Raw genomic sequence first — 142,729 nt, 5'->3', positions numbered from 1 at the left:
CATATAGACAATAGGTGCGGGAGTAGGCCATTCGGCCCTTCGAGCCAGCACGACCAATGTGATCACGGCTGATCACCTCTAATCCTTTCCTATCCATGTACCCATCCATGAAGAAGGGTCTCGACTGAGTTGGATGATTAGACTTGATCATATTGAATGGCGGTGCTGGCTCGAAGGGCCGAATGGCCTACTCCTGCACCTATTTTCTATGTTTCTATGACCTGAAACGTCACCCATTCCTTCTCTCCAGAGATGCTGCCTGTCCCGCTGAGTTACTCCAGTTCCTGTCCTGAATTAAATAGTTATTTATATTTTGAACATGGGTAGGTGACGTTTCGGGACACTCCGCCAGTTAATAAAATAGATATCCACCCATCCCTGCTCTCCAGAGATGTTGCCTGACCATCTTTTTAATATAAAACATGCCAGAGTTTTTTTTTTTAAAGAAACTTTTCTTAAGATCTTTCGAGATCGCGGTGACTTTAAGGAAACTTACCGCTGATGTAAAGCAAGCCGTCGGACTCAGCGGGGAACGAGCCGGTGTGGACGGTGGAGGCCGGGTCACGAACCTCCTCCCCATCATCCTCCTCCTTCACACGGTACGGTGCAACGGCCTTGCTCTCCCCCGACACACCCTCTGCAGCACCTTTGTCATCTTCTGAAACAAGCAAGTTTTTAACGTGTAGGAAGGAACTGCAGATGCTGGTTTAAACCGAAGGTAGACGCTTAAGAAACAGTTAGACAGGTACCGTCCAAGTCACTTTTTCAGTCAGAAGGGACTCGGCCCGTAACGTCACCCATTCCTTCTCTCCAGAGATACTGCCTGTTCCACTGAGTTACTCCAGCATTTTGTGTCTATCTATGGGATAGTTTTTAGTTTTTTTTAAAAGATACTGTGCAGAAACAGGCCCTTCGGCCCACCAAGTCCGCGCCGACCAGCGATTCCCGCACACTAGCCTACACACACCAGGGACAATTTACATTTATACCAAGCCAATTAACCTACAAACCTGTACGCCTTTCAAATGGGGGAGGAAACCGGAGATCTCGGAGAAAACCCACACGGTTAGGGTGAATGAAATAATTAACCAAACAAAACAATTCAATGAAGCTTGAGAATTGTACATTTATCATAGTTTTAGTTTGGAGACACAGCATGGAAACAGGCCCACCGAGTCCATGCCGACCATCGATCACTCGCTCACACTCGCTCCATGTTATCCCACTTTCTCATCCACTCTCCACACACTCGGGGCAATTTAGACGGCAATTAATCTACAAACCCGCACGTCTTTGGGATGTGGGAGGAAACCCACGCGGTCACAGGGAGAGCATGCAAACTCCACACAGACAGCACACGAGGTCAGGATCAAACCTGGATCTCTGGTGCTGTGAGGCGGCAGCAGCAGCTCGACCAGTTGCGCCACTGTGCTGTCCAAGTCACTTTAAAAAAAATCTTTACCAATTTTTATTTTACTCTGGTAATGGAGGAGGCCCAGGACAGAAAGGTCAATATGGGAATGGGAAGAGGAGTTAAAATGGTTAGCGACCGGGAGATCCGGTATGCGTTGGTGTTCCAAGCGCAAGCATTCAACGAAACAATCAGTGAGGTTCCGTTGTAACCCTGTCACTGGTATCCTTGTCCTGAAGTAGCGTTTCCATATCTGTGTGCAATATTCAAGGTGCAGCCTCACCCTGAAGAAGGGTCTCATCCCGAAACATCACCCATTCCTGCTCTCCAGAGATGCTGCCAGCCCTGCTGAGTTACTCCAGCATTTTGTGTCTACCTTCAATATCAACCAGCATCTGCAGTTCCTTCCTACACATGGACCTATACAATACAGCAGGCGACGAGGCAGACATGTTGGTCTCAATGCCGACTTCTCCGTTGTAAAATTGGCGATTATAATTGTAAATAGAAAACTGTTGAAAATGAACAGTCTTGTGTTTAAACAACATGCACCAAACATTTGGGCAGAAGTGCTGGAAATATTCCTGTCCTGAATTAAATAGATACTAGTATTTTGATGTTGCGCTATTTTTTATTACTGCGTACTGATTAGGAAATATATCTCTGTTCCCTCATGACCACTTAGGACTGCCTCCCCACAACACTGTCAGCACCTTCACCTGAAGACTCCAGCCGATCGTGAAGGTGGGTGCAAGTAGGAATGGCTGCTAAATGTTTGATTATCAACTATACTCTTGTTGGATAAATGAGTAATATAAATCAGAGAGTGCTGGAGTAACTCAGTGGGTCAGGCAGCATCTGTGGAGAACATGGATAGGTGACGTTTCACAGAGTGCTGGAGTAACTCAGCGGGTCAGGCAGCATCTGTGGAGAACATGGATAGGTGACGTTTCACAGAGTGCTGGAGTAACTCAGTGGGTCAGGCAGCATCTGTGGAGAACATAGATAGGTGACGTTTCAAATCGAGACCACCTATCCATGATCTCCAGAGATGCTGCCTGACCCGTTGAGTTACTCCAGCACTCTGTCGTTTACTGTGCTAACCAGTATGTGCAGCTTCCTGTTTCCACAAACCACTGTATGGCGGTGCAGTGGTAGAATTGCTGTCTTACAGCACTGTCAAGGCCGGGGACACAGGTTCGATTCTGACTACGGGTGCTGTCTGCACGGTGTCTGTACATTCTCCCCGTGACCGTGTGGGTTTTATGAGATCTTCGGTTTCCTCCTTCAAAGACATACAGGTTAGTAAGCTAGTTGGCTTGGTAAAATGCTATATTGTCCCTACTGTGCAGGATAGTGTTAGTGTGCGGGGATCGCTGGTCGGCGCGGACTCAGTGGGCCAAAGGGCCTGTTCCACACTGTACCTCTAAACAAAGCTAAACCATTAATTAGCGTTTATTCAAAAATGAAACTTTTCAAAAGATCTTTAGAGATCGCGGTGACTTTAAGGAAACGTACCGCTGATGTAAAGCAAGCCGTCGGACTCAGCGGGGAACGAGCCGGTGTGGACGGCGGAGGCCGGGTCACGAACCTCCTCCCCATCATCCTCCTCCTTCACACGGTACGGTGCAACAGCCCTGCTCTCCCCCGACACACCCTCTGCAGCACCTTTGTCATCTTCTGAAACAAGAATGGGACCGGGTGAACGGAATCATCATTAACCTATGTCAATGAAACAATGAAACTCCACTTCCCCCCTCGCTCTCCCCTCACCTCCCCCTCTCTCTCCCCTCACCTCCCCTCCCCTCTATCCCCTCTACCCCCTCTCCCCCCCTTCCCCTCGCACTCTCCTCCCCTCCACCTCCACCCGTCCACCTCTCTCTGGCCCTGGCTTCTACAGGTCAACCTACCGCGGCCAGGGTCCAAGCCATTCACAGCCGGGAAGGACATCTTCCATCACGGGCTCCGCTGCATTGTGAAAATACAAACCCGGAAGGAATCTGAGAACAAAAATCAAAAACAGCGTGTCAGTAGATCAAAGACAAACACAAAATGCTGGAGTAACTCAGCGGGACAGGCAGCATCTCTGGAGAGAAGGAATGGGTGACGTTTTGGGTCGAGACCCTTCTTCAGACTTCTGTCAGGGGAGAGGGAGATACACAGATAAGGAAATGCAAGGTGTGAAAACAGGACAAAGGAAATCTCTCTTCTATATCTATACACACATATATATCTCACCTGACACACACAAACAAGGGTCATAGAGAAGGGAATTATTCAGAGGTACGTGAGCTAAACACGGGCTATTGGGACTATCTGAAATGGGGCAAATTGGGCGAGTTGGGCTGAAGGGCCTGATTCTGTGCTGAGTGACTATGACTCAAGGTGGTGACAGACATTTTGCTAGCAAATGTTCTCTCGTTGTGCCCAGAACCCAAAACCACAGTTGCTGCGGGTGGGATGAATTGTTGGGACAGCAAGTGGCCGACTGACCGAGGGCACAGTCTGGCCTCGCCCACGTGACCCTGACCATGCCTATGTGACCTATGGTGACCCTTGCCCTTGTGACCCATGGTGACCCTTGCCCCTATGACCCTGGACTAAACAGCCCATGGTGCCCATGCCCTGGTCTAAGTGGCCCACGGTGACCCTTGCCCTTGTGATCCACGGTGACCCTTGCTCTTGTGACCCACAGTGACCCTGGTCAACGTGACCCATGCACTGTGACCCATGCACTGTGACCCATGCCCTTGTGACCCATGGTAACAGGCCACGTACCTGCATCCGCCCTTGCAGCCACGGTTCGGCTACCGGGCCTCAGGGCTTCATGGATGCTGCTTCGCTCAGTCCCGCTGGGCAAAGACCTCTGTGCTCCTTCCCCCAGCTCGTCTTTCCTCACCCCAAACAATCCTTGGTATCTGTCTCGAGGCCAGGAGTCTGTTCTTGCTCTTCACCCTGAAACCAAACGGTGGTGAGAATATGGGAAAAACAGGAGCAGAGGCTATTCAGCCCTTCTAGCCGACTCCACCATTCAATATGAGCATGCCTCATCCACCCTAGACCTCATCTCCAGATGTCCCAGTGCCCTCAGCTCACAGATCTTCCAAACATTTATCCACTTGCTCTATAAATCCCATGACTCGGCCTGGGACTCCCGGTATTCTCCCCTGGCATTCCTGACGTCTTGGTGAAGATCATAGCGAGTTTTCTTGTATTCCATGCAGCCCCAACCACCACCTGTCCATTCCCCCCAACACATGATGCCCGACCCGCAGAATTCCTCCAGTACTTGGTGTTTTGCTCCAAATGTTTGCATCTGCAGTTTCTTGTCACTCCAGAATTAGAAGACACAAGACTTACTGGAGGTCTACAAGTTGGAGAAGGTCACACAGATAGGGAGACATTTGTAAAGGAGAATTTTAAAAGGCCAAGACGTCTATAGGGTTATTTCCAGCACAGAAATCGTTTCTCTCTATTCCATCCATGGAATCACATTGGATGCCCGATTCCCATCGGTGACCCTGACATCTTGGCATGGGGGAAATACGACTGGAGACTGCTCGTTTCAAAACGCATTCCTGAGGAATGAGTCTCGTCACTGCCAGAACAGCTTGGAAAAACGTGCAATTGTAATATGGCCCTATTGAAGAGCTGAAAAATCCAACAGGTAAGGCTAGAGGCGGTGGGGTCTGCTTTGCAATCAATACCCCGTGGTAGCTGACTGGGAAGTGCCATCCCTACCACCTGCCGAGGGAATTCAACTCACTATCCAGACAGCAGTCTACACACACACACTCACACAGACGTCAAGCTTGCTCTGAATGAACTCAAACTGTACTGCATCTAGCCTGTCCAATCCTTAAAGAATCTTATGTTTCTAATATATCCTCTCATCCTTCCAAATTCCAGTGAATATGCTCGGGATAGAGGGACAATACAAGGATCCCGACCCAAAACGTTACCCATTCCTTCTCTCTAGAGATGCTGCCTGTCCCGCTGTTACTCCAGCTTTGTGTCTATCTACAGTTTCTGCCCAGATGTCATCAGGCAATTGAATGATCCTAACACAAGCAGAGAGCAGACCCAAACTACTATCGGACTAACTTTGATCAGACTTTACTAGCTTTACCTTGCACAAACCGTTATTACTCTATCTTCTGAAGAAGGGCCTTGACCCAAAACGTCACCCATTCCTTCTCTCCAGAGATGCTGCCTGAGTTACTCCAGCTCTGCTGAGTTACTCCAGCTTTTTGTGTCTATCTTTGGTTTAAACCAGCGTCTGCAGTTCCTTCTTACTGGCTTTACCTTGCACCAAACGTTATTCCATTATCATGTGTCCATACACTGTAAATGACTCGATTGTAATCATGTGTTGTCTTTCCGCTGACTGGATAGCACGCAACAAAAGCTTTTCACTGTACCTCGGTACACGTGACAATAAACTGAACGCAGTTGGCGAGACCCAAGGTAACTTCCACCAATTCCAGACCCGCTGAGTTGCTCCAGCAATGTGCGCCTATCTTCGACCAACCTCTACAAACTGCCTAGCTTGATGCCCCACCAACACATCAGTCCAGTTAGCAAGCATCAGAATCACAGAATTACAGCACAAAGCAGGCCGTCCAGTTTGTAGAATCTGTGTCGGCAAACTAACTGACACAGGAACAATACAGCTAGCCCGTCTCTCTCTCTCTCTCTCCCACCCTCTCTCCATAGTCCTGCAGTTTATTTTTCTTTCACATACTAATCCAGTTCTCCTTTGGGCACTTGGATTAATCCTGCCTCCACCACACTCCCCAACAGCACATTCCTGATCCCAACCACTTGTCATGCAAATATGTTTTACTTTCTCCCATCATTTACGTTCCTTTTGCCAATCACCTGGCTTCTCCCTGGTTCTCCTGCGTCTGTCCCTGCATGGCACAAACTACGTTTAACTGACACCTGAAGTCCACTCAAAAAAAGGGCGGCACGGTGGCGCAGACGTAGAGTTGCTGGCTTACAGCGCCAGAGACCCAGACTACGGGTGCTGTCTGTATGGAGTTTGTACATTCTCCCTGTAACCGCGTGGGTTTTCGCCGAGATCCTCAGTTTCCTCCCACACTCCAAAGACATACAGGTTTGTAGGTTAATTGGCTTGGTGTATGTGTAAATTATCCCTAGTGTGTGTAGGATAGGGTTAATGTGTGGGGGATTGCTGGTCGGTACAGACTCGGTGGGCCGAAGGGCCTGTACTGTATCTCCAAACTAAACTAAACCAAACTACAAGAGATTCACCTGCGATCAGCAGAAGAAACACATCAATTCTCCACCTTCCTTGATTGAGAAAACCAAGGATCTCTGCTGGGAATGCCAAGTGCTCAAAAACATAACACAATGAACTTGTTTGTGTTCAGTTAAACATTGCAGCAAATTATTTATGTACGGAACTCTCACAACCAGCGATGAAAGGGAAATGATTTTATTCTAACCCCAGAGATCAGATTGAAACCAGACCCAAGAGGTTTCATCGCAACGTGTCATTGCATCGTGCTGCCTTCCAAATTTGAAGCTCTCTTGGAGTACATTTTCTTGTAATCAAGTCATATCTTAACTATGTACAATCACCATTTAGTCATTTCCCTGTCATTATGCAGAAACGAAAAGTGATTCAAAGGACAGAAAGACATAATGTGCCGGAGTAAGTCTAAAGAACATACTGCAGATGCTGGTCAATACACAAAAGGACACAAAGAACTGGAGTAACCCAGCAGGACAGACCGCATCTCTGGAGAACATGGATAGATGACGTTACGGGTCAAGACCCTTCTTCAGACTGGTAGACAAAAATGCTGGAGAAACACAACGGGTGAGGCAGCATCTATGGAGCCAAGGAAATAGGCAACGTTTCGGGCTGAAACCCTTCTTCAGACTGTTTGTAGTGGGAGAGAAGAAAGTTGGAAGAGGCAGGACAAAGCATGGCAGGTGAGGGTTGTTATTATAGGCAGATAGGGATGCAAGTCTAACAGGGTTGATCTGTCAGGAGCTAGTGCAGATTAAACTGACATCTTGCATAGGAAGGAACTGCAGGTGCTGTATTACACCGAAGATAGACACAAAAAGCTGGAGTATCTCAGCAGGTCAGACAGCATCTCTGGAGAAAAGGAACCGGTGACGTTACGGGTCGAGACCCTTCTTCAGACAGCCTTAATCTTCCTCTATTGTGATAGATCCATGTCCCAGAGACAGATGGTCACACACACACAAATACAGACACATACACACACACACACACACATACAGACACATCCACACACACACACACACACAAATACAGACACATCCACACACACAACCTGTTTGTGTTGCTGCCACCTCCTTTAAAAGGCAGACCCTTGAAGCCTGGCCTGTCCCCCTTTCTGGTGGAGGGGGGGGGGGGGACCCCAGGCGTCACGTAAACAGGAAATAAACACAAGTCTCCCCTCACCTTCCACCCCTACACTCCCCCTCCACCCTCACTCCGTCCCCTACTCAACTCACTCCTTCACCCTCCCCTCCTCTCTTCTCACTCTCCCCTCTCCTCCAAGCCTTTCTCCCCTCACTCCCTCCTTTACCCTCCCCTCACTCCCTCCTTTACCCTCCCCCCACTCCCCTCCTCACTCCATTCTCCCCTCATTCCCCTCCCCCCCCCCCTCCTCCCTCTCACCTCCAGAGTGGGGCATCATTTAAAGAGAGAGAGGCGCCCACACACGCCGTCAGTCGGAGCTCCCCTCTGTAAGCGGCGGCTGGGCCTGGGGCCTGGGCTGGGCCTGGGGGCTGGGCCTGGGGCTTGGGGCCTGGGCTTGGGGCCTGGGGGCCTGGGGGCCGGGCTGGGCCTGGGCTAGGCGCTGCGTGAGGCGGCGACGCTGCTCTCCATGTCCCGGCCACTCTCCCCGCTGACAACTTCAGGGCGACTCCCGCGCAACCTAACCTGCTGCCTGCCTTGCCCCTCCCCCCTCCTTAGCTCCCGCCTCCCCGCCCCTCCCATTGGTCCGGCTGCCACTCAGCCCCCCCTCCCATTGGCCCCGGCGCCCGTCAATCACCGCCGCGCCAGCAAGCTTGGTTGAGGTGAGGCTGACACAACTTCCGGCGGAAGGCGGCGATATTATGCAGGGCCTTTGGTCTTTTATTTACCACACGGCTGCGGGGAACAGCCGTGTTAGTTGGTGCTGACTGATGTTTGCCCCGCTGTGTTGCGTCACTGGGCGCCATGTTTGTGAGGGGCAAATGTCCAGGACAACAGGGTGGTTGCACGACAGGTCACTGGGGCCTAGATCCCCACCCACGTGACCGCAACATCCAACGCCGGTACATGTCAGTGACGCACGTTCACACCCGCCAAAACGGCCGTTTTTGAGCTGTAAATTACTGTGCCAGTCGGGGTGGCCGTGAGACACAGTTATCTACCTTTACAGTCCAGAAGATAGATAGATAGATAGATAAAACCGAAGGTAAATACAAGAGGGAGCTGAAGGGGCAACAACAGCGGAAGTGGTTAGCGGGCATTCGCCGTGGAGATATAAAGATCGAAAATATAGAATAGAATAGAATCTTTAATTGCCACGCAACCAGGGTTGGTGGTATTTGGGTTCGGTACATGATGGTACACTGCTTTTGTTACATACCACTAATAACACAGATCACCGTAATAAAGTGCATCCAGACCACATCACAAATGACAAATCTCACGAACAATACATAGTGCAAAAGAACAAACAAAGACCATAGACAAGACACTGTATACATCAAAAGTCATATTATTGTCTGATTATTGGACGGAATTGAGAGTTCTTATTGCTGAGGGGAAGAAACTGTTTTTAAAGCGGGTGGTTTTAGTAGCAAGTGACCTGAGGCGCCTCCCCGAAGGGAGAGACTGAAAAAGGTGATTTGCTGGATGGGAGTGGTCCGAGATGATCTTTTTTGCCCGTTTTGAGGTACGTTGGAGATAACTGGAATGGATTGAGGGGAGGGGGGAGTTGATGATCCTGGAGGCCTTGGAGACAATGCGTTGTATTCTGTGTAGTGAGTGACTATCGGTGTTACCGTACCAGACTGTGATTGAGGAGGTGATGATGCTTTCAATGATTGATTGATAGAAACGGACCAGGAGGTGTTTATCGACTCTGAACGTTTTGAGCTGTCTGAGGAAATATAGGCGTTGTTGACCTTTCTTGATGACGTGGTCTGCATTGATGTGCCATTTTAGATTATTGGAGATATAGGTGCCTAGAAACTTAAATGAGTTCGTGGAGGTTATGGCGTGAGAGTTGACATGGACCGGGGGTTTGTGGTTTTGATTGCGTCTGAAATCTATGATTTCTAAGGTTTTTGAAGTATTAAGCTGGAGGTAGTTGTCTGCGCACCATTTGACTGCGCTATCGGGAATTATCGCGTTTGCTCGCTGCATTTCATCAAAAGTAAGGCGTTATTGACGTTTTATCTTTATTCATTTGTTAGATGAAAAGTTTTAAAAGTGAAAAATCCGACAGTAAAATTGCAAAATCGCCCATGCCAGGTTCCCAGGTGGGTTTTAACATGCAAAATGAAAACGCTTCTGAAGCGCCATTTACCATTTAAATAATCATAAACTATCAATGAGTTTTGAAATAAATCTTACTCAGATGCAAGCTAAGGAATGGGATAATTGTCAGCTTTCATTTTGCATGTTAAAACCCACCTGGGAACCACGGGCGATTTTGCAATTTTACTGTCGGATTTTTCACTTTTAAAACTTTTCATATAACAAATGAATAAAGATAAAACGTCAATAATGCCTTACTTTTGATGAAATGCAGCGAGCAAACGCGATAATTCCCGATATTTTCGATCTTTATATCTCCACGGCGAATGTCCGCCAACCACTTCCGCTGTTGTTGCCCCTTCAGCTCCCTCTTGTATTTACCTTCGTTTTTATCTATCTTCTGGACTGTAAAGTTAGATAGCTGTGTCTCACGGTCACCCCGACTGGCACTGTAATTTACAGCTCAAAAACCGGCCGTTTTCGCGGTTTTTCACGGGTGTGAAAGTGCGCGTTTTCAGCATCACTGACATGTACCGGAAGTGACGCTTGTACCCCAGTTGGATTTTGCGGTCACGTGGGTGAGGATCTTTGCTCCAGTGACCTTTCGTGAAATCACCCTATACAGGCCCAGAGTGGCCAAATATGTAACATACAAGGAATTTGCCTTGATGCTTTGCTCGCAACTAACAACACAATATACAGTAGACAATTGAAAATAAAACATTATAAGTTCAACATGTGAAGACAATAGGTGCAGGAGTAGGCCATTCAGCCCTTCGAGCCTGCACCGCCACTCAATGTGCTCATGGCTGATCATCCCCAATCAGTACCCCATTCCTGCCTCCTCCCCATATCCCCTGACTCCACTATCTTTTTTTAAATATTTTTATTTATCAGTACAGTAAATTACAGTGGTACAAGCCAGATATATCTTATTACATTTATTGTACCCCTTCATTTTTTAAGCTTTAAGGAAAGATAGAAATAAAGAAAGTAGAGAAAGTTGTGTTAGTGTAAAAGAGTGATCAATAAAAAAAAAACCATTAGTTAGGGAAAAGAGTTAAGAAATAGACCCTAGAAAAGAAAGAATAAAAAAACAAAAGCTCTATTATGAAAACCGCGCAAAATGGATATACCAACTTCGTATTTTTCCTCCCCCCTTACCAGATCCTGACACCATTCCTTTTTTGAAGTACTGATGCACCTTATTCTTCGACTCCACTATCTTTAAGAGCCCTATCTAGCTCTCTCTTGAAAGTATCCAGAGAACCGGCCTCCACCGCCCTCTGAGGCAGAGAATTCAACAGACTCACAACTCTCTCTGTGAATAAGGAAGAATAAAACAAAATACCAGAGCAAAAGGAGGCTACAGACTTTTGGTTGTTGAGCAGCGCTACTACTCGTGGAAAAAAAGCTGTTTTTATGTCTGGCTGTGGTGGCTTTGACAGTCTGGAGTCGCCTTCCTTGTCATATGTCCCAGATAGGACAATGACATTCTTACTTGCAGCAGTATAACACAATGTAAACATAGCACACTTTAAACAATATAATAAACAAGGGGAAAAAAAAATCAGTGTGCGTATATACACATACAAGTCATCCTGCTAACAAATTATCTTTATCCCCCCTTTCTCATTATGCATCTTTTTCTTCCACCTGAACACAACCCTTCCAGTCCTTTTATCTCTGCCCTCACCTCTATCCACCTATCACTCACCGTGTTTTGTCGTCATGCCACCCTCTCTTCCAGCTTTCCCCCCACCCATCAAAATCAGTCTGGAGGAGGATCCCGATCTGAAACGTCACCTACCCATGTTCTCCAGAAATGCCACCTGACTCAATGAGTTACTCCAGCACTCTGTGAAACGTCACCTACCAATGTTCTCCAGAGATGCTGCCTGACCTCCTGAGTTACTCCAGCACTCTGTGAAATGTCACCTACCCATGTTCACCAGAGATGCTGCCTGACCCGCTGAGTTACTCCAGCACTCTGTGAAACGTCACCCACCCATGTTCTCCAGAGATGCTGCCTGACTCGCTGAGTTACTCCAGCACGTTGTGCATTTATTTGTAAACCAACATCTGCACTTCCTCGCATCTCCATTTGACAATAAATTAAACTTCTTCCTCCAACAGTGGCAGCTGTCTCCAATCAGTCACCGTTTAACCTTATGCTAGTTACTTAATCCATTGAGAAAATAGCAATGGCCCACTTTCTTGACCTGCTACAATCCATGTGCTGAAGCACTCCCAGGGTGTTTAGTTTGGAGATCTCTGCATGGAAACAGGCCCTTCAGCCCACCGAGTCCAGGCTGACCATTGGTCACACTAGTTCTATGTTAACCCATTTACTCATCCACTCCTCACATACTAGTCAATTTACATAAGTCAATCAAACTACAAACCTGCAAGTCTTTGGAATGAGGAAGGAAACTGGAGTACGCAGAAGAAAACCTATGCGATCACAGGGATAACATGCAAATTCGACAGCACCAGAAGTTAGGACTGAACCCCGGACTTTGAGGCAGCGACTGCCAGCTGCGCCACTGGGCCTATGCTGGAAATACTCCGCAGATTAAGAGGGTTAAGACTTCTGCTGTGCCTCATAGTTGGTGGAGCTCCTTCACATTAGGAAGTGAGTCATGTACTGCAGTTTATTCACATGATGCAAGAACTGGCAGCACCTTCAGCAGTTTTGTTTCTCAAGTTGGGTTTATTGTCATATGCATAAGTACAGTGATTTTCACAGGTACAATAAAAACCTTGCTTCCAGCACAAGCAAAGACTCAAGGCAACATTAAAACATAAACACAAAGATATGGAGCAACTCAGCGGGTCAGGCAGCATCGCTGGAGAAAACGAATAGGTGACGTTTTGGGTTGAGACCCTTATTTGGTTGCTGATGAAGGGTCTCAACCCAAAACGTCACATATTCTTTTTCTCCAGAGATGCTGCCTGACCCGCTGATTAATCCAGCACTTTGTGTCTATCTTTGGCGTAAACCAGCATCTGCAGTTCCTTCCTACACACAAAAATATAAAATGGATACAAGACTCCGAGAGCCAACATAAACTTAACGGACCGAATGCGAGAATTAATTTGCCAATCTGTGTGTTGATATTTCACTGTTGCCCTGCTCCTTGGAACGGATGACACGAGGAACTGCACATGCTGCAATCTTGAGTAAAGCAAAGTTCCAGAGGAATGCAGTGGATCAATGCAGCTAGACGTTGCAACAAGAACCATGGTGTCTCCCAAATATGGATCTTACCTGGAATCCAACTCCAGAAATATGAAAAGCAGAAATATATGGGTCTGAAGACAGGTCTCAACTCGAAACGTCACCCATTCCTTTTCTCCAGAGATAAGACAATAGGTGCAGGAGTAGGCCATTCGACCCTTTGAGCCAGCACCACCATTCAATGTGATCATGGCTGATCATCCCCAATAAGTACCCCGTTCCTGCCTTCCCCCCATTTCTCTTGACTCCGCTATTTTTAAGAGCCCTATCTAGCTCTCTTGAAAGTATCCAGAGAACCAGCCTCCACCACCCACTGAGGCAGAGAATTCTAGACTCACAACTCTCTGTGGGAACAAGCGTTTCCTCATCTCCGTTCTAAATGGCTTACCCCATATTCTTAAACTGAGGCCCCTGGCATCTCCGAGGAAAAAGTATGGGTGACGTTTCGGGCCGGGACCCTTCTTAGCGAAACGTCACCCATTATTTTTCACTAGAGTTGCTGTCTGGCCCACTGAGTTACTCCAGGACTTTGTGACTATCTTTTGTATAAACCAGCATCTGCAGTTCTGTTTCTATCCTTTAGAATCATGTTCCCTTCTGGTCGACCCGAACCGTATAATGCAAATGAGACACCAAATTCTTTTAAATAGTTTATTTTTAAAATTACACAGCAAAAGCACACCTAGTAAATGTTAAAATTAATGATTTATCATTACATCTATTAATACATTTGCCGATTAAAGCCTACTGCATGAGGTCACAAATGCTCCAGCTTCCCCAACATCCAAATTGTGCCCATCAAGTAGTTAAATTGATTGAAAAATACAGCACAGAAACAGGCCCTTCTGCACACCGAGCCCACGTCGAACATCATTTACCCATAGAACTGGTTCTATGTTATTCCCACTATCTCATCCACTCCCTACACACTAGAGGCAATTTACAGAAGTCAATTAACCTACAAACTCGCCATCTTTAGGATGTGGGAGGAAACCAGAGCACCTTGAGGAAACCCACACGGTCAGATTGATGCAGTGGGGAATCACAGCAAGACAACTTGGAACTTCACAGCAACATGGTCTTCAGCCCACTCACAACCCCAAGCAGTAAGACGCACCCACTATCCAGCCCACTTCACAGGGCAGTGGCTCTTGATGCAAAAGCAGCGTTTATGATCACCTAGAAAGGAAATGAAGTTGTTACTACAGCCACACATCATTGCATGTAACAGATTAGCTACTTCCTTCATCCCACAGCCACAATGATTCTCCACAGGTTGTGGAGCTACAACTGCACTCAGCAGTGGTCACTAATCCTAAACTGCAGACTCCACCCCAGGACCAGGACTTAATCGATTGAAAGATACAGCATGAACCAGGCCCTTCGGCACATCAAGTTCATGCAGACCATTGATCACCCGTTCACACTATTTCTATGTTATCCCACTTTCTCATCCACTCCCTACACATTAAGGGCTATTTAGAGGGCCAATTAACCTACAACCTCGCACGTCTTTGGGATGTGGGAGGGAAAAATAGATGGCTGAATTGTGCTTCTATTGTTACATGTGCAAAGTGCTAAGAGAGTACTTATTTTCTTACAAACAGTTCAGTTGAGTATTAGCAAGTATTGGGTCCTAATAATTAGCAAGTGTACAGAATAGTCTATTGAGCACATGCATTCCACCATTTGAATGGCCTAATTCTGCTCCTTTGTCTTATGGGCTGAATCAATAGTAAATCAGCTTACCGCCACAGGCCTCTCCGACAAATGCCCAGCACTGGACTACGTCAACCTGGGAAGGAGGCAAAAAAGTTATTGTACTTTAGCAGCAACTATACCATACTTCACTGCCGTACTACATATTAACCTCCCAGTTAACAGACTTATGTCGTGCTCTTTATTCCAATGAGACCACAAACAGAAAACATTCCCATACCAAAAGTCAAAACTGTACACTGGAAGCGAAATTTAAAAAATGCTGCAGTAACACAGTAAATCTGACAGCATCTGCTGGAAGCATTTGAGACCTTGCACCAGAACAGTCCCACATTGATCTACACACATCTGTGAAGATAACTAGAAATAGAACACAGCAGTACAGCACAGGCCATTCGGCCCACATTGTCTGTGCCAAACACAATGCCAAGATCATAACTTTATTTCATTCAACAATAGGTCAAGAGCTCAGTGTTTCATCACTCAGTGTAAAGCAGTTAACCTGCTCACTAATTAAACAACTTGCTTACTAATTAAACTAAAACTCTAGAGAGAGAAAAAAAAATGTAGAAGCTAAATGGCTGTCGCAACCACATGCAGGCATGCCAGCCAGCATTGGGTACTGTGGCCCCCTCACCTCCACCAGCCTGGCTTTGTCCTATCCCAACCTCTTTCTTTCTCACCCATCAGTCTGAAACAAAACGTTATCCATCCGTGACTAGACGCTGCCTAACCCGCTGAGTTACTCTGGCATTTTTTTAAAATAATAGGTCAGGAGTTAAATTAATTTAATTTAAGAGTTCATAGTTTCATCACTAAATACAAAGCAGCTGACTTGCTTAATGATTAAATTATAACCCGACGGTCCCGGGCAGCCTTCACTCAGGCACCCAGCGTGTCAATTCACTGGGCGGCACTTGTATCGCTCATGTACACTCGGAGCCCAGTGCTAGCATCAGTGTGAAGGGCCGAGCTGGCGCCGGGACCAAAAAAACTACCACACATACTCACTCACCCCGCTGTGTGTCCACGTGTAGCGGCCATTCGGCCCATCGCCTCGGTGCCAGCGCGTCGCAAACCCACCCCAGTAACTTTATATCACCCTACACCCCTGGCACTGTCCCCCTCCCTGTCCCACCCTCTCAGCCGCACCCGGGGGGCGAGTTGCTGCCGCTCCCCCCCCCCGCTCCCCGTTGTACTAGCCCAGCACATGGCCCTGTCTTTGTACAACCGCCCCCATCTCTCTATCGCCCTCTCCTTCCTATTTCCGTCTACTTCCCTCTTGCCCCCATCCTGATCTCTCTATCTTCTTTACCACAGGCCCCTGCCCCCCTCCTAGCCAGCACTAGTCCCAGTCCCCACCCAACACTACCTCTTTCCCCTTCCGCCCCCTCCTCCTCCCCCACACACACTAGGCCCTATCCCACCCCTCCTCTCCCCCCCCCCCCCTCCGCACTCCCTCACCTCCCCCCAACACTATAATGCCCCCCCCCCTCCTCCTATGCTGTTGTCCCTTAACCCACCAGCCCCCAACCCCACATCTCTCTCCCCTCAATCACCCCACACCCCTCCCTGCACCCCGGCCTCTCCCTCCCCCGGCCCTACCCAACCCTCCTGCGCCACCACTACCACACTTGCACTACTCCCCTCCTCTCTCCCCGCTGCCCCGGGCCGCGTACCCCCTCACCTGCCGCTAACACCGAGAATGGACGCTCGCCCCGTCCCCTGCCCTCCCCCCCCGGCCCAGCCGCTGCCTCTAGCCGCCCGCACACACACCACCCCCCTCTCCCCACTAGGCCCCACACTACCCCGGGCCGCACACACCCCCCTCTCCCCACTAGGCCCCAGGCCTCACGCTACCCGGGCCGCACACCCCCCTCTCCCCACTAGGCCCCACACTACCCGGGCCGCACACCCCCCTCTCCCCCACTAGGCCCCAGGCCCCCCACTACCCGGGCCGCACACTACCCCCACTAGGCCCCAGGCCCGCCACGCTACCCGGGCCGCACACACCCCCCTCCCCCCACTAGGCCCCGGGCCGCACTACCCCCACTAGGCCCCAGGCCTCACACTACCCGGGCCGCACACTACCCCCACTAGGCCCCACACTACCCGGGCCGCACTACCCCCACTAGGCCCCAGGCCCCACGCTACCCGGGCCGCACTACCCCCACTAGGCCCCAGGCCCCACTACCCGGGCCGCACACACCCCCCTCTCCCCGCCCTCCCGCCGCCGACACTGAGACCGCGCTCTCCGCCCGCCCCGCCTTTTATAGCCGCGCCCCAGGACCCCCCGCCGCCTGCCCGCCGCGAAAGCCCGTCTGCACCGTTGCATTTACCAAGCACAAAGATGAAATGTAACGCGTTCCACTGCTTCAGTTAAGATTTAATTATTTTTTTTTAAAACGGAGCATGATACTCCGGCACTGCAACGGCCTGACCCGCTTGGGCTATTTGTTCGGCGACTACAGGCGACTGGGCTGTCGTCACATGGTCGCCGGGGTGAGGACTGTGTGGTCGCCAGTCGCCCTCAGTCGCCCAAACAGTCCTGACGTCTGAAGAAGGGTCTCCACCTGAAACATCACCCATTCCTTCGCTCCTTAGACCCACTGAGTTCCTCCAGCTTTTTGTCTACCTTCCATTTTTTCCAGCATCTGCAGTTCTTTCTTAAACGTGACGTTTTTCTTGTTGCCGCTGGGTTTTGTATTGTTTAAAACGTTTTGGCGACTGTGGGCTTGATGTAGGATGTCTTCTCCGGCTGTAGATCGCCAGGTGATGTAGGATGTCTACTCCTGCTGTAGATCGCCAGGTGACTTAGGTTGTCTTCTCCTGCTGTAGATCACCAGGTGACTTAGGATGTCTTCTCCTGCTGTGGATCGCCAGGTGATGTAGGATGTCCTCTCCTGCTGTGGATCACCAGGTGATGTAGGATGTCTTCTCCTGCTGTGGATCACCAGGTGATGTAGGATGTCTCCTGCTGTAGATCGCCAGGTGACTTAGGTTGTCTTCTCCTGCTGTAGATCACCAGGTGACTTAGGATGTCTTCTCCTGCTGTGGATCACCAGGTGATGTAGGATGTCTTCTCCTGCTGTAGATCACCAGGTGACTTAGGTTGTCTTCTCCTGCTGTGGATCACCAGGTGATGTAGGATGTCTTCTCCTGCTGTACATCACCAGGTGACATAGGGTGTCTTCTCCTGCTGTGGATCACCAGGTGATGTAGCTTGTCACCGGGTGGTGACCGAATTCCATTGGCGACTCCCTACGTCAACCAGTGAGCGGTACCGACGTCAAGAGAAGTCAAGTGCGACTTTTGAAAACAAGTGCGCAGCTCCACGTGATCGGGAGTATATAGTGCGCAGACATTCACTTTTTTTTTTTTTCGTTGGCAACGGTGAGCATTGCGAAATGGTTCCAAGAAGAAGGCAGGAGCAGCCCCCACTCACCTGGCAGGTTAAGACTGAGGAGATCCAGGAGATTGTGGTCCAGGAGGTTGAGGTCAAGGTGGAGGAGGACTTGGAGGAGACCATGGAGGTGGCCATAGAGGTGGGTCATGTCCACATCACCACCCCACCGTGGACTGGCCGCCCTTTGAAGGCCACAGGTGCTGTTTCTGGCCCAGACTCACACTATGCACAGGTCACTGCTACCTCACGAAGGGTAAAGAAGCCCTGGAAAATCGCTCCACCATATAACTTCAGCAGGGAACAAGAGGAGGAGCTGGTAGATTGGTATCAGGCAAACACTGATTTATACGATAAGAACAGCAATTATTATCGTAGCAAGACGAAAAAGAGCGCACTACTTCACTCCAAGGCGAAGGAGTTCCCTGGCTGCACCTGTAAGCACCCACTTACTTGGTTGTTTGTCTGTACAGAATTCTGTTAATAATAATGGAAATAAACATTCGTTCCACATTGATCTTCATTTATTTTTTGTTTTTACAGATGCCCAACTGTGTCGATGGATCAAGGGGCAGAGAACCAGGTACGGCAAGTTGTCACGGAGTGCCAGCAGGTCTGGGTCTGGTGGCAAAAAAGTTACAGATAGGGAGCAATGGATACTGGACAAATGGGCCTTTATGGAAACTCACATTATACGACTAGAGAGGAGGCGGAGCACCAAGAGGGTACTCATTATAAAATACTTATTGTGACATTGATAATTTCATTGTCATCTTGCTTGCCATGGCCTGATGGTCCTGAAAGTTTGTAATACACATTTATTTTCTTCCAGTTTGAGAAGAAGACACTGCCTAGAATCTCCAGTGAGGATGCTCTTGATGCTCTTGAGTTTGAGTTTGAGAAGAAGACACTGCCTAGTGTCTCCAGTGAGGATGGTCTCGATGCTCTTGAAGTAATCTCTGAACCCACCCCCTCCACCAGCCAGCAGCACAGTGCGAGGAGATGGATCACTGCCAGCCCCACTGTCGGCTCCACTACAACTACAGCTGAGGAAGAGGAGAGACAGGCGACTCAGCGGGAGCTGATCAAAGAGGTAAGGGCCTGTCCCACTTGGGGATGATCAGCCATGATCACATTGAATGGCGGTGCTGGCTTGAAGGGCCAAATGGCCTACTCCTGCATCCGCTGCTCTAGATGTCAGCTGATTTACATCGGTGAGACCAAGCGTAGGTTGGGCGATCATTTCGCCGAACACCTCCGCTCAGTCCGCAATAACCTACCTGAACTCCCGGTGGCTCAGCACTTCATCTCCCCCTCCCATTCCCAATCCGACCTCTCTGTCCTGGGTCTCCTCCATTGCCAGAGTGAGCAACACCAGAAATTGGAGGAACAGCACCTCATATTCCGCCTGGGTTGCTTGCGTCCGGATGGCATGAACGTTGAATTCTCCCAGTTTTGCTAGCCCTTGCTGTCTCCTCCCCTTCCTTAACCCTCGAGCTGTCTCCTCCCATCCCCCCGCCCTCGGGCTCCTCCTCCTCCCTTTTTCCTTCCTTCTCCCCCCCCCCACCCCCCATCAGTCTGAAGAAGGGTTTCGGCCCGAAACGTCGCCTATTTCCTTCGCTCCATAGATGCTGCTGCACCCGCTGAGTTTCTCCGGCATTTTTGTGTACCTTCGATCTTCCAGCATCTGCAGTTCCTTCTTGAATACTCCTGCACCTATTGTCTATTGGGATTTTTTTTAGCGACTGCGGACATCATTGACTGACATATCAGGTCACCGACAAATATGCGGCGTGATGACGAATAGACGCGCGGTGTTTTTTCAAGTGTCGCAACATTTTTTTTGTGGCCGCTGGATTTTGAAATGTTCAAAATCTTTTTTGACACTGATATGATGCCGGCAGAAACGCCAAGTGGGACGGGCCCTTTAAATACTTTTGGTAATTACTTTTGCAGATTTCTCTTCTCATCCATCCATCTTCTTCTCCTTTTTTTCCCAAATTGAATGACCTGTATCACACTCATTTATGCTGCAGCTCGTGCAACAGGCAACAGGAGCCCGGGAAGCCAGGCACTCCATGATACAGCCCCAGACATCACATGAGAGGGCTGTTGACACCTTCTTGGCCTTCTTAAAAACAGAGCTGCTGAAGATTCCCGAAAATGTGTGGAATAACTACACCATCGACGCCTTGTCGAGGGCCCAAAGCTTCTCTCGGCCGGTAAATCTTTCAATCACATTTTGTGGAATTTTGGAAACAATTGACTTTAATATCTGACCTTTGTAGCAGCGCCTGCTGGTGCACGCAGAGATCAAACCCGGCGTTCGGAAGCCGCGGTCACGTGACTCGGGAGGGGCCGCCTGTTTCGCGCGGTTTTTCATTTGCGCGCGCTAGTTCAGCGCTGACCACCATTGTGGGCAGACGTGTCTATAGAACCTGCATACTGGCAATCAAACTTGTGAATAAAGATTTGTTGAAAACTCCAGTAGTCGTTTCTCAGACCACTAAACCTTAAAATTAATGTTTTTGTATGAAATATTCACAATGAATTCATTGGTGTTGCAACTCTGCAGCTGATGACATTCTTGGGTCACCCACAGATGGGACTGATGGTACCACAACATCAGCTGGCTCACCAGCTATCTAATGTTATAATACATTTTGTGAATTGGACTTGAAATTCTTTTGTCACACACTGCTTGTGAAAAGTTTTAATTTATTTGCCTTCCATTTCATATTGATAGGTTTCAGAATCGGGGCAGTATCACATAAGAAAGTGGCCAATGCACGCAATGTAAATGAACTATTTGTTTAAGAAAGAACTGCAGATGCAGGAAAAATCGAAGGTGGACAAAAATGCAGGAGAAATTCAGCGGGTGAGGCAGCATCTAGATGCTGCTTCACCCGCTGAGTTTCTCCAGCATTTTTGTCTACCATGTAAATGAACTAAATCAGCAATATTTACATTGTGGTTTTCACAGCTAAAAATATAATATTAAAACTAGTCAAACATCCTTGACAACTTCTATCAATTTTGCCATCAACAAAGTGGAGAAAAAGAAAACATATTTGAGCATTGTTATCCAATTGTTTTAGTTGTCCAAATCAAAAGGCTTGTTTTGAAGAAACTCTTGATATTTATACTGACAATAATGACATTGCATTTTTTTTGTACGCAGTGCCAACCATCTTTAATGAAAGAGGAAACATAATTGAAATTTGTGGACTACATTCAGTGGCTTGAAGTTTGTAAATTTTTGTATAATATCCTCCGTGCGTGGAATGTACCAATTCATGGAAGGAATGCCTTCTCCACAATCACAGCTGGATTCCCAGAATACACCAGCCTTGATACACCCATACATACACCAAGAGATACAACCTGATCAGAGATCCAGGACTCTCGTGGAGACTTGTCTAAACCTCACAGATTTATCGGACACACATCACCAAGTGTATTGTGTCCATAAATGATGTAAAGCCCATTATTAAGAACAACTAAAATCATGTTATTTGCAATGTAATGTTAAATAAAGAAATTATTTTTTGTTAGTTATGGTTATTCATAGATTTATTATAGATTTCAATTGAAATGTGGTTATTATTTTTCAGTAGGAACTGCAGTTTGCTCCTATTAACCTTGTTTAAGAAATGGTTTGCTTCAATATGATGTTCTTTCTAATTTAATTTTAAATAAAGACATTATTTTAGTTAAAATTATGGTTCTTCATAGATTTATCATAGATAATTTCAATTCGAATGTGATTATTATATTTGTGTATGCACAGCAGTATGCTTCCTGTGTTAAAACAACGGTTGTTTTAATATCAATAAAGGAAATGTTTGACATTTTTATGACAATTGGTGTGTGAAGATCTTATTTTTCAGAATTGTTAATCATGGCATTCATTTCAAATATATACATTTGATATATTTAGATGAATAAAACAAACACCAACATTGTGCTGCATTGAAAAACAAAATCTTTTCATATAATGTGATCAATAAAAGAAGCACAAACACAAACAGTGCACGGCATTGAAAATTAAACTCTTATAGGAGGATTATTATCTGTTGTGGGCTCTCTTGCTGGAGTGGTGGACTTCTGTTTGTGGTGTGGGCTGTTTGCTGCTGGTCTTCAGATCATGCCATTCTGCCATGGTACATTGCCTAGTTGTAGTAAGCGCTGAGATGGTCTCTCTGGTCCTTGGCTGTCTTGTTGCAGGTGTTTCCGGGCAATCTCTCCAGTGCCACCATGGGTGCAGCCTGTCCTCCAGTTCTCCATGAGCTGGAGGACAGGCTCATGGGTCTGAAGAAGGGTTTCGGCCCGAAACGTTGCCTATTTCCTTCGCTCCATAGATGCTGCCGCACCCGCTGATTTTCTCCAGCAATTTTCGATTTTCCAGCATCTGCAGTTCCTTCTTGAACATGAACCTGGTGTGACGTTTCCTGTCTGGTTGTCCACTCGGTCACCCACCCTCCACCATGGCTGCTGCTACTGCACTTGTGGTACTGATCAGGTTGTGGAGGACACATGCTACGTCGACAATGGTCTCCACATTCTTGGGCTGCTGCTCCATCGTAGTCAGCATGCATCTGAATCTGCTGGCGAGGATACCTAAGGCGTTTTCCACGACCCTCCTAGCCCTGGACAGCCTGTGGTTGAAGATCCTCTGCTCCCTTGACACCCGCCTGTGAGGGTATGGCTTCATCATCCAAGGCCTGAGTGGGAAGGCATCATCACCAACCAGTGCGTAGGGGATGTCAGGGTTGTCTTCTCCTGGCTGAGGTTCTGGATCAGGAAAGCCTGGTCTTCCTTCTTCCAGTGCCTGTCCAAGGGAGGTCTCTCTCCAGATCCCACCGTCTTGTTGGGAGTAACTCAGCGGGTCAGGCAGTGGGTAGACTTGTTGGGCCGAATGGCCTAATTCTGCTCCTATTACCTATGAATTAATGACCATTTATGGTGCTGTTTGGCCCCGAAATAAATTAACGACATACCCCATCCATGAGGCATGAGTCTAGATACTGCCTTAATCAACCATTTGAATGTGCCAATGTCTAAATATATTTATTAAACCACGCAGAACAAATTGTTGGAGGAATTTCTTTAATCTGTCGGATAAATTGTGCAATTTTGCACGGTTGCCGGCTGTCTGGATCAATCTGCAACGCCGACACTTTCTCACGATGAACCGAACAGAGACTGCACTCCTCCCCCACACCACAGGGCTGATCCCACAAACATCCAGCGCTCCTCACCCACCGAAGGGCAACAAGCCCAGTGTCAAGTAAAGACACAGAGTGCTGGAGTAACTCAGCGGGGCAGGCAGCATCTCTGGAGAGAAGAAATGGGTGAAGTTTCGGGTCGAGACCCTTCTTCAGTCTCGACCCAAAATGTCACCCATTCCTTCTCCCCAGAGATACTGCCTGTCCTGCTGAGTTAGTCCAGCATTTTGTGTCTATCTTTGGTTAATACCAGCATCTGCAGTTCCTTCCGACATAAAGACACAGAGTGCTGGAGTAACTCAGCGGGTCAGGCAGCATCTGTGGAAAACATGGATAGGTGACGTTTCACAGAGTGCTGGAGTAACTCAGCGGGTCAGGCAGCATCTGTGGAGAACATGGATAGGTGACGTTTCACAGAGTGCTGGGGTAACTCAGCGGGTCAGGCAGCATCTGTGGAGAACATGGATAGGTGACGTTTCACAGAGTGCTGGAGAAACTCAACGGGTCAGGCAGCATCTGTGGAGAAAAGAAGTAGGTGACATTTCTGGTCGAGACCATTTCTTCAGACTGATTCTGAAGAAGGTCCTGACATGAAATGTTGCCTCTCTGACTCTGGACTGTAACCAGAAGCAGCTGCTCTGCCCATCGTGCCTGCGGTGGGATCTAGCTGTGTAGAACAGCCCACTCTGCCTCCTACTTTACTGCTGGGTCGCCTCAGAGCTCAAACTAATTTCGGACTGCACGCACGCAGTTCTCAAGAGTGAGATGCAAGCACAAACCTTCCTTTCTTTCTGGGGAGACCAGAGAGACGGGTCATGTCACGGAGAGAGATGATTGCTGCTTTGTTCTCACAAGCTGAAAATAGTCTTGCTCTGAATGACCAGGCTGTGATAATCCCAGTTATTGAAGGCTGCTACTGATCTCCTGACTAGCTTTCTGCCTTGCTTCTTACGTAAGAGATTCCAAGCTTCGAGTTTGTCCTGAACTCTAGATGAGGCACAGCTTCCGTTCCTAACTGGATGTGAACAAAGTTGTTCTGTTGTGGGAGAGATGTTTCCTCTGGGGGCTGTGGTGTGGAGCTGCTGACGGAAATGGTCCAGCTGTGTTGTCAGAACCGCTGCATAATACATGCAGATGTTTCTGCTGCAATGGGAGTCTCAGGGACAGTGACAAAGACCAGGGTACGAGGGAGGAGGCATGAGGAGTCAACTCTAACCCTAACCCTAAAGTGTGCTGGAGTAACTCAGCGGGTCAGGCAGCATCTGTGGAGAACATGGATAGGTGACGTTTCACAGAGTGCTGGAGTAACTCAGCGGGTCAGGCAGCATCTGTGGAGAACATGGATAGGTGACGTTTCACAGAGTGCTGGAGTAACTCAGCGGGTCAGGCAGCATCTGTGGAGAACATGGATAGGTGACGTTTCACAGAGTGCTGGAGTAACTCAGCGGGTCAGGCAGCATCTGTGGAGAACATGAACAGGTGACGTTTCGGGTCGGGATCCTTTTTCCGACTGATTGCAGTAAGTTCATAAGTGATAGGAGCAGAATTAGGCCATTCGGTCCATTGAGTCTCCGAGATTCATTCCTGGCTGATCTATCTCTCCCTCCTAACCCCATTCTCCTGCCTTCTCCCCATAACCCCTGACACCCGCACTAATCAAGAATCTGTCAAATCTTCACCTTAAATATATCCATTGACTCGGCCTCTACAGCCACAGGGCGGGATGGAGAAAGCTGGAAAAGAGGTGGGGTGGGGCACGACACAAAGTCTGGCGAGTGATAGGTGGATACAGGTATAGGGGGAGGGGTGGACAAAGGCCAGAGTTGAAAGGGAGACAAGGAGGTGTGAGATAAGGAGAGCAGAGGGGAAGATGGAGAAGATGGAGAGGTGATTTTTTGGGTCTCTGGAAGGTCACCACTGAGGTTAAACTCAGTCTTTCCAACATTGTTGATACAACTTCCAATTTTCTTGATTAGTGCGGGTGTCAGGGGTTATGGGGAGAAGGCAGGAGAATGGGGATAGGAGGGAGAGATAGATCAGCCATGATTGAATGGCGGAGTAGACTTGATGGGCTGAATGGCCTAATTCTGCTCCTATCACTTATGACCTGGTGATTACAACTCTCCATGAACCTGGTGAATGTCCTCCATTTCAACGACATCCTTCCCACTATGTAGAGACCAGAGCTGCACACAATCGCTCAGTGCACCAGCCAACGTTTTGTACCACTGCATTCCACAATCATTTGCCCAGACCACTAGATAACTCTCCCTGTAAATATCATATCACACGGACTCATTCCGAACTTCAGCAAGATTGTGATTTTATTACCGGGCTGCCCAGCAGAGGGAGCAACAGATTGCGTGGGAAGGAACTGCAGATGCTGGTTTACACCGAAGCTCGACACCAAAAAGCTGGAGCATAAGAATACAGTGTGGAAATAGGCCCTGCAGCCCAACTTGCCCACACCGGCCAACAATGTCCCAGCTACGCTAGTCCCACTTGCCTGCCCTCAGTCCATATCCCTCCAAACCTGTCCTATCCATGTACCTGTCTGTTTCTTAAAAGATGGGATAGTCCCAGCCTCAACTACCTCCTGTGGCAGCTCGTTCCATGCACCCACCACCCTTTGTGTGAAAAAGTTACCCCTCAGAATCCTATTAAATCTTTTCCCCTTTACCTTGAACCTATGTCCTCTGGTCCTCGATTCCCCTCCTCCGGGAAAGAGACTCTGTGCATCTACCCGATCTATTCCTCTCATGATTTTATACACCTCTATAAGATCCCCCCTCATCCTCCTGCGCTCCATGGAATAGAGACCCAGCCTACTCTCCCTATAGCTCACACCCTCTTGTCCAGGCAACATCCTTTTCTGAACCCGTTCAAGCTCAACAACATCTTTCCTATAACATGGTGCCCAGAACTGAACACAATATTCTAAATGCGGTCTCACCAATGTCTGAGAGAGAGCAACAGGATCTTGCAATAGACTGACTCGGATGTAAAATCAAGACACAAGGAACTGCTGATGTTGGTTTACAAAAAAAGACAGAGTGCTGGAGTAACTCAGCGGGTCAGGCAGCATCTGTGGAGAACATGGATAGGTGACGTTTCACAGAGTGCTGGAGTAACTCAGCGGGTCAGGCAGCATCTGTGGAGAACATGGATAGCTGCCTCACAGCGAATGCAGCGCCTGAGACCCGGGTCATTCAGTAGGCCATTCGGCCCCTTCAAGCCAGCACCGCCATTCACTGTGATCATGGCTGATCATCCAGAATCAGTACCCCGTTCCTGCTTTTCCCCATATCCCTTGATTCCTTTAGCCCTATGAGCTAAATCTAACTCTCTCTTGAAAACATCCAGTGAATTGGCCTCCACTGCCTTCTGTGGCAGGTCACGGGAAGAACGTGCAAACTCCGCACAGACAGTACAGGTAGTCAGGATCAAACCGGGGTCCCTGGGCGCTGTAAGGCAGCAACTGTACCGTGCTGCCCCTTACTCCAGCACTTTGTGTCTTTTTTTGTAAACTAGCATCTGCAGTTCCTTGTGTCTTCAATGTGTGAAATCTGGTGTCTGCAAGGAGGTCTTCCTGTGGCTTCAGTGGAGAAACCGTATAGAATTGTACTTCCTTTAAAATCACAGCACTGAAACACAAGCCTGCAGGACTGTCCCACCCACACACAGACTCCCACACCCCTTACTCCCCTCACACTTCCTCCCCACCCACTTCTACAGCAGCCTGCACATGCTCAGAGAACTGATACCTCTTGGCATTCTCTCTGAGGCATCGAGGAGAGGGAGGGAGGGAGAGAGAGAGTGTGAAAGAAGGAGAGAGAGAAAGAGGGGAGAGTGAAAGGAGAGAGAGGAGAGAGAGAGAGGGAGGGAGGGTGAAAGAAGGAGATAGAGAGAAAGAGAGAGGGAGGGAGAAAGAGGGAGAGAGCTCGACAGGACAGACACAACCACTGGGCTGGCTCTGGTGTCGCTGCGTTGAGAAACCACTCTCCCACCCTCAGCTTGTGGTTTTGTTTATCAGTCTGAAGACCCACTGCTGAAACACTGACGGTTCTGAGGAAGTTGGCAAAAGATTTGGGTAAGTGTTGCTAAAGATTTATGTGTGTGTGTGTATGTGTGTGTGTGTGTGTGTGTGTCTGTGTGTGTGTCTGTGTGTGTGTGTGTGTGTTGTGTGTGTGTGTGTGTGTGTGGGTGTGGGTGTGTGTGTGTGTGTGTATATATGTGTGTTGGGGGTGTGAGTGTGTCTGTGTGGTATATATGTGTGTGTGAATGTGTGTGTGTGTGTTTGTGAGTGTGTATGTGTGTGTGAATATGTGTGTGGGTGTTTGTGAGTGTGTGTGAATGTGTGTGTGTGTGTGGTGTGGGTGTGCATGGTGTGTGTCAGTGTGTGGGGGAGTGTGTGAGTGAGAGTGTGTTTGTGCTTCTGTGTGGGAGAATGTTGGCGTGACAGAGAGTGCGGGGGAAGCTGGCGTGAGTGAGGGAAAATATTGGTGTGTGTGATGTGGGGAAAGTTGGTGTGTGTGTGTGTATTGGGGGAATGTTTTAATGTGTGTGTTAGTGTGCATTTGTGTGTCTGTGGAACATGTGTCTAGTGTGTGTGTGTGTGTAATGTATGAGTGTGTGCCTGAATGTGCGTGAGTGTGTGTGCCTGAGTGCGTGTGTGTCTGTGTGTGTGCATGTGTGTGTGCATGTGTGTGTGCGCGTGTGTGTGTGCGCGTGTGTGTGCGCGTGCATGTGTGCTTGTGTGTGCGTCTGAGTGTGCATGTGTGTGTGTGCCTGAGTGTGTGTGAGTGTGCAAGTGTGTGTGTGTGTGCGCATGTGTGTGAGTGAGTGTACCTGTGTGTGTGTGTGTGTGTGCGCATGTGTGTGTGTGTTGCGTGGGTGTGTGAGTGTGCCTGTGTGTGTGTGTGTGTGTGAGTGTGCATGTGAGTGTGTGTGTGAGTGTGCATGTGTGTGTGTGCCTGAGTGTGTGTGAGTGTGCAAGTGTGTGTGTGTGCGTGAGTGTGCCTGTGTGTGTGTGTGTGTGTGTGTGTGTGTGTGTGTGTGTGTGTGTGTGTGTGTGTGTGTTGCGAGGGTGTGTGTGTGTGAGCGTGCATGTCAGTGTGTGCGTGTGTGAGTGTGCAAGTGTGTGTGTGCTGAGTGTGAGTGTACATATGTGGATTGCTGTTGCCACAGTTATAAATAAAGGCATGAAGTCAGTGCGTGCATGGAGCAGCAGAGACTGGCAATAGCTGAGCACCACTCTGCCCATTCTCTGCAGCTATCATTTTACAGCCTTTTGTCAGCGGTTTAGTCTGGACGCGGGCCAAGCGTGCAGGGAATACTTCGCCCTTTCCCCAGGAATTGTGGAGCGGATGATAAATCATGGAACAGCTCTGGCAGCGAGCGGCTGGGCTACAAATGGAACAGTTCCCCTTCCTGCCTGGAAGAAATGAGTGATTCCTTAACGGGACCATGTGTGTGCGGTGGGTCAGTGTGGAGGGGGCTCGGGAGAGAATGGTGTTGCCCCCCTCCCCCCAACCCAGGCAACTATTTGTGTGTCAGTCACAGGGGCATCCCGTGGAGGCCAAGTCAGTGGATATTTTTAAGGCAGGGATGGACATTCTTGATTAGAACCGGTATCAAGGGTTATGGGGAGAAGGCAGGAAAATGGGATTAGGATGCAGAGATCAGCCATGATTGAATGGCGGGGTAGACTGGATGGGCCGAATGGCCTAATTCTACTATACCTTGTGAAGCAGATCCACAATCACATATTACAATCGCTCTGCACTCTTGAAGCTCTGCTTCTGTATCTGTACATTGTAAACGGCTCGATTGTAATCGCGTAATGTCTTTCCGCTGACTGGTTGGCGCGCAACAAAAGCTTTTCACTGTACCTCGGTACACGTGACAATAAACTAGACTGAACTGAACTGTTCAAACTGTCCACAAACGTTTTGAGTTTTAGTTTGAGATACAAAGTGGAAACAGGCATCTGAGGCCCATCGAGAACATGGATAGGTGACGTTTCACAGAGTGCTGGAGTAACTCAGCGGGTCAGGCAGCATCTGTGGAGAACATGGATAGGTGACGTTTCACAGAGTGCTGGAGTAACTCAGCAGGTCAGGCAGCATCTGTGGAGAACATGGATAGGTGACGTTTCACAGAGTGCTGGAGTAACTCAGCGGGTGCAGCAGCATCTGTGGAGTGAAGGAAATAGGCAACGTTTCGGGCCGAAACCCGGAAGGGTTTCGGCCCGAAACGTTGCCTATTTTCAGAAGAGTTTCGGCCTGATACGATGCTGGTTCATTATGATGATAGACACAAAATGCTGGAGTAACTCAGCGGGTCAGGCAGCATCTGTGGAGGACATGGATGGGTGTTGTTTCGGGTCAGAACCCTGTTCTGACTGGCAAAGGAAAGGTTGGTAGGTTAATGGGCCGACTGAATTGGCCAGTCTGAAGAAGGGTCCCGACCCGAATTGTCACCTATCCATGTTCTCCACAGATGCTGCCTGACCCGCTGAGTTACTCCAGCACTCTGTGAAACGTCACCTATCCATGTTCTCCACAGATGCTGCCTGACCCGCTGAGTTACTCCAGCACTCTGTGAAACGTCACCTATCCATGTTCTCCACAGATGCTGCCTGTCCCGCTGAGTTCCTCAGTCTGCACACTGAATGAAGTCCACTGCACTCAATCCCCTGACTAGCAAAACACAAAGTTGCTGAAGGAACTTTAGTTCGGCACGATGACGCAGCGGGTAGAGCTGCTGCCTCACAGCGCCAGAGACCCGGGTTCGATCCTGACTACGGGTGCTGTCTGTACGGAGTTTGTACGTTCTCCCTGTGACCTGCGTGGGTTTTCCCCGGGTGCTTCGGTTTCCTCCCACACTCCAAAGACGTGCAGGTTTGTAGGTTAATTTGGCTTCGGTAAAAATTGTAATTTGTCCCTAATGTGTGGGACAGTGTTAGTGTACACTGGTTGGCGCGGATTCAATGGGCTGTATTTCTAAAGTCCAAAGTTGAAGTCATTCAGGCCTCGACTCCCGCGCTGTTTAGCTGGGAAATAGTCGGAGGGAGGCACAGCACAGAAACAAGCCCTTCGGCCCATCTTGCCCACACTAGCCAACATGTCCCAGCTACACTAGTCCCACCTGCCCGCGTTTGGCCCATATCCCTCCAAACCATGTACCTGCCTAGCTGTTTCTACCTCCTCTGGCAGCTCGTTCGATACACCCACCACCCACCCTCTGTGTGGAAAAGTTACCCCTCAGATTCCTATTAAATCTTTCACCCTTCACCTTAAGCCCACGTCCTCTGGGATCCTATTTAGGATGACACAGGGTTTCTGGCGTGGTAAGGCAGCAGCTCTACCCGCTGCACCAGCGTGCCGACCCAGGAGAGCAGGAACCAACAGTTAGTGAACCAGACACCGCACGGCTAGGGAGAGCGGATTATCGGAGCCTAGTTGTACAGAGAATGAACTCATCGCTTCCATGGCAATGAACACAACAGATGAAGGTTTCCCTCTCGCCTCAGTTACAGGATCACAGTGTTTACACCTGTTTAGAGGCATCTCCTGTACTTCCTTCACCCCCTGCCACCTGAGACAGGTACAGGCGTCTAAAACTGTAACGTCCAGATTCAGGAGCAGCTTCTTACCAACATCTATCAGGCTGTCTTCCTGGGATGTCAGGACTTTCATATGAAGAAAGACTGGATAGACTTGGCTTATACTCGCTAGAATTTAGAAGATTGAGGGGGGGATCTTATAGAAACGTACAAAATTCTTATGGGGTTGGACAGGCTAGATGCAGGAAGATTGTTCCCGATGTTGGGGAAGTCCAGGACAAGGGGACACAGCTTAAGGATAAGGGGGAAATCCTTTAGGACCGAGATGAGAAGAAACTTTTTCACACAGAGAGTGGTGAATCTCTGGAACTCTCTGCCACAGAGGGTAGTTGAGGCCAGTTCATTGGCTATATTTAAGAGGGAGTTAGATGTGGCCCTTGTGGCTAAAGGGATCAGGGGGTATGGAGAGAAGGCAGGTACGGGATACTGAGTTGGATGATCAGCCATGATCATATTGAATGGCGGTGCAGGATCGAAGGGCCGAATGGCCTACTCCTGCACCTATTGTCTATGTTTCTATGTCTTCTTTCTTTCGTGCCTGTCTTGTTACAAATGTTGACCTCGCTGTGATCGTCCGTCCTGAAAAGTACGCAAGCTTCGGGTGACAATCAGTGGGAGCCGTCGCTTGTTGCAGTAGATGATGGTGGTGGCATAATTAGCTCAGGATACGTCCAGTTCCCAGCCCCCCCGCGATGTAGACACTTCTGCTGTTGGACCGTCAGCTATTAAACACTACGACCTCCAAATAATCTCAAAAGACCCGGGTTCAATCCCGACTACGGGTGCTGTCTGTACGGAGTTTGCACCTTCTCCCCGTGACCCGCGTGGGTTTTCTCCGGGTGCTCCGGTTTCCTCCCACACTCCAAAGACGTGCAGGTTTGTAGGTCAATTGGCTTTGGTGTAGGTGTAACAATCATCCCTAGTGTGTGTGTGTGTGTGTGTGTGTGTGTGTAGGATAGTGTTGGTGTGCGGGGATCGCTGGTCGGAGCGGACCCGGTGGGCCGAAGGGCCTGTTTCCGTGCTGGTAGACAAGAGTGCTGGAGAGACTCAGCGGGTGCGGCAGCATCTATGGAGCGAAGGAAATAGGCAACGTTTCCTTCGCTCCATGCAAAGAGTTGAACAATCACCACTATAGGAAATAGGCAACGTTTCGGGCCGAAACCCTTCCGGGTTTCGGCCCGAAACGTTGCCTATTTCCTTCGCTCCATAGATGCTGCTGCACCCACTGAGTTTCTCCAGCATTTTTGTCTACCTTCTTTAAGTTCAAGTTCAAGTTCAAGTGAGTTTATTGTCATGTGTCCCTGTATAGGACAATGAAATTCTTGCTTTGCTTAAGCACACAGAAAATAGTAGGCATTGACTACAAAACAGATAAATGTGTCCATATACCATGATATAAATATATACACACATGAATAAATAAACTGGTAGTGCAAATAACAGAAAGTGGTTGCTAATAAGTTTCCGTGCTGTAACTCTAAACTAAGCAGAACTAGAGGGGCAGAATGGCCTCCTCCCCCCTCCAGTGCAGGGCTTGACGGTAACACAACCACGCCTGTCCATTGACAAGGGGGGAGGGGGGAGGAAATATTCCATTGGAAATATAAAGAGCCTTCGACTGCCACGATCTACGTTGTCAGTTTTGTTGCCAAGTGAACTCTGTCTGGCTCCTTCCCCGATCTGAGGCGATGGTTCCAGGACAGGATTCAGCCCAACCTCCCCACGCCACATCAAGCCACGTGGGGGGGGGGGAGAATAACCGGGACACAACGTGAAATTAAAGTCGGCAGGGTTTGTTTGAGGCAGCTGGCTTTTAAATATTATGTTTTATTGCAGTCTCCACTTTAGAAACATGTCTCTGCACCAAGACTTCACGCAGAAAACTTCTCCTGGTTGGACACAGAGTGCTGGAGTAACTCAGCGGGTCAGGCAGCATCTGTGGAGAACATGGATAGGTGACGTTTCACAGAGTGCTGGAGTAACTCAGCGGGTCAGGCAGCATCTGTGGAGAACATGGATAGGTGACGTTTCACAGAGTGCTGGAGTAACTCAGCGGGTCATAGAAACATAGACAATAGGTGCATGAGTAGGCCATTCAGCCCTTCGAGCCTGCACCGCCATTCAATATGATCATGGCTGATCATCCAACTCAGTATCCCGTACCTGCCCTCTCTCCATACCCCCTGATCCCTTTAGCCACAGGGGCCACATCTAACTCCCTCTTAAATATAGCCAATGAACTGGCCTCAACTACCTTCTGTGGCAGAGAATTCCACAGATTCACCATCTGTGTGAAAAATGTTTTTCTCATCTCGGTCCTAAAAGATTTCCCCCTTATCCTTAAACTGTGTGACCCCTTGTTCTGGACTTCCCCAACATCGGGAATAATCTTCCTGCATCTAGCCTGTCCAACCCCTTAAGAATTTTGTAAGTTTCTATAAGATCCCCCCTCAATCTTCAGGCAGCATCTGTGGAGAACATGGATAGGTGACGTTTCACAGAGTGCTGGAGTAACTCAGCGGGTCAGGCAGCATCTGTGGAGAGAAGGAATGGCTGAGGTTTCTTCAGAGTCTGAAGAAGGGTCTCGACCCGAAACACCACCCATTCCTTCTCTCCAGAGATGCTGCCCGTCCCGCTGAGTTACTCCAGCATTTTGTGTCTGTCTTCAGTGTAAACCAGCGTTACATCAGTAGTTCTTTTCCCCACTCCTGGTGGTTCCAGTTTCCAGACCAGCAGCCCGGCAGCTGGCAGCAGGAAAACTGACTGGGAGAATCGGCAGACAGCCCAGCCAGTTGTTGTTGGCACGGGACAGGTTGCAGTGGAGCTGATGTGGTGGACGCCTCTTAATGCATGATTACAATTGTGTAGGAAAGAACTGCAAATGCTGGTTTAAACCGAATACAGGCACAAAATTGAGGGGGGATCTTATAGAAACTCACAAAATTCTTAAGGGGTTGGACAGGCTAGATGCAGGAAGATTGTTCCCGATGTTGGGGAAGTCCAGAAGAAGGGGTCACAGTTTAAGGATAAGGTGGAAGTCTTTTAGGACCGAGATGAGAAAAACATTTTTTTTGTCACACACAGAGAGTGGTGAATCTCTGGAACTCTCTGCCACAGAATGTAGTTGAGGCCACAGTTCATTGGCTATATTTAAGAGGGAGTTAGATGTGGCCCTTGTGGCTAAAGGGATCAGGGGGTATGGGGAGAAGGCAGGTACAGGATACTGAGTTGGATGATCAGCCATGATCATATTGAAAGGCGGTGCAGGCTCGAAGGGCCGAATGGCCTCCTCCTGCACCTATTGTCTATGTTTCTATGAAGAAGGGTCTTGACCCGAAACGTCACCCACTTCTTCTCTCCACAGATGCTGCCTGTCCTGCTGAGTTACTCCAGCATTTCATGTCTACCTCCTCTTAGCACCGGGCAGGGTTAGAGGGCAGGGCAGCTTAGACCAAACTCCCACTGAAAGTATGGGTGAAAAACATAAAAATAGATCATCTTTCTGGGTGGAGATTTTAAATGTAGATTGCTGGCAGGAAAATCTCATTGCTGAAGTATCTGAGGACAGTACTTGTTGTATTAAGTGCTATGTAGCTTCAACCGCATATTTCTTTTTTTTTTTAATGTCCTGGAATAAGGAATTCAGCCCGTCGAGTTGATGCTAGCTCCCAGAGCAATGGCATCCCATCATTTATTTCCCTCTAAAAGCCACTCTCTCTCTCACAATTCTCAGGATTCTACCACTTGCCCACAAAGGGCTGTGGAGGCCACAAGTGGGTATTTTTATGGCAGAGATAGATAATAATAATAATAATAATAATATCATTTATTGTCATTGTACGTCAGTGCAACGAGATTTAGTATGCAGCTTCCAACCGATGTCAAAAAAATAAATAAATAAACTGTGCGACATGACCATCTGAGGGAGACAGTCCAGGGGGGGTGGGGGCCACTCAGCAGGGCCGGTTCAGAGCCGCTATAGCTCTGGGAATGAAGCTGTTCCTGAGTCTGGAGGTTCGGGCGTAGAAGGCCTTGTAACGTCTGCCGGAGGGAAGTAGTTCGAACAGTCCGTTACAAGGGTGTGATGAGTCTTTATGGATGCTGACGGCCTTCCTGAGGCACCGTGTGTGGTAGATGCCCTCCAAGGCTGGTAGCTGTGTCCCAATGATCCGCTGCGCTCTGTGGACGACGCGCTGAAGAGCTCTCCTCTCCGCCTCCGTGCAGCTGAGATACCACACAGAGATGCCATACGTTAGTATGCTTTCTGTGGTGCAGCGGTAGAAGGATAGATTCTTGATTAGTGCGGGTGTCAGGGGTTATGGGAGAAGGCAGGAGAATGGGGTTAGGAGGGAGAGATAGATCAGCCGTGATTGAATGGCGGAGTAGACGCGATGGGCCGAATGGCCTAATTCTTCTCCAATCACATATGAATAATTACAGAGGGCCAATTAACCTACAAACCCGCAGTGTTTTATGGTAAATAACATGGAACTTCATGACCAGCGGCGGGGAAACAGGCCCTTCGGCCTATCATGTCCATGCTGGTCATGATGTCCCATGTTATCTATATTACTAAAAGTCTGTTCTTGACCGGTTTTGGCCATCTGTGCTGCGATTTCCGAGAGAACGCCGCCACCTACGGCCGTCATTTTTGGCCACCTCGCTCAGAGCCCCCCTCCGCCGCATGTGTGCCGAGGATCTTTCCTGTCGATGAAAAATGACAGAGATATTAATGTTTTTACAAAATTCCCCATTCTCTCTGCTGCCCCCGCTGGAGGCAGGGGAAGGGACCATAAAACCAGGAAGTGGTGTGCCTCAATTAGTCTGCAAGCTGGAGCTCTGTCAATTAGTCTCTGTCACTCTGAGCTCTGAATGACACTGAACAAATGTCTACAGCACTGTGAGTGAGTACCCTTAATTTGGTTTGAAAATGAAAATATAGTTAGTTTGAAGTAAAAAAGCTCTGCCTGCAAATGGTTGTTTGGGTTGAATTAAAAAGGCACTCTCTCTCTCTCTCTCTCCCCCCTCTCCTCTCTCCCCCCCTCCTCCTCCCTCCCCCTCCTCTCCTCTCTCCCCCTCCTCTCCCTCACCCTCCCTGTTCCCCATCTCTCCCCCTCCCCTCATCTCACCCCCCTCAGCACACCCTCTCTCCCCCTCTCTACTCCCACCCCCCCTCCCATCTCCCCCCTCTCTCTCTCCCCTCCTCCATCCCCTCCCCCACCCTCCCTCCCTCCCCTAAACCCCCTCCCCTCCACACCCCCAACACTCTTCCCTCCCCCTCCCTGCTCCCCACCTTTCCCCCCTCACCCACCCTCCCTCTTATCCTCCTCCATCCCCCTATCCCTCTTGCCCCTCTCTCTGTGTCTCTGTCTCTCTCTCTGTCTCTGCCCCTTCTCTCTCTGCCCTCACTCTCTACCCCCGGGGGGGGGGGGGGGGGGATAGTTAGTGTGTGTGACGCTGCATGTCGCCTCCCCCCCCCACAACCGCACGTTGGGGGAACAGACCCAACGGGTCTGCACTTGGTCTAGTTTAATATAAAACACTGTCAAACATGGTGGATGGCACACGGGTATAGCTGCTGCCTCACAGGGCCAGATACCACAGGCTGTTGTGACTTGTCCTACCAACTCTGAGTAAATTGTCCCTGGTGTGTGTAGGATAATGTTAGTAATAATAATAATAATGGATGGGATTTATATAGCGCCTTTCTAATACTCAAGGCGCTTTACATCGCATTATTCATTCACTCCTCAGTCACACTCGGTGGTGGTGAGCTACTTCTGTAGCCACAGCTGCCCTGGGGCAGACTGACGGAAGCGTGGCTGCCAATCTGCGCCTACGGCCCCTCCGACCACCACCAATCACTCACACACATTCACACACAGGCAAAGGTGGGTGAAGTGTCTTGCCCAAGGACACAACGACAGTATGCACCCCAAGCGGGATTCGAACCGGCTACCTTCCGGTTGCCAGCCGAACACTTAGCCCATTGTGCCATCTGTCGTCCCGAGTGTGCGGGGGTCGCTGGTCGGCACCGACTCGGTGGGCCGAAGGGCCTGTTTCCGCACTGTATCTCTAAACTAAACAAAAGGGAAAATAAATAGATTTTGGCGGGCAATGTCACAGCTGCAGGAAAGTGCAGGTATGCAGCGTCGTATGCGGGGTAGGTCGGAAGATCAGGAGTTAATCGTTAGCTGATGAAAGGTCTGTTCACAGAAGCTGTTCCTGTGTCTGGCGGTACTTGCTCTCCGGATTTGGTATCTTCTGTGAGAGGGGAGAGGAGGGAATGACCGGGGTGTGAGTGGTCTGGGATGATATTGGCTGCTTTCCCGAGGCAGCGTGAGGCGCGGCAGGGAGCAGTGGAGGGAGCAGTGGACATCCCGACAGGAGATGGGGGGGAGAGAGGGGGAGGGGGAGGGGGTGGTGGAGACGTCCAAGCCAAACAGAAGGCAAATGGACAGTATTTATCTTGTTATCTTCTTCAACAACGCTAGCCCAAGGACAGCAGGGATTGGGGCCTTAATGCTGGCCATCAGCTGTAATTTGAAACGTTGCTTTGTCTGGCTCGGAGAGATGTTACTTCGGTCTCCAACATCTGCCTTCAATCTGTGTCACTTTCCTAGTTCAGCTGGAGGCGCGGAGCCTAATTGGAAGCACGTTAGGCAAGGTGGTCCTGGTAGCTCTGTGGTCACAATGGAAGCGAAGGCCGGGCCGGGGAGGGGACGGGAGGGGAGGGGAGAGGGGAGGAGAGAGGAGGCGAGGGGAGAGGGGAGGAGAGGACGGGAGTGATTTTGTAGACTTAATATTGTTACGTGTATTGAGGTAGTGAAAAGCTTTGTTTTACAGTGAAGAAAGCTAGTTGAATGTTGGCCTTCATAACAAGAGGATTTCAGTATAGGAGTAAAGAGGTTCTTCTGCAGTTGTATAGGGTTCTGGTGAGACCACATCTGGAGTATTGTGTACAGTTTTGGTCTCCTAATTTGAGGAAGGACATCCTTGTGATTGAGGCAGTGCAGCGTAGGTTCACGAGATTGATCCCTGGGATGGCGGGACTGTCATATGAGGAAAGATTGAAAAGACTAGGCTTGTATTCACTGGAGTTTAGAAGGATGAGGGGGCATCTTATAGAAACATATAAAATTATAAAAGGACTGGACAAGCTAGATGCAGGAAAAATGTTCCCAATGTTGGGCGAGTCCAGAACCAGGGGCCACAGTCTTAGAATAAAGGGGAGGTCATTTAAGACTGAGGTGAGAAAAAACGTTTTCACCCAGAGAGTTGTGAATTCCCTGCCACAGAGGGCAGTGGAGGCCGATTCACTGGAAGGATTTAAGAGAGAGTTAGATAGAGCTCCAGGGGCTAGTGGAATCAAGGGATATGGGGAGAAGGCAGGCATGTGTTATTGGTTGGGGACGATCAGCCATGATCACAATGAATGGCGGTGCTGGCTCGAAGGGCCAAATGGCCTCCTCCTGCGCCTATTTTCTATGTTTCTAAAGGGGTAGAGGTGAATCGGACAGCACCCTAGCTTATGGAAGGACCGTTCAGAAGCCTGATAACAGAGGGGAAGAAGCTGTGCCTGAGTCTGGTGGTGCGCGCTTTCAAGCTTCTGTACCTTCTGTCGGACGGGAGCGGGGAGAAGAAGGAATGACCGGGGTGGGACAGCAGACACAAAGAGTGAATCTCGGGATACCCACACACCTTTGGGTCGTGGGAGGAAACCGGAGCACCCGGAGGAAACCCACGCAGGTCACAGGGAGAACGTGCAAACTCCACACAGACAGCAGCCGAGGTCGGGATGGTCGGGGCACTTCTTTAGTGTGAGATCCCCACTCGATACCAGGAATGTCGGAAACGCTGGAACTGCAGAGGAGTTGGAGCAGAGTCAGATGAGTCTGAAGAAGGGTATCGACCTGAAACGTCACCTATCCATGTTCTCCACAGATGCTGCCTGACCCGCTGAGTTACTCCAGCACTCTGTGAAACGTCACCTATCCATGTTCTCCACAGATGCTGCCTGACCCGCTGAGTTACTCCAGCACTCTGTGAAACGTCACCTATCCATGTTCTCCACAGATGCTGCCTGACCCGCTGAGTTACTCCAGCATTTTGTGTCTATCATCATAATGAACCAGCATCGTATCGGGCCGAAACTCTTCTGGAAATAGGCAACGTTTCGGGCCGAAACCCTTCCGGGTTTCGGCCCGAAACGTTGCCTATTTCCATCACTCCATAGATGCTGCCTGACCCGCTGAGTTACTCCACGAGGAGTTACAGCAGTCAGCTCTTCACTCTCACGAAATGGCCGCTGTGGTGACTGGCCAGGGCTCTAAGATTGAAGAATGAAACTTGATCCAGCAACTGGCTGGGTCCCCAGTAAAACGGCAGCTCCCGTGGCCAGGGCTAGGACTCAGGCCGTGACATATCCTTCACTCAACAACAGGATATATTTAGTACCCTTCCCTGCAACAGTTCTCTCTCCGTGTTCACTCGCTGCCAATGAGGGCCGTCACTCTCATGTCCAAAGGTTCTAGGAGGGGGTGGGAGATTGCAACCTCCACGTGGTCCGCCCTGTTTCGACGAATGCAATCAACGTGGCGTACACAATCAAGTAAGATCAAATAGAACAAGTTGCCCTACAACTTTAGGCTGTGCACGCCATGCGCAAGAAGAAGAAGGTTCTAGGAACAGACTTAGGCCATTCGGCCCATCAAGTCCACTCCGCCATTCAATCATGGCTGATCTATCTCTCCCTCCTCACCCCATTCTCCTGCCTTCTCCCCGTAACTCCTGACACCCGCAGTAATCAATAATCTATCTATCTCTGCCTTCAATATATCCACTGAGTTCTGTGGCAAAGAATTACACTTTGGACAAGTGAAGGTTTAGATTGATAGGGGCCAAATGTAGGCCAATGGGACAGTGTGGATGGTGGGGCATGTGTGGGTGGGCAGGGACAGGTTGGGCTGAAGGGCCTGTTTCCATGCTGTGGGGGTCTATGCGTTAAGCAGGCAGGGCTAACATCAGCCTGTGGCAGGGATCAGAATAGCGATAGATCTGACGTTCCAGTTGCTGTAAATACTGTTAACATTTGTCCACACTGTCATGAAAAGGGAGGGGCGTTTTAATAGAATTGAACTCGGGGGAGGGAGAATAAAAACACGGAGGTCTGCTGCAGCTGTACACAGTATTAGTGAGACCACATTTGGAATACTGTGTACAGTTCTGGGGTCTTGGAGGCTCACGTTTAGTTTCGTTTAGAGACACAGGCCCTTCGGCCCACTGAGTCCGCACCGACCTAGCTCTAACCTACACACCAGGGACAATTTACAGAAGCCAATTAACCTACAAGCCTGAAGATCGACACAAAATGTGGATTCTCCAGGGAAAGGGCGGAATGATGGCGCAGCGGGTAGAGCTGCTGCCTCACAGCGCCAGAGACCCAGGTTCCATCCTGACTCCGGGTGCTGTCTGTACGGAGTTTGCACGTTCTCCCTGTGACTGTGTGGATTTTCTCCCACACTCCAAAGACGTGCAAGTTTGCAGGTTAATTGGCTTTGGTAAAACTGTAAACTGTCCCTAGTGTGTGTAGGATAGTGCTGGTGTACGGGGCGATCGCTGGTCGGCACGGACTGAAGGGCCGAAGGGCCTGTCTCCACGCTGCATCTCTAAACTAAACTAAATCCCTTCCATGCAATTTAAACACAGCTACTCCCAGCTCTGTAGAACTATCATTAAATATCAAAAGGCATCCCATCTAACCCACTCATTATTTCCACAACCCTCTTATCAAGACTCCACTAAGTCTATGTTGCTTTAGCTTATATTCTCCGCCCAGCTCCCGTCACCAGGGATAGTGGTCGATGTAACTGAACCACATCACAGGGACAATCTCAACCCTCCCTGGCACGGTGGTGCAGCGGGTAGAGCTGCTGCCTCACGGCGCCAGAGACCCGGGTTCCATCCTGACTACGGGTGCTGTCTATACGGAGTTTGCACGTTTTCCCCGTGACCTGCGTGGGTTTTCTCCGGGATCTCCGGTTACCTCCCACACTCCAAAGACGTGCAGGTTTGTAGATTAATTGGCTTTGTACAAATGTAAATTGTCCCTAGTGTGTGTAGGATAGTGTTAGTGGGCGGGGATCGCTGGTCGGCGCGGACTTGATGGGCCGAAGGGCCTGTTTCTGCGCTGTATATCTAAACTAAAATAAACTTTAGAAATGCAGGCACCACCTCACCCTATTGCACATTCATCTTGAAATTGCGGTATTATTCTCACTCAAGCACTGAGGAGATTTAGTTTAGTTTAGAGATACAGTGCGGAAACAGGCCGTTCGGCCCACCGAGTCCGTGCTGACCAGCGATCCCCGCACGCTAACTCTAACCTACACACAAGGGACAATTTACAGAAGCCAATTCACCTACTAACCTGCACGTCTTTGGAGTGTGGGAGGAAACCGGAGCACCCGGAGAAAACCCACGCAGGTCACGGGGAGAACGTACAAACTCCGTACAGACAGCACCCGTGGTCAGGATTGAACCCGGGTCTCCGGCGCTGTGAGGCAGCTGCTCTACCCTCTGCACCACCGTGCCGGCCCACAGTTTACGTACAGGCATCCTCTCCGCACAAGTGAGGCTGAGCCGCTACCTCACCACGCCAGTGACCCCGGTTCGATCCTATCCACCGCTGACGACTGTGTGGAGTTTGCACGTTCTTCTTGGGGCTCTGGGGTCTACCCAGGGTGGGGATGTGAAAGATTAGAGGCCACAGCTTTAAGCTGAGAGGGATAAAGTTTAACGGAGATGTGCGGAGCAAGGTCTTTTACACAGAGGGTGGTGGGTGCCTGGAACGCGCTGCCAGGGGTGGTGGTGGTGGTGGAGGCAGATACGATAGTGGTGGAATTTAGTCTGTGGAATTCTCTGCCTCAGAGGGCGGTGGAGGCAGGTTCTCTGGATGCTTTCAAGAGAGAGCTAGATAGGGCTCTTAAAGATAGCGGAGTCAGGGGATATGGGGAGAAGGCAGGAACGGGGTACTGATTGTGGATGATCAGCCATGATCACATTGAATGGCGGTGCTGGCTCGAAGGGCTGAATGGCCTACTCCTGCACCTGTTGTCTATTGGTGTTTAAGAGGCTTTTAAATAGACAGATGGTTATTGATCTCATGCAGGCAGAGATTAGTATAACTTGGCGTCGTGTACAGCACGGACCTTGTGGGCCGAAGGGCCTGTTGCCTTGCTGGACTGTCCTGTGTTGTGGAGTGTGCTGGCCTTTCTGATGTACAAGGGGACTGGCGTTGGGTTGGTGAGTGCCCAGGCTGCAGGGGAGTGTCGGGAGAGACTGGCTCGCGTCCAAGGGGAATGCAGAGAGGCAACTGCTTCCCAGAGTCGGGAATCCTGTGTCAGGCGCGGCCGCATTGAATTACTCACTCACTCACATTTAGCTCCGGCTGTGGCTGCCAGGAGTGCCTGGTCAGAATGCCACAGCCCCACACACACGCACAGTGACACACACACACACACACACACAGTGCACACACACGCAGTGACACACACACACACACACACACACACAGTGCACACACACGCAGTGACACACACACACACACACACACAGTGACACACACACACACACACACACACACAGTGCACACACACGCAGTGACACACACACACACACAGTGCACACACACGCAGTGACACACAGTGCACACACACAGTGCACACACACGCACAGTCACACACACACAAGCGCACACACACACACACACTAACACACACACAGTGACACACACACACACACACAGTGACACACACACAGTGGCACACACACACAGTGACACAAACACACACAGTGGCACACACACACACAGTGGCATCCACACACACAGTGGCGCACACACACACAGTGGCGCGCACACACACACAGTGACACACACACACAGTGACACACACACACAGTGACACACACAGTGACACACACACAGTGACACACACAGTGACACACACACAGACAATGACACACACACACAGTGACACACACACACACACACAGTGACACACACACACACAGTGACACACACACACACACACAGTGACACACACACACACACACACACAGTGACACACACACACAGTGACACACACACACACAGTGACACACACACACACAGTGACACACATACACACACAGTGACACACACACACAGTGACACACAGTGACACACAGTGACACACACACAGTGACACACACAGTGACACACATACACACAGTGACACACACACACAGTGACACACACACACACACAGTGACACACACACACACACAGTGACACACACACACAGTGACACACACACACACAGTGACACACACACACAGTGACACACACACACAGTGACACACACACACAGTGGCACACACACACACACAGTGACACACACACAGTGACACACACACACACACAGTGGCACACACACACACACAGTGACACACACACACAGTGACACACACAGTGACACACACACACACAGTGCACACACACACAGTGCACACACACACACAGTGACACACACACACAATGACACACACACACAATGACAAACACACAATGACACACACACACACACACACAGTGACACACACACACACAATGACATACACACGCGCACAGTGACACACACACGCACAGTGACACACACACACGCAGTGACACACACACGCAGTGACACACACACACACACACGCAGTGACACACACACACACACACGCAGTGACACACAGTGCACACATACACATACACACAGTGAGTACACATACACGTACACAATACAAACACACAGTGCACACATACACATACATTCACACACACACACTCACATAGTGACACGCACACATAGTGACACACTCACACAGTACACACAATACACGCACAGACATACACATACATGCACGCTTGCAAAAACAGAACACACAGTGACACACAAACAGACACACGCACGCGTGCAAACACACACACGGCGCTCACACCTGCTTTTTCAAATCTGCACTGTTTGCAAAACAAAGTCTCCAACTGCACCCGGCCCATGTGACAATAAAGTATCAGTCAGTCGGGGCGTGTGTGTGTGTGTGGCAGTGTGAATGTGTGTGTCTCTCTGTATATCTGTGTGTATGTATGTGTCTCTGTGTGTGTCAGTGTGTATATGTGTGTGTGTGTGTGTCCCGCATTTAGCGAGCACCAGCAACCAGGGGCTCGGAGCCAGAGTCTGAAGGTTCCAGGACAACTAAGTTGCTTTTTTTCTGTGGAATAAACGGCGGTGACTTCGGAGACAGCGAGCGAGTGAGTGAGTGAGTTACTGATTCACAGCAGCTGCAGAAACACTGGTCAGTTCACTGGGTAAATCTGCAGAGTTTAGTGCGGGGAAGGAACTGCAGATGTTGCAGGTGGTCGTGGACCCAGTGTCCGGCCAGTCCGTGTGGCCGTGGTCAACCGGGGGCCGGACAGTGACCGGGGTAAAGCCGTGTACACCCTCCCCCCTCTCCTCCTTCTGACCTTTCACCCCCCCCCCCCTCCATATTCCTCCCCACTTTCTCACCCCCCCCGGCCGCAGAGAGACCCCCCCCCCCCCCCGCAACTCTGCCCCGTGGGGGTGGGGGGAGGGATGGGGTGACCAGTGGCTCCTGAATTGGACTCCATTGCATGAGAACAAACTCGGGACTTGCCCACTGACCAGGGCCCATGGCCACTGGATATGTGACCACTGGGTAAATGGACACTGGGTAAATGGCCACTGGGTCAGTGACCACTGGATCTTTGACCACTGGATCTTTGACCACTGGATCTTTGACCACTGGATCTTTGACCACTGGATTTGTGACCACAGGGTCAGTGACCACTAGGTGAGTGGACAGTGGGTGAATGGTCACTGGGTCTGTGCCCACTGGGCCAGTGACCACTAGGTGAGTGGACACTGGGTGAATGGCCACTGGATCTATGACCACTGGGCCAGTGACCACTAGGTGAGTGGACACTGGGTGAATGGTCACTGGGTCTGTGCCCACTGGGCCAGTGACCACTAGGTGAGTGGACACTGGGTGAATGGTCACTGGGTCTGTGCCCACTGGGCCAGTGACCGCCAGCATCTCACGCTGCCATTCCCTTCCAGGCCCGGGCGGACGGGAGAGTTGATGCCAGACGGGCAGAGCGCCGGGGAGCAAGGGAAGGCCATTGAACGAGCCGCCATGTCTCTGAAGTACTGCAATGTCCCGAGCCCTGAAGCGACCAGCAACAGCTTCTGGATGGTAGGTATAACACGGCCTATGGTCACCTCCACCAAGGGTCAGGGTTCAGCACCAAGGGTCAGGGTTCACCACCAAGGGTCATGGTTCAGCACCTAGGGTCAGGGTTCACCACCAAGGGTCAGGATTCACCACTAGGGTCTTTAGTTGCTACACGATCTCCCGGTTGACAAACATATTAACTCCCATTCCCATATTGACCTTTCTGTACTGGGCCTCCTCATAGCACAAATTGGAGGAACAGCATCTCATATTTCGCTTGGGCAGCTTACAACCCAGCGTGTATATTGATTTCTCTAACTTCAAGTAACCCTTGCTTTCCCTCTCTCTCCGTCCCTCCCCCACTTGTTACACTGTCGTCCTGATGAGTCTCGTTGTCAGTAACTGGTTTTCACCTAGCTCATGGCTAACGATGTTTCCTTGAATATCGGTACTTTTTTGCATATTTTTAATTCATTAGTTCTATATCTCTCAACATCACAGTGTATATCTTGTCTCCCTCTCCCCCGAATCTCAGTGTGAAGGGTCTCGACCCGAAACATCACCATTCCTTCTCTCCATAGATGCTGCCTGACCCGCTGAGTTACTCCAGCACTCTGTGAAACGTCACCTATCCATGTTCTCCATAGATGCTGCCTGACCCGCTGAGTTACTCCAGCACTCTGTGAAACGTCACCTATCCATGTTCTCCACAGATGCTGCCTGACCCGCTGAGTTACTCCAGCATTTTGTGTCTATATTTAGTCTCTTGACCACAGGAAATCTTGGACCAGGGGTGAATTACATTGTAATCATAGAAACATAGAAAATAGGTGCAGGAGTAGACCATTCGGCCCTTCGAGCCTGCACCGCCATTCAATATGATCATAGCTGATCATCCAACTCAGTATCCTGTACCTGCCTTCTCTCCATACCCCCTGATCCCTTTAGCCACAAGGGCCACATCTAACTCCCTCTTAAATATAGCCAATGAACTGTGGCATCAACTACCTTCTGTGGCAGAGAAATCCACAGATTCACCACTCTCTGTGTGAAAAATGTTTTTCTCATCTTGGTCCTAAAGGACTTCCCCTTGTGTTGTCTTTCCGCTGACTGGTTAGCACGCAACAAAAGCTTCTCACTGTACCTCGGTACACGTGATAATGAACTGAACTGGACTTTAACCCAGCTTTGGTCTCCTGCTTGCAGCCGGACAAGTATAAAAGCACGGCCAAGCGAGTGGACGATGGCTACAAGATCTGCAACGACATCATGCTGTGTTTCCAAGAGAGGGCCAAGATCGAGAAACAGTACTCGCTGCAGATGGCGGCTTGGTCACGCAAGTGGAAGCCCTTGGTCGAAGCAAGTGAGTAGTACTTGGCTCAGGGACACTCCATGGACCCTGACCCAACACAGGCCCTTCGGCCCACTGAGTCCGTGCTGGCCATTCCAAACCTCCAAGATGGCGTACGACCCAAGCGACTATTTGTTCGCTAGCCACAGAAGCAGATCTTAAACCTCTCGCCTCCCACAGCAGCGTTAGTCACTCTAACTAAGGCACCTTGCACTAAACGTTATTCCCTTATCGTGAATCTATACGTTGTATACGGCTCGATTGTAATCTGCCTCAACTACCTCCTCTGGCAGCTTGGACACCACTTGTCTGAAAAAGTTACCCCTCAGGCTCCTATTAAATCTTCCCCCTTTCACCTTAAACCCTTGACCTCTGGCTCTTGGGGGGTGAAATGTAAAGGCGGAAGGAGATTGGGAGAGGGGAAGGAGATGTTAGGGGGGGGGGATGTTGTGTGATGCGGGGGGGAGGGGGGTGGGGAGGGGGAGCAGACAGGGTGAGTGGTGATCGTGGGAGGGAAGTTTATATTAATTTAGCTTAGCGATACAGCGCGGAAACAGGCCCTTCGGCCCACCGAGTCCATGCTGACCAGCGATCCCCGCACACTAACACTGTCCCACACACACTAGGGACAATTTACACTTACCCCAAGCCAATTAACCTACAAACCTGCACATCTTTGGAGTGCGGGAGGAAACCGGATCACCCGGAGAAAACCCACGCGGGTCACGGGGAGAACGTACAAACTCCGTACAGACAGCACCCACAGTCAGGATGGAACCCGGGTCTCTGGCGCTGTGAGGCAGCAGCTCTACCCGCTGCACCACCGTGCAAGCCCAGGGTGGGAGGGGCAGGGTGGGGGGGGGGGGGGGGGGGGGGGCTTGGTGGGAGAATGAGGCAATGCAGGTGGGGAGGCTGGGTCAGCATCTAACTACATTGCCAGCCTGTGTGTGCATGGTGATCACCAGGTCCCATGTACGGCACCCTGTTGAAGGCATGGCACGCCTTCCTCACGTCCGCTGACCGCCTCAGTGAGCTGCACTCGGACATCCACACCTCCCTGGTGGCCGAGGACACGGGCCGGATCCGCAAGTGGCAGAAGGAGATGTACCACAAAAAGTTCTTTGGGGGATTCAAGGAAACACACGAGGTGGCGCACGGATTCAAGAAAGCGCAGAAGCCCTGGACAAAGAAACTGCAAAAGGTACGTCACCTGTAAACACCTCTCACCGCCCAGATCCACCCTGTAATAGACAGTCTCGCTCACAATAAAACAATACGTGCAGGAGTAGGCCATTCGGCCCTTCGAGCCAGCACCGCCATCCAATGTGATTGTGGCTGATCATCCCCAATCAGTACCCCGTTCCTGCCTTCTCCCCATATCCCCTGACTCCGCTATCTTTAAGAGCCCTATCTAGCTCTCTCTCTAAAGTATCCAGAGAACCTGCCTCCACCGCTCTCTGAAGCAGAGAATTCCACAGACTCACCACTCTCTGTGAGAAAAAGTGTTTCCTCGTCTCCGTTCTAAATGGCTTACCCCTTATTCTTAAACTGTGGCCTCGGTTCTGGACTCCCCCAACATCGGGAACATGTTTCCTGCCTCTCGCGTGTCCAAACCCTTAATAATCTTATATGTTTCAATAAGATGCCCTCTCATCCTTCTAAAATTCCAGTGTACACAAGCCCAGCCGCTCCATTCTCTCAGCATATGACAGTCCCGCCATCCTGGAAAACTGGCCTGTTCAGTATTTTACTGGTGTCATTTGTACCGAGGTACAGTGAAAAGCTTTGGCAAGCTGTCCAATCAAATCAGATAATAGGGTGTAGACAAAAAATGCTGGAGAAACTCAGCGGGTGAGGCAGCATCTATGGAGAGAAGGAATTGGCGACATTTAGGGTCAACCCGAAACGTCACCTATTCCTTCGCTCCATAGATGCTGCCTCACCCGCTGAGTTTCTCCAGCATTTTTTGTCTACCTTCGATTTTTCCAGCATCTGCGGTTCTTTCTTAAACAGATAATACGGGGTGTCGGGGTATCCCAGCTAACATTACGGGGGTCTCCCCTGCTAACAACAATCTATTTCCTTGATCTCCATTCCCTTTGCCCTGTTTTCACACCTTCACTTACCTGTCTCCCTCCCCCCTGACATCCGTCTGAAGAAAGGTCTCGACCCGAGACATCACCCATTCCTTCTCTCCAGAAATGCTGCCTGTCCCGCTGAGTTACCCCGGCATTTTGTGAGATGCACCACAAAAGTTATTTTGGGGGATTCAAGGAAACACACGGGGTGGCGCATGGATTCAGGAAAGCGCAGAACCCCTGGACAAAAGGTTAATGATTGTTGTCTGATCGGCGTAGACCGTTCCACTTGTCCTGTATCGGTGCGGTGCCCGTTCACCCACAGAGTTCCTCACCCCCACCGCCCGTGTCTGCCCTCTCCACAGGCAGGGAAGTTGAGGAAACTCTACCACGCCAAGCGGAAAAAGGAGCGCGTGGCCATTCTGCGGGAGAACGGGTGCCGTGCCAACGCTGCCTCCTCCTGGAAGCAGCAGAAACAGCTGCGGCAGAGGGAGCAGCGCAGCCAGGAGGCGGAGAAGGTGAGCCGGGAATTCCGGGATCGCGGGACAACAGAGGCACGGACACCGTGACCCGCATGACCCCAGTGTTGGCCGTGGTGCCGTTAGGGTCCACGGTCTGGAGCGGCACGGTGGTGCAGCGGGTAGAGCTGCTGCCTCACAGCCCCATAATCCCTGACACCCGCACTAATCAAGAATTAGTCCCTCTCAACCTATCCTATCCATGTACCTGTTTTTTAAACGTGGTGACTACCTACAGGATGTGCTTTCGTGTTTCCCTCCGGCTTTGTCCACTCATCCTCTCCCCTCTCCCCTCTCCCCGCCAAGGTGAAGCAACGTTATACAAAGACCATCGAGGATCTAAACAAGTACAACCCCAAGTACATGGAGGAGATGGAGATGGTCTTTGATCAGAGTCAACAGTTGGAGCAGAAACGCACCGTCTTCCTCAAACAGATCTTCCTGTCCATACATCGGCACCTGGATGTGACCAACAATGAGAGGTGAGGCAACGTTCACACTCACCTGTAGCCAGGTACATTTATACTTCACTCACCTGTAGCCAGGTACAGTGACACTTCACTCACCTGTAGCCAGTTATAGTGACACTTCACTCACCTGTAGCCAGGTACATTTATACTTCACTCACCTGTAGCCAGTTAGTGACACTTCACTCACCTGTAGCCAGTTACAGTGACACTTCACTCACCTGTAGCCAGTTACAGTGACACTTCACTCACCTGTAGCCAGGTACATTGATGCTTCACTCACCTGTAGCCAGTTACAGTGACACTTCACTCACCTGTAGCCAGTTACAGTGACACTTCACTCACCTGTAGCCAGGTACATTGATGCTTCAGTCACCTGTAGCCAGGTACAGTGACACTTCACTCACCTATAGTCAGGTACATTGATGCTTCACTCACCGGTAGCCAGGTACCTACAAACCCGCACGTCTTTGGAATGTGGGAGGAAACCTGAGCATCCGGCGGAAACCCACGCGGTCACTGGGAGATCGTGCGAACTCCACACACACACACACACACACACACACACACACACACACACACACACACAGCGCCTGAGGTCAGGATTGAACCTGTGTCTGTGGCGCTGTGAGGCAGCGGCTCCACCCACTGCTCCTCTGTATTTTGCTGAAGGATCTATAACCATATAACAATTACAGCACGGAAACAGGCCATCTCGACCCTTCTAGTCCGTGCCGAACACGTATTCTCCCCTAGTCCCATATACCTGCACTCAGACCATAACCCTCCATTCCCTTCTCATCCATATGCCTATCCAATTTATTTTTAAATGATACCAACAAACCTGCCTCCACCACTTCCACTGGAAGTTCATTCCACACCGCTACCACTCTCTGAGTAAAGAAGTACCCCTAAACTTCTGTCCCTTAATTCTGAAGTCATGTCCTCTTGTTTGAATCTTCCCTTTTCTCAAAGGGAAAAGCTGATCCACATCAACTCTGTCTATCCCTCTCATCATTTTAAAGACCTCTATCAAGTCCCCCCTTAACCTTCTGCGCTCCAGAGAATAAAGACCTAACTTATTCAACCTTTCTCTGTAACTTAGTTGCTGAAACCCAGGCAACATTCTAGTAAATCTCCTCTGTACTCTCTCTATTTTGTTAACATCCTTCCTATAATTGGGCGACCAAAATTGTACACCATACTCCAGATTTGGTCTCACCAATGCCTTGTACAATTTTAACATTACATCCCAACTTCTATACTCAATGCTCTGATTTATAAAGGCTAGCATACCAAAAGCTTTCTTTACCACCCTATCTATATGAGATTCCACCTTCAAGGAACTATGCACGGTTATTCCCAGATCCCTCTGTTCAACTGTATTCTTCAATTTCCTACCATTTACCATGTACGTCCTATTTTGATTTGTCCTGCCAAGGTGTAGCACCTCACATTTATCAGCATTAAACTCCATCTGCCATCTTTCAGCCCATTCTTCCAAATGGCCTAAATCACTCTGTAGACTTTGGAAATCCTCTTCATTATCCACAACACCCCCTATCTTGGTATCATCTGCATACTTACTAATCCAATTTACCACACCTTCATCCAGATCATTGATGTACATGACAAACAACAAAGGACCCAACACCGATCCCTGAGGCACCCCACTAGTCACGTGCCTCCAACCCGACAAACAACCATCCACCATTACCCTCTGGCTTCTCCCATTCAGCCACTGTTGAATCCATCTTGCTACTCCTGCATTTATACCCAACAGTTGAACCTTCTTAACCAACCTTCCATGAGGAACCTTGTCAAAGGCCTTACTAAAGTCCATATAGACAACATCCACTGCTTTACCCTCGTCAATTTCCCTAGTAACCTCTTCAAAAAATTCAAGAAGATTAGTCAAACATGACCTTCCAGGCACAAATCCATGTTGACTGTTCCTAATCAGACCCTGTTTATCCAGATGCTTATATATATTATCTCTAAGTATCTTTTCCATTAATTTGCCCACCACTGAAGTCAAACTAACAGGCCTATAATTGCTAGGTTTACTCTTAGAACCCTTTTTAAACAATGGAACAACATGCGCAGTACGCCAATCCTCGGGGACTATTCCCGTTTCTAATGACATTTGAAATATTTCTGTCATAGCCCCGGCTATTTCTACACTAACTTCCCTCAATGTCCTAGGGAATATCCTGTCAGGACCTGGAGACTTATCCACTTTTATATTTTTCAAAAGTGTCAGTACTTCTTTTACTTTGAAACTCATAGTATCCATAGCTACTCTACTAGTTTCCCTTACCTCACATAATTCAATATCCTTTTCCTTGGTGAATACCGAAGAAAAGAAATTGTTCAATATCTCCCCCATCTCTTTTGGCTCTGCAGATAGCTGTCCACTCTGTCTCTCCAATGGACCAATTTTATCCCTCGTTATCCTTTTGCTATTAATATAGCTGTAGAAACCCTTTGGATTTACGTTCCCCTTACTTGCCAAAGCAACCTCATGTCTTCTTTTAGCTTTTCTAATTTCTTTCTTAAGATTCTTTTTACATTCCTTATACTCCTCAAGCACCTCATTTACTTCATGCTGCCTATAATTATTGTAGATCTCCCTCTTTTTCCAAACCAAGTGTCCAATTTCCCTTGAAAACCAGGGCTCTTTCCACTTTTTACTGTGTTGTCGAGGCTTCCAGTTGGTTCAGGACGGCTCAGTGTGTCTGTCTGCCAGTGGCTGGGACACACCATGCTGGCGATCCACACCCCTCCCTCAGCAAGAGCCACGTCTCGAGTCAGGATGCTTCTCCTGAATGAAGCCCCTTCTATTGATCACCTCCACCAATTGCTGCCAATTCTCTCCCCGTAGTTTCCGCTCGATATTTAAGGATCTTCACCAGACGGTGCTATCGATAAACGACCAGAACGATTTAAAATGGTGGCGCAACACGTATGGGCCGGGAATGCCGACAAACTGGCCGCACTTTGAGGTGAGTGGTCCCACCCGCCATCACAATCCAACGCCAACCCAACCCAACCCTTGCTCTCCCTCAAAGATAGACACATGAGGCTGGGAGACAAAGATGCTGGAGAAACTCAGCAGGTGAGAAGGAATTCCTCCACTCCAGAGATGCTGCCTGACCCGCTGAGTTACTCCAGCACTATTTGTCTTTTTGTGTAAACCAGCATCTGCAGTTCCTTGCTTCCCCGCCCCTACCTTTATCGTTGTTTGCCACTCGTTTGAGCAAGATGGTGACATTCCGTGTAGTGTTGTAGGAATAGTTTAGAGATACAGCGCGGAAACAGGCCCTTCGGCCCATCGAGTCCGTGCTGACCAGCGATCCCCGCACACTAACACTATCCTACACACACTGGGGATAATTTACAATTACACCACGTATACAAACCTGTACGTCTTTGGAGTGCGGGAGGAGACCGGAGCATCCGGAGAAAAGTTACGCAGGGCATGGGGAGAACGTGCAAACTCCATATAGACAGCACCTGTAGTCAGGATGGAACCCGGGTCACTGGCGCTGTGAGGCAGCAGCTCTACCCGCTGCTCCACTGTGCACTGGCCATTCCACACGTGGGACTGGCCACCGCGACACAGCGGACTTGCACGAGGCGACTGTCGTCAGCTGAGACGTGAAGTGCGTGCTTCACTGGGGACTAATGCCAAACCTTGCTCCTTGCAGGAATGGAGCCCAGGGCCAGAGAAGATCACAGACAAGAAGGGAAAAGGACAGAAGGAAGCAGAGAAGGTGGTTCTTCAAAGCTTAAGGTGAACATTGAGGACCTGGTGGGTTCACTCCTGAAGTCAAGGGTTTGCTCCACAATCTCCCTCCTTCCCTCCCACAAACGGCAGAGTCACAGAGTCACTCCGCTCCCTCTACATCCCACCGTGCGGTGGTGGACTCTGGACCACACCTGGACAGGTGCAGTCTGGACAACGATGTCCAGGTCCCGTATCCCCTCCCCAATAACCAGCATGTACCACATGGTGCTGAAGCTGCCAGGATAAGTGGGTGATGGTGAGAACGGACTCTTCCTCAATGTGTACAGGCCCACCGCTGGATATCTGGCAACTGGTGGTCCAGCCCCCTCCTGTAATCTGGACAAACCTCCCCCCCCCCCCGACAGTGTGTGTTGCCCAGGTCGGGCGAGACGGCTGATCTCAATCTCATCGAGATTTCCGCGCCGATCGGCGGGTGGAATTTGGCCATAGCCGACTTCCACAGCCGGTATCTCTGCCCCCCCCCCCCCCCCCCTCCCAAGGCTAGGCTCTGGAAGCAAAGGGGCTGGATAGTCGTGGGTCGACCCACACTGTGGCTTTCTCAGGCAATGGTGATCATTAACCACACCGGGAGATCTTGCTCAGCCACGGTTTGCTGCACAATCGGTGATTACATTTCACCACGGTCTCCATTGTCCACAAAATGTGCAGGAAGGAACTGCAGGTGCTGGTTTACACCGAAGATAGACACAAAACGCTGGAGTAACTCAGTGGGCCAGGCAGCATCTCTGGAGCAAAGGAATGGGTGACGTTTCGGGTCGAGACCTTTCTCCGAGACTGAGGAAGAGTCTCAACCCAAAACGTCACCCATTCCTTCTCTCCAGAGATGCTGCCTGTCCCGCAGTTACTCCAGCATTTTGTGTCTAACATCCATTGTCCATGACAGGGACTGGTTACAAACGCCCTGGTGAATGCGGTTACTGCCGTTAACACGACCCTGACCGTGATCGAAGCTACATCCCTGCCCAGCGTCCAAAGAGGCTGCGTTCCCTGTGATCTGGGCAATCTGAAAATGACCAGAGTCTATAGACCCATTACACATGCTCATGGACATACAAGCAGAGACTGAGAACACAAAACACTCTTCCAAAACGTTCACAAAAATACCTGGAATGCAGGGAATGTGGGAGCACCTGGTCAGTATTTATTGCTTAGTCCAGGTTGACCAGCGTTGACCAGCTTTGACCAGCGGTTGACCAGCGGTTGAGCAGCAGTGACCAGCGTTGACCAGCGGTTGAGCAGCAGTGACAAGCGGTTGACCAGCATTGACCAGCGGTTGAGCAGCAGTGACCAATGTGAACTATAGTACATCCTCAAAAATCTGCTAATTATCAGGTCAAGTATTTTTGTCCGTCTCGCCTGCAGATACAGAGGTCAGGATATACGTCGGAGTTTAGACATACAACGCGGAAACAGGCCCTTCGGCCCACCGAGTCCGCACCGACCAGCGATCCCCGCACACTAACACTATCCTACACACACTAGGGATAATTTACACATACACCAGGCCAATTGACCTACAAACCTGCACGTCTTTGGAGTGTGGGAGGAAACTGAAGATCTTGGAGAAAACCCACGCAGGTCGCGGGGAGAACGTACAAACTCCGTGCAGACAACACCGGTAGTCGGGATTGAACCCGGGTCTCTGGCGCTGTGAGGCAGCAACTCTACCCGCTGCTCCACCGTGCTGCAAGGCACTATGTAATCACTCTTAATACCAATCTCCATTCACCAGCATAGATTGTCGGTTCCAGATTCAACGTTAAAACACTTTATGGTCAAACAATGTACGTCAAGACTATGAGGTCAAAGCAGATAATAATCGGTTTAAGTAGCAGATCGGGCAGCAACTGTGGGGGGAGTGAAACAGCGATGACGACTGATCGATTGACGATGGTCGGCCATAAACTTGAAACATCAACAGCTTCTTCCTCCGCAGATACTGCCTGACCTGCTAAACATTTTCCGTTACTAGAAACATAGAAAAATAGGTGTAGGAGTAGGCCAGTCGGCCCTTCGAGCCAACACCGCCATTCAATATGATCATGGCTGATCATCCAAAATCATTATCCCGTTCCTGCTATTTCCCCATATCCCTTGATTCTTTTAGCCCCACGGGTTAAATCAAACTCACTCTTTGGATTTCCTGAATATGTAATTATTTATATTCTCCTCATTGATGAAATCGGCGTACTTCAATTTAGCAGAGGAAGCAAAACGCAACAAATAAAAACTGCGGGTTTAGTGTTTGAATCCAATCCCTTGGAAGTGCCAACGTCTTGTCCGAGTTGGGTAAAAGCAGAGACACAGAGGCTGTGGACAGGAGGCTCTCCACGCACCAGATCACTGCACTTCCATCGTACACTGGTCCACGACCAACGCTCTTCCTAAACGCCACTCCGCTTTTGTTTTGGTTTCACAGTTTAAATAAAGGTTATTCCTTGGGGGAGGATGGCAGGAACATCCCAGGCGTGAGAATCCGCGCCCTCTATGATTACTCCAGCCAGGAATCAGACGAGCTGAGTTTCAAGGCGGGTAAGCACTGGACCAACCTCAGCTATCTCCCCCCCTCTCCGTCGCACGCGGACCCTGCGCGCAGTGGACGCTCGAGGCTGGATCTCTTCTGTTTGTAGACGTCCTACTTCAGATCTTCAGTCAACATAGAAAATAGGTGCAGGAGTAGGCCATTCGGCCCTTCGAGCTTGCACCGCCATTCGATATGATCATGGCTGATCATCCAACTCAGTATCCCATCCCTGCCTTCTCTCCATGCCCCCTGATCCCTTTAGCCACAAGGGCCACATCTAACTCCCTCTTAAATATAGCCAATGAACTGTGGCCTCAACTACCTTCTGTGGCAGAGAATTCCACAGATTCACCACTCTCTGTGTAAAAAATGATTTTCTCATCTTGGTCCTAAAAGACTTCCCTCTTATCCTTAAACTGTGACCCCTAGTTCTGGTCTTCCCCAACATCGGGAATAATCTTCCTGCATCTAGCCTGTTCAACCCCTTAAGAATTTTGTAAGTTTCTATAAGATCCCCCCTCAATCTTCTGAATTCTAGCGAGTACAAGCCGAGTCTGTCCAGTCTTTCTTCATGTGAAAGTCCTGACATCCCAGTCAATGACTCCCTCACCGAGTATCTGTAGCTTGAGACTTCTAGCTTCACTGTGGAAGACCTTCTCTCAGTCTTCCAGGCCTCTGCGCACAGAGACAGACAATTTGGCCCCTCATAAGTTCAAGAAGCAGAATTAGGCCATCCGGCCCATCAAGTCTACTCCACCATTCAATCACGGCTGATCTATCTCTCCCTCTCAACCCCATTCTCCTGCCTTCTCCCTGTAACCTCTGACACCCGTACTAATCAAGAATCTGCCTATCTCTGTGTTAAAAAATACCCATTGACTTGGCCTCCACAGCCGTCTGTGGCAATGAATTCCACTGAATCTCCGTGAATGCACCAAGGTCACCCCAAGGTGCCGTCAACATCAGTGACTCCAGGGTCTTGCACCATCTGCTGCGTCCAAGTACAACCCCTGCTCCCATCTTGGGTCAATGACTACCTCGCCTGCTCACAGACAGGCTGTAGCCTGGAACTTCCAGCATTTGCTTCACTCACTCCAGAAATCTTCATTCCGGTCTATATTGTGCGTACTCTGCCACCTCTGTTCATCCACCAACTACCTGGGCTATTTTGAGGTACTGTACATTTATTACACTGAAGATGTCTGACTAAAGGGCTTGTCCCACTTAGAGATTTTTTCGGCGACTGCCAGCATCGTTGACTGACGTATCAGGTCACCGAAAGAGTCAGGGCGTGATGACGTATTGAAGCGCGGTGTCTCCTCACGTATCGCAACATTTTTTTTGTTGTCGCTGGAGTTTGAAACGTTCAAAATCTTTCAGTGACCTGATAAGTCAGTCAATGACGCCTCGCCAAGTGGGACAGGCCCTTAATGCAAGCCATAATTATCTAGACATTCTTTCTAATGAACATAGTTCAAGATGCGGAGTTGAAACTAGGAGCCAGGACCACTGGGAGATGAATTGGTTAGACGGTGGTTGTGCATGTCACCCTGTATTAAGGGACTGAAACAGAAGAGGGAGGTATAATCTGGTGATAAGGGCAATCCACACTGACTTGGAGTTTGGATATGACTCACAGGGCGGTTCAGTGGTGCAGCGGGTAGAGCTGCTGCCTCACAGTGCCAGAGACACAGGTTCAACCCTGACTACGGATGCTGTCTGTACAGTTTGTCGTTCTCCCTGTGACCTGCGTGGGTTTTCTCCGAGATCTTCATTTTCCTCCCACACTCCAAAAATGTACATTTATAGGTTAATTGGCTTTGATAAATTATGTAAATTGTCCCAAGTATGTGTAGGATAGTGCTAGTGTATGGGGTGATCGCTGGTCGGCTTGGACTCAGTGGGTCAAAGGGCCTGTTTCCATACTGTATTTCTGCAGTCTCAGCCGTCCACAAAGTCCCAGGTCCTTTATATCATGAGAGGCCGCAGTCTCTCTTAGTGTCACTGCCGTCTGAAGAAGGGTCCCGACCAGAAACGTCACCTATCCATGTTCTCCACAGATGCTGCCTGACCCGCTGAGTTACTCCAGCACTCTGTGAAACGTCACCTATCCATGTTCTCCACAGATGCTGCCTGACCTGCTGAGTTACTCCAGCACTCTGTGAAACGTCACCTATCCATGTTCTCCACAGATGCTGCCTGACCCGCTGAGTTACTCCAGCACTCTGTGAAACGTCACCTATCCATGTTCTCCACAGATGCTGCCTGACCCGCTGAGTTACTCCAGCACTCTGTCTTTTTTCTCTCCTCAATATTACTTGGGGAGAGGCTGACATCTAGTGGCCGAGGCAGTAAAAATAAATGAGGTTATTTCAGAAATAAAGAGTTTGGTGTGAAAGTAAACCCTGGACTCCATGTGAGTTTTCCCCGTCTACATAGGCTTGTGGGGTGGTGGGCTAATCTGCTACTAAATTATCTCTAGTGCGGTGTAAGTGGTAGGATTTGGTAAACGTTGTTGGGGGAGAGTGGGATTAGAATGTAGATGGTCATGTAATGGCCAAGGAGGCTCTTTCCATGTGTAGGAAGGAACTGCAGATGCTGGTTTACACCAAAGACAGACACAGAGTGCTGGAGTAACTCAGCGGGTCGGGCTGCATATATGGAGAGAAGGAATTGGCGACTTTTTGGAAGAAGGGTCTCGACCCGAAACGTCACTAATTCCTTCTCTCCATAGATGCTGCCTGACCCGCTGAGTTACTCCAGCATTTTGTGTCTACCTTTGAGTTTCGTCTCACTCTGACAGTGGGTATTTCAATTTCCAATGGCGGAGTAGTGGAGATTTTCATGTTCTACGACGAGACACGCCCGTTGTGATGTTTGTGTGTGTGTGTGTTTGTTTTTCCCAGGTCAGGAACTGACTAAAATCGAGGATGAGGATGAACAGGGCTGGTGTAAAGGTTACCTGGATGGAGGCCGGATTGGACTGTACCCTGCAAACTATGTGGAGCTCGTACAGTAGAAACTACGCACACAAACACGGGGACATTCGAACACAAGGACAGCAAGCAGCAACAGCAACCGTCTGGGAGACACTGCTCGCAAAAACATTTGTACATTTGTTATTCTCCTTTGCATTAACTTACCCTGTGAGTCCCAGTGACAATATTACTCGAGTGGACTATCCATGTCAAATTGTACAGGGGTGTGACGTTACTATTTGAGGTATTCTTGCTGTGTCTAGAGAGTTGAGTACGTTACACTGTGGGCCAACCTGAGGGAGGCAAGAATCTTGCAGCACGGAAACAGGCCCTTCGGCCCCACTTGTCCATGCTAACCAAGCTGCCTTCCACTGCTGGTCCCGTTTGGCCCGTACCCCTCCAAACCTTTCTTATCCACCTACCTGTCTTTCAAAGGTGAATTTACGCACCTTCCCACCACCCATCCACCTGCTGGGTGGAAACGTTTAAATCAGTCCCCTCTCACCTTCAACCTCTGTCCCTCTTATCTGGGTCCCATCACTTGCCAGGCCTTGCCCAACCTCATCGAAGATAGACACAAAATGCTGGAGTAACTCAGCGCGTCTCAACCCAAAACGTCATCCATTCCATCTCTCCAGAGTTGCTGCCTGTCCCGCTGAGTTACTCCAGCATTTTGGGTTTAAACCAGCATCTGCAGTTCCTTCCTACCCCTTCCTCTCTCCTGGCAAGTTCTGCCTTTGTTAAGGTGCTAGATCATAACTAACATGACAGGCCATCAACCCACGAGTCCCTAGACTTGGTGCTAACCCCTGGGATGCACGATGGAAGCTTTCCCTCTCTCTCCATCCCCTCCCCCTTCCCAGTTCTCCCACCAGTCTCACTGTCTCCGACTACATTCTATCTCTGCCCCACCCACTCCCCTGACATCGGTCTGAAGTAAGGGACTCGACCCATTCCTTCTCTCCAGAGACGCTGCCTGTCCCGCTGAGTTACTCCAGCATGTTGTGTCTATCTGGAGTTAATGAATTTGCTTTGTCTTGGGATGAACAACATGGCCAGCCAGCCCCACACAGGTCAACATGGCCAGCCAACCCCACACAGCTCCCGACAACACATGACAGAAATGTTTCCATGGATAATATCCCTGATGCTGGATAGCCTTCACCTCTTTGATAAAGGCCAGTTATCTTCAAAGTTTATTTTACAGAGTTTTCAAACAAAGACCATGCTTTACATACTGGAGTGATTGCATGATATACTTGCCAAAATGGAGAGATCGAGAACATCATTTAGAATTATACAGCGCAGAAACAGGCCCTTCAGCCCAACTTGCCCATGCCCACCAACATGCCCCATCAACACTAGTCCCACCTGCCTGCATTTGGCCCACATCCCTCTAAACCCGTCCTATCCATGTACCCGTCTAAATAGACAATAGGTGCAGGAGTAGGCCATTCGGCCCTTCGAGCCATCACCGCCATTCAATGTGATCTTGGCTGATCATCCCCAATCAGAACCCCGTTCCTGCCTTCTCCCCATATCCCCTGACTCCGCTATCTTTAAGAGCCCTATCTAGCTCTCTCTTGAAAGCATCCAGAGAACCGGCCTCCACTGCCCTCTGAGGCAGAGAATCCCACAGACTCACCACTCTTTGTGAGAAAAAGTGTTTCCTCGTCTCCGTTCTAAATGGCTTACCCCATATTCTTAAACTGTGGCCCCTGGTTCTGGATGTCTTTTAAATGTTGTTCTAGTAGTCCAATTGCAGACTTAATGATACAATACTGTAACGTTTTCTGGCAAACACTGCAATCTTGTCAGACTCTTTAATATGTGAAATAGCAACCAGTGATGTAAGCTCCCCACGGATTGCAACACGCACTGTATTGTACAACTAGTCCCAGCTACACTCACACCTGCAGCACGCAACGTACCCTGCGTAACAAATCCCCAGCTAACAAACTGGTTCCATTTTAACACGACCTTTAGCTGGAAAACATATATTAATATCTCGATACAGTAACCATACCTCCACAGTACCACAGTGAATGCCAACAATCAGTCTGAAGAAGGGTCTCGACCCGAAACGTCACCCATTCCTTCTCTCCAGAGATGCTGCCTGTCCTGCTGAGCTACTCCAGCACTCTGTGTCTACCTTGTGTTCACTAACAAGTATGAGAGAAGGGGTTCTGCTGTTGGCTCCTGGTCTACTCGGAGTAGAACTCCACACATGACTAACCTCAACTACCATCTCAATTGGAAGCCAGGTTGGCATGGACAATTATCGCCAACATCACTGATGATGTCCCCAAACCTGATACTTGACACAAGCATCTTCCCCCAACATCACACCCACTCACTGCCCCACCACTCACACCCCCTCCAACATCTTCGGTTGAAACCAGCATCTGCAGTTCCTTCTTACACAGACACATGTACAACAGGCCGTGCAAAGAGAAAAATACCAAAGTGCAGAATATAGTGTTACAGTTCCAAAGAAAAAGTGCAACTTCTACAATGAGGTAGGTTGGAGGAACGGGACTAAAACCTAGCGTATGGGACCGCTGTTCTTGATGCTGATAACAGCGGGGAAGAAGCTGTTTCTTAATCTGGAGGTACGCACATTCAAGCTTTGTATCTTCTGCCCATAAGGAGAGGGGAGAAGAGGGCAAGGCAGGTGTGTAACTGCTCCTTGATCACGACACCTGCATTCCTGAGACAAGGGTCAGTACTTTCAGGAAAGGACAGATGGAGAATGAAGTGAGGGACATTGTGTTCCTGGTGACGCACTGCGATGATTCACAATCACACAGATTTATATTTTTTGAGTTTTGGATAAATTCATTAGAACCACCAGCCCAGACCCCTGGCCATGACTTACAGACACATTCACTATTCATCGTGGCTGGCCAACAGTTACGCTAACAAACTGACTGTTACAAAAGCATCCTCCATTACCTGATCAATCGAAGATGTAGCTAAAGAAGAACATTTTGTTTTATAGCTTAATCTTCATGACCTTGTCTCTATGACAAAAACGTTGAAGGATTGTTTCATGGGTCAATATAAAATATATATATATGACAGGAAGCTACATTTGCAAATCTTTGTATATGGACACGGCAAAATGCTTTGGATTTAATTTTGTAGCAATAAATTACCTTGTCTGAAACGCTGAAGAATCTTCTGTTGGTTTTTATATCCTCGCGACAGACTCCATCTCCTTTACCAACGTCTAAAGCTGGGGTCCCCAAACCTTAACGTCCCGTTTACCCCCGGCAACTTTAATGGCACATAACAACGTTACTTCACTTATTGATGAACGACTAATGATGAACAGATACCGGTATACCAGAACCAAACACAGTCAGTCAGTGAGGAACAATATGTACAAATCCAGAATCAACAAATTTACCCCCTGGTTTGGCAAACGTTACCCCCTGGGGGCAAATTTACCCCAGGTTGGGAACCCTTGATCTACAGACTAGGGAGACAGGAATTCATTATCAAGCAAAAGCAAGTGGTGGAGGGATTCAGAGGGTCAGGCAGCATCTGTGGAATGAATGGGCAGTCGACGTTTCAGGTCCAGGCCCTTCTTCCGTCTTGCTTAAGATTCCAGTGTCACTGCGACGCAGCGGGTAGAGCTGCTGCCTCACAGCTCCAGAGGCCCCGGCTCGATCCGGACCTTGGATGCTGTCTGTGTGGAGTTTGCACATTCTCCCCGTGACTGCGTGGGTTTCCTCTGGGTGCTCATGTTTCCTCCCACAGCCCAAACACTCTTGATCGCCCGTTATCCTACTTTCTCATCCACTCCCTGAACACGAGGGGGCAACTCAGAGAGTTGGTAGCTGAGTTCTTTACTCAGAGAGTGGTAGCTGTGTGGAATGAGCTTCCAGTGGAAGTGGTGGAGGCAGGTTCGATTTTATCATTTAAAAATAAATTGGATAGGCATATGGGCGGGAAAGGAATGGAGGGTTATGGTCTGAGTGCAGGTAGATGGGACTAGGGGAGAATACGTGTTCGGCACGGACTAGAAGGGCCGAGATGGCCTGATTCCGTGCTGTAATTGTTATATGGTTATAACTTACAGAAACCAATGAACCTACAAACCTGCACGTATTTGGGATGTGGGAGGAAACCGGAGCACCCGGAGTAAACCCATGAATGACTCTGACTTGCAAACTCAGCACTGGAAAGGAGTTTTGTCAAATAAATAGATTTCAGATCTGAATAAACTCTGATGAGACGTTATTTCCTTGGAGGCCTTGGTACAACTACAAGTTGGTACTGTGTACAAGTGCAAATGCAAATGGTTTCAGTATTTATACAATCTTTGAAAGAAACATAAAAACACCTTGTAAAGGTAAAAATAAATGGCATTGCATTTATTAAAAATCCAACTCATTGCAAATATGGACAGATCTGTGGGAAACCATTTAACTCCTAGGTAGACAAAAATGCTGGAGAAACTCAGCGGGTGCGGCAGCATCTATGGAGCAAAGGAAATAGGCAACGTTTCCTTCGCTCCATGCAAAGAGTTGAACAATCACCACTATAGGAAATAGGCAACATTTCGGGCCGAAACCCTTCCGGGTTTCGGCCCGAAACGTTGCCTATTTCCTTCGCTCCATAGATGCTGCTGCACCCGCTGAGTTTCTCCAGCATTTTTGTCTACCTTCGATTCTCCAGCATCTGCAGTTCCTTCTTGAACTATTTAACTCCTAGTCTGTACACAATCAATGGTAACAAGATGTCACATTAAAATATGCTGCTCCCACAGCCGAGACCACTTCAGTTCCTCCACGTTCTAATAAATGCAATAATTTGATTAAGTAAAGAACCAAATTCATGTTTACTATCCATGTTTATTACAGTTTACCTCGTGAAGCATTCATCAAATCAACAGAGATGCATGTCGTCTTCAAACTTTTCTACGGACATAACTTAAATGTTAGGAATCACTAACTCCTCTAAAAGTGCACTGCAAAATAAGAATATAAACCGATAAATCCTGTCCTCCAATTCATCGGCAGTTTGGGAGGTTCAGGGAGAGAATTGACGAAGGTTTGACGAACTGGTTGTGACAGGAGAGGAGCGGTGGAATATTGAAGGAGCAGGTAAGGAGCAGCCCTGTTCAATTTAACTTAGAAATACAGCGCGGATACAGGCCGATCCGCCCACCGGGTCCAAGCCGACCAGCGATCTCCCGTTCACACTAGATCAGTTTAGAGAAACAGGCCCATCGGCCCACCGAGTCGACACCGACCAGCGATCACCCCCTTCACACTAGATCAGTTTAGAGAAACAGGCCCATCGGCCCACCGAGTCGACACCGACCAGCGATCACCCCTTCACACTAGATCAGTTTAGAGAAACAGGCCCATCGGCCCACCGAGTCCACACCGCACACTAATACTATCCTAAACACGAGGGACAATTTACAATTTTACCAAAACCAATTAACCTACAAACCTGCACGTCTTTGGAGTGTGGGAGAAAACCGGAGCAGGCGGAGAAAACCCACGCAGGTCACGGGGAGAATGTACAAATTCCATACAGACAACACCTGTAGTCAGGATCGAACCTGGGTCTCTGGCGCTGTGAGGCAGCAGCTCTACCCGCTGCGCCACTATCTCAATGTAGGAGCTGTATGTCTGGGACAGCCTGCTTTGGCTCCTCAGATCTCTCCATCAGGTCCTGAACCATCAACCCTGTCTCTGGAGGCAGGAGCACGACACACCGAGACACTGTGGCATGATCCATTATGTGGAGGCAAGGGAAAATCAAAAACTACACTTAATTTGAAGAAACAAAAATTAATGTTTGAAATAACAACTGTCCTTGGAAATAGCAGCTTATTAAAAAAAACATCGAGCCGCGAGACTCCGAACAAATGATGCATCGAGTGTCTCCAATTCTTTCTCCAAAGTCTTGACCATAAACTGACTGCCCATCCTTCCCCAGTGTGTTTCTCAGTCTGAACCTCAGCTACAACACTTCAACCTCTCCATGATGCAGGGGAAAACTTCTCAACTGAAAGCAGGAGATTGACATCATTTTACAAAGACACCAAGTGCTGGAGTAACTCAGCGGGTCAGGCAGCATCTGTGGAAAACATGGATAGGTGACGTTTCACAGAGTGCTGGAGTAACTCAGCGGGTCAGGCAGCATCTGTGGAGAACATGGATAGGTGACGTTTCACAGAGTGCTGGAGTAACTCAGCGGGTCAGGCAGCATCTGTGGAGAACATGGATAGGCGAGGAGATCGTTTCAGAGCGGGACTTCTTCTGACTCAAAACGCCTCAAGACTCAAATCTTTTTCAGACTTCTAATCCAGCATCTGCAGTTCCGGAGTCGACATTGACATAATTTTCTGTTTTAACTGCAGCTTTTATTTAATATTTACAAGTGTTGTTGTGGGTGGGCAGTGGGACTGGGCGCTGGATGGCCACTGGCCATTATTGTTGTGGGTGGGCTGTGGGACTGGGCGCTGGATGACCACTGGCCATTATTGTTGTGGGTGGGCAGTGGGGACTGGGCGCGGGATGGCCACTGGCCATTATTGTTGTGGGTGGGCAGTGAGGACTGGGCGCGGGATGGCCACTGGCCATTATTGTTGTGGGTGGGCAGTGGGACTGGGCGCGGGATGGCCACTGGCCATTATTGTTGTGGGTGGGCAGTGGGACTGGGCGCGGGATGGCCACTGGCCATTATTGTTGTGGGTGGGCAGTGGGACTGGGCGCGGGATGGCCACTGGCCATTATTGTTGTGGGTGGGCAGTGGGACTGGGCGCGGGATGGCCACTGGCCATTATTGTTGTGCTTCTGAATGGCGTGACCCATGAGAGCAGTTACATGATGCATCTCTTCACACTCGCTGATTCAGTGACAACGGTAAACCTTGTTGGCTGCTTTGCAGAGAAAACCCAAACACCTTAAATAAAACTGCAGCCGTCGGCTCCACGCAGATCGAGGAAAAAAAGATATAATCAGAACCAAAAAAATGACAGGTGAGATATGGGTCTACACGTCCTTTCAAATGGACTGGCTCGACCAATCTATTCGATTCCCTTCAATTTACTGAGAAGTACTTTTTAAAAAAAGTCAGAGACACAGACTCAGCCAGTTCCCAAACACTGTCCGCTGGTTGGTGGAAGCCAAGTCGAAGGAGAATGCGCTTTGGGGGCACCCCATGGTCCTACTGTACACAAGGCCTTGCGAGCCTCACACAACCGCCCCTGGTGAGACGAGAGGTCAGTCTCTGGGAGGGAGGGAGGGAGGGAGATCTCAGATGAGGTCCATGAGGATTTCTTCCTCCAACAAGCTGGTCCCTTGCTGCATCCCAGCCGGAGGTACAGGTCCGCGTGGGCCTGCGCTCATCATCATTTGGCCTGCAGATTTAAAGTTACAATGTAAGATTTATATATCGCAGCCCTCAGTCCATTTACAGTCTTGTATCCACAATCACCAGATAAAAGCTATCCCGGGTCTGACCTCCCCAGAGGAGCGTGGGTGAAACTCAACAGACTCTGTACTGGAGTTGGGCGTTCTGTATTTTTCTTAGGTATAAACCGGCATCTGCAGTTCTTTTCCACACAAAGGGTTCACAAAGCTCGTCGCACTCTTCATAAGATCATGTCCAGTCTCCCACCCCATCCCTATGCCCCATGTCAGTGACCACAAGTATCTACCCGTTCCTTCTCTCCAGATATACTGCCTGTTACTCCAACATGTTGTGTCTATCTACAATCCACAGCAGATGTGGATGCCCTACCTTGTAGCGGTGGTCGCTGTGCCATCTGGTTGCCCCAGGGCTGCCCACCTTGGTGCATTAGCTGTTGCCCTGGCATCTGCAGCTGCTGCCCTTGGGGGTGGTGTGGCATGGGCTGCCCCATGGACTGGTGAGGCATCATCTGGGAGGCTTGTTGCTGGATGTGATGCATGGGCTGCCCAGGCTGTGGTCCTCCACTCTGTGACTGCCAGAGAAACAAGAGTCAGTGCACATCGTACCCAACGTGGAAACATTCACAGAGGAACAAGGACCCGCACAGGCTGGTTGTCAACAAAGGACACAGAGTGCTGGAGTAACTCAGCGGGTCAGGCAGCATCTGTGGAGAACATGGATAGGCGAGGAGATCGTTTTAGGGCGGGATCTTCTTCTGACTCAAAACGCCTCAAGACTCAAATCTTTTTCAGACTTCCGAAACGTCACCTATCCATGTTCTCCAGAGATGCTGCCTGACCCGCTGAGTTACTGGATAGGTGATGCTTTAAGTCAGGACCAAAAGTATTCAGACAGCAAGGGAAATCGAGTAACCTAACAAGGTTGGTGATTTTGGCTGCAATTTGTGTATGTGCGTGCGTGTGTGTACGCGAGTGTGTGTGTTTACGTGAGTGTGTGTGTACGTGCGTGTGTGGACGCGAGTGTGTGTATGTGCGTGTGCGTATGTGAGTGTGTGTACGTGTGTGTGTGTGTGTGTACGTGCGTGTGTGTACGTGAGTGTGTGTACGTGCGTGTGTGTATGTGAGTGTGTGTGTACGTGTGTGTGTGTACATGAGTGTGTGTGTACGTGAGTGTGTGTGTACGTGCGTGTGTGTTGCTGGCGGTACTCACTGTCTGCTGACTCAGCAGCAGGCTGCGTAGCTGTGGGTTTGCGCCGGGGTTGGGCGGGCGCAGCAGGGTGCCGGCCTGTTGCGTTGCTGCGGGCTGGTTGGGAGGAGGACCGCTGGACTGCTGCTGCGTGGCTGCCTGCTGCTGCTGCTGCTGCTGCTGCTGCTGCACTCTCAGCTGCATCTGCTGCTGCTGTTTGTGCAGGGCAGAGGAAAGTCAACGTCAGTGAAACACAAACACACGAGCGACTGACTGCACGCACACTGTAGATTAGTACAGCACAGGAACAGGCCCTTCGGCCCACAGTGGAACAGGATGCCACATTCCAGGAGACGATGTCCCAGATGACACACGCAACGTACAAAGAAAGTCAGGGTTCGGGTGCTCACCAGATTCTGCTGCCGTTGCTGATCGTCCAACGTGGTGACCGTGTGAACCTGTGGAATGGACGTTGCCACTGACTGACCCGGCATCTGAATGGTGTAGGGAGGGAGGGAGGGAGGGAGGGAGGTGGGGAAGAGAGTCACACAGCGCAGAAATAAAACATATGTAACAGCAAATGTTACAGAGTGCAAAGGGGAAAGGTATTTTCAGAGTTATATGATGAACACATTCATGTAATTAATGGGCATAATCAAGCACCTTATTTATTATTAATGCTTGATGTTTTATGTGTCATTCCCAACTGTCACTCTATGTCATGTTGTCACTTGCGGGCGGAGCACCAAGGCAAATTCCTTGTATGTGAATACTTGGCCAATAAACCTATTCATTCATTCTTATTAAGGAAAGAGGACAACACGCAGTGGGGCAGTGTAGGTGCTCACTAGACTCGTGGCTGGGGCGGGCAAGTGCGGAGAAAGGGGAAAGGTTTTATCAGCTGACGTTCAGCAAGGCGAGAGGGTGCTTGGTGCCCCGTGTGGATGTGGAGACAGAGAGCTCAGCCCAACTCATCCCTGCCCACCAATATGCCTCATTTAAGCTTTTACAATTTAATATTATAAACATATCAAATTATAATAGGACTGAACAAGCTAATTCAGCGGGTCAGGCAGCATCACTGGAGACAAATAGGTGACGTTTCGGGTTGGGATCCTTCAGACCTCGAAACATCTTCTATTCCTTTTCTCTAGAGCACTCTGTGTGTGTCACTGAGTTACTCCACTACACCTGTGTGTGTCTGTGTGTGTCACTGAGTTACTCCAACACTCTGTGTGTGTCACTGAGTTACTCCACTACACCTGTGTGTGTATGTGTGTGTCACTGAGTTACTCCACTACACCTGTGTGTGTCACTGAGTTACTCCAACACTCTGTGTGTGTCACTGAGTTACTCCACTACACCTGTGTGTGTCTGTGTGTGTCACTGAGTTACTCCAACACTCTGTGTGTGTCACTGAGTTACTCCACGACACCTGTGTGTGTCTGTGTGTGTCACTGAGTTACTCCAACACTCTGTGTGTGTCACTGAGTTACTCCACTACACCTGTGTGTGTCTGTGTGTGTCACTGAGTTACTCCACTACACCTGTGTGTGTCTGTGTGTGTCACTGAGTTACTCCAACACTCTGTGTGTGTCACTGAGTTACTCCACTACACCTGTGTGTGTCTGTGTGTGTCACTGAGTTACTCCAACACTCTGTGTGTGTCACTGAGTTACTCCACCACACCTGTGTGTGTCACTGAGTTACTCCAACACTCTGTGTGTGTCACTGAGTTACTCCACTACACCTGTGTGTGTCTGTGTGTGTCACTGAGTTACTCCACCACACCTGTGTGTGTCACTGAGTTACTCCAACACTCTGTGTGTGTCACTGAGTTACTCCACTACACCTGTGTGTGTCTGTGTGTGTCACTGAGTTACTCCAACACTCTGTGTGTGTCACTGAGTTACTCCACTACACCTGTGTGTGTCTGTGTGTGTCACTGAGTTACTCCACTACACCTGTGTGTGTCTGTGTGTGTCACTGAGTTACTCCACTACACCTGTGTGTGTCTGTGTGTGTCACTGAGTTACTCCAACACTCTGTGTGTGTCACTGAGTTACTCCACTACACCTGTGTGTGTCTGTGTGTGTCACTGAGTTACTCCACTACACCTGTGTGTGTCTGTATCTGTCAGTCCAGCACTCTATGCCTGTCATTGGTGTTGTAGTTCTGTGCCACGCATCATACCTGCTGCTGCTGCTGCACAGGCATGGCTCCAGGGGGCTTCTGCATGAACCCTACATTGGGGATGGGCCCGGCTGCCATCGGCTGCGATCCTCCCAGCTGCTGCAAATACAAAGGAGCACGGTGATACAGACACCAGTCACCAAGGGTGTAGTGGACCCACGGTATCCGGGGCACAAGTTCCCTTCCGTCCTTAACCAACATGGTGCTTCAAAGTGTTTAAGAAGGAACTGCAGATGCTGGAAAATCGAAGGTAGACAAAAATGCTGGAGAAACTCAGCGGGTGCAGCAGCATCTATGGAGCGAAGGATAGATCCATAGATGCTGCTGCACCCGCTGAGTTTCTACAGCACTATTGTTTACCAGAGGTGCTTCAAGTCCCTCCCTCCCTGCCCTTCTCTGCCCCAATGCCAGGGTGTCACACACACAGTGGAAGATGCTGTAGTCACCAGTGATTTCTAGCGGGAAGACTCACGCTTCTCTGCTGCTCAATTTTCTGCTGTTGGGCTTTCTTGTGGTTGGTGATGACCAGACGGATGCCGTTCACAAAACCGCTCTGGTCATTGGGAATCAGGCCCATGAAGATTTTCTTCTTGGAGGAGTAGAGCAGCATGAGGACCCGGACCTCGCACGGTGCGCTGTGCGGGAAGTGAACGCAGCCTGCCTGCAGAGTACAGGGACCGAGCATTACATCTGACAAACTGCAACCGAACTATTCGCAAACATTCCCCACTTAAGCCTCTCAGGATTCTTGTCTGCAATGGGTACAGAGTCGGTCATACAGCATGGGATCAGGCCCTTCGGCCCAGCTTGCTCATGCTGACCAAGGTGCCCCGTCTACACCAGTCCCACCTGCCTGAGTTTGGCCCATATCCCTCTAAACCTTTACTATCTATGAAAAAGTCACATCTAAAATAGACAGGGCCTACTACATGCATCATTCACAATTCTTTGAACATAAAAATTTGAATCTAAAATATTATAGGCAATTGGACTATAATTTACCCTTTAGAGATACATGCTAGAGATTATATGCTGGAAATGCTCATCAGATCAGGACAGGAAAAGAAACAGAATTAATGATTCATGTGTCACTCCAGCGCCTCAGAGCGAGGGATTCAGGTGTGAGTGATTCAGGTGTGAGTGATTCAGGTGCGAGTGATTCAGGTGCGAGGGATTCAGGTGTGAATGGTGCAGGTGCGAGGGATTCAGGTGCGAGTGATTCAGGTGCGAGTGATTCAGGTGCGAGTGATTCAGGTGCGAGTGATTCAGGTGCGAGTGATTCAGGTGCGAGTGATTCAGGTGCGAGTGATTCAGGTGCGAGTGATTCAGGTGCGAGTGATTCAGGTGCGAGGGATTCAGGTGCGAGGGATTCAGGTGCGAGTGATTCAGGTGCGAGTGATTCAGGTGCGGGGATTCAGGTACTCACAAATCCATTGGCCATGATTCGGTAAAGCCCCTTCAACGATTCCAAATCCTTGTTGGTGAACTGGAACTGGACCATTCGAGAATTGCGGAACAGATGTCCGAGAGTTGTCTGGACATTGGTGGAGAAGAACAGCAAGAAGAATGAATAACATCTGTGCTCTGTCCCTGCCCCCCTGTAAATGCTGTCCACAACTAAACCATCAGAGTTTCTTTACAACACAATGTGGAGTGAGGTGCATTGACAAGTCCTAATGAGCCACTGACAAGGGAATAAACTATCTGGTTTTCGGGGTGGATTCAAAGATTGATGGACAATCTCAAGGGTACAGCAGCATAAGTGGATTGCAAGATTAATTTAAAGATACAGCATAGATAGGCCCATTGGCTCATCAATCACCTGTTCACACTAGTAGGTTATCCCACTCTCATTACTTTATCCAAGTGAAGAAGGGTCTCGACCCGAAACATCACCTCTTCCTTTCCTCCAGAGATGCAGCCTGACCTGCTGAGTTACTCCAGCACTGTGAGTCCACTCCGCCACTCAATCATGGCTAATCACTGCCTCCTAATCCTATTTTCCTGCCTTCTCCCCATAACTCTTGACACCCATTCCAATCAAGAATTTGTCTCCGCCTTAAAAATATCCACTGACTTGGCCTCCACAGCCCTCTGTGGCAATGAGTTCCACAGATTCAGCACCCTCTGACTAAAGAAGTTCCTCCTCACCTCCTTTCTAAAAGAGCACCCTTTAGTTCTGAAGCTGTGACCTCTGGTCCTAGATTCTCCCACCAGTGGAAACATCCTCTCCACATCCACTCTATCCAGGCCTTTCATTATTCTGTAACTTTCAATGAGGTCCCCCCTCAACCTTCTAAACTCCAGCGAGTAACGGCCCAGTGCAGTCAAACACTCATCATATGCTAACCCACTCATTCTGGAATCATTTTTGTCAACCTCCTCTGGAGCCTCTCCAGAGCCAGCACATATTAGCTACATGTGGGAGTCTGAAAGAGACAGGTTGAGAACTGACCCAGAGTGCGATACATCGGGCCAGAGGAATAACATCAATAAGCCTCTCCTTCAACTCCTGTTCATTAACTGCCCGCTCCACACTACATAAACACAGCACTCCAAGTCAGATCCTTACAATAAACAGCCAATTCAAATACAAATAAATAAAACTCTTGACTTACCAGCAGCTGCTGTGGGATAAGCTGCATGATGAGTTTCTGAGGCCATTGGTCTGTCTTCCTGTGAAACAGTTCAGATGGAACAGTTTGAGAGTTTAGTTGTCGTATCGTATACACCAGGAAGGGAACAATGACATTCATTGCTGATGCTTTCACGGTGATTCAGGATTGTTGTTTGATCAAAGATGTGGACCAAAACGTGTGCCAATGTGTGTACCGTGGGTGGGCACGGCGGGGCAGTGGGTAGAGCTGCTGCCTCACAGCGCCAAAGACCCGGGTTCCATCCCGACTACGGGTGCTGTCTGTACGGAGTTTGTACGTTCTCCCCGTGACCCGCGTGGGTTTCCTCTGTGATCTTCAGTTTCCTCCCACATTCCAAAGACGTACAGGTTTGTAAGTTAATTGGCTTGGTAAATATTAAAAATTAAGATATTAAATATTAAAATTATATTAATATTAAAAATTAAATTTTAATATTGAAAAATAAAATATTAACATTTGTCCCTAGTGTGTGTAGGATAGTGTTAGCGTACGGGGATCGCTGGTCGGCACAGACCCGGGGTGACGCCTGCATGGTCGTGAGTAGTCGCCCAGAGTTGTACCTTTTTCTGGTCGCCGTTAGATTTTAACACGTTGAAAATTTTCGGCGACCTGCTGCGACCATGGCGGGTGCCGGCAGTCGCCAAAAAATATCGCGCAAGTGGGACAGGCCCTTAAATAACAACACAGCAACAGTTTCTGTCAACTGGCACACTTACAGGTTCTCTCCTGGATTCACATACACCTGGCACGGGAGTGAACGAGTGAGTTTCGCATTCATGTCTGCCGGTGAAGGCTTGGGTTTCTGAGTCAAAAAGAAAGTCAGTCAGTGTGGGCAACCCAGAAGGCCACAAAGCCCAACAACCACGTATCATAACACACACGCCACAAGACCTTACAGAATAATGAAAGGCATAGAGTGGATGTGGAAAGGATGTTTCTACTGGTGGGAGAGTTACAGGACACTCTTTTAGAAAGGCGGTCATAAGGTCATAAGGAATAGGAACAGATTCACCACCCTCTGACTAAACATGTTTCTCCTCATCTCCTTCCTAAAATAACGCCCTAAAAGAGATGAGGAGGAACTTCTTTAGTCAGAGGGTAGTTAATCTGTGGAACATCGCCACAGAGGGCTGTGGAGGCCAAGTCAGTAGATATTTTTAAGGCAGAGATAGACAAGTTCTTGATTAGAACGGGTGTCAAGGGTTATGGGGAGAAGGCAGGAAAATAGGATTAGGAGGCAGAGATCAGCCATGATTGAATGGCGGAGTGGACTCGATGGGCCGAATGGCCTAATTCTACTCCTATAACTTGTGAGCCGAGATATTTTTAAGGAATAGCATAAATAACTTCCCCAAAACACAACATGGTTGTGCAGGCGTATATGACTGGAACATTATATATATTTTTCTTTTTGAAATCCTTTGATGGGGTGGTTCAGGGTCAGATTAATGTCGATGCATTTGGATCGCCACACACTACACAACACGCCATAACCCATTATAGGAACAAGCAGTTTAAGAAAGAACTGCAGATGCTGGAAAAATCAAAGGTAGACAAAAATGCTGGAGAAACTCAGCGGGTGAGGCAGCATCTATGGAGTGAAGGAATAGGTGATGTTTTGGGTCTCAACCCGAAACATAGATGTTGCCTCTCCCGCTAAGTTTCTCCAGCATTTTTGTCTACCTTAGAAACAAGCAGAAACTGCAGATGCTGGTTTACAAAAAAAAACAAAGACACAGAGTGCTGGAGTAACTCAGCAGGTCAGGCAGCATCTCTGGAGAGCGTGGATACTGATGTTTCGGATCGAGACCCTTCTTCAGAAGGAGTTCTTACTGGAAACATTACCTATTCATGTTCTCCAGAGATGCTGCCTGACCCGCTGAATTACTCCAGCACTGTGCCTTATCTTCTTTTCCTAAGGCAATACAGTTAGGTGTAAAAGCAGACAGACTTTCTCGTTTAATTTTGCACCACAGATCAGCCACGATAGAATGGCGGAGCAGAGTTGATGGGCCAAATGGCCAAATTCAGCTCCTGTGTCTTAAGGTCACATCAGTAGCACAAGACGTCATCATCTTACCTCCTGCCACTCCAGGACCCCATTCCAAGCCAGGATTTTGTTGGCCACTGAGCCAGGGGGGGGAGTGGGAGCAACAGTTACTCCACACACATTGCCAGAGCTTGTTCCAACACCCACAGTCTGTTCCAAGAAAAAAAATATATAGGATCAATTATTTAGCCACTGGCACCAAATTCCTCTGATTTGCCCTTACTCATGTCGACTCGAAACGTCACCCATTCCTTCTCTCCAGAGATGCTGCCTGTCCCGCTGAGTTACTCCAGCTATGTGTGTCTGTCTTGTATGTATACCTTGACCCTAATGTAGACAAATATCCTTCATGGATGAGCTAGTACACAGATGTGATACAGTTTCTCCCATCTCATCCCAAAGTTACAGTGGACGGCACAGTGGTGCAGTCTAGGGCCCTCTGTAGCAGCCTCTCAAACACTTAGTGAGTGCTGCAGGAAGCACGAGGGCCAATGATACACTGCAACACAACATATCGTTTTGATGGTACAGTGTATTTCAGTTTAGTTTAGAGATACAGCGCGGAAATAGGCCCTTCGACCCACACAGTCTGCGCCGACCAGCGATCACCCCATATTCTCAGGACAATTTACATGTTTTACCGAAGCCAATTAATCTAAAAAGAGTAAGAATTTCACTGTTTTGTCTGGAACGTATGACAATAGAATAGGACTGAGATGAGGAAAAACTTTTTCACCCAGTTGTGAATCTGTGGGATTCTCTGCCACAGAAGGCAGTGGAGGCTGATTCACTGGATGTTTTCAAGAGAGAGTTAGATTTAGTTCTTAGGGCTAACAGAATCAAGGGATATGGGGAGAAGGCGGGAACGGGGTACTGATTCTAGATGATCAGCCATAATCACATTGAATGGCGGTGCTGGCTGGAAGGGCCGAATGGCCTACTCCTGCACCTAGTTTAAATGTTTCTAAAATACTCGACTCTCTCTTGAGCCTCCACGACTGTGGAGTATGGGAGGAAACTGGAGAAAACCCACACGCTGGTCACGGGGAGAACGTGCACACTCTACACAGACAGCACCCGTAGCCAGGATGGAACCCGGGTCTCTGGCGCTGTGAGGCAGCAACTCTAGGAAGAGGAACTGCATCTGCTGGATATATTTCTACTGAGAAAAGCAACATTTGAGTTGTGAAGGCGGCAGAATTGTCGGGTTTTCGTGCTACCCACCAGGGACTGCGGTGGGGCCTGCGGCGTGGTCTGTGGGATGCCGGTGGTTACCGTGGAGACCAGGCCGGACTGGGCCACCGCTGCCGCCGCCGTCATCAAGGACGTGTTGGATGGGATGACTTTGGCCAAACTGGCCACGGGGCTGGGCGCTAGTGTCTGCGAGCTCGCCTGGCTGATCATGGCCCCAGCGCCGGATGCCGGAGCGATCTGGTTGACAGCAGGAACTGTGGGAAAATGTACAGGTTAGCAGTGTCTTGCCGGCTGTTATCAGGCAACTGAACCATCCCACCACAACTAGAGAGCAGTGCTGAACTACTATCTACCTCACTGGACACTCGCCGACTATCTTGATCACCATGCACTAAACGTTATTCCCTTATTGTGTACCTTACGCTGTGAATGGCTCGATTGTAATAGAAACATAGAAAATAGGTGCAGGAGGAGGCCATTCGGCCCTTCGAGCCTGCACCGCCATTCAATATGATCATGGCTGATCATCCAACTCAGTATCCTGTACCTGCCTTCTCTCCATACCCCCTGATCCCTTTAGCCACAAGGGCCACATCTAACTCCCTCTTAAATATAGCCAATGAACTGGCCTCAACTACCTTCTGTGGCAGAGAATTCCAGAGATTCACCACTCTCTGTGTGAAAAATGTTTTTTCATCCCGGTCCTAAAAGACTTCCCTCTTATCCTTAAAGTGTGGCCCCTTGTTCTGGACTTCGCCAACATCGGGAACAATCTTCCTGCATCTAGCCTGTCCAACCCCTTAAGGATTTTGTAAGTTTCTATAAGATCCCCCCTCAATCTTCTAAATCACGTATTGTCTTTCCGCTGACTGGCTATCACGCAACAGAAGCGCTTCACTGTACCTCGCTACACGTGACAATAAACTGAAAGTCAATCATGGCTGATCTATCTCTCATATAGGTTCTCATACATGAGGTTATCCTAACCCCATTCTCCTGCCTTCCCCCCATAGCCTCTGACACCCGTAACTAATCACCAATCTGCCAATATCTACAGTTTCTGCTGCTGACCACAGGAGGTCAGAGCTTCGATCTTACATCGATTAGTTGCTGGGACGACGGCAGCCTTTGCCTGGTTGGTTGCCGTTTCCAGGGCGATCTGAGCGGCAGCCTGCGCCCCGGCTAGCGAGCCCGTGGCCACCGGTCCCTGCAGGCAAGGGCACAAGTTATAGCAGTAGATTGGGCCATTCGGCCCATCCAGTCCACGCTGCCATTCAATCATAGCTGATCTCCCAATCCCATTTTCCTGCCTTCTCCCCATAACCCTTGACACCCGTTCTAATAGGCCCGACTATGGGTGGACATGGGGATGTGGACTGGATTTGTGCCTTCTCTCATAATGGCAAACATTGTGGGGGGGATGTTTTTATGTTTACATTTCCTTATTTCTGTTATGTTGTATTCTTTTTTATGTGCTGCAATGGCAATCTGCATTTCACTACCACCAATTGGTGTACGTGACTAATAAAGAACCTTTCAATCAAGAACTTGTCTTCCTCTGCCGTTCCAGCCCCCAGCTCGCACCGGCCCCCGGCCCCCCGGCCCACCCACACCTCGCCAGCTGCGCCAACAAGCCCCCCCCCCCCTCCACCCACCACATGGTCCGGTTAACACGACTGTTGTTGCGGTTCACGTTGTAGCGCCACTGACAGCACGCACTGGGTCACCATGGGGCTCCCTCCCCTCGCATCTGCCGCTGCTTTTTGCTTTGGGCGGTGGCGTTGTCCGTTCCCCACTCCACCGTCACCACCACCTCCTCCTCCCTCTCCCATCGCTCTGCCCACCCCCCACCCTTCTTCCCCCGAGGCACTGACATACTCGACATTAGCAACAGCAGGGGCGAGGGGAGGGAGCCCCATGGTGACCAGGCCCGTTATGTCGATGGCAGCGGGCTGAAGAGACGCAGCCCCCAGTGGTTACAAGGCGAGCCGCTACAGCAGCCACGTGTCGCAGTGAGGAGAGGTTCGGTTCCATCATAAACCCCCAGTTGGGCAGAGGGAGTGGGCGGGCGGCTACTGCAGGCCGATCATGTCTCAGCCTGACAGCGGCTGGTCGCTCCGGGTGCTATGTGGGGTAAGGTGGGGAAGAAGCAGCAGACCCCATCTACCTGGTATGGCTGTGAGATGGAAGGCATTGCCTGGGGCTGTGACGGAGGCTGAGACTGCGATTGTTGTGAAGCCTGCGACTGGCTGGACAACAGGCTCGGTTGCGGCTGCATCGGCGGTTGTGGAGGGATGGGCTTCTGAGGCACAGTGTTGGCCGCTACTGTGCCCCCACCTGCAAGGACCAAAGCAGGGCAATGAGTACTGAACCATCGACCACAACTACAGAGCTGTCCTGAACTACCATCAACCTCATCGAACACCCTCAGGCTATCTTTGATCGGACTTTATTGGCTTGAATGTTTAATGTTTTATGCGTCATTCCTAACTGTCACTGTATGTCATGTTGTCACTTGCGGGCGGAGCACCAAGGCAAATTCCTTGTATGTGAATACTTGGCCAATATACTTATTCATTCATTCATTTACCTTGCACTAAACATTATTCCCTTTATCCTGTATCTCTACACTTTGGACGACACAAGTGTAATCATGTGTTGTCTTTCCGCTGACTGGTTAGCACGCAACAAAAGCTTTTCACTGTACCTCGGTACACGTGACAATAAACTAAACTCAACTTGTTTAGTTGAAGAAAGTGGTTTCATTCTTAAAATAACCGCATTGTGCAGTCTTTCAGTGAAGCAGAGCAGATCTGCAATGATTCATTACACTAGTAAGTAAGTAAGTTTATTGGCCAAGTATTCACATACAAGGAATTTGCCTTGGTGCTCCGCCCACAAGTAACAACATGACATACAGTGCATATATTACATATATTACATATGACATACATATAGTTTTTTCTCAATAGTAAAATATTTCTCCCAGCAAATACGGAACGGTGGCCAAGCGATAGAGTTGCTGCCTTACAGCGCCAGAGACCTGGATTTAATCCTGACTAGTACAGACTGGAGCAGCCGGAGAAAAGCCACGTAGGCCACAGGGTGATGGTTCTTACCTGGGAGCACGATCCCCCGAATCATGATCATATGGCGAGGGTCCTGGCTGTAATCCTTCAGCTGTGTCTCGATAACGCCGCCCAAAGCTGCCTTCTCAAATAACACCCGCAGGGCGGGCAGCTTACGTGGGGACACAACTGAGAAATGGATCCCTCTCTGCAGAAGCACACAAGGCAACGTGTTAGTAATCCTCACCTCAAGTCAAGTCAAGTTTATTGGTCACATTCACATACGAGATGTGCAGTGAAATGAAAAGTGGCAATGCTCGCGGACATTTGTGCAAAAAAACAAATAAACAACAAACTACAAACTACAAACAGAATGGAACATAATCACATATTCTTTTACATATTACATATTGTGGGCGGAAGGAAGAAGGGGAAAAAAACCCAGCAATTTAAAATAAAACAAAAAAAACTGAGGAGGGGGGAGGTTGAGAGGCAGGCGGTTGGACAAAGGCCGGAGATGAAAAGAAGTGTGAGATAAGGATAGAAGAGGAGAGAATGGTGAAGCCAGAGGAAGGAATATTGGTGGAAGGGGGATGGGAAAGGGGAGAGATGGGTGTGAGTACCGGTGGGGCACAGAGAGGAGAGTGGGAACATGAGATGAAGGATCTGATCTCACCAAACCAATGCACTGAGTCACAACATTTTGGGGAACAAGGAGGGGAAGATCAGGGCTCCCCCCTTTTTATAATCAAGGAGGAAACGCAAGACGGGTACAATGAGTTCTGAGATCACGCTTCACGGTTCACATTACACCCAAATATTAAAGCCAGCTCTTATCAGGTCACGTGCTAGGAGCAGAATTAGGCCATTCGGCCCATCAAGTCCACTCCACCATTCAATCATGGCTAATCTATCTCTCCCTCCTAACCCCATTCTCCTGCCTTCTCTGCATAAACCCCATGACACCTGTTATGGCAACAGTTTGTTTAAGAAAGAACTGCAGATGCTGGAACAATCGAATGTAGACAAAAATGCTGGAGTAACTCAGCGGGTGAGGCAACATCTATGGAGCGAAGGAATGGGTGACGTTTCAGGTCTACCTTCTTTAGACTGTTATGGCGACAGTTTTGTTGCTGTTCAGTTGGGTTTCTGCTCCAGTGATGCTTTATCTGCCACATAAACTATAATGATTTATTCTTAATGTATTAATGTTTTATGTTATATTCTCAATTGTTACTGTATGTCGTGTTGTTACTTACGGGCGGAGCACCAAGGCAAATTCCTTGTACATCATTCACAGATGTATCTCATAGTGGAATTATTTTTGTATATATTACATATGGATTTAAGAGAGAGTTAATGGATTTAAGAGAGAGTTAATGGCTTTAAGAGAGAGTTAGATAGAGCTCTAGGGGCTAGTGGAGTCGAGGGATATGGGGAGAAGGCAGGCACGGGTTACTGATAGGGGACGATCAGCCATGATCACAATGAATGGAGGTGCTGGCTCGAAGGGCCGAATGGCCTCCTCCTGCACCTATTTTCTATGTTTCTATATGAGGGAGCCGCTATGTTTTGGTGCCATTTCCAAAGTGCGGTCAGCCCGTGCGCTCGACGTACTGAAGCAGTTCCCGCGTACTAACGTCCCTCTCCTCTCCTGGCCCAGCCATCTTTGTGCCTCATGCAGCCCACCCTGAAGGCACTGGAGACGTGACCCTGGTTCACCCGCCAACATCTCCAGTGGCTCCCTCCTGGTCCTGCCGAGCCTTTGGGGGGGGGGGGTGGTTCCATATTGGGGTGCTCGTCAATGCTAACACCGTTAGATGTCAAGGGACAAGCGCTTGGAGTCTCCCTTGTGTGTTCACACAGGCTTATCAATGTGAGGACGAAGTCTGCTCCCACCTGCTGGTCACAACTGGTAATGTCAGCATTGCCAGCATCTCCCTTCATTTCATCCAAAATCTGGATGATTTCCTGCTTTTTGTTCTTTTTAAACTAGGGGCGACACGGTGGGGCAGCGGTAGAGCTGCTGCCTCACAGCGCAAAAGACCCAGGTTCGATCCTGACTACGGGTGCTGTCTGTACGAGCTTGCACGTTTTCCCCGTGACCTGCGTGGGTTTTCTCCGGGTTCTCCGGTTTCCTCCCACACTCCAAAGGCGTGCGGGTTTGTAGATTAATTGGCTTGGTATAATTGTAAATTGTCCGTAGTGTGTGTGGGATAGTGCTAGTGTGCGGGGATGGCTGGTCTGCGTGGACTGGGTGGGCCGAAGGGCCTGTTTCCGTGCTGTGTCTCTGAACTAAACCACTGAGCATGTACAAATATAGAAGAAAGGTTTCCAGGAAAAGCCTCAGGCTGCAGAATCTGTGATCAGTGGGTCAGGTCTGCCCAAGAGTGGCCAACTGCAGTGCTTCTTCACACCAGCTGCATTAACATCAAACACGGCTCAGAGTCTTCAACTTGGGCATGAACCAAGAGCAACAAGGAACACATGTCGTAAACAAAAACCTATTCACCGCAACCGTTTAAAGGTCGCCTTCCTAATTTAGATCAGACACACCAACCCGCGGGCGGCAGCGATCACCCGCCGGACAACACCACTCACAACGTGAACAACACACACCAGGAATAAAGGGGAGGCCATTTAGGACTGAGATGAGGAAAAACTTCTCCACCGAGAGAGTTGTGAATCTGTGGAATTCTCTGCCACAGAAGGCAGTGGAGGCCGATTCACTGGATGTTTTCAAGAGAGAGTTAGATTTAGGCTCTTAGGGTTAACGGAATCAAGGGACATGGGGAAAAAGCAGGAACGGGGTACTGATTGTGGATGATCAGCCATGATCATATTGCATGGTGGTGCTGGTCTCGAAGGGCTGAATGGCCGACTCGTGCACCTATTTTCTATGTTTTCTAACACTCACATCCCCGATCATCTGCACCAGTCTGTCGGTGGTCAGGCCAGAGTACGTGGTGCTCTCCACAGCCGACAGGAGGTAAGGAGGAGAGTTACAGATCAAAACACAGATCTTGCGAGTCTGCCCTCTGCAACAGAAGAGACATTTTTAAATCACTGCCCTTTAAGATATTCGCAGGGGCCGCAGTCAAGTGTTCAATACAGTACAGCACGGTGGCGCAGCGGGTCGAACTGCTGCCTCACAGCGCCGGAGACCCGGGTTCAATCCCGACCTCAGCTGCTGAATGTACGCTCTCACACATGACGGGACCAGAATTAGGCCATTCGGCCCATCAAGTCTACTCCGCCATTCAATCATGGCTGATCTATCTCTCCCTCCTAACCCCATTCTCCTGCCTTCTCCCCTTAATAATAATAATAATAATAATATATCTTTTATTGTCATTGCACGTCAGTGCAACGAGATTTAGTGTGCAGCTCCACTGATGTCCAGGAAAGGTAAATAAATACAATACATAACCCCTGACACCCGTACTAATCAAGAATCTATCTATCTCTGCCTTAAAAATATCCATTGACTTGGCCTCCACAGCCGTCTGTGACAATGAATTCCACAGATTCACCACCCTCTGACTAAAGAAATTTCTTCTCTTTTCCTTTCAAAAGGTACATCCTTTTATTCTGTGCCCTCTGGTCCAAGACTCTCCCACTAGTGGGAACATCCTCTCCACATCCACTCTATCCAGGCCTTTCACTATTCAGTAACGTTTCAATGCGGTTCCCCCCCTGCTGCTGCTGCTGCTGCTGCTGCTGCTGCTCCAAGAACGAGAGAACTTAGTCTTTCAAACAGAAATGATGAAACTAAACAAAATAAATTCCTCTTACATTTGTTCCCGCATTTTCTTGAAGTCATCAAACAGCTGCAGTGCTGTGCTGAGCCCCTCCGCAATCAGACTGCAGCTCTCACCTCCGCCACCCATGAACCTGTGAATGCAAGACAGATAGCATTAGCCACTGTAGCAGGTAGACACAAAATGCTGGAGCAACTCAGCGGGTGAGGCAGCATCGATGGAGAGAAGGAATTGGTGACGTTTCGGGTCGAGACCCATCTTCTGACTGCTGTAAAGTACACTGCCTATGTAATCAAATATTCACCCTGCATTCAGGTAGCTGTAACGGCAGTCGTAGAAACATAGAAAAAAAATAGGTGTAGGCCATTCTGCCCTTTGAGCCATCATCGCCATTCAATATGATCATGGCTGATCATTTAAAATCAGTACCCCGTCCCTGCTTGTTCCCCATATCCCTTGATTCCTTTAGCCCTCAGAGCTAAATCTAACTATCTCTTGTCCATGGCATTGTGTCTTTCTTCAAGCAATGGGACAGGAAATTGCTTAACTGCCGATCCATTCATTCCGGCTCGTGACTGTACACAATATAGTTGCTACATTCACCAGCAACAAGGATTGCAATTGAATGCCACTCACTGGATACAAAACTCAAAGAGCCTCGCAGCGTTATAGAAGCCATCTGTACTCTCGTACTGCTTTGAAACGCAAACAATTAGTCGCACTCCCCTCCTCCTCCTTTCCCCAATACCCAGCCTTTCCCATTCATGCACAAAACCAGTTCCCTCCAGTTACGCAAAGCTGCTCTCACTGCCAGCTCTACCAGCGCAATGTAGCCCGTACTGCTTCATGTACTGCCTCCCCTTCTTTAGACACTGGTCTGAAACCCTGCTGCCTTGAATGGTTACCAATACCAGTGGAAACGCTTTCACCCCCATGGGATCTATCAAACTTCCTCACATCCCTGAAATTGCCTCTTGGCCATCTCTGCTCTTCCACACAATATGGGAGGCACGATGGCGAAACGGTAGAGCTACTACCTTACAGCGCCAGAGGCCCGGGTTCAATCCTGACTACGGGCGCTCTCTGTTCATTCTCCCTGTGACCTGCACGGTTTTCCTCCGAGATCCTCTGTTTCCTCCCATACACCAAAGACGTGCAGGTTTGGAGGTTAATTGGCTTCTGTAGATTGTAAATTGTCCCTAGTGTGTGTAGGATTGTGTTAATGTACGGGGGCCACTGGTTGGTGCGGACTCGGTGAGCCAAGCTGTATCTCTAAACTAAACTAAAATGCCACAGTCCAGCGACCAATGTCCACGGTGAAGGTGAAGCTCCGGCAGCCAGCACTGCAGGTTTGGTGATTACTTACTGAATACTGTCGAGCCAGGTGACAAATTCGTAGGCGCTGCTGGTGGGAGCGTGACACTGCACGTACGACTCTGGAGCGCAATCCACCGTGTTGAATACAACTAAACTGTACTGTGTGCCTCCGTACTGTGGAGACAGAGAGCCCAGTTAGTAGTGACACCGCACTTCATCCACAGAGTCAAGCTCACAAGTCATAGCAGTAGAGTTAGACCATTCGGCCCATCAAGTCTACTACGCCATTCAATCATGGCTGATCTATCTCTCCCTCCTAACCTCATTCTCCTGCCTTCTCCCCATAACCCCTGACCCCATCTACTAATCAAGAATCTATCTATCTCTGCCTTAAAAATATCCGACTTGACCTCCACAGCCTCCTGTGGCAAAGAATTCCACAGATTCACCGCCCATGGGCTAAAGACATTTCTCCTCATCTCTTTCCTGAATGGCTGAACTATCTCTCCCTCCAAACCCCATTCTCCTGCCGTCTCTCCATAACCCCTGACACCCGCACTAATCAAGGAGTGTTGTCAGGTCACTCCAACAGCAGGACTTGGACTAAATCAATAAAAGCTGCTGAAGACAAGAGATTGTCAGGCAGCACATGCAGAGAGTAAAGTGTTAACGTTTCAGGTCAGACGCTGCACCAGAACCACCAGCACCAGACGCTGCACCAGAACCACCAGCACCAGACGCTGCACCAGAACCACCAGCACCAGACGCTGCACCAGAACCACCAGCACCAGACGCTGCACCAGAACCACCAGCACCAGACGCTGCACCAGAACCACCAGCACCAGACGCTGCACCAGAACCACCAGCACCAGACGCTGCACCAGAACCACTTCCCACCTGCCGAGCAATTTTAGCACTATCTGTGTTTCTTTCAGAATTCCTGCATGGATCTACAATCAAGGAAAAATCACAAAGACAAACATAAAATTCTAGAGTAACTCAGCGGGTCAGGCAGCATCTCTGGAGAACATGGATAGGTGACGTTTCAGAGTGCTGGAGTAACTCAGTGGGTCAGGCAGCATCTGTGGAGAACATGGATAGGTGACGTTTCACAGAGTGCTGGAGTAACTCAGTGGGTCAGGCAGCATCTCTGGAGAACATGGATAGGTGACGTTTCAGAGTGCTGGAGTAACTCAGCGGGTCAGGCAGCATCTGTGGAGAACATGGATAGGTGACGTTTCACAGAGTGCTGGAGTAACTCAGCGGGTCAGGTAGTATCTAGTAGATAGAATGGGTGATGTTTCGGGTCGAGACACTTCTTCAGACTGAAGAAGAGTCTCAACTCAAACGTCACCCATTCCTTCTATCCAGAGATGCTGCCTGTCCCGCTGAGTTATTCCAGCATTTTGTGTCTGTACTGTTCTATGTTCTTTAATGAGTAGAGCACAGGGACAGGCCCTTCGGCCCACAATGTCCGTGCCGAACATGATGCCAGGTTAAACTAACCTCTTCTACCTGCATGTTGTATACCGTTCGTTAATCTACAGGATGGATGATAATCGTGAGAGAGGCTTGCTCTCACACCTATATTAGGACCACCTTTTTAATTTTTAAAAAGCACACTGTAAGCTAGAAAGAGTATTCTCAAACATAAAGAGAGTTTGTAAGATTACATACATCGCCTCCAAAATCAGTTTCTGCCGGGGGACCGTCATTAAAATACCTGCAAAAGATAAAAGAGAAAGTTTAATCGAGCAGTTCCCATTCATATTCTCTTCAGTCTATCTTGAAAGGGCTGGGGGCAGGTTGTGGAAACTGTAGACCTAGAGAGGAACGAACGGCAGAGGGAGTGGAGCTATGAAACAGCTCTTTGTCAACGCTGCCACAGGGATAAAGCAGCTCCTTTTATTCTGCATGACTCCACTCTCTGTGATCTTTCATTAGTGATCACAGAGGGAAAGAAAACAGGTTCCCTTTGTCTGGGCCTTGCTGTGAAGCACTAAGCTGCAGATGAGAGGTCACTTCCTGCTCAGCTGCTACCCCACAACCCGTTCCCACACTGACCTGTCTGTCCTGGGCCTCCTCCACTGCCAGAGTGAGGCCACACGCAAACTGGAGGAACGGCACCTCGTATTCCGCTTGGGCAGCTTACACCCAGTGGTATGAGCATTGAATACTTACACTCCCCTCCCCCTCCCCCCAGCCCAGTTGCTTTACCAGTCCCACAGTTCTCCACCATGTTTCCCTCTAGAGACCACACCATCCCCAGACAACAGTGGGCCCACCAGGCACTGCCCTGCCACAGGTCATTTGTGGCTGACCCCTCAGGATTGCTCCTGGACTTTTCTGCAGGTGCTCCAGTTTCCTCCCACAGGCCACAGAATTCAATCAATCAACCAATCAATCAATCAATACATCAGATTTATTCATCACATACACAGTATAGTGCAGTGACATGACCTTTGCCAGCAACGGTACAATCAAAAATGAACACACAATACACAATAAAAATTTAACACAAACATCCACCACAGCATTCTTCACTGTGGTAGAAGGCACAAAGTATATTCATTGGAGGTTATTTGGCCTCTAAATTGCCCCTAGTGTGTAGGGAGTGGACGCGAAAGTGGGATAGGATAGAACTAGTGTGAACGGGTGATCGATGGTCAGCGTTCTCTCAGTGGGCAGAAGGGCCTGTTTCCACCTAAAGTAAACGGTTTAGGTGGCCGACGATGAGCCCGTGGAGAAGCTGCGGCCGGAGCCACACGTCCGGAGAGGAGCCGGCGGCGATAGCGGAGAGGTCGGTGTGGCGGTCAATGATGGCGCTGACCGACCGACGGACGAGGCCGGACACGTGGAAGTGAGGACGCCGCTGCCGGGGGAAGGAACAAAGGTGGAGCCGGCGTGGGAAGAATAATGGGGGCCTGGCGCGGGATACTGTGTAACCTTATACGCACCCTCTATGTGGCCACTATTCGCATACCATGGGACTGCAAGCAAACAGTTTCACTGCGACTTGTCACTGTGACAATAAAGTATTCATTCACAATTGACCTGGGTTGACGGTTTATGGGGGAATCCATACTCACTCAATTGCGGGGAGAATGTAATGATTCCGCAGAGACTCAAAGTACGGCCCTAGGTTTGCTGTTCCCTCGATGACAAACACCACGTCTGACACCATGCTGGAAGGGGACGGGGTGTCGTTCAGGGGGACAACCATTGCTGGTCCGCGGGTCACTGCCAAACCTCTCCTTCCATTCCCAGGCAGGGGGCTCAAGCAAACGTACGCGTGTCAAACAGCGCTAAATCCTCAGCCAGGTCAATCTGCAACACAACATGACACAACGTTAGATAAAAACAACAAACGCTGGAAACTGTGAACATTCCGGGCCTCCGCCTTTTCAGCAAAACTGAGAGAATAATCTCTGAAAAGGGGGGCAAGGGGAGGGAAGAACAAAAAGGAAATTAAAAACTATACAGAAGCTGGAAACATAAACAGAAAAACGATGGGAACACTCAGCAGATCAGGCAGCACCTGCGGGAAGTGGAGGGCCTTGGTTTCCTTTCCACAGAGCCCAACTTGCAGGGTGTTTTTTATTTGAGAATACACAAAGATTGATAATACAGCAAAAGGCAGGAAAAATTAATGGGCAAAAAGGGGACTGATCCACAGGGTGGTGCAGCAGGTAGAGTTGCTGCCACAGAGTGCCAGAGACCCGGGTTCGATCCTGACCTCAGGTGTTGTCTGCATGGAGTCTGTACGTTCTCCCTGTGACCGCATGGGTTTTCTCTGGGTGCTCTCAAGTTTGTAGGTTAATTGCCTTCGGTAAAAATAGTAAATTGTCCCTAGTGTGTGTAGGATAGTGTTAGTGTACGGGATGGTCGCTGGTCAGCACTGTATCTCTAAAGTCTAAAGTCAAGTCTAAAGTGAACAAAAGTCTACACAAGGATTAAATGCAGGTAAATTGATCAATGAAAGCAATGTAATAAAATGGCAAAAATGCGCAGGTCTGCCACCGAGTCCCGCACCGACCAGCGATCCCCGCACATTAACACTACCCTACACACACTAGGGACAATTTATACATACAACAAGCCAATTAACCTACATACCTGTACTTTTTTGGAGTGTGGGAGGAAACCGAAGATTTCTGAGAAAACCCACGCAGTCATGGGGAGAACGTGCAAACTCTGTACAGACAGCACCTGTAGTCGGGATCGAACCCGGGCCTCTGGCGCTGCAAGCACTGTAAGGCACTAACTACCGCTGCGCCACCGTGACTGCCTTTAGGATGAAACCCGTCTTTCAACTCAAATAGATGCAAAAATGCATCACCATGAATCACTACTAGGCTGATACTATGGGTGTTACTGTCTCTTTCTTTATTTATTTGGGGACAGAGCCTTCTCCAGGGCAGCTCCCAGGCTCTGGAACTCCCTCCCCCAACTGATCCGCAATTCCGTGTCCCTCACCATCTTCCAGTCTCGCCTCAAGACCCATCTCTTCACCTCTGCCTATCCTTAGCCCCACGTCCCCGTCCCTTTTCATCTGTGCATTAATTGCCTCATACTGTGTTTTGTATTGAATTCTGTCTTTACTTTGTGTACTAGTCATGTCTCTACTATTTATTTCATCCCCCTTACATGTTTTTCCTCTACATGCTCAATTTTTGTACGGTGTCCTTGAGACTCTTGAAAGGCGCCCATAAATAAAATTTATTATTATTATTATTATTATTATGTGCTCTTTCTTTATTCAAGTATATATTGTATATAATTATATCAAGTATTCTTTCTTTATGTGCTGCATTGGCAAGAAGCATGTCACTACACCTAGATGTATGTGACCAATAAAATAACCTTTGAACCTCAAATTGGCTGTCATGAATGGCGCTTACATCACAACAGTGGGGACATTGCAACATTTCATTAGGTGAAATAGTTTGGGCTATTTCCATCCACACATTTCGTACTCAATCTGCTTGCAGAAAATGAATTTCACTGTTCAGTTCAGTTTATTGTCACGTGTACCGAGGTACAGTGAAAAACTTTTGTTGCGTGCTAACCAGTCAGCGGAAAGACAATACATGATTTCAATCGAGCCATTCATAGTGTACAGATACAGGGTAAGGGAATAACGTTTAGTGCAAGGTAAAGCCAGTAAAGTCTGGTCGAGGATAGTCCGAGGGTCACCAATGAGGTAGATAGTAGTTCAGGACTGCTCTCTAGTTGTGGTAGGATGGTTCAGTTGCCTGATAACAGCCGGGGAGAAACTGTATGGCAGTGCATGTGATAATGAAGAACCATTGAAATATTCTGTGGTCATGGGAGGTGCACCAGACATGAACGTCTCTTTACAAGAGACACAGCGTGAAAAGGGTGGTTTCATAGACAAAATAGTGAAAAGGTGGTTTTTGACTTTATTTCCCCGTCTAACTGGTGAACAGTGAGAGAGAACACCAGGTCACACACACAGGCAAGGAGTAACTCAGCTGGACAGGCAGCATCTCCGGATAGAAGGAATGGGTGACGTTTCGGGTCAGACACGAAGAAGGGTCTCGACCCGAAACGTCACCCATTCCTTCTCTCCAGAGATGCTGCCTGACCCGCTGAGTTGTTCCAGCATTTTGTGTCTATCTTCGGTTTAAACCAGCTTCTGCAGTTCCTTCCTACATAGACAGGCAAGGGACAGGTTTAAATCGCTGCTTCTTTCAAGCTGTCAAAACAACCAGTTTCCTTGAATGCAACAGCATAGAAACAGGCCCTTCAGCCCATCAAGTCCATGCTGACCACTGATCACCCATACACTAGTTCTACGCTGTCCCACACAATAGCAGGGGCAATTCCCCGAGTTTCGTTTAGTGATCCAGTGTGGAAACAGGCCTTTCAGCCCACTGAGTCTGCACCGACCAGTGATCCCCGCACACTAACACTATCTTACACACTAGGAACAATTTGCAGTCCAGCAATTAAAACTACAAACCGTCTTTGGATGTGGGAGGAACCCGGAGCAGCCGGAGAAAACCCACGCGGGTCATGGGGGGAAGAAGAGTTTAGAAGGATGGGGGAAAAAAAGGAAAAAAAAGGTCAAAAACTTTATTTGCCATTTGTGCTTACACACATAGGAACTCTTGTGCGGTTGTTCAGCGAGTCAAGTCAAGTCAAATTAAAAATTAAAAAGACACACAGAAGACACATACTCTATAAAAACATATACTACTCTAGAAATAAAAAAAGAAAGTGCCTAAAATCCTATATAAAGGGGAAAGTGGGAGCATTGTAACTTGCACAAACCCTATATCAGGACATCAGTTCATTGAAACTTACAGAATAGTGAAAGTCCTGGATAGAGTGGATGTGGAGAGGATGTTTCCACTAGTGGGAGAGTCTAGGACCAGAGGGCACAGCCTCAGAATTAAAGGACGTTCCTTTAGGAAGGAAATTAGGGATTTCTTTAGCCAGAGGGTGGTGAATCTGTGGAATTGTTTGCCACAGACGGCCACAAGTCAGTGGATATATTTAAAGCAGAGATAGTTAGATTCTTGATTAGTGCGGGTGTATGAGGTTATGGGGAGAAGGCAGGAGAATGGGGTTAGGAGGGAGAGATAGATCAGCCATGATTGAATGGCGGTGTAGACTTGATGGGCCGAATGGCCTGATTCTGGTGGTGTCACGTGTGAGAGCGGCCGAGGTGGGGATCGAACCCGGGTCTCCGGGTCCGTGAGGCAGCATCTCGACCCGGGGGGGGGGGGGGGGGGTCTGTGACCCGCGGCGGGGGTGTAAACACCAGGGGGGGGGCAGCACAGGACCACCCAACCCCCCACCCCGGGCGCCCCCCCCCCCCGCTCCGTCACTCCCCGGCCCCACTTCCCCCGAGCGGGCAGCAACTCCTTACCACAGCCCGAGGCTCCCGCCGCCCGCGCCACTAGGCCCACGCACGCACGACGTCATGACGCTCTCCCGTGGCCCCGCCCCTCAACGGCGCAGACGTCACGTGACCCGCCAGAGCCAAGAGATAGAGCCCTTTCCCGTGACGTCACACAGACGCGCCTCCACCGCCGCCATTGCTGCCGGACATTTACAGCATCTGGAGTCTGAAGCAGGGTCTCGACCCGCAACGTCACCCATTCCTTCTCTCCACAGATGCTGCCTGTCCCGCTGAGTTACTCCAGCCTTTAGTGTCTCTCCACCAGCAACTGCAAGTGTTAGAAATGTGCAGGAAGGAACTGCAGCTGCTGGTTTATACCGAAGATAAGACACAACATGCTGGAGTGACTCAGCGGGTCAGTTCAACATCTCTGGAGAGAATGTGGATCGGCGACGTTTCGGGTCGAGCGAGACCTTTATTAACCCTAATGCAAGTGTTGGTGTCTGAAGAAGGGTCTCGACCCGCAACGTCACCCACCCCTTCTCTCCACAGATGCTGCCTGTCCCGCTGAGTTACTCCAGCATTTTGTTTCCTTCTGCAAGTGTTGGAAAACTGGATTAAAAACAACAGATGCTGTAAGCACTCGGCAGGGCAGGCAGTGTCAAGAGAAATAGTGAACTTCCCCACAGGAATAGCTACTTCCCCACAGCCATCAGGCTATTAAACCTGGCTCGGACAAAACTCTGATTATTAATAACCACTTTCTGCTATTTGCACTTTATCAGTTTATTTATTCATGTGTGTATATATTTATATCATGGTATATGGACACGTTTATCTGTTTTGTAGTAAATGCCTACTATTTTCTGTGTGCTTAAGCAAAGCAAGAATTTCATTGTCGTATACAGGGACACATGACAATAAACTCACTTGAACTTGAACGTTTTCATTTCAGTCGTTTAGCCACGATACGTTCCTCCCCTTTTCTCTTTCCAGGTGTGAGTTGAACCGTTGGCTCCGAGTGTTTCCAGTTTTCTGTTTCTATTTCAGATTTCATTGATTTTCAAAAAAAATGCTGGATTAGAAATTCCGTTGGCTTTTAATGCAAAACATATCTTAGTGAGACGCCATCGGGAGCTTTGTGTCCAGATTTAGCCTACTTGTTTGAACAAGAAAGGTCATGCAGGGAGTGAAATGAAGGTTTAGTGTGGTCTGCTTTCTGGGATGGTACAACGGTTACATGTGAAGCAACTGGGTAGGTTTAGCCTTACATTCGCTATTAGAACAGAACGGGTAGCACAGTGGAGCTGGAGCTGGAGCTGGCCGTGTTGTTTCAAGCTCCCATTTTGAACTTGGATGCTCCTGTCCTGTTTGCTTCCCCCGGGTAATAATAATAATAATACATTTTATTTATGGGCGCCTTTCAAGAGTCTCAAGGACACCTTACAAAAATTGAGCATGTATAGGAAAAACATGTAAGGGGAATGAAATAAATAGTAGAGACATGACTAGTACACAAAGTAAAGACAGAATTCAATACAAAACACAGCATGAGGCAATTAATGCACAGATGAAAAGGGACGGGGACGTGGGGCTAAGGATAGGCAGAGGTGAAGAGATGGGTCTTGAGGCGGGACTGGAAGATGGGGAGGGACACGGAATTGCGGATCAGTTGGGGGAGGGAGTTCCAGAGCCTGGGAGCTGCCCTGGAGAAGGCTCTGTCCCCAAAACTGCGGAGGTTGGACTTGTGGATGGAGAGGAGACCGGCTGATGTGGATCTGAGGGACCGTGAGGGTTGGTAGGGGGAGAGGAGGTCAATGAGATATGTGGGGGCCAGATGGTGGAGGGCTTTGTAGGTGAGGACCAGGATTTTGTAGGTGATCCGGTGGGAGACGGGAAGCCAGTGAAGTTTTTTGAGGACTGGAGTGATGTGATGCCAGGATTTGGTGTGGGTGATGAGTCGGGCGGCTGCGTTCTGGACCAGTTGGAGTCGGTTGATGTAGGTGGAGCTGATGCCAAGGAGAAGTGAGTTGCAATAGTCCAGTCGGGAGGAGATGAAGGCATGGATGAGTCTTTCAGCAGCAGGCGGTGTGAGAGAGGGTCTGAGTTTGGCGATGTTGCGGAGATGAAAGAAGGAGGTTTTAATGACATGGCGGATGTGAGGCTCAAGGGAGAGGGTGGAATCAAAGATCACGCCAAGGTTGCGGGCCTGGGGAGATGGGGAGACAGTGGTGCCGTCGATGGTGAGAGTGGGGTTATTGATTTTGCTAAGTGTGGCTTTGGAGCCTATGAGGAGAAATTCTGTCTTATCGCTGTTGAGTTTGAGGAAATTATGTTGCATCCAGGTTTTTATTGCTGACAAACAGGAGTTGATATGGGAGAGGGGGGGGTTGTGGGGGGATTTGGTGCCAAGGTAAATCTGGGTGTCATCAGCGTAACAGTGGAAGTCCAGATTGAAGTGGCGGAGTATCTGACCAAGGGGGAGGATGTAGATGATGAAGAGGAGGGGGCCGAGTACGGAGCCTTGGGGAACGCCTTGAGTGACTGCGGCTGTAGCAGAGGTGTGGTTGTGGAGAGAGATGAAGTGGGATCTGTTGGAAAGGTAGGAACGGAGCCAGCTGAGTGCAGAGCCTTCAATGCCGAGGTCCTTGAGTCTGGTGAGCAGGATGTTATGGTTCACTGTATCGAAGGCTGCGCTCAGGTCGAGGAGGATGAGGATGTTCAGGGAACCAGTGTCAGCAGAGGTGAGGAGGTCGTTGAGGACTTTGAGGAGAGCAGTTTCTGTGCTATGGAGGGGGCGAAAGCCAGATTGGAGGGGTTCAAGTAGGTTATACGCAAGGAGGTGGGAATGAAGTTGTGACGCAACGATACGCTCCAGGGTTTTTGAAAGGAAGGGGAGGTTTGAGATTGGGCGGTAGTTAATGAGAGAGGAGGGATCAAGACCAGGTTTCTTTAAGATTGGTGTAACGGCAGCAGTTTTGAAAGCGGAGGGGACAATTCCTTGGGACAATGAGGAGTTGAAGAGATTAGTGAGGTAGGGGCAGAGTACGGGGAGGCAGGACTTCAACAGGGGAGTGGGGAGAGGGTCGAGGGAGCAGGTGGTGGGTTTGGAAGAGCTGATGAGTTTGGAGATTTCAATAGGGGTGACCAGGTCAAACTGGGAGAGGAAGCAGTGTGGAGGAGGGGTAAGGAGGGGTACTGCACTATCTTCCTACATCTGCAAAAGGTCCTGATTCCTGGGTTAATTCATGACTATAACTTATCCAGCGTTCATGCAGCTGCAAGAATGGATAGGGTGGATTACTGGGCAATAGATAGTAGATGGCAGGGAAATCAATGGGATAGATGACATTTCTCCAACAGCCAGCATTGATCAATTAACTGACTGGCTCCCTTCTCTGACATCATCTGTGTCATTCACTCCACAGTTTAACACGTACAGCACAGTGGTGGACAACGATCCTATTGCTGTGGCCTCACTGCCATTGCCGGCCACGGTTACCTGCTGTTCTTTCCGCTTGTCCACCAGCTTGCAAATAAATAACCGGTCATGTTTTACGCTGGAGTCCAGTGTCTGCAGTTCCTTGTATCTCCAGGTTTCGATGTATATTGGAGTGCGATGGGAATCCTCCAGCTTCACACGTGTGTGGATAGTGCAGTGCTCATTTGGTCATAGCTGCCTGCAATATGTAGACCCAGCGTGGTTGGTTATCTTGTATCGTGGTTGCACCTTGCAACCAGTCAACTTGCAAGGGCGTTCAAAAGGGAACTGCAGATGCTGGAATATCGAAGGTACACAAAATTGCTGGGGAAACTCAGCGGGTGCAGCAGCATCTATGGAGCGAAGGAAATAGGAGACGTTTCGGGCCGAAACCCTTCTTCAGACTTGCAAGGGCGTTCGTTGCACAGTGCAGGAAGGAACTGCAGATGCTGGTTTACACCGAAGATTGACACAAAATGCTGGAGTAACTGAGCGGGACATCTCTGGAGAGAAGGAATGGGTGACTTTTTGGGTCGAAACCCGTCTTCAGACTCTGTCCAGTGTCACCACTGATGTTCACAGTGGGGGCATGAGCTTGTTTGCCGGGGCAGACTGCAGCTCCGACTACGGAACCACAAAGCACTGGGGGACACACAATCCAAGGTTGTGCTGAAACTTAGACAATAGGTGCCAGGATTAGGCCATTCAGCCCTTCGAGCCGGCACTGCCATTCAATATGATCATGGCTGATCATCTAAAATCAGTACCCCGTTCCTGCCTTCTCTCCATATCCCTTGATTCATTTAGCCCCAAGAGCTAAATCTAACTCTCTCTTGAAAACATCCAGTGAATTGGCCTCCACTGCCTTCTGTGACAGAGAATTCCAGATTCACAACTGGGTGAAAAAGTCTATCCTCATCCGAGTCCTGCTGCGGGAGGTGCCGTCTATTTATGAGGTGTCCCCCGCCCCCCCCCCCTCAGAAGAGCATCGCTGATCAACTCCACATTCAAATCTCCCCGTACTAAAGTAAATAACCATCCCTCCTTATCAAGAATACAGCCACCTCATTGAGTGATTCGCTTTCCCAAAGACAGTGGGAGACAGAGCTCTAAAGACTCAGGACCACCAGAGGGGAGGCGATGTTAGGACACGACCCTAACCCAATTCTAAATCCTTCCTGCAAGAGGAGGCCTCCTGTCCACATCCACCTTCCTGAGCCACTGTGGCCTGTGCGGGCTCCAGCCTGGTGTGATGGCCGTTCCTCTGGTTTATGGATGCCAACAAGATCATGAAGGACCCCTACCACCCCAGCAACAGACTGTTCCAGCAGCTACGGTCAGGCAAGCGCCTCCGCTGTCACGCTGTGAAAACAGAGAGGACGAGACGGTGTTTATTCCCACATGCCGTCAGGACTGTAAACACTTATCTCACCAGGGAGTAACTACTGTTGTGTCTTTTAAAAAAATGTAAATACTGGTTCTGTTCTGTAATTTTTGCATGATCCCGCAGGCATTGTCACTTTCATTTCACTGTACATCTTGTATGTGTATGTAACAAATAAAGTTGACTTGACTTGACTTGGATTGGGGTTGACCAAGCTGGCCCTTCCAGCATCATGGTTGCACTGTAAACACTTGGTTGAAGATTTCCAACCAGACAGGTCGTGTTGCTGAATACATTCTGTATCCAGCAACACATCCAGTCCACTTGTGTCCTCAACCAAGTCTCCTCTCAGTCTTCTAAATTCCAACCTGTCCTCATTTCCAGATAAGAGTTTAATAAATCCCTGTCTTCCAATATCTGTCCTTACTTGCCCAAGGACATTGATACTGCACAGTACACCCAATGTGATCTCACCCACACCCAGTCTAATTGAAGTATTCAATCCCCCTCATAATGTATCATAACATCTCGTTAGCTTTCCTAATTATGTGTTGCATCTGCAGACTAGTCTTTTGTAACTCAAGCAGGGCAACCCAGATCAGCCTTCGGCAATCTCCCATGATTTAAATATACAAGGGCGGCATGGTGGCATAGCGGTTAGCGTTGCTGCCTCACAGCGCCAGAGACCTGGGCTCCATCCCGACCACTGGTGCTGTCTGTACGGAGTTTGCATGTTCTCGGGTTTTCTCCAAGATCTTCAGTTTCCTCCCACACTCTAAAGGCGTACAGGTTTGTAGGTTAATTGGCTTGGTTTAATTGTAAAAGAATTGTCCCTAGTGTGTGTAGGGTGGCGTTAATGTGCGGGGATCGCTGGTTGGTGCGACTCGGTGGGCCGAAGGGCCTGTTTCCATGCAGTATTTCACAACTAAACTAAAGGTTCATGAACTGGTGCACACAACCATAATCCTAGCTCAACTATGGAACACCAAATTGCCACTAGTGTGTGTAGTGTTAGTGTGTGTGTGTGTGTGTGAGTGATTGGTGGTCGGCATGGACCCAGTGGGCCGAAGGACCTCTTTCTGTGCTGTATCTTTCAGTTAAACTGCTCGACCTCCTTGCAGACTGCTGTGTCCAACCAGGTGAGTGTGAAACCGGTGGATTCCCATCGCACTCCAGGCATTGCACTGCAGCCTAAAGGAAGGTCCTTACATCCCCTCCACAGATGCTGCCTGACCCGCTGAGTTACTCCAGCACTTTGCATTTTGCTCAAGATTCCAATGTCTGCAGTTCTTTATGTTTCCTTCTAAATTGGACGTTGAGAGGATGCAGAAGAAATTAACCAGGATATCGCCTGGATTAGAGGCAATTAGCTGTAAGGAGAGTCTGAGATGCTGGAATAACTCAGCGGGTCAGGCAGCATCTGTGGAGAACATAGATAGGTGACGTTTCACAGAGTGCTGGAGTAACTCAGCGGGTCAGGCAGCATCTGTGGAGAACATGGATAGGTGACGTTTCACAGAGTGCTGGAGTAACTCAGCGGGTCAGGCAGCATCTGTGGAGAACATAGATAGGTGACATTTCACAGAGTGCTGGAGTAACTCAGCGGGTCAGGCAGCATCTGTGGAGAACATGGATAGGTGACGTTTCACAGAGTGCTGGAGTAACTCAGCGGGTCAGGCAGCATCTGTAGAGAACATGGATAGGTGACATTTCACAGAGTGCTGGAGTAACTCAGCGGGTCAGGCAGCATCTGTGGAGAACATGGATAGGTAACGTTTCACAGAGTGCTGGAGTAACTCAGCGGGTCAGGCAGCATCTGTGGAGAACGTGGATAGGTGACGTTTCACAGAGTGCTGGAGTAACTCAGCGGGTCAGGCAGCATCTGTGGAGAACATGGATAGGTGACGTTTCACAGAGTGCTGGAGTAACTCAGCGGGTCAGGCAGCATCTGTGGAGAACATGGATAGGTGACGTTTCGGGTCGAGACCCTTCTTCAGGAGAGACTTGGACTGTTTTCTCTGATACGTTGTGGGTTGACTGGGAAGACCTGATTGAATTATACAAAATAACGGGAGCCGTATATAGGATAGACAGTTGGATCCAGAAATGTCAAAGACTAGAGGGCAGAAGTTTAAAGGATATTAGTTTTACATTAGTTCAGAGATACAGCGCGGAAACAGGCCCTTCGGCCCAACGAGTCCGTGCCGACCTGCGATCCTCACACACTAGCACTATCCTGCACACACTAGGGACAATTTACAATTTACAGAAGCCAAATAACCTATAAACCTGGAGTGTGGAAGGAAACCGGAGCACCCGGAGAAAACCCACACGGGTCAGGGGGAGAACCTCTGTACAGGATGGAACCCGGGTCTGTGGCACTGTGAGGCAGCAGCCCTACCCGCTGCGCCATGGGTGGTGTCCCCAGACCCTGACGCAGAGCTTGTGATGGAGTCCTACCTGTATCAGTGTGGATAGGAACACTACCTGCCCACCAGGGGGCACCACAGAGAGAGACACACACACACACCGACACACCAACAAAAAAAATGATCAACAAAATATACGATAGGCAGCACAGCAATTATTCGGCATTTAAAACACGAAAGAGGTCAAACTATTTTTTTTAGAAAAGAACAAAATACAGAGGAAGAATGTGTTTGCCTTTCATTCTGTGGACACAGTATACAATGCAAGTTGTACATTTTGCGAGGGGGGGGTGGGTTCGGTGGGCGGGGGGGGGGGAGGGGGGGAAAAATAGGAAAAGAAAAATATTTGCAGGACATTGTTAAACAATTAAAAATATATAATATATGTAACATCAATACAAGAACACAAATCAAAAACGGTAACGATACCTTTCAGGCCATAACATTGTACAGTTAGAACACATCATTAAAAAAGGTCGATAATAAGTATTACATAAAGAGAGTGAGAGATGAAGCCATTGCATCTCTGCAGGCAGATTACGACTGATGCCCAATGTCCATCCCCAAACCACAAAGGCCCAGGCCTACAAAATGGCTGCTCACACCATCCTGTCTCCATGACATGAGTCTCATCCTCCTCCCTCCCCTCCCCTGCCCTGTCATCCCCTCCCCTCTGCTCTCCTCTCCTCCCCTCCCCTTCCCCTCTCTTCCCCTCCTCTCCCCCACTCTCCGCCCACCCCGCTTGGAGTTAAAAAGTCTTTAAAAACCTGATCAACTTCACACTCACACACACACACAGACACACACACACACATAGATAGACAGACAGACAGACACACACATATAGACAGACACATAGACACACACATAGACACAGACAGACACACACATATAGACACACAGACAGACACCACAGACACACACACACACACTTGACACACACAACACACACTCCACACACACACAACACCCACACCAGACACACTCCCCGTCACTCCCCCCCACACACACAACGCTCGACACACATACATACACTCCACACACATGACACTACACACACTCAACACATGCACACACAGACCACCCTCAACATGCATGCACACACAAAAAAATAGACAGCCCTTGACACACACACACACAACACTCGATACTACAGGCAGTTTGACCAGGAGGAGCAAGTATTATTGTTATAACCGGCGTGGATGGTGGTGGGGAATCCCCCCTGTGTAGGTGATGAAGTGAGGAGGTGGATAAGGAAGGGGGGGGGGGGAATCAGAGAGTGACCACTACATAACTACCCCACACCGCCACCCTCCCCCCCTCCCCCACCCCCCGGAGACGCATCGCACCATTTTTGTCGTAACCTGCCTCTATTTTTTTTTTGGAATAAAATAGGACACTTGACAATTCTCAGAACATATTATATAAACCAAGTACTAATAAAGTCCAGTCAGACTGAACAGCACAACTAAGCAACCTTCTGTGTGTTTTTTTTTTCTCTGTTAAGTATTTGTTAGCTCTCTCAAATACAATATAGTACATGGACTTTTTGCTCTATACAATATATACAAGGGAGATGTAGCAAGTTGCCAATTGCTTTTAAAAACCGTCACAACAGCTCAGCATCTGATAAAGGACAGATCCTAATTTATTTATTTTTTTGTGTAAAACTTACATTTTACTGGAAGGATGACACGGAAATCTGCAAGATATTTTTAAATAACATAAAACGATTAAATTATATTCTGCCCACGTTAGGTTGGTGGTGGGGTTGTGTGTGTGTGTGTGCGTTTTTTTTTTGCGTTTTTAAAATAGTTAATTATTTTTGTTAAAAGGACAAAGAGGGTGGGAGTGGAAATATTTGATTAAAATCTGAGAAAAATTATCGGTCTGTAATATGTTGCAGTTGCTCAATCAGACCCTCAGAGAATTGGTTTTAAAAAGCTCAGAGCCTCTCCCACAAGAGTTCTTTTCCTAGGGGTAGGGTGGGGGGGGTAGGGGTTTAATCTCCCTCCCATCTCCCAGCCATCTCCATCCCGTCCCCGACATATATCACATCGGTCAAACCTCGCGACCAGAACACCCAGTTCTTCTCTCTTGAAGCAAGCGCTAGGTTTTAGCGGCTCCATTTAGTGTTCCTCCTGTTTTTTCGAAAGGTTCTTTTTTTTTGGGTGGGAGGGGGGTGTGTGGTGTGGATGAGGGAACACAAATGTACAGCAGCCACTATCGGTGGAAGGGACAAGACTGGCGTCTTTAAATTCTGGGTCCATTTCCAACGAAAAGTGGTCTTCAAGGCGAGGCCATTGCGTTTGTCGGCCATTCCTCGACCATTTGCAAAGCGTCCCGTCACACCGCTGTAGACCAGCGACCAACTTCACCTTTCCAATCGCCTCTCGCTACCAGGAGTCCACAACCATTTTGAAGTCACATATTTTCCAACATCGGCCATTTGCAGTGTCCACTCACTCTTCTGTCCCGATTCGGTGGCCATTTGCAGCGTCCAGTCACGTCATACTGAACGGCGGCCATTTGCAGTGTCCAGTCACATGTCATACTGATCGGCGGCCATTTACAGTGTCCAGTCACCTGCCCGCTTTGGCCGCCATATGCAGTGTACCTCCAACCCCCCCCCCCCATCCCAACTCAAGGCCTAGATCTGTGTTGTGGGCCCATTCTAACCTTATCTTCAATGTTTTGTAAACATTTTCTCATAGACGAAACACCGGAGGGTTTCAACCATCAGAGGCTGAGAATTGGACTTCCCCATTTCAGCCGTGCAGGCAAATATCCCCAAACACCAGGGCCATCTCTTCACCCCGGCCATTATGGACCCCGCTAGATGTATGGCGTGCTAATTGCTCCTCTCTCCTCTCCACCCGAATGAGCGGTTGTAGGTCCCAAATAAGGAAAGCACCAGGGGCCCTTGGGGAGACTGGATGGGGGGTAGTTTGTTCCGCTGGTCTTTCCCCGAATGCACCAGGTCTGGGCTGTCTTGTGTGCCAGAGCTCCGTCAGGGAAGGGGGTGGGAAGGACAGCGCGCCTCATCACGACAACCCCTCCTTCACTGCCCTCTCTGGGGGAAGGTGGGGGGGGAGGGGCAGAGGGAGACAGTCATGGTCACACAGATGTACAGAGAGTGTAACTTCAAAGACCCATCTGACAGGGTAGAGAGACAGCAATGGTGGCCATCTCTGTGGACCCCCCCCCCCCACACCCCTCTCCAATCACTGCCAGGAATACCTGACAGTTTCAGCTGAAGTTTATTTAGTTTAGTTCAGGGATACAGCAGAGAAACAGGCCCTTTGGCCCACCGAGTCCTCCATCACCTGTTCACACTAGTCTCGTGATATCCCACTCCCTACACACACTAGGGGGCTGATTGTCCCACAAACCCGCACGTCTTTGGGGATACTCAATTCCGTACAGGCAGCAGCCGGAGTCAGGAGCGAACCCGGATCAAACCCCTGCCCCAGGTTTCGTGGGCGAGGCGAGAGCGGTGACTGGAGCAGGGGAGGGGGGGTTTAGGTGGGGTGGGGGTCAATTAGGGTGGGGGAAGAGAAGGCACGGCGGGGAAGACTTGAGAAGAGTGACTGGGGGGTGGGGGTGACATGAGACAACTGGGTTGGGCAGGGGGGCGGGGGATTGGAGGTGAAGTGGGAGGGTGGGGAGTGAGAGGAGGAGACGGGTCTGAGTCACTGCGCTGCGATCCCACCCTGGGCCTCGGGCACCCAGGGGTGCTGCTGGGGACTGCATGGCCAAGCCGGGAGCTTTGTTAAAACTGGGACAAACACTGAACACAGCGCCCACACACGCACGGCGAGAATGAGGGGGACGGGGGCACGAGGGGGGGGGGGGGGGGGGGGGCAATCACCGCAGACAGTCACCTACCTACCCCCCTCCTCCCCTCCCCCCCCCCCACCACCCTGGGGGCCGGGACGGTGGCTACTCTGGCTGCGGAAGAGACAGACAGAAGGGGCAAAGACAGGAGTTGGGTGGGGGTTGAGGGGAAGGAACCACAGAGAGTGAGAGGGTGTGGGTGGGAGGGGGGGCAGGGCAGTGAGCCCGGGGTCACGCGCATTGCTGTTGCACCTGTGTGAGGAGATCGCAGAAGGAGTCGAAGAGTTTCTCGAGCCATGCGGCGTTCCGCATGCACTGTTGCACGATCTCCTCCTGCCCCAGATCCTCGTTCACCTCCGTCAGTGTGTCCGTCTGTGTGGGGGGGGAAGAAAGGCCAGCCTGTTACCAACACGTGTACCCCGAGACTTTGCGCGCCGTCCATAGCGGATCACAAACACCCGCGTGGAAACACAATCGGGTCAAACCCAAGCATAATAGGCAGAGAAAGACACAAAGATGCTGCCTGACGTTTCACAGAGTGCTGGAGTAACTCAGCGGGTCAGGCAGCATCTGTGGAGAACATGGATAGATGACGTTTCACAGAGTGCTGGAGTAACTCAGTGGGTCAGGCAGCATCTGTGGAGAACATGGATAGGTGACGTTTCACAGAGTGCTGGAGTAACTCAGCATCTGTGGAGAACATGGATAGGTGACGTTTCACAGAGTGCTGGAGTAACTCAGCGGGTCAGGCAGCATCTGTGGAGAACATGGATAGGTGACGGGACAGGCAGCATCTCTACAGACAAGGAAGGAGTGACGTTTCAATAGAAGAAATGGGTCGTGACCCTTCTTCAAACTGAGAGGGTCTCGATCCGAAATGTCACCCATTCCCTTTCTCCAGAGACGCTGCCTGGCCCACTGAGTTACTCCAGCACTTTGTGTCTATCTTCTGCGTAAGGCAGCACCTGCAGTTCGTGCCGCTGGAGGAGGCCACTCACCTGTCCTTTACAGTGCAGTAACGTGTGGTATTTGTAGTGATGCAGAGAGTGAAACAAGGTGTAAAACTGCAGTTTGTCCGCCTCCACTTGGAAGTCCTATAAAATAAAATAACATCGACCTTACTGTGGCAGAAAGAAAATCTAATCACTTGCATTTGTGACAGAGAAGATTGACGAGGATGTTGCCAGGACTCGAGTGGCCGGAGCTACAGGGAGAGGGGGCTGAGGGGTGATCTTATAGAGGTACATGCGGCGTGGGTAAGTTGGGCCGAAGGGCTCGTTTCCACGCTGTATGTTTGACTCCATGAGGGGGATAGATAAGGGGAATGTCAGGGTTGGGGCATCCAGAACCAGAGTGAGAGGGGCATATGCTGAGAGAATGGAGCGGCTGGGCTTGTATACTCTGGAGTTGCGAAGGATGAGAGGGCATCTTATTGAAACATATAAGATTATTAAGAGTTTGGACACGCTAGAGGCAGGAAACATGTTCCCGATGTTGGGGGAGTCCAGAACCAGGGGCCACAGTTTAAGAATAAGGGGTCGGCCATTTAGAACGGAGACGAGGAAACACTTTTTCTCACAGAGAGTGGTGAGTCTGTGGAATTCTCTGCCTCAGAGGGTGGTGGAGGCAGGTTCTCTAGATGCTTTCAAGAGAGAGCTAGATAGGGCTCTTAAAGATAGCGGAGTCAGGGGATATGGGGAGAAGGCAGGAACGGGGTACTGATTGGGGATGATCAGCCATGATCACATTGAATGGCGGTGCTGGCTCGAAGGGCCGAATGGCCTACTCCTGAACCTATTGTCTATTGAAAGAATTAATAGGAACCTGAGGGGCAGGTTTATCCACACAGAGGGTGCTGGGTACACTTGGACAAGTGGATAAATAGGACAGGTTTGGAGGGATACGGGCCAAACGCAGGTAGGTGGGACAAGTGTCGATGGGGCACCTTGGTCAGCATGGATGTGTTGGGCCAAAGAGCCTGTATCTGTGCCGTTTGACTCTATGAGGTTATGATCTATAAACCCATTCGGTCTAAAGGAGATCACGCAAACTCCACGGGGACAGCACTGGAGGTGGGCATTGTGGGCGGGGAGGAGGGGGCTGTACCACTGAGACCCCGGGTGCTCTCCTCCTCACCACCCCCACCCCCCTGGCTGGAGTACCAGGGGAACATCCAAATAGTGAAAGGCCTGGATAGAGCGGATGTGGAGAGGATGTTCCCACTAGTGGGAGAGTCTAGGACCAGAGGGCACAGCCTCAGAATTAAAGGACATTCTTTTAGGGAGATGAGGAGGAGTTTCTTTAGTCAGAGGGTGGTGAATCTGTGGAATTCATTGCCACACAGAAGGCTGTGGGGGCCACAAGTTAGTGGATATTTTTAAGGCAGAGATTGAAAGATTCTTGATTAGTGCGGGTGTCAGAGGTTATGGGGAGAAGGCAGGAGAATGGGGTTAGGAGGGAGAGATAGATCAGTCATGATTGAATGGCGGAGTAGACTTGATGGGCCGAATGGCCTAATTCTGCTCCTGTCACAAGGCCTTGCCCCTCCCCCCTCACCTGTGGCCGCTGTACATTCTTCTTGAGCTGGTTGAGGGTCTTCCTGTTGTAGGGGGTGCCGGCCACTTTTAGCTTGACCGAGCTGCTGGGGTTGTCCTTGTGGTCAGCGTCGCTGTCCCCCACCACCAGCTGTGGGAAGGTCTGTAGCCCCTCCTGCAACAGAGAGACGGCCAGGGTTAGAGTGATGCTTTCTCCCCCCCCAAACATAGAGACGCCCAGGGTTAGAGTGATGCTCTCCCCCCCCCCCCCCCTCCCCTCCTGCAACAGAGAGATGGCCAGGGTTAGACCCAGGCTCTCCCACGCCCCCCCAGAGCGGCACCACGGGATATCTGTGGGCGGGGTGGGGTGGGGTCGGGTCGGGACTCATCGTGGGAGGGGGCCAAGAAGGTGATGGGTACTTTTTGTAACTTTGGTGCGTGAAGAAGAGTCTCGACCAGAAACGTCACCCATCCATGTTCTCCTGACCTGCTGGGCCCGGCCCACATTTCTTCTGTACATCTGAGATTCTTAAACACTCTCGACTCTTGAGGTTGGAGTAGGAATATTCTTCCTAAACAGTGCAGAGTGTTTGAGGCGGGTGGATTTAGTTTAGTTTAGAGATACAGCGCGGAAGCAGGCCCTTCGGCCCACTGAGTCCGTGCTGACCAGCGATCCCCGCACATTAACACTAGGGACCATTTACACTTATCCCAAGTATACAAACCCAAGCCAATTAACCTACAAACCTGTACGTCTTTGAAGTGTGGGAGGAAAACCGAAGATCTCAGAGAAAACCCACACAGGTCACGGGGAGAACGTACAAACCTCGTACAGGTCTGTGACGCTGCAAGGCAGCAACTCTACCGCTGCCAGCTCCACCATTGCACATCTGGGGACTGACATGCCACTACACGTCAGACTAGAGGTACCTAGACAAGCCGCATGTAGACCCGGCACTGGTGCAGCAGGCAGCGATTACACTCTCCACGGATCCAAACTTGCCCATTCACTGTAAGTATCCGTTTAACAATACTACATGTGTAAACCAGAATCCCAACACTGAACAATGAACTAACCAGAACATCTTTAACTTCTCATTCCTCAAAGGGAGTTAGATGTGGCCCTTGTGGCTAAGGGGATCAGAGGGTATGGAGAGAAGGCAGGTACGGGATACTGAGTTGGATGATCAGCCATGATCATATTGAATGGCGGTGCAGGCTCGAAGGGCCGAATGGCCTACTCCTGCACCTAATTTCTATGTTTCTATGTTTCAACATCCTCATTGGAGATTTTAAAACTCAGTAACTACCTGCAAAAGACTGCTTTTCCAAATGATTTTGTTGATAAAGTTGGCGTTATATTAATTTGGACTGTCTGTTTGTAAACTGCCAACATCGGCAGTCTTTGATTGTGTTAATTAATACTCTGTTTGTTTATTTATATTTTTTGAATAAAAGTGTTTGTATAATTAAATAAAAGCCTTTATTTTTCTGCAGGTGAATTAACATTTCATTCACCTGCTCATTCACCTCTTTACATTTTAGAGATACAGCGTGGTAACAGGCCCTTCGGCCCATCAAGTCTGCGCTGACCAGTGATCCCCGTACACTAACACTATGCAACACACACTAGGGACAATTTGCAATCTTACAGAAGCCTAACAAACCCGCACGTCGTTGGAGTGTGGGAGGAAACCGGAGCACTCGGAGAAAACCCACGCGATCACAGGGAGAACGTACAAACTCCGTACAGACAGCACCCATGGTCGGGATGGAACCTGGGTCTGTGGCTCTGTGAGGCAGCAGCTCTACCTGCTGTGCCACCGTGCTGAGTTACTGCAATGTGTCCAGTTGCTGTTATCAGGCAAATGAACCATCCCACGGCAACCAGGGAGCAGTCCTGAACTACCATCCACCTCCTCGCGGACCCTCCGACTATCTTTGATCAGACTTTACTGGCTTTGTAAAGCAGGAAGGAACTGCTCCCTGCAGATGCTGGTTTAAACCAAAGATAGACACAAAAAGCTGGAGTAACTCAGTGGGACAGGCAGCATCTCTGGAGAGAAGGAATGGGTGACATTTCGGGTCGAGACCATTCTGGCTTTACCTTGCACTAAACGTTATTCCCTTATCCTGTATCTGTACACTGTGGACGGCTCGATTGTAATCATGTGTTGTCTTTCCGCTGACTGGTTAGCACGCAACAAAATATTTTCACTGTACCTCGGTACACGAGACTATAAACTAGACTGAAGTGAATTGAGGTGAACAGTTTGAGGTGAACTTTAGCCTCACATCACATAAGCCGTCACAGCCGGTACTGAGCGTCAGGTACCTGTAATGAGGAGCTGAGAGACACTCGCTTCGTCACGCGCTTCTTGTGTTCTGTTAAGATGCTGTCGATCTTCTTCATAGTGGGTAAGTACAGTTCATCTGCGGCAAGTGTAAACACACGAGTCAGTCGCCAACTCTCCGCACCGGAGCTTTCAGTCTCTTTCACACATTCACTGAGTTAGACATTCAAGAGTGGCACAGGCCCTTCGGCCCACCATGTCCGTGCTGGACAAGTTGGCAAACTGGCCTGGTGCCTTTTGCCTGCACAGACTCTATTCCTTGGAGCGCAGGTGGATGAGGGGCGATCTTATAGAGGTGTACAAAAATCAGGAGGGGAATAGATCGGGTAGACGCACAAAGACTCTTGCCCAGAGTAGGGGAATCGAGGACCAGAGGACATAGGTTTATGGTGAAGGGGAAAGATTCGATAGGAAGCCGAGGGGTAACTTTTTCCACACATAGGGTGGTGGGTGTATGGAACAAGCTGCCAGAGGAGGTAGTTGAGGCTGGGACTATCCCAACGTTTAAGAGACACTTGGATAGGGCAGGTTTGGAGGGATCAGTTTAAATGAGGCATTATTGGTTGGCCTGGGCCAGTCGGGCCGAAGGGCCTGTTTCCGAGCTGTGTGACTCAATGAATATTTATTTCTAGATAGTGGACTTGCAGCACCTGCAGCATTTTATTTTGTCGAGGTGGGATACAGCACGGAAACAGGCCCTTCGGCCCATCGAGTCCGCGGCAACCACTGGTCTCCCGTTCTCACTAGATCGGTGTTATCCCACTTTCTCCGTACATTAGGTACGTTTTATTTTTACGGATGGGCCAATGAACCTAAAAACCCGCACGTCTTTGGGAAGTGGGAGGAAACCGGAGCACCCGGAGGAAACCCACGCGGTCAGAGAGGGAGATCTTGCACACTCCACATAGACAGACAGAGCCCGGGGTTGGGAACGAATCATTGGTGGGGGGGGGGGGGGGTTCCTCTGGCGCTGTGAGGCAGCGGTCCAACCCGCCGCGCCGACCCCCATCTCCCAGCATTCCTACCGTTGTTGGCCTCGATGGTCTCGATCATGGCGGGGTCAAGGGCAGCGCTGACCAACAGCTCGATGTAGCTCTTGTACATCTCCTTCATCGCCCGTGTGTTCAGCACACGGCCAGTGGGGACGCGCTCTGTAACACAGACGCAACATCGTCAGCCCCTCTGGCTTTGTATCACCTCATCAGCTCACACGGGACAGGAGCAGAATTAGGCCATTCGGCCCATCAAGTCTACCCCCCCCCCCCCCCGACTCGGTTACAGCGGACAATCGGCAATAACGGGTACTGATGGGGGAGGGGGTTCGTGAGGGGGTGCGGCGGTGGGGTCATAGGGAGGGGTTTCAGGGTGGGAGGGGGTTCAGGGTGGGAGGGGGTTCAGGGTGGGAGGGGGTTCAGGGGGGGGTGGGGGGTGGGGTTCAGGGTGGGGGGGTCCAGTGGGGGGGGGGGGGGCGGTGGGGTCGTGGGTTCAGGGTGGGAGGGGGTTCAGTGGGGGCGGGAGGTTCGTGGGGTCGTGGGTTCAGTGGGGGTGGGAAGGTGGGAGGGGTGGTTGTAGAGGGGGGTTCAGTGGGGGGGGCGGTGGGGTCGTAGGGGGGGGTTCAGGGTGGGGGGGGTTCAGGGTGGGGGGGGTTCAGGGTGGGAGGGGGTTCAGAGGGGAGGGGGTTCAGGGGGGGGGGTTCAGGGGGGGTTCAGGGTGGGAGGGGGTTCAGGGTGGGAGGGGGTTCAGGGTGGGAGGGGGTTCAGCGTGGGAGGGGGTCCGGGGGGGTTCAGGGTGGGAGGGGGTTCAGGGTGGGAGGGGGTTCAGCGTGGGAGGGGGTCCGGGGGGGGTTCAGGGGTTCAGGGTGGGAGGGGGTTCAGCGTGGGAGGGGGTCCGGGGGGGTGCGCCGGTTGTGGGGGTCTCACCCTCCTCGCTCTGCGGCTGTCCGGGGGAGTCGGACTCTGACGACGAGACCACCTCCTTCAGCCACTTTTTCCTCTTCTTGGGGGGGGGCTCGGCCTTGGTCTTTGCCGGCCGCTGCTTGGTTTTGGGGGCCGGCTTTACCACGGGCTCCGGCTTCGCCACCACCACCGGCAGTCGGGTGGGCGCGCTCTTGCCCTGGTTCTGCCGCCTGGTGGAGCAACGCGGGATTACCGTCAACACCAACGCCCACGCACGGCAAAGTCCCGGCACAATTTACCGCGCCCACTCTGTCCCCAATCCACCGCGCCCCCCCCCCTCCGACTCTACCCTCCTTCACCCCTCATCCCCCCCCCCCCCCGCCTTCACCCCTCACCAATCCCTGCCTCTCACCCCCGTCCCTCACCACCCCCCCACTCTTCCCCGACTCCCCCCCCCCCCACCCAATTCTGGCATTCATTTACCCCCCTCTCCCGACCACCCACTCCTGGCCAACTAAAAAGGTGGGGGTGAGTGGGTGGGTGTGGGGGGGGGGTGAGTGGGGGTGGGGGTGAGTGGGGGGGTGTGGGTGGGTCTGTGGTGGGGGGGTGAGTGGGGGGGTGTGGGTGGGTCTGTGGTGGGGGGGTGTGGGTGGGTGGCGGGGGGGGGGGGGTGGGGGGTGGGTGGGGGGGGGGGTGGTGGGGGGGGGGGGGATGGGGGGGGGGAGGGGGGGGGGGGGGGGGGGGTGGGTGGGGGGGGTGGGGGGGGGGGGGGGGGGGGGGGGTGGGGGTGGCGGGTGTGCGGTGTGGGAGGGGGGGTGGGGGGTTGGCTGGGGTGGTGGGGGGTGGTGGGGGGGGGGGGGGTGGGTGGGGGGGGGGGTGGGGGGGGGGGGGGGGGGTGGTGGGTGTGGGGGTGGGGGGGGGGGGGGTGGGGGGGGGGGGGGGTGGGGGGGGGGGGGGGAGGGGGTGGGGGGGGGGTGGGGGGGGTGGTGTGGTGGGGGGGGGGGGTGGGGGGGGGTGGGGGTTGGGGGGGGGGGGGTTGGGTGGGGGGGGGGGGTGGTTGGGGGGGGGGGTGTGGGTGGGGGGGGGGGGGGGTGGGTGTGGGGTGGGGTTGGGGGTGGGGGGGGGGGGTGGTGGGTGGGTGTGGGGGGGGGGTGGGTGGGGCTGAGTTGGTACCGCAGTGACTGCTGTGGTCGGTGCCAGGGCTTCTTGGAGCAGACCCGCACATAGTCCTTCTTGTTGACGTTCTCCAGGAACTTCACGTAGAGGCGCTGGTACTCATTCTTGGCATGGCCAAAGTAGCCCAGGTACTGGAAGAGAGGAACAGACACAGAGTAACAACGCTGGAGTAACTCAGCGGGTCAGGCAGCATCTGTGGAGAACATGGATAGGTGGCATTTCCGGTCGAGACCCTCAGCATCAGAGCCGCGCGTCTCCCGCTGGTCAATGAACAGTCATTAGATGTTCACAGTCGCCAACAACTACCCAACCCCTCCCTATTGCTCCCTTCCCCCTCTCCGCACCCTCACTCCCCTGTCCCCCTCCCCATTCTCTCAATGCCACTACGCACCCCCCCCCTCACTCTTTGCACCCTCTCCCTCTCCCACCCCTCACCCACTCCCCCCCCCCCCCCCCCCCCCTCACCTTGCTGGTGGCACAGAACTGCCGTTGACCATCGCGTATCTCTGGGGTGAATTTCTGCAGCAGGGCTTTCTGGACCCTCCACACAGGGGGGGGCTCTCTGCCCGCCTGCATGGCCAGCTGGGGGTTTAACCAAACATAAACGACATCAATAAACAGCGGGTAGCCCCACTGCAACATCACCAGGACGTGGACGTAACCTCTGGACCCGTGACTCACGCGGATGGCAAACTTGGCCAGGCCCAGGAGTAACCCAACCTGGACATCTTCAGCCCCACCCTCTCTCCCCTACGCACAGGGTGTCCAGAGATGAGGGTGGTGGGTGAGAGGGGGGGGGGGCAACGTCACCTCAATGTCCGGGCCCACTGACCAAGCATCAATGGACATCCCCCAAGGGCAATGGTCCCACCTCCAGCCGCTTGTAGATATATCCCTAAGGGAAAACCTCTTCACCCAGAGAGTTGTGAATCTGTGGAATTCTCTGCCACAGAAGGCAGTGGAGGCCAATTCACTGGATGTTTTCAAGAGAGAGTTAGATATAGCTCTAAGGGCTAATGGAATTAAGGGATATGGGGAGAAAGCAGGAACGGGGTACTGATTCTGGATGATCAGCCATGATATTGAATGGCGGTGCTGGCCCGAGGGGCCGAATGGCCTACTCCTGTACCTATTGGCAGGTGCGTCACGGTGCCCACACTTGTGGCCAGGTGTGCCATGGAGCCCACACCTGTGGCCAGGTGTGCCAAAGTGAATACATGTGCCCAGGTGTGTCGAGGTGCCCACACCTGTGGCGAGGTGTGCCTGGGTGCCACACTTGTTGGCAGGTGTCGAGGTGCCCACACCTGTGCCCAGGTGCAACAGGTGCCCACTCACCTTGAGGGCCTTGATGTCGTCGATCTTGACCACGAACTCGTCGCGCTCGCGGAAGACGCCCTCGCCGCCGCTCTCCTCCTCGTCCTCGTCGGTCTCGCCGGCGATGGCCGCCGTGTCTTGCCGCTTGGCCAGGTGCAGCGGCCGGTGCCAGGGCTTCTTGGAGCAGACACGCACGTAGTCACGCTTCTCCACGTTCTCCAGGAACTTCACGTACAGGCGCTGGTACTCGCTCTTCACCTCCTCTGGGTACTCCACGTACTGGTGGCGAGGGGGTGGGGGGGGGAGAGAGAGAGGGGGAGATAAAGGGGGGGGGAGTAAGACGTACGTCACAGGGAAGTGTAGATTGTAGAGGGGGGGCAAGATGTAGTGGCCTTGGGGGGGGGGGGGGGAAGCAGGGTTCTGTGCAGTAGTGGGGAGTTTCTGGGTATCAGTGGGGTACAGCGGGCAGAAGGGGTTCGGGGTTCAGGGTTCGTTGACGTTGCTGGGGAGGTTAATTCCCGGGATGGCAGGACTATCATATGCTGAGAGAATGGAGCGGCTGGGCTTGTACACTCAGGGGTTTAGAAGGATGAGAGGGAATCTTATTGAAACATATAAGATTGTTAAGGGTTTGGACACGCTGGAGGCAGGAAACATATTCCCGATGTTGGGGGAGTCCAGAACCAAGGGCCACACACAGTTTAAGAATAAGGGGTAAGGCATTTAGAACGGAGATGAGGAAACACTTTTTCACAGAGAGTGGTGAGTCTGTGGAATTCTCTGCCTCAGAGGGCGGTGGAGGCAGGTTCTCTGGATGCTTTCAGGAGAGAGTTGATTTAGCATTGGGACGAATGGAGTCAAGGGATATGGGGAGAAGGCAGGAACGGGGTACTGATTGTGGATGATCAGCCATGGTCATAGTGAATGGCGGTGCTGGCTGGAAGGGCTGAATGGCCTACTCCTGCACTTGTTGTGTATGGGGAGCGGTGGTTTGGGAGTTCGACACTCACCTGGGTGCTGGAGGTTTGGGAGTTCGACACTCACCTGGGTGCTGGAGCAGGGGGTGGGGTGTGAGCGTGGTGTAGGGGGCAGGGGGATGTTTGGGGGTTCGACACTCACCTGTGTGGAGGAGGCATAGTGGCGTTGGCCATCCCGTACCAGGGGCAGGAACTGTTGCAGCGAAGCTTTCTGTACCCGCCAGATAGTGGGGGGCTCGGAGCCCATCTGCATGGCCAGCTGTGTGGGGGGGGGGGGGTAGAGGGAGTCAGTCACCAGTCAACCTCACCCCCACCCGCCAGTCGACCCACCCACACACTGTTACCCCTCTGGCACTTTGGCCCATCCTGACCCTGACAGACTGCCGAGCGTGGATACTATCCACCCAGAGGGTTGTGAATCTGTGGCCATTTAGGACTGAGACGAGGAAAAACTTTTCCACCCAGAGAGTTGTGAATCTGTGGAATTCTCTACCACAGAAGGCAGTGGAGGCCAATCCACTGGATGTTTTCAAGAGAGAGTTAGATTTAGCTCTTAGGGCTAACGGAGTCAAGGGATATGGGGAGAAGGCAGGAACGGGGTACTGATTGTGGATGATCAGCCATGATCACATTGAATGGCAGTGCTGGGGGGGAGGGCGAGAGGGCCCCCCACCCTGTTATTGGGGCAGTGAAGGCCCCTGGACATTACCGGACCGGACTACAGCCCCCCAATCGTCCCATCAGTTTAGTTTAGTTTCGATATACAGCGCGGAAACAGGCCCTTCGGCCCACCGAGTCCGCACCGACAAGTGATCCCTGCACACTGACACTATCCTACACACACTTGGGGGCAATTTACACTTACACCAAGCCAATTAGCTAACAAACGAAGATCTCGGAGAAAACCCACGCAGGTCACGGGGAGAATGTGCTAACTCCGTACAGACAGCACCCGTAGACGGGATCGAACCTGAGTTACCTTGAAGTAGTCGATGGTAGTCGAGACCACCATGTACATGTGTAGTACAGAGACCACCATGTACGTGTGTAGTAGAGACCACCATGTACATGTGTAGTACAGAGACCACCATGTACATGTGTAGTACAGAGACCACCATGTACGTGTGTAGTACAGAGACCACCATGTACGTGTGTAGTACAGAGACCACCATGTACATGTGTGTGTACAGAGACCACCATGTACGTGTGTGTGTACAGAGACCACCATGTACATGTGTGTGTACAGAGACCACCATGTACGTGTGTAGTACAGAGACCACCATGTACATGTGTGTAGTACAGAGACCACCATGTACATGTGTGTAGTACAGAGACCACCATGTACATGTGTGTGTACAGAGACCACCATGTACGTGTGTAGTACAGAGACCACCATGTACGTGTGTAGTACAGAGACCACCATGTACGTGTGTAGTACAGAGACCACCATGTACGTGTGTGTGTACAGAGACCACCATGTACATGTGTGTGTACAGAGACCACCATGTACGTGTGGAGTACAGACTACTATGTACATGTGTAGTACAGAGACCACCTCTGTACGTGTGTGTGTAGAGACCACCATGTACATGTGTAGTACAGAGACTACTATGTACGTGTGTAGTACAGAGACCACCATGTACGTGTGTAGAGACCACCATGTACGTGTGGAGTGGGGGACGGGGGGGGGGACACACACACGTTACCTTCAGCTCCTTGATGTCGTCCATTTTGATGACAAACTCGTCCCATTTGCGTATCGCCCCCTCGCCACCGCTCTCGTCGTCCTCCTCGTCCGTCTCGCCGCAGATGGCCACCGAGTCCTGGGCTTTGGCCAGCTTGACCGGCGACGGAGGATCCTGTTCCTCTGGCAGTGGGGGCGGGGGTGGTGGCGGTGGTGGCGGGGGGGACGGTGGGGGCGGGGGTGAAGGTGGGGACTCGGGGGCTGGGGACGGCTCCTCCTCTGGCAGCGGTTCCTTGGGAAAGTCTGGAGACAGAGGAGCGACCTGCTCCGGCTGTGAAACCTCCGAGGGGCAGCTGCTCACCTCCTTGTCCTCCACCGCCATGTTCTCTGGAAAAACAAGGAAACAGTCACAGCCCAGGATTCCCATCCCCAACAGCCTGCTCTACCTGCATGCCTACTTACAATGACTGATGTACAAGCACATCCAGGTCTCGTTGCATACCTTCCCCCCCCCCCCCCCCCCCCCCGCCCCCCCCCCCCCCCCCCCTTCTCCTCATCTGACACCATTCAGAAAATAATCTGCCTTCCCGTTCTTGCCACTAAAGTGGACAACCTCACATTTATCCACATTATACTGCATCTGCCCACTCACCCAACCTGTCCAAGTCACCCTGCAGCCTCATAGCATCCTCATCGCAGCTCACACAGCCACCCAGCTTTGTGTCATCCGCAAACTTGGAGATGTCACATTTAATTCCCTCGTCTAAATCGTTAATATATGTTGTAAATAACTGGGGTCCCAGCACCGAGCCGTGCGGTACCCCACTAGTCACTGCCTGCCATTCTGAAAAGGACCCGTTAATTCCTACTCTTTGCTTCCTGTCTGCCAACCAGTTCTCTATCCATGTCAGCACTCTACCCCCAATACCATGTGCTCTAATTTTGCAAACTAATCTCTTGTGTGGGACCTTATCAAAGGCTTTTTGAAAGCCCAGACACACCACATCCACTGACTCTCCCTTATCCATTCTACTTGTTACATCCTCAAAAAATTCCAGAAGATTAGTCAAGCATGATTTCCCCTTTGTAATTCCATGCTGACTTTGACCGATCCTGTCACTGCTTTCCAAATGCGCTGCTATAACATCTTTAACAATCGACTCAAGCATCTTCCCCACTGCTGATGTACGGCTAACTGGTCTATAATTCCCCATTTTCTCTCTCCCTCCTTTATTAAAAAGTGGGGCTTACACTGGTCACCCTCAAGTCCACAGGAACTGATCTACAGTCAAGAGATCAATAAACCTATTCATTCATTCATCCATTCCTCTACATATCGGCTTGGAAAACCACTCCAGGACATCTTCCTCCTGGTTAGCCCCATCTACATGTAGATACTCCAGCACTCTGTGTTCAGGCCTGGCATAAACCAGCACTCTGTGTTCAGGCCTGGCATACTCCAGCACTCTGTGTTCAGGCCTGGCATACTCCAGCACTCTGTGTTCAGGCCTGGCATACTCCAGCACTCTGTGTTCAGGCCTGGCATACTCCAGCACTCTGTGTTCAGGCCTGGCATATTCCAGCACTCTGTGTTCTGGCCTGGCATATTCCAGCACTCTGTGTTCTGGCCTGGCATATTCCAGCACTCTGTGTTCAGGCCTGGCATACTCCAGCACTCTGTGTTCAGGCCTGGCATACTCCAGCACTCTGTGTTCAGGCCTGGCATACTCCAGCACTCTGTGTTCAGGCCTGGCATACTCCAGCACTCTGTGTTCAGGCCTGGCATACTCCAGCACTCTGTGTTCAGGCCTGGCATACTCCAGCACTCTGTGTTCAGGCCTGGCATACTCCAGCACTCTGTGTTCAGGCCTGGCATACTCCAACACTCTGTGTTCAGGCCTGGCATAAACCAGCACCTGCAGTTCATCGTCACCACAATGTTACGGCCACTGGCCGGTTACCTGGGTTGTCAGTCTCCTTGCGGTCCACGGGGTCATAGAGAGCGGAGATGGCGGAGGTGATGCTCTTCTGGAGGTCCTGGTTCTTGCTGACCGAGTCCTCCTCGTCGGACGAGAAGGAGGGGAGAGTCTCCAGGTTCTTCTTCAGGTCTTCGTCGAAGCGTTTGCAGGGGCTGGTGCAGCTCATCAGGCTGTCGCTCTCGGACGCGTCCAGCGGCCCGGACAGCATGGACTGAGCCAGGCCGAAGCTGGCCGCAGACGCCTGGTTGATGACGGACGACAGGCGGCCCTTCTGCGAGCCGGAGGTGGTCGCCGGCAGCTGCTGCCGTTTGCCCGACTTCAGGAAGTCCAGGAACGACGCCATGAAGCCAGACTTCATCTCCGGCTGCTGCTCCTCCACCTCCTTTATCTTCTTCTTGATCTTCTCCTGGGTCTGGCTGTTCTCCAGAACGCCGTCCAGCGGCAGAGCTTCCGTCACCTCCACCGGTAAAAGGTCACTGGCTTTAGACCCTTGAAACTTGCCCTTGTAAAAGGAAGCGAGACACAATGAAGGCAGGGTCAAGAAGTGAAAACGCACTGACTGGTTGCATCGCGGCCTGGCAACTCAAACTCCCAAAGGAGGCTGCAGAGAATGGACACTGACCACTCCATCATGGGTACTGCCCCCCCCCCACACACTGACCACTCCATCATGGGTACTGCCCCCCCCCCCCCCACACACTGACCACTCCATCACGGGTACTGCCCCCCCCCTCCACACACTGACCACTCCATCATGGGTACTGCCCCCCCCCACACACACTGACCACTCCATCATGGGTACTGCCCCCCCCCCCCACACACTGACCACTCCATCACGGGTACTGACCACCCCCCCCACACACACTGACCACTCCATCATGGGTACTGCCCCCCCCCACACACACTGACCACTCCATCACGGGTACTGCCCCCCCCTCCACACACACACACACACACACACTGCCCGCTTCATTCTTTGCCACAGACGGCCAAGTCAGTGGATGTATTTAAGGCAGAGGTAGATAGATTCTTGATCATTGCTGAACCTTAGACTGATGGACACAAAGTGCTGGAGTAACTCAGCGGAACAGGCAGCATCTCTGGAGAAACAGAACAGGTGACGTTTCGGGTTGAGACCCTTCTTCAGACTGATGGAATGCTGTTTGCTAACAGGACACAGGGATACGGGGCAAATGTGTTTCTCTGAAAACTTTACTGGCTTCATTGCTCTCTCTGGCAAATAATGGAAAGGCACTGCTCAACACACCATGATTGTTTGACAACACTGGGCCTGTGCTCGCTGGAGTTTAGAAGGATGAGGGGGGGACCTCATTGAAACTTTCCGAATAGTGAAAGGCCTGGATAGAGTGGATGTGGAGGATGTTTCCACTCGTGGGAGAGTCTAGGACCAGAGGTCACAGCCTCAGAATAAAAGGACGTTCTTTTAGGAAGATGAGGAGGAATTTCTTTAGTCAGAGGGCGGTGAATCTGTGGAATTCTTTGCCACAGACGGCTGTGGAGCCCAAGTCAATTGATATGTTTAACACAGAGAAAGATGGATTCTTGATTGGTGCGGGTGTCAGAGGTTATGGGGAGAAGGCAGGAGAATGGGGTTAGGAGGGAGAGATAGATCAGCCATGATTGAATGGCGGAGTAGACTTGATGGGCCGAATGGCCTAATTCTGCTCCAATCACATGATAATTCAGACCTCTGAACTGCAAAAGACTATATTATTATTGCACTATATGTGTTATTTATGAAACTTGTTTTTTTTCTCTTCCCCCGTTATGTATTATGTTGACATATTCACATATTCTGTTGTGCTGCAGCAAGTAAGAATTTCATTGTCCCGTGTAGGTCATATGACAATAAAACTGTCTTGTCTCTCTCAACATTTGAGAAGGAACTGCAGATGCTGGAATAATCGAAGGTAGACAAAATTGCTGGAGAAACTCAGCGGGTGCATAGATGCTGCCTCACCCGCTGAGTTTCTCCAGCATTTTTGTCTACCTTTGGGGTGGAAGATTGCAGCCTTCACGTGGTCCGCCCTGTTTCGACTAATGCAATCAACTCGACGTGCACAAACGGAAGATCAAATAGAACAAGTTGTCCAACAACTTTAGGCTGAAAAAAGAAGAAGTCTACCTTTAACTCTCTAAACCAGTGATTCCCAACCTGGGGCCACAGAACATGGCAAATTTCACGGGGGCCACAGAATAAAATTTGGGATTTAGGCGGCCACGGGCTCAATGAAGGGGGCCACAGAGCTACCACCCTGTTGCCTCCTAAATTTCAGTTCTAATAAATTTAAATCTATGTAGTTGAAATATATTTTTAATGTATGATTATAAATGGTTGTTTTATTGAACCCACAAAATATTTTTGATGTTTGTGGAATAGAATAAAAGAGAATATATGTGCAGTTAATAGACACTGATATTTTTATGGAAGTATTATAATATTAAGGGACAGAAGTTTAGGGGTAACATGAGGGGGAACTTCTTTACTCAGAGAGTGGTAGCGGTGTGGAATGAGCTTCCAGTGGAAGTGGTGGCGGCAGGTTCGTTGGTATCATTTAAAAATAAATTGGATAGGCATATGGATGAGAAGGGAATGGAGGGTTATGGTATGAGTGCAGGCAGGTGGGACTAAGGGAAAAAAGTTGTTCGGCACGGACTTGTAGGGCCAAGATGGCCTGTTTCCGTGCTGTAATTGTTATATGGTTATATGGTTAATATTGAAGTACTTTTTTCCCGCTAATAATGTCAGGGGGGGGGGGGCCACAGAAAAATTAAAAGATCCCAAGGGGGCCGTGAGCTAAAAAAGGTTGGGAACCACTGGTCCAAACAATCGTTCGTGCGTTTGGTTGGGATAAGGTTGCCTCTCACACACACACACACACACAGAGGAAGAGCTTTACCATGCCGCACTTGGCTTGCTTCTCCACCTTGAAGCCCTCGTTGTCACCCTCTGCCGTTTTCTTGCCCCTGCCCCTGCCCCTCCCTCGCTTCTTGGGCGCGTCCTGCACCGGACCTTGGGGCTGCTCCAGGGGCCGTATCCGTGGCCGTCCTCGGGGCCGGGGGGGACCTTTCTCCTTGGGTTTGGACGCCCTCTTGGGCCTCTTCTTGCCGCCGTTGAGGTTGCCGGAGCAGAAGTCGATGTCGACCACGGGGCTGATGCTGGTGCGGGCCCGGCAGCTGGAGATCAGGTCCGGCAGCAGATCCGGCAAGCGTCGGTTATTCAGCCTGATGTCAGCCGGCACGTCTTCCTTCTCCTCGTCCTCAAACTCGTACTCCTGGGCGTAGGTCTTCTTGGGCATCTGCGGTGGCGAGTCCTTCTTCTTCAGCAAGTGCAGCGAGGATGTCTTGAGGAACTTCTTGTTCTTCATGCTGCAGAAACTGGCGGTGGTGAGGGGAGACTTGATGTCGGGAGGGACGTTGGTCTGCTGGCTGTGGGGGGGGCCCAGGCCCTGGGGCTCCGTCTGGAGAGAGGGCTCCAGCTCAGACTTCATGGACACCGAGTCCAGGTCGAGGTGCACGGCCTGACCGTTGCCCGTGTCCGAGGGGCAGTAGCTGGAGTAACTCTGGTTGGAGTGGATCATGTCGTAGCTGGTCTTCATGCCCTCGCTCCTGTCCATCGACTGACCGCTGTCCTCTGCCGCGTGCTTGCTGTACTCCTCGCCCCCGCAGGGTGCGGAGCAGAACATGTCCTCCATGCCGGGGAAGAAGTTCCTCTCTTCATCCTGCAGCAGGGAGTCGGGGAAACAGATGGAGGTGAGGGGGACAAAGCGAGACTTTGTGCTCTGGGGGCTGGCCGCACTATACTGGTCCTTGCCTTCCACCTGCTGTTGGTCCTCAGGTAAGGACTCGTTGGATTCGGGCATCAGGTGCTGCTGGGCACTTACCTGCCCGCCCTGAGACAGGTGGCTCTCCAGGTGTAGGTCGGGCTCCAGGTACTCCTGCATGTCCTGCGACTGCATGGATTCCGACTGCGACATGCCCTCGGGCTGCATGCGGTCGCCGGACATACGGGGGGAGCGGGGCTCGCCGGAGATGAGGGAGGGGTGAGAGCGGACGTGGCCCTGCATCTGCTGGTTCTGCAGGTGGACCTCCAGCATCTGCATCTGCGGTGAAGCAGCCTCCGAGTGCAGGCGCTGCGACTCGAGCAGACGTACGTCGAGGGCTGGCTGCACCTTGCGTTGTTGCTGCTGTTGCTGCTGTGCCTGTAGCTGGCTCTGCGTGTGGGTCAGTACAGACTGCAGCAGCTGGGAGGACTGGCTGGACGCAGGGTGGTTTAGGGGCAGCTGCATCTCTGGCGATGCGTCCAGCATCATCTGCTGACCCTGCTGCCCCTGCAACATGCCGTGCTGCTCCATCTGCGAGCCGTCGGGCACCAGGCGGTGTGGCCGCGATGACTGGTCACCCCCCTTCTGCAGGAACCCGTGGCTCTGTCCCAGCTCCTTGGCGTGGGCCTCCAGGTGCGAGGTCTGGAGGTGATCCACCGACTTCTTGATGTCTTGGGCCAGGCTGTCGATGCTGTTGGCCTGGTGGCTGTAGTGGACCACGGTAGTGGCCAAACCTTCGGACGATGACCGCACGTACTCCTTGGACCGCTCGCCCTTCTTCTTCTCCTTTAGACCCTGTAGGGACATCTCCAGCACCTGGTTGTCCAGGCTGGAGCTGGTACGGATCACACTCTGTAGGTGGTAGCGTTCCTCAGACTTGGACATCTGGTAGACCATGCCCTTGGGCGCTCGGTCCTCACACTCCCCCAGGCTCTGGCTGGACACGCGGGGCGGGCTCTCCGAGTCCAGCAGGTGCTGGATCAGGAAGTCCTCGTCGTCCGTCCGCTCCGAGCTCAGCAGGTCCGAGTCGGACTTGTTCTTGCCGTAGGAAGGGGTGCGTTCCAGAGGGGGCTGGGGGGACTGGAAGCCCTGGGAGTGAGAGGGCTGGATGTAGGAGGGGGGAGAGGACAGAGGAGAGGTACTTCTGAGGTTGTCCCGGTGAGGAGACACTCTGGGAACGGCTGCCCCCGGGGGACTGAAGGGGTCGGATGATCTGGGAGGGGCTGGTGTCGGGCATGGACTGCACGTGGCTGGCTGAAGAGTATACGATGGAGGGGCCGTGGGTGGACAGGGCCGGAGAGTGACCGGTGGCGTAGCTGAGGGAGGGGCTGGCTGTGGGCATGCCCTGCGAGTGGGCCGGAACGTAGCTCTGGCCCGCGGTTGAATGGGGCTCCGACTGAACGCTGTAACTCTGGATGGGGGCAACAGAGGCCAGGCCTGGGAGCTGGGCCGGGGAGTAACTCCGAGACTTGTTGCCCGAGCTCATCTCCTGCGACTGGCTGGAGGCAAAGCCCTGAGACTGGGTAACGGCAGACATGTTCTGGGCCTGGGTGACATTGTAACTCTGGGGCTGGCTAATGGTGAGCAGGCTCTGGGACGGGCCTGGTGAGTAGGCCTGAGGCTGGCTGGAGATGACGGAGCTCACCTTGGGAGTGGCGGAGGAGTAGTGGTGGGACTGGCCGGTGGAGGAGATACTTTGGCACTTGGGGGTACTAGTGGAACGAGGGACCTGCCTGGAGGCCGAGTAGCTCTTGGACTTGGAGGAGGTGGAAGTGGAGGAGTAGCCGGGAGATTGGATGATGGGCCGGTAACTCTGAGAGTGCTCGGGCCGAGACTGCGAACTCTTCTGACTGCCCTCGCTGCCCACCGGAGACTGGTCACCCAGCGGGCTGCAGGACAGGGTGGGGTGGCGGGGCATCTGCTGGAAGCCATGGCTCCCCCCACAGCTCAGGTAGTGTTGGAGGGAGTGGTGGGAGGCTGGCAGCTGGGCCTGGGCGCTGGAGGGTCGCTGGTAGTGCTTGATCACGCTGTCCTGGCGAGGAATGGCCCGCTCGATGCCGGCCGTGGGCGCGCTGGAGAAGACAGAGGTGTTGTACAACTGCGAGGCCTGGTCGCTGGGGCCCAGCGGCGAGGAGAGCAGGTTGAACTGGGACTGGAGGTGGCGGGAGGCTGTCTCCTGGGCCGTGCGGTAGGCCGAGCTCTGGGTGGGCAGTCCGGTGCCCAGGACAGAGCTGCCCAGCCGGTCGAAGGCCAAAGACGACGGCACGCTGGACTGCGAGGACTTGATGTGAAGCAGCGGGTCGTGGGGAGACAGCAGCCCGTTGGAGCTGGGGCTGAAGGTGGCGTCCTGTAGGGACAGCGAGGAGGTGACTGGGAAGCTGCGGCCACTGAACGAGGCCGGGTGCTGGTAGGCCGAGAGGGCCGAGGATGAAGGGAACGTGCCCGATCCTGGGATCGCCCCGGAGATGAACAGCTCTGCCGGTCCTGGTGTGTGCATGGCTGTCGGGGGAAGGTAGTGGTCAGTGCTCACACCCACATGGCCCATACACTCACCCCACCCTCCTCACCCCCCCCCCCTCCACCCTCCTCACCCCCCCACACACCCTCCTCACCCACGTATACCACCCACCCCCCCCACACACTCACCCCACCCTCCTCACCCTCATAGTCCACCCACTCACCCCCCCCCCCTCCTCACCCCATAGTCCACCACCCCCACACCTCCTCACCCACATGGTCCACGCACTCAGGAAGGAACTGCAGATGCTGGTTTACACCGAAGATAGACACAAAGTGCTGGAGTAACTCAGTGGGACGGGCAGCATCTCTGGACAGAAGGAATGGGCGACGTTTCGGGTCGGGACCCTTTCTTCCGACTCAGTCTTGACCCGAAACGTCGCCCATTCCTACTCCCCAGAGATGCTGCCCGTCCCACTGAGTTACTCCAGCACTTTGTGTTTATCTTCGGTGTAAACCAGCATCTGCAGTTCCTTGTTCTTATCTCTGGTGGGGTTTTGACCAGTGCATTCAGTGATGCTGGTCTCCCAGTGGAGGTCCCAGCCCCATCTTGGAGCACCATGCAGTGACCACCGGTGTGTACTGTGGGACTGCCAGGCACCAACAGCTGGCAGGTGTGGGAGCAGGTGGTGCGGAGTGCGGAGGTGTGACCTACCTGTCTGCCATGACGGCGTCCGGAACTGCGAGAGGAGGGAGGATGCGGACGGGCCCGGCTGGGGGCCCCGAGACTCCAGCGCCGAGATCAGGTTCATGACGGAGGCATCCGGCGTGGTGCTGCCCGCGTGGTGTAGGCCCGTCTCAAACAGGCCCGAGAGGCCTAGGACACAGTGACCGGGGGCAGTGGTCAGCACACGGTGACGTGGACAATGGTCAGACACGGGGGAACCGGGACAAAGGGTCGGACAATGAGCAGGACAAGGGTCAGGGACAACAGTGAGGACACACAGGAAGGTGGACAATGCTCAGCACAGTGACCGAGGCAGGGGTCAAACATGGGGTCATAGGTCAGACACACGGGGTCCGGGGTTAGACACGGGGACAAGTGTCAAACATGTGGTCAAAGGTCGTACTCGGTGTCCGGGGTTGGACACAGGGACAGGGGTGAGACAGTGAGGGGTGAGACTGTGAGGGGTGACACTGTGAGGGGGGAGGGGGTGAGGGGTGAGGGGTGAGGGGGGAGGGGGGTGAGGGGTGAACGGTGAGGGGTGACACTGTGAGGGGGAGGGGTGAGGGGTGACACTGTGAGGGGGGAGGGGCGAGGGGTGACACTGTGAGGGGGGAGGGGTGAGGGTGACACAGTGAGGGGTGAGGGGTGACACAGTGAGGGGGGAGGGGTGACACAGTGAGGGGTGACACAGTGAGGGGTGACACAGTGAGGGGTGACACTGTGAGGGGTGACACTGTGAGGGGTGAGGGGTGAAACAGTGCGGGGGGAGGGGTGAGGGGTGACACTGTGAGGGGGGAGGGGTGAGGGGTGAGGGGTGACACAGTGTGGGGGTGAGGGGTGAGGGGGTGAGGGGTGACACAGTGAGGGGTGACACAGTGAGGGGTGAGGGGTGACACAGTGATGGGGGAGGGATGACACACAGTAGGGGTGATGGTGCTGCAGGTTGGGTGTTGTGGCTGTGATCGCCCCCTACCTGCGGGGTGGTGGTTGGCAGCGTACCCCTGGAGAGGGTGTGGGGTGGCGTATGCCTGTCGATGCAGGATGTCCGTGTCGGGGTGCGAGCTGCGGGACCCCCCGTAGACCAGGCTGTGGAGGAAGGAAACACACGGCATCAGCACCGCCTCGAACTCTGCAACATCTGGAGCTGGAACACAGCAACATCTGGAGCCGGAACACAGCAACATCTGGAGCCGGAACACAGCAACATCTGGAGCAGGAACACAGCAACATCTGGAGCCGGAACACCACAACATCTGGAGCTGGAACACCACAACATCTGGAGCTGGAACACAGCAACATCTGGGGCCAGAGCACAGCAACATCTGGAGCTGGAATACAGTAACAGCTGGAGCCGGAACACAGCAACATCTGGAGCTGGAACCCAGCAACATCTGGATCCAGAACACAGCAACAGCTGGAGCTGGAACACAGCAACATCTGGAGCTGGAACTCCAAAACATCTGGAGCTGGAACACAGCAACATCTGGAGCCAAAACACCGGGAACACAACATCTGGAGCCACAACATCTGGTGTATGCAAGCCGGTCTTGGAGCAGTCCTCACCCACCTCTGCCCCGCTCCCTCCTCCTTCCCCACCCCTCAAGCCTATCGCCTCCCTTCCCGCACAAAGCCTCCAATTGCACGGCTCGTTAGCAAACAAACTAATCCTTCCTTCTTCTCTGTTTCAGTATCTTTACAACCAACAAACCGGAAAGTGTTCAAAGTTCCTCCACAGATGCTGCCTGACCCGCTGTGTCACACCAGCACTCTGTGTCTTTATTTAGTAAACCAGGAAAGCTGTGGTGGGCAGGACCGGGGAGATGGCATGGGTGGCATTTGGACAGCACGGTGGTGCCACGGGTAGAGCTGCTGCCTCACAGCGCCAGTATCCCGGGTTCAATCCTGACTACGGGTGCTGTCTGTACGGAGTTTGCACGTTCTTATAGAAACTTACCAAATTCTTAAGGGGTTGGACAGGCTAGATGCAGGAAGTTTGTTTCCGATGTTGGGGAAGTCCAGAACAAGGGGTAACACAGTTTAAGGATAAGGGGGAAATCTTTTAGGACCGAGATGAGGAAAACATTTTTCACACAGAGTGGTGAATCTGTGAAATTCTCTACCACAGAATGTAGTTGAGGCCACAGTTCATTGGCTATATTTAAGAGGGAGTTAGATGTGGCCCTTGTGGCTAAAGGGATCAGGGGGTATGGAGAGAAGGCAGGTACAGGATACTGAGTTGGATGATCAGCCATGATCATATTGAATGGCGGTGCAGGCTCGAAGTGCCGAATGGCCTACTCCTGCACCTATTGTCTATGTTTCTATGTTCTCCTCGTGACCCGCGTGGGTTTTCCCCGGGTGCTCCGGTTTCCTCCCACACTCAAAAGACGTGCAGGTTTGTAGGTTAATTGGCTTGGTGTAAGTGCAAATTGTCGCTAGTGTGCGTGTGATAGTGTGGAGTTTGTACGTGGGGATCGCTGGTCGGCGCGGGCTCGGTGGGCCGAATGGCCTGTTTCCGCGCTGCGTCTCTGAAAACTAAAAAATTCTAAAGAAGAAAGCTGGAAGAGGGGAGAGACAGGTGATGGGCAGATGTTGGAACAAAGGCCAGAGATAAGAGCAGAAGGTATGCGATAGGTTTGAAGAGTGGGGGGGGGGGGCAGGTGGAGAGCCTCTCCCCCCCCTCGTGCTTTCTCCCCCTGCCTGTGTTAGTATCTCTCTCTGCAGTCTCCCCATGCCTCAGCCTGTCCAACCGGCTATTTTTAGCCTCCTGACCAATGTAATCCCATGGGAATTTTTATTTGTTTATCACAGACACGATGTGAAGTCTCGACACGCTCTCTGTCCCTCCACGACACGGCATTCTCACCGGCACCGTACACGGCAGGTATCACCACACACACTACACATATACACACACACACTATATCCCATACACACACGCGCACACACACACCACACACACACACCACACACACACACACACACACACACACACACATCCATACACACACATCCATACACACACTGCGCACACACACACACACTATATCCCATACACACGCGCGCGCACACACCACACACACACTATATCCCATACACACGCGCGCACACACACACACATCCATACACACACACCACACACACTATATCCCATACACACGCGCGCACACACACACACATCCATACACACACCACACACACACTACACATATACACACACACACACTATATCCCATACACACACACACACACACACACACACACACACACACACACACACACACATCCATACACACACTGCGCACACACACACACACACACACACAAAATCCACTGACTTGGCCTCCACAACCGTCTGTGAAAAGAATTCCACAGATTCACCACCCTCTGACTAAAGAAATTCCTCCTCAGCCTGTATCCCCCACAGCCTCTGACTCACAGGGAACCCGCTGAGATGAGCCAACAATCTGCCCACCACAGGGTTATTGAATGATCGAATAGATACAGCATGGAAACAGGCCCTTCAGCCCCACGAGTCCAAACCAGTTCACATGCTATCCCACTTTCTCATCCACTCCCTACGCACCAGGGGGTAGTTTACAATTAACCTACAAACCCGCATGTTTTTGGGATGTGGGAGGAAACCAGAGCACCTGGAGAAAACCCATGTGATCACAGGGAGAATGTACAAACTCCACACAGACAGCACCTGAGGTCAGGATTGAACTGGGGTCTCTGGCGTTGTGAGGCAGTGGTTCTACCCGCTGGGCCACTGTGCTGCCCCTGTCATTGATTAAAATGTTCTGGTTTTAACCACTAAATACCACTGGGATATAAACTCGGACAGTTGCCAAGATGTGAAGTGTTGTTTCATTCACAAATAAACCATGCCAACAGAAAATCTTAAGCCTGCAGTATGTTACTCCAGCATCTACCTGCTCATCTGGTGTAACAAAGCAACATTAGACCTGCAGGAAATCCTATACAGACCACTGGACCAACCTCAATCTTGCCTCATAACAACCACAATATCCACCCAGGAAGCAACTGCACACGCTGGTTTAAACCGAAGATAGACACAAAGTGCTGGAGTAACTCAGCGGGCCAGGCAGCATCTCTGGAGAGAAGGAATGGGCGACGTTTCGGGTCAAGACGCTTCTTCAGATTTTTAGGAAGTTGCTCTTTAATGGCCTTTCTTCAGGTTCCCAGGCCGTGAATTTCACCGATCAATAACTGACTGTGATCTCACTCCCCATCTCTGCTTCCCAGCCTCAGTTGGAAGCACCGAGGATGTACAAGATAGTGGAGGAGGAGGGGGATAAGATGGGTAGAGGTATTTCAGGAATTCTGACCATTATTAACACGTCCATCTCTGGAGAACATGGATAGGTGACGTTTCACAGAGTGCTGGAGTAACTCAGCGGGTCAGGCAGCATCTGTGGTGAACATGGATAGGTGACGTTTCACAGAGTGCTGGAGTAACTCAGCGGGTCAGGCAGCATCTGTGGAGAACATGGATAGGTGACGTTTCACAGTGTGCTGGAGTAACTCAGCGGGTCAGGCAGCATCTGTGGTGAACATGGATAGGTGCCGTTTCGGGTCGGGAACCTTCAACAGACTGATACAACAGGTTATGAGTAAGGACTCCAGAAGAAATTAAAATATTTATAGATTTTTTTAATCTTCCCTTGTAAATAACTGCACCCAGTTTTCTAACAAACTCCCTCTGTAAACCTCACACTGCAATTAAACAAGCACATGCACTGTCCAGTCAAACATCTTCTCCCCTCCCCAACCCATGAGCAGTTTCAGTTTTAGTGTATTGTCACGTGTACCGAGGTACAGTGAAAAGCTTTTGTTGCGTGCTAACCAGTCAGCGGAAAGACAATACACAATTACACTTGTGTAGGAAGGAACTGCAAATGTTGGTTTAAACCGAATAAATTGAATACAAAAAAAAACAATATAGGCACAAAACGCTGGAGTAACTCAGCGGGACAGGCAGCATCTCTGGAGAGAAGGAATGGGTTCTTCTGAAGAAGGGTTTTGACCCGAAACGTCACCCATTCCCTCTCTCCAGAGATGCTGCCTGACCCACTGAGTTACTCCAGCACTTTGTATCTTTTTAGGTAGAAGAGCATCGGCAGTTCCTTGTTTCTACATTTTGTCCGGCAGAGTTTAGTTTAGAGACACAGCATGTGAACAGGCCCTTCGGCCCATCTAGTCCACGCCGACCATCGATCACCCGTTCACACTAGTTCTATGTTATCCCACTTTCTTATCAACTCCCTACACACTAGGGGGCAATTTACAGAGGGGCCGATTAATCTACAAACCCGCACGTCTTTGGGGTGTGGGAGGAAACCGGAGCACCCAGAGGAAACCCACGCAGTCATAGGGAGAACATGCAAACTCCTTACAGACAGCACCCGCAGTCAGGATTGAACCCGGCCAGGTCTCTGGCGCTGTGAGGCAGCAGCTCTACCCGCTGCACCACCATGAAAAAGGCAGATGAAATTTCCAGAATTACCAGGCAAAATCCCCCAAAGGATTTTTGAGACAAGCTTCACCCTAGTGTTGAACCTGCAACCCAAGTACTGAGTGGATGCACTAAACTACACCCGACGGCTCGTCCCGCTGTGCCACCGTGCTGCCCTATAGTGATATTATTCTTCAATGACAGGGACATTAATCTCCCAGCTTTGTCGGCCTCTCATGATATCCCAGCCTCAGCCGCCAACACATGCAAACCAAACTCACTACATGGCCTGTCGCTGTGAGCATTGCCACTTTCATTTCACTGCACATCTCGTATGTGTATGTGACAAATAAACTTGACTTGATCAGTCCCCCCAACACTCAGTCTGAAGAAGGGTCTCGACCCAAAACGTCACCCATTCCTTCCCTCTCCAGAGGTACCGCCTGTCCCGCTGAGTTACCACAGCATTTTGTGTCTATCTTCAGTGTAAACCAGCATCTGCAGTTCCTTCCCACACAATGAAATTCTTACTTGCAGCTTTACAGACTCACTAACGCCACAACACACAAATATATATTAATAAATAAAACAGTAAATTAATAGTAGTGTTATTAGGTAACTATAATAGTGCAAACTGAAGTCCGTAATGCAACCAAAGACAAGGTGGTGCAGCGGGTAGAGCTGCTGCCTCACAGCGCCAGAGACCCGGGTTCAATCCTGACTACCGGTGCTGTCTGTGTGGAGTTTGCACATTCTCCCCGTGACCTGCGTGGGTTTTCTCCGGGTGCTCCGGTTTCCTCCCACACTCCAAAGACGTGCAGGTTTGTAGATTAATTGGCTTGGTATAAGTGTAAATTGTCCCCAGTGTGTGTGGGATAGAAACATAGGCAATAGGTGCACGAGTAGGCCATTCGCCACTTTGAGCCAGCACCGTCATTCAATGTGATCATGGCTGATCATCCAGAATCAGTACCCCGTTCCTGCATTCTCCCCGTATCCCTTGATTCCATTAGCCCCAAGAACTCCCTTGAAAACATCCAGTGACCTGGCCTCCCCTGCCTTCTGTGGCAGCGAATTCCACAGATTCACAACTTTCTGGGTGAAAACTCAATGGTGACAGTGTCAGTGTGCGGGGATCGCTGGTCGGCGCGGACCTGATGGGGTCGAATGGCCTGTTTCCGCGCTGCATCTCTCAACGAGACTACACAGGCTGAGGTTAGTGTTGTGCAGTGTTCAAGAGCCTGCCGGTTGCCGGGCAGCAGGGAGAGGCAAGTGATGGGGATGGAATTCCCCGAGTTTAGGACGTGGGAATCGGGGGGGGGGGGGGAGTGAGAATACTTTTCCAAACACAACACAAACTCTGCTGGGAAAATATATAATTATACTGCAGTGTTGTGCTCAGACTGAACTGTCTCACACACCCACTGGGTATCTTTACTGAACACTTAGCAGCAACACGGACTAATGTGACAGAAACGCCTCCTGGTTCACATCCCACAGCATTCGAAAGGTTCTTAATTTCAGTAGATGGTTTTCGCCTGTTAGTGATGGGGCCCAGCTAATGCGTCACTCAGCCGAACACAGAAGTAGGTCACAGACTCACTGCTTCCACTCAGGCCAGATGTTGAGACCTGATTATCAGCGTCACATCTGGGCAGTGGGGAACGTAAGGGGTGGGTGGGGGGGGGGGAGGATTGGGGTATTTTTAATTTTGAGATACAGCGTGGAAACAGGAAATTCAGCCCACGGAGTCCGCGCCGACCAGCGATCACCGCGCACACTAGCGCGATCCTACACACACTGGGGACAATTTACAATTTTACCGAAGCCAATTAACCTACAAACCCGCACGTCTTTGGAGTGTGGGAGGAAACCGGAGCACCCGGAGAAAACCCACGCAGCTCTGGAGGCCAGAGACGGCACTGACCGTGCCTAGGGGGTAGGGAGCGATCCTTGTGGTGGTGACAACTTTTCTGGAGTCGGCAAAGGCTTCAGTAAGTTCACTGTCCACTGCCCCAGTGCCCACTGCACGGGGGGAGGTGGAGGGTGGGGTTGTTGGTCAGGGGCTGCAGAGGCAAGCAGCAGAAACCAATATCCTCAGTGGCTGGTGGCCAAATGCACCATTCATATACAGGCTCAGGCCCAGATAGAGGCCCAGACAGACACACAGACACAGAAACACAGGCCCATACACACAGACACAGACCCAGACACACAAACATGGGCCCATACACACAGACACAGACCCAGGGCCAGACAGACACACAGACACAGACACAGACACAGTGCCACACAGACATAGGCCCAGATACACAAACACGGGGCCCATACACACAGACACAGACCCAGACACACAAACACGGGCCCATACACACAGACACAGACCCAGACAGACACACAGACACAGACCCAGACACAGTGCCACACAGACATAGGCCCAGATACACAAACACGGGGCCCATACACACAGACACAGACCCAGACACAGTGCCAGACAGGCACAGGGCCAGACAGACACAGACCCAGACACAGTGCCACACAGACATAGGCCCAGATACACCAACACGGGCCCATACACACAGACACACAGACAGACCTACAGTCCAGATCCTTGCACCCAGAGCCACAACTGCTCTCAGCGGGGTGAGGGGAGGGGGGGGGGGGGGCAATTCTCCATCTGGCCTTTCACTGTGTGAAGTTCTCATCCACATTACCCGCCCATCAGTCAACCTTGCTGCCATTTTCTTGGCCAACAGGCGCAGAAAAGATGCCCTCAGGTAAACATGAACCCCTAAACCTCACCCGAGGCCATAACTCTTTAATACATAAAATAAAAACAGAAAGTACTGGAAGCACTCAGCAGGTCAGGCCATGTCTGACCGCTAGCACACCTATTGAACAGGGTCGACGGTCAGAAGCCTTTGGCCAGGGTGGGAATGTCAAAGACTAGAGGGCACAGTTTTAAGGTGAGAGGGGCTAGTGTAAAGGAGATGTGCGGGGGGTATTTTTACACAGAGGGTGCCTGGAACGTGTTGCCAGGGGTGGTGGTGGAGGCAGATACGATAGTGGTGTTTAAGAGGCTTTAGACAGACACATGGATATGCAGGGAATGGAGGGATATGGATCACATGCTGGCAGAGGAGATCAGTTTATGGTGAAGGAAGGAAGGTTTAAGGACTAGACACAAAATGCTGGAGTAACTCAGCGGGACAGGCAGGCAGCATCTCTAGAATGGGTGACGTTTCGGGGCGAGACCCTTCTTCAAACTAGTTAGGGAAAAGGGAAACGAGAGATATAGACGGTGATGTGGATAAAGAACAATGAATGATTAGTTAACCGTGGCATCACGTTCAGCATGGACATTGTGGGCCGAAGGGCCTGTTCCTGTGCTGTACAGCTCTGTGTAGTTAGTTTTTCTGATCCATTATAGTTCATCAGAACAAAACCCTGTTTCTCTCTCCTCAGATGCTGCCTGACCCGCTGAGTTACTCCAGCACTCTGTGAAACGTCACCTATCCATGTTCTCCACAGAAGCTGCCTGACCTGCTGAGTTACTCCAGCACTCTGTGAAACGTCACCTATCAGAGGAGGTAATTGAGGTTCAATAACAACATTTAGACAATAGGTGCAGGAGTAGGCCATTCGGCCCTTCGAGCCAGCACCGCCATTCAATGTGATCATGGCTGATCATCCCCAATCAGTACCCTGTTCCTGCCTTCTCCCCATATCCCGTAACTCCACTAAATAAATATTTTCATGGCAGAGATAGACAGAGTCTTGATTAGTGCGGGTGTCAATGGTTATGGGGGAGAAGGCAGGAGAATGGCGTTAGGAGGGAGAGATAGATCAGCCATGATTGACTGGCAGAGTGGACTCGATGGGCCGAATGGCCTGATTTTACTCCTATCATTTATGACAGGAAGGAACACAACTTGTGAAAAATTATTACAGCGAGTTCAACATCAGCAATAAAAGTGATTGCAGCATTCATCGTGAAAGATTAAAGTTCGGCTGGAAGTCGGGGAGATGAGGAAATGTAAATAACTGAGCAGCTTCCAGCATGAGGAAGGGCAGGCATTGCAAAATGGCAGATGCCAGAGTGACAGTGGATCAGGCATAGACAATAGGTGCAGGAGTAGGCTATTCGGCCCTTCGAGCCAGCATCGCCATTCAATGTGATCATGACTGGAGAACATGGATAAGCAAATGAAGAAGGGTGCCGACCCAAAACGTCACCTATCCATGTTCTCCACAGATGCTGCCTGACCCGCTGAGTTACTCCAGCACTCTGTGAAACGTCACCTATCCATGTTCTCCACAGATGCTGCCTGACCCGCTGAGTTACTCCAGCACTCTGTGAAACGTCACCTATCCATGTTCTCCACAGATGCTGCCTGACCCGCTGAGTTTTCCACCATTCTCCGTCTCGGAGTTGCAGCATCGACAGTAATTTTGATTTTTCTTCACTTAATTTCTTCTGGGGTGAAGCTGGGCAAATCATCTCGACCTGGTGAAGGCGGCGGCTCAACCAAGTTAACTACCGACCTAACCCGGTGAACTGCTGGTAACTAGTTCTCCAGCGACAGTGAACACCCGCTAATCGGTCCCCCAGCCCACACAGAGTGCGTCTTATAAGCGGTTCCCTCAGTGTGCGCCCGGGTAAACAATCCCCGTAGCCATAGGTAGACAAAAGTGCTGGAGAAACTCATCGGGTGCAGCAGCATCTATGGAGCGAAGGAAATAGGCAACGTTTCGGGCCGAAACCCAGAAGGGTTTCGGCCCGAAACGTTGCCTATTTCCTATAGTGGTGATTGTTCAACTCTTTGCATGGAGCGAAGGAAACGTTGCCTATTTCCTTCGCTCCATAGATGCTGCCGCACCCGCTGAGTTTCTCCAACACTTTTGTCTACCTTCGATTTTCCAGCATCTGCAGTTCCTTCTTAAACCCATAGCCATAGGGAGAGCAAAGTGTCCAGTATATAGTTCCCAGCATCGTAGCGCATCTGAGAAAGCTGGAGGTCAGGGTCAGGTTCAAGTTACCCCAGCACTCTGTGTCTTTTTTTTGTGTAAACCTGCGTCTGCAGTTCTTTGTTTCCACATTATGTTATACATCAGGGCCGGCACGGTGGCGCAGCGGGTAGAGCTGCTGCCTCACAGCATCAGAGAACCGGGTTCGATCCTGACTACGGGTGCTGTCTTTACGGAGTTTGCATGTTCTCCCTGTGACCCTGTGGGTTTTCTCCGGGTGCTCTGGTTTCCTCCCAAATTCTAAAGACGTGCAGGTTTGTGGCTTCTGAGGAAAATTGTTCCTAGTGTGTGTACTAGTATACGGGGGAATTGTTGGTCGGCACGGACTCGGTGGGCCGAAGGGCCTGTTGCTAAACTGTATACTAAACTAAATGCTAGCACCACCTTAAACCTCTTTAAACCTCAAACTTTAAAAAGCAGTTTTTAAACCTGTGTTTGACTCCCAAACCAATAAAACTTAATCTCAACTTCAGCCCAATCTCTGATCTCCTCTCCATTAGTGAAACTCCTAATCCATGTAAAACAGCGTCCACAAGTCGCAGCCACCCTGCCTTGGCACCTTGACCTCCCCAAATAGCCGAGTCCAAGCAGAACTTTGAGCCGGGCCCACCTACCATCTTTGCCGGCTACTCCATCATCCACAATAGTACCGTTGTGCCTGAGGCCTAGCAGTGGCAGCACGTTGGCGCAGTGGAAGAGTTACTGCCTCACAGCGCTAGACGCCCGGGTTCGATCCTGACTACGGGCGCTGCCCGTACGGAGTTCGTACGTTCTCCCCGTGACCTGCGTGGGTTTTCTCCTAGATCTATGGTTTCATCCCACACTCCAAAGCTGTACAGGTTTGTAGGTTAATTGACTTGGTGCATGTGTAAATTGTCCCCAGTGTGTGCAGGATAGTGTAACTGTGCGGGGATCGCTGGTCGGTGCAGACTCAGTGGGCCGAAGGGCCTGTTTCTGCGCTGTATCTCTAAACCAAACTAAACTATAAAAAATAATCTCGTGTCAAATTGTGATTGTGCCCTAGATATATATACATATTATATATATTTCACCGTACGTAGGTACACGTCACAATAAAGCACCAGTCAACCGCTCGCTCACCTGTCACAGTGAGTTCCACTCATCTCCATAACAGAAACTCCCTATGTCTCCTATTTCTGTGTAGTTTAGAGCATCTCCTCAGTACTTGGGTTACAAGTTCAACACGACCCTGCTTAGGGTGAAGCGTGTCAGAAATCCTTGGGGGATTTTGTCTGGTAATTCAGGAAATTTCATCTGCCTTCTTCGCAGCGGAGCAGCGGGTAGAGCTGCTGCCTCACAGCGCCAGAGACCCGGGTTCAATCCTGACTACGGGTGCTGACTGTACGGAGTTTGCATGTTCTCCCCTGTGACCGCGTGGGTTTTCTCCAGGTGCTCCGGTTTAATTGGCTTCAGTAAAATCGTAAATTGTCCCTAGTGTGTGGGATTGTGTTAGTGTACGGGCGGGGTGGTTGCTGGTCAGCGCAGTCTCGGTGGGTCTAAGGGTCTGTTTTCACGCTGTATCTCTAAAGTCTATCTGCAGGTTTCATCTGGTGTTTCGGGCCAGGACCCTGCTTCAGAATTTAGTTATTTTTCTTGGTTTAGTTTAGATTTAGATACAACATAGATACAGGCCCATCGGCCCATCATCAACATCGACCATCAGACAGCCTGAAGAAAGGTCCCAACCCCATAACGTCAACTAAACACCTTCTCCACAGATGCTGCCTGACTCGCTGAGTTACTCCAGCACTCTGTGAAACGTCACCTATCCATGTTCTCCACAGATGCTGCCTGACCCGCTGAGTTATGGTGCAGCAGCATCTATGGAGCTAAGGAAATAGGCAAAGTTTCGGGCCGAAACCCTTCTGGAAATAGGCAACGTTTCGGGTCGAAACCCGGAAGGGTTTCGGCCCGAAACGTTGCCTATTTCCTTAGCTCCATAGATGCTGCTGTACCCGCTGAGTTACTCCAGCACTCTGTGAAACGTCACCTATCCATGTTCTCCACAGATGCTGCCTGACCCACTGAGTTACTCCAGCACTCTGTGTCCTTTTTTGGTAAATATTTCAATATCGGTACATAAGACAATTAGATTAAAAAAACTAATTTAGAGGTCAATCCAGTGCATTTGCAGCCAAAACAGACAGCTACATGGATGGGGAATCTTCAGTGGAATATGGGCCAGGCTCATAAGAAGGGTCTCAACCCGAAACGTCACCCATTCCTTCTCTCCAGAGATGCTGCCTGTCCCGCTGAGTTACACCAGCTCTTTGTGCCTATCTTTGGTTTAAACCAGCATCTGCAGTTCCTTCCTGCTCATAAGACATAGGAGCAGAGTTAGGCCAATCGGCCCATCAAGGCTACTCTGCCATTCAATCATGGCAGATCTATCTCTCCCTCCGAACCCCATTCTCCAGCCTTCTCCCCATAACCTTTGACACCAGTACTAATCAGGAACCTGACAATCTCTGCAGGAAGGAACTGCAGATGCTGGTTTAAATCGAAGACAGACAGAAAGTGCTGGAGTAACTCAGCGGGACAGGCTGCATCTCTGGAGAGAAGGAATGGGTGACATTTCAGGTTGAGACACTTCTTCAGATTTTTAGGAAGTTGCTCTTTAATGGCCTTTCTTCAGGTTCCCCGGCAGTGAATTTCACCGATCAATAACTGACTGTGATCTCACTCCCCATCTCTGCTTCCCAGCCTCAGTTGGAAGCATCGAGGATGTACAAGATAGTGGAGGGGGAGGGGGGGGGATAAAATGGGTAGAGGTATTTCAGGAATTCTGACCATTATTAACACAAATCCAGTTCTGCATTGAAGACAGACACAAAACAGCTGGAGTAACACAGCGGGTCAGGCAGCATCTCTGGTGAACATGGACAGGTGACATTTTGGGTTGAGACCCTTCCCAACCCGAAACGTCACCCATTCCTTCTCTCCAGAGATGCTGCCTGTCCCGCTGAGTTACAAAAAGAAACGCAGAAAATAGGTGCAGGAGTAGGCTATTCGGCCCTTCGAGCCAGCACAGCCATTCAATATGATCGTGGCTGATCATCTAAAATGAGTACCCCGTTCCTGCTTTCTCCCCATATACCTTGATTCCGTTAGCCCTACGAGTTAGATCTAACTCTCTCTTGAAAACATCCAGTGAATTGGCCTCCACTGTCTTCTGTGGCAGAGAATTCCGCAGATTCAAAACTCTCTGGGCGAAAAAGTTTACCTCATCTCAGTCCTAAATGGCCGATCCCTTATTCTTCAACTGTGTGACCCCTGAGTTACTCCAGCATTTTGTGCCTATTTTCGGTGTAAACCAGCATCTGCAGTTCCTTCCTACAGAATTCGTCAGCTGGGATTGGGGGAGGGGGTGGGGGCGACACCTGAATCCCCTCCCCCATGGCACCCCCTCCCCCCCATCACCCCTTTTGCCGTAAAACCAAAACAAAAGGGCGGCACGGTGGCACAGCTGGTAAAGCCGCTGCCCAACAGCGCTGGAGACCCGGGTTCGATCCTGACTTCGGGTACTGTCTGTCTGTGAGGAGTTTGCGCGTTCTCCCTGTGACCATGTTAGTTTTCTCCGGGTGCTCCGGTTTCCTCCCACACTCCAAAGATGCGCAGATTTGTAGATTAATTGCCCCCCCCTCTGTAAATTGTCCCTAGTGTGTCGGGGAGTGGATGGGAAAGTGGAATAACATAGAACTTGTGTGAACGGGTGATCGATAGTCGGCGTGGACTCGGTGGGCCAAAGAGGCCTGTTTCCATGCTGTATCTCCAGACTAAAACTAACTGCAGGTCAGGCAGTGACTGCTGAGAGAGAAACAGAGTTAGCATTGCAGGCAGGAGAAAAAGCCTCCAATCTGAAATGTTCTCTCTACAGACACTGCCTGACCCACTGTGTGTTTTCACCATTGTAGTGCGACACAGGATGAAAACAGGCCCTTCGACCCAACTTGCCCACACCGGCCAACATGCCCCATCTACACTAGTCCCACCTGCACACGTTTGGTCCATATCCCTCCAAACCTGTCCTATCCATGTGTTTAAGAAGGAACTGCAGATGCTGGAAAATCGAAGGTACACAAAAAGCAGTCTGAAGAAGGGTTTCGGCCCGAAACGTTGCCTATCTCCTTCGCTCCATAGATGCTGCTGCACCCGCTGAGTTTCTCCAGCATTTTTGTGTACCTGTCCTTTCCATGTGCCTGTCTAAATGTTTCTTAATCGTTGGGATAGTCCCGGCCTCAACTACCTCCTCTGGCAGCTCGTTCCATACACCCAACTGTGGAAAAGTTACCCCTCAGATTCCTAATTAAATCTTTCCTCCTTCACCTTAAACCAATGCCCTCTGGTCCTCGATTCCCCTACTCTGGGCAAAAGACTCTGTGCATCTACCCCATCTATTCCCCTCATGATCTTATATCATCATTCCTTCCTGCTGGTCAGCCCTGGAATGTAAGTGGACAATCACTAACAGATTATCAAATCCTCCCCCCCCACCCAAAGTCTTGCTTTGAAACAAAAAACGCTGGAAAAAAAGCTGTTTAATCACAGGTAGCATCGTTTCTGTGAGGGTGGCCCAGTCTAGTCTGCCTGGTAACAAGCCTAGCAAAGCTTTACAGAGGTTGTTCTCATCCGGCATCAAATCTCCAGTAATTGACCAGATTTAGAAGCAGAATTCTCCCCCAAGAAACACTCCCCCCCAAAAAAAAACAGGCGCACACATCAGGTGGGAGGGAGAGAAAATATTGTAACAATGGAGACCTGCACGGCCAGACACAAATAATAGCTTCCATTTTTCACCAGAGTTGTGGTTTAGAATCGCTTCCCCTCCCTCCCTCCCCTCTATCTATCTATCTATCCCCCCCTCCCTCCATTCTCCCCCCTCTCCCCTCCTTTCCTCCCTCGCTCTTTCTCTCCCTCCCACCAAAAATGAACACAACAGTAAACTCCATGTGACGGGGAGGGGGTGCAGCGTTACATTTGCCCCACTCGACGCTGCTGAATTAGCAACACTATATGTGAATGCAATGGGCGGGCGGGCGAGGAGAGGCCTAGGTGGAGATAATAGTGTGGAGCGTTTAATAAACCGGCCTTGTGCGTGTGTGTGTGTGTGGCCGCGGTGCAGACGGACAAAAGGGGGAGGAATGTACGCGGGGATCTGCCGACGGAACATGGGAGGGGGCAGAGAGAGGGGGAAGGGGGGGTTAGAGAGTGCGGGGGGGAAGAAGGGAGAGGGGAGAAGGGAAGGGGAGGTAGAGGGGAGAAGGGAAGGGGGAGAGGGGAGGAGGTAGAGGGGAGAAGGGGAGGGGGGGCGGGGAAAGGGGGGAGGGGGTAGAGGGGAGAAGGTAAGGGGGGAGAAGGGAAGGGGGAGGGGGGAGAGGGGAGAAGGGAAGGGGGGCCGGGGGACGGGCCTCGGATTGTCTCCACTGTAACGTGAATCGCATCGGATCCCAGCCTCGACGGCGCAACAATGTAGCGCACATTTGTAGCAATTTCCTGCCCCCCCCGATACATTAACGGCCCTTTATCCCCAAACCTGTGTGTGAGAATCTGTGTGTGTACCTGTGTGTGTGTGTGTTTGTGTGTATATGTCTGTGTGTGTGTGTATATGTCTGTGTGTGTGCATCTGTGTGTGTATCTGTGTGTGTACCTCTGTGTGTATGTGTATCTGTATCTGTGTGTATCTGCGTGTGTATGTATCTGTGTATGTGTATATATCTGTGTATGTGGGTATGTATCTGTGTGTGTGTGTATGTGGGTATGTATCTGTGTGTATGTATCTGTGTGTGTGTATCTGTATGTGTGTGTGTGCGTATATCTGCGTGTGTTTGTCTATCTGTATCTGCGTGTGTGTGAGAGACACAAACAAGTGAGAGGGGGGAAGGGGGAAGAGAGAAACCTCCCTCGGCCTTGATCGCTTGTTTTAACTTTGCATTCGGCTAAAACCAGAGCCCATGTTTGCAACGCAGAGCGGCGGCGGCGGCGGCCTTGCTACAAACTGGGAGAGGAGGGGGTGAAGGATTGAGGATTGAGGTGGGGGGAGGAGGGGGGGGGGGTGAGGATTGAGGGTGGGGGGAGGAGTGGAGGGGAGGAAGGGGGTGGAGGGGATTGAGGAGGGGGGGGGGGGGGGTGTGTACCTGGCTTTCACTCCTGACGCTGCCCGGTCGTAGCTCCATCCTTGCCCCGTTCCCAGCGGATCTCCGAAGCTGGACGCCGGGTAGTTTCTATCCATGGACCGCACTTGGCGCTGGGATTGTCGGCCCGGCTCGCCCTCACCCACCGCGGCCCGGCTCGTCCCAACACATCCAGCCCGACCCGGAACAATGGGCCGCTCCGCTCCGCCTCACAGCAGCGCTCAGTCCGTCTCTCTCTGTGTCTCACTGTCTCCCCCCCACTCACATACACAGCCCGGCCATGGCAGCAGCAACAGTAGCAGCAGCAGCAGCAGCAGCCAGTCACCACAACGCCATGTTTGCGCCTCTCCCTCCCTCCCTCTCCCTCCACCCTGTCTGTCTACCCACAATACCTCCGCCTGCGAGGGGAGAGATCAGATGTCTGGGGGAGAGAGAGAAGGGGAGAGAGGTGGGAGAGAGAGGGAGAGAGAAGGGGAGAGAGGTGGGAGAGAGAGAGAAGGGGAGAGAGGTGGGAGAGAGAAAAAGGGGCAGAGAGAAAAGGGGGGGAGAGAGGGAGGGGAGAGGAGAGAATTGGGCTGAGAGGGAGAGGGGGCAGAGAGAAAGCAGGAGAAAAAAGGGGAGAGTGAGGTAGGGAGGGGGAGTGAGAGAAGGGGAGAGAAAGATAGGAGGGAGATAGAGAAGGAGAGAAAGAGGGGGGAGAGGGTGAGAAAGGGAGAGGGAGAAAGAAAGGGGGGGAGAGGGAGGAAGAGAGAGGGGGTGGGGAGAGAGACAGGGATAGAGGGAGACGGGGAGAGATGAAGGATAAAAAGACGAGGAGAGACAGGGGAGAGATCAGACGTCTAAGAGGGGGAAGAGAGGAAGACTAGGGGGGGGGGAGATGAGGAGGAATTTCTTTAGCCAGAGGGTGGTGAATCTGTGGAATTCTTTGCCATAGACGGCTGTGGAGGCCAAGTCAATGGATATATTTAAGGCTGAGATAGATAGATTCGTGATTAGTATGGGTGTCAGAGGTTATGGGGAGAAGGCAGGATAATGGTGTTAGGAGGGAGAGATAGATCAGCCATGATTGAATGGCGTAGTAGACATGATGGGCCGAATGGCCTAATTCTGTTCCTATCACTTATGACCTTATGGAGGGGAGAAGGTAGACAAAAATGTTGGAGAAACTCAGCGGGTGAAGCAGCATCTATGGAGCGAAGGAAATAGGCGACGTTTCGGGTCGAGGCCCTTCCTCTGAAGAAGGGTCTCAACCCGAAACGTTGCCTATTTCCTTCGCTCCATAGATGCTGCTGCACCCACTGAGTTTCTCCAGCATTTTTGTCTACCTTCGATTTTCCAGCATCTGCAGTTCCTTCTTAAACATTATGGAGGGAAGACATCAGATGTCGGAGGGAGGGGGAGAGGTTGAATGATTTCTCCCTGAACCCAACAGCCACCCAAAGGTGTCACTGAGACCCAGGAGGGATGGGATAAGGGGGGGAGGTCTCTCCACCAGCAGGGAATGTCTGAAAGGATTCCTCAGGAAACTCAGCAAAGATCCCAGCCCCTTCCCCCCCTCCCCTCCCACACTCCCTACCACAACAGCCATGGAGAGCTGTTATCAGGACATGTATTCCAAGGGTGAAAGTGCACGGGGAATGTGCTGCAGAGTAAAATGAAACTTGGTCGGTGCAGAGAAGGTCTGATGTGTCTGCACTAATTGGGCTGGCAGTGTGGACCTGGGTGTTTGTTATAGGACTGAGTGCTGGAGTAACTCAACGGGTCAGGCAGCATCTGTGGAGAACATGGATAGGTGACGTTTCACAGAGTGCTGGAGTAACTCAGCGGGTCAGGCAGCATCTGTGGAGAACATGGATAGGTGACGTTTCACAGAGTGCTGGAGTAACTCAGCGGGTCAGGCAGCATCTGTGGAGAACATGGATAGGTGACGTTTCACAGAGTGCTGGAGTAACTCAGCGGATCAGGCAGCATCTGTGGAGAACATGGATAGGTGACGTTTCAGAGTGCTGGAGTAACTCAGCGGGTCAGGCAGCATCTGTGGAGAACATGGATAGGTGACGTTTCACAGAGTGCTGGAGTAACTCAGTGGATCAGGCAGCATCTGTGGAGAACATGGATAGGTGACGTTTCACAGAGTGCTGGAGTAACTCAGCGGGTCAGGCAGCATCTGTGGAGAACATTGATAGGTGACGTTTCAGGTTGGGGTATTTCTTCATCAATGTTTCATGTTTCCAGGTTTCTCCCCCAACCTCCACGCTCTCAGTTTGTCGAAGGGGCCCGACCTGAAACGATGATTGATTGGCGACGGTCCAGATTAATAAGGGATTAGTTATTCACCCCACAATTAACTCATTCAAAACTAGAGGAGGGGCAAACTTTGGAGATGTATTTATAATAAAGCAATGTTTTGATCGCAGCTGTGGAGCTGCGACAATACGATACGATAGAACTTTATTTATCCCAGGAGGGAAATTGACACAAAATACACAAAATACATGAAACATGAAATTAAAGTGACGAGTGGAAAGGATTGGGGATGTGCAAAGATTGCGGGGGGGGGGAGTCAGTCTCAGTCTCAGTCTACCCCACAATAGAAGGGGGAGGAGTTGTACAGTTTGATAGCCACAGGGAAGAAGGATCTCCTGTGGCGTTCTGTGCTGCATCTTGGTGGAACCAGTCTGTTGCTGAAGGTGCTCCTCAGGTTGACCAGTGTGTCATGGAGGGGGTGAGCTGTATTGTCCAGGATGCTCCGCAGGTTAAGGAGCATCCTCCCCTCCAAGACCAACCTCCCATGAATCCAACTCCGCCCCCAGGATGGAGCCAGTCTTCCTGATGAGTTTGTTGACCCTGTTGGCATCCGCGGCCTTTGCCCTGCTGCCCCGGCACACGGCAGCGTAGAAGATGGCACTGGCCACCACCGATTGGTAGAACATCTGCAGCATCTTACTGCAATAGTTGAAGGAGCGGAGCCTTCTCAAAAGGTACAGCCGGCTCTGTCCCTTCTTGACCAGGGCCTCAGCGTTCCTGGACCAGTCCGGTTTACCATCCAGGCACACTCCAAGGTCCCTGGTAAACGGCAAACAAACTGCATAGCTCACCCCTTCCAGGTAACCTGCTGAAGTTTCCAA

The 142,729-nt window shown here is 50.7% G+C and overlaps 5 protein-coding genes and 2 long non-coding RNA genes across 22 annotated transcripts in view; 3 read left to right on the top strand and 4 right to left on the bottom strand.

Annotated features, from left to right (window-relative positions):
• LOC116966751 (oxysterols receptor LXR-beta-like) overlaps window positions 1–8,367 on the bottom strand; it is a 16,226-nt gene extending 7,859 nt beyond the window's left edge. The window contains exons 1-5 of one of the 4 annotated variants that reach the window (XM_033013060.1): window positions 8,097–8,367; window positions 4,190–4,366; window positions 3,322–3,411; window positions 2,930–3,091; window positions 497–658 (exon numbers count right to left, since the gene is read on the bottom strand). In XM_033013060.1, coding sequence (XP_032868951.1) covers window positions 497–658; window positions 2,930–3,091; window positions 3,322–3,361 — 364 coding nt within the window. In that variant the 5' untranslated portion in view covers window positions 3,362–3,411; window positions 4,190–4,366; window positions 8,097–8,367. The remainder of the gene's footprint in view (window positions 1–496; window positions 659–2,929; window positions 3,092–3,321; window positions 3,412–4,189; window positions 4,367–8,096) is intronic. The other 3 variants (XM_033013062.1, XM_033013063.1, XM_033013061.1) reach the window with 3 other exon arrangements.
• Window positions 8,368–13,830: 5,463 nt separating this feature from the next.
• On the bottom strand, window positions 13,831–16,053 carry LOC116966911. The gene is made up of 3 exons (XR_004410091.1): window positions 15,926–16,053; window positions 14,941–14,986; window positions 13,831–14,370 (listed from the first exon to the last, which is right to left on the bottom strand). It is a non-coding gene; the product is annotated as an uncharacterized LOC116966911 (long non-coding RNA).
• A 1,166-nt stretch (window positions 16,054–17,219) lies between these two features.
• LOC116966869 lies at window positions 17,220–22,176 on the top strand. Of its 7 annotated transcripts, none has more exons than XM_033013219.1 (7): window positions 17,220–17,901; window positions 18,050–18,086; window positions 18,124–18,750; window positions 18,857–19,038; window positions 19,146–19,406; window positions 20,350–20,535; window positions 21,495–22,176. In XM_033013219.1, exons 3-7 carry the CDS (start codon window positions 18,318–18,320, stop codon window positions 21,525–21,527), a joined length of 1,095 nt encoding a protein of 364 aa, XP_032869110.1. In that variant the 5' UTR covers window positions 17,220–17,901; window positions 18,050–18,086; window positions 18,124–18,317; the 3' UTR covers window positions 21,528–22,176. The 7 variants fall into 7 exon arrangements, with proteins under 7 accessions (XP_032869110.1, XP_032869107.1, XP_032869109.1 ...); XM_033013216.1 differs by having other exon boundaries at window positions 17,220–18,012; XM_033013218.1 differs by having other exon boundaries at window positions 17,976–18,750.
• A 5,104-nt stretch (window positions 22,177–27,280) lies between these two features.
• Window positions 27,281–60,018, top strand: LOC116967014 (protein kinase C and casein kinase substrate in neurons protein 3-like). Of its 3 annotated transcripts, none has more exons than XM_033013442.1 (10): window positions 27,281–27,631; window positions 45,331–45,466; window positions 46,652–46,808; window positions 47,762–47,997; window positions 49,240–49,392; window positions 49,699–49,874; window positions 52,744–52,864; window positions 53,570–53,655; window positions 56,090–56,198; window positions 59,101–59,242. In XM_033013442.1, the coding sequence occupies exons 2-10, from the start codon at window positions 45,353–45,355 to the stop codon at window positions 59,110–59,112; spliced, it is 1,164 nt and encodes a 387-aa protein (XP_032869333.1). In that variant the 5' UTR covers window positions 27,281–27,631; window positions 45,331–45,352; the 3' UTR covers window positions 59,113–59,242. The 3 variants fall into 3 exon arrangements, with proteins under 3 accessions (XP_032869333.1, XP_032869334.1, XP_032869332.1); XM_033013441.1 differs by having other exon boundaries at window positions 27,282–27,631; window positions 56,090–56,202; window positions 59,101–59,379; XM_033013443.1 differs by lacking the exon at window positions 56,090–56,198 and having other exon boundaries at window positions 59,101–60,018.
• A 6,249-nt stretch (window positions 60,019–66,267) lies between these two features.
• On the bottom strand, window positions 66,268–90,961 carry med25 (mediator complex subunit 25). 5 transcript variants are annotated; one of them, XM_033013435.1, is made up of 20 exons: window positions 90,897–90,961; window positions 87,088–87,325; window positions 85,676–85,721; window positions 84,048–84,172; window positions 82,716–82,814; window positions 81,838–81,958; window positions 78,972–79,128; window positions 78,020–78,189; window positions 76,951–77,059; window positions 75,883–76,106; window positions 74,689–74,808; window positions 73,325–73,410; window positions 72,570–72,627; window positions 71,378–71,485; window positions 70,424–70,612; window positions 69,952–70,050; window positions 68,169–68,252; window positions 67,783–67,971; window positions 66,943–67,144; window positions 66,268–66,559 (listed from the first exon to the last, which is right to left on the bottom strand). In XM_033013435.1, the coding sequence occupies exons 2-20, from the start codon at window positions 87,219–87,221 to the stop codon at window positions 66,456–66,458; spliced, it is 2,424 nt and encodes an 807-aa protein (XP_032869326.1). In that variant the 5' UTR covers window positions 87,222–87,325; window positions 90,897–90,961; the 3' UTR covers window positions 66,268–66,455. The 5 variants fall into 5 exon arrangements, with proteins under 5 accessions (XP_032869326.1, XP_032869330.1, XP_032869327.1 ...); XM_033013439.1 differs by having other exon boundaries at window positions 66,943–67,138; XM_033013436.1 differs by having other exon boundaries at window positions 68,169–68,255; window positions 69,958–70,050.
• Window positions 90,962–100,807: 9,846 nt separating this feature from the next.
• LOC116966995 lies at window positions 100,808–126,542 on the top strand. Its single transcript, XR_004410110.1, has 3 exons — window positions 100,808–101,109; window positions 108,253–108,263; window positions 126,532–126,542. It is a non-coding gene; the product is annotated as an uncharacterized LOC116966995 (long non-coding RNA).
• prr12 (proline rich 12) lies at window positions 101,787–140,023 on the bottom strand. Its single transcript, XM_033013412.1, is given in 17 exon segments — window positions 101,787–102,372; window positions 102,999–103,094; window positions 104,557–104,709; window positions 106,870–106,967; window positions 107,914–108,039; window positions 108,808–109,013; window positions 109,957–110,090; window positions 110,425–110,541; window positions 111,295–111,552; window positions 112,393–112,509; window positions 113,957–114,321; window positions 115,896–116,415; window positions 118,835–120,877; window positions 120,879–122,257; window positions 122,931–123,092; window positions 123,916–124,028; window positions 139,605–140,023. Coding segments are annotated over 17 exon segments (6,123 nt in total). The 5' UTR covers window positions 139,700–140,023; the 3' UTR covers window positions 101,787–102,231.
• Window positions 140,024–142,729: the final 2,706 nt, after the last annotated feature.

The sequence above is a fragment of the Amblyraja radiata genome, chromosome 38 (assembly GCF_010909765.2).
Source record: "Amblyraja radiata isolate CabotCenter1 chromosome 38, sAmbRad1.1.pri, whole genome shotgun sequence".
NCBI lineage: Eukaryota > Metazoa > Chordata > Chondrichthyes > Rajiformes > Rajidae > Amblyraja > Amblyraja radiata.
This window is presented reverse-complemented; position numbering and strand designations above follow the sequence as displayed.

Bases quoted from the DNA above. Each gene is read 5' to 3' on its own strand.
- LOC116966869 (XM_033013219.1), top strand. From the start codon at position 18,318: ATGGTTCCAAGAAGAAGGCAGGAGCAGCCCCCACTCACCTGGCAGGTT. The intron at 18,751-18,856 runs GTAAGCACCCAC...TTGTTTTTACAG, and splicing joins GGAGTTCCCTGGCTGCACCT to ATGCCCAACTGTGTCGATGG. The intron at 19,407-20,349 runs GTAAGGGCCTGT...TTTATGCTGCAG, and splicing joins AGCGGGAGCTGATCAAAGAG to CTCGTGCAACAGGCAACAGG.
- LOC116967014 (XM_033013441.1), top strand. From the start codon at position 45,353: ATGCCAGACGGGCAGAGCGCCGGGGAGCAAGGGAAGGCCATTGAACGA. The intron at 46,809-47,761 runs GTGAGTAGTACT...GGTGATCACCAG, and splicing joins GAAGCCCTTGGTCGAAGCAA to GTCCCATGTACGGCACCCTG. The intron at 53,656-56,089 runs GTGAACATTGAG...TTGGTTTCACAG, and splicing joins GTGGTTCTTCAAAGCTTAAG to TTTAAATAAAGGTTATTCCT.
- med25 (XM_033013435.1), bottom strand. From the start codon at position 87,221: ATGGTTGTCCCCCTGAACGACACCCCGTCCCCTTCCAGCATGGTGTCA. The intron at 79,129-81,837 runs GTGAGTGTTAGA...GTGCTTCTGCAG, and splicing joins TGGTGCAGATGATCGGGGAT to AGAGGGATCCATTTCTCAGT. The intron at 67,972-68,168 runs GTGAGCACCCGA...CTGCACAAACAG, and splicing joins AGCAACGGCAGCAGAATCTG to CAGCAGCAGATGCAGCTGAG.